The sequence below is a fragment of the Populus alba genome, chromosome 13, assembly GCF_005239225.2.
Source record: "Populus alba chromosome 13, ASM523922v2, whole genome shotgun sequence".
Taxonomy (NCBI): domain Eukaryota; kingdom Viridiplantae; phylum Streptophyta; class Magnoliopsida; order Malpighiales; family Salicaceae; genus Populus; species Populus alba.
In genome coordinates this window covers 14,785,732-14,929,156 of record NC_133296.1, presented here as the reverse complement: position 1 = coordinate 14,929,156, position 143,425 = coordinate 14,785,732, and the positions used below count along the sequence as shown (strand labels likewise).

Genomic DNA, 143,425 nt, shown 5'->3' with positions numbered 1-143,425 from the left:
CCAAAAGAGAACTACACTGTCATGCATCTTGACCTTGCGTCTCTTGAAAGTGTCCGTCAATTTGTGGATACGTTTCGTCGTTCAGGTATGCCGCTTGATGTGCTGGTGTGCAATGCTGCAGTCTACTTACCCACTGCCAAGGAGCCCACTTATACTGCTGAAGGATTTGAGCTCAGTGTTGGGACAAACCATCTTGGTCACTTCTTGCTTGCACAGCTGCTGCTTGATGACTTGAAGAAATCAGATTATCCAACTAAACGTCTCATCATCGTTGGCTCCATAACAGGTACTGATTAACTTTAGGAAGGAAAAAAAGGTGTTCATGCTAGTGCCACTTGGCTTTTCCAGCAGTTTTGCAAGTATCAGAATTCATAAACAATATCATGAACCAATGAACAACATCTTAGAAGCTCAGAAAATTGATTTTGATGGTATAGCCTTCCAGGAATCTGTAACTTACAAAGGAATTGGTGTAAACAAACTAGTCATGATGAAGATCGGGTAATCTGACAGAATATTTTCATATTTATGATTCTAGGAAACACAAACACATTGGCTGGGAATGTGCCTCCAAAGGCTAACCTTGGAGATTTGCGAGGTCTTGTGGGTGGGTTGAATGACCTAAACAGCTCACCCATGATAGATGGAGGAGAATTTGATGGTGCCAAGGCCTATAAAGACAGCAAAGTCTGCAACATGCTCACAATGCAAGAACTCCACAGGCGGTACCATGAAGAGACAGGCATCACCTTTGCTTCCCTCTACCCTGGCTGCATAGCTGAAACAGGCTTATTCAGGAACCATATTCCTTTGTTCAGGACCCTGTTCCCACCCTTCCAAAAGTACATTACTAAAGGCTATGTGTCAGAAGAGGAAGCAGGAAAAAGACTTGCACAGGTCTGTTACTACAGGATTGTTCTTGTCTATGCAGTGCATCCATGCACAAGTTTGCATCACATACAATAGCCTAAAATTCTACTTTCTGTGATTCAGGTTGTGAGTGATCCGAGCCTGACGAAATCTGGTGTTTACTGGAGCTGGAATAAGAACTCATCTTCATTCGAAAACCAGCTCTCTAAAGAAGCCAGCAACGCAGAGAAGGCATTGAAGTTGTGGGAGATAAGTGAAAAGCTAGTTGGCCTGGCTTAATTGAGCCCTAGAACTGGCCGAGTAGAACGCAAGCTTCTTAAACAAGGCAGTACTGTGAACAATGAGTCCAGAAGATAATGAACTCGTTGGATGTTCTAGTTACCTCTTTTTGGTAAATGCAGATGCTATATACTTTGAATGAGATGAGGCAATTGTAATGTATCCATTGGAATAGCCTGACGAAAGAAGATCCTAAAAGCAAATGAAGAGCACACAAACATCCAAAAGAACCCAAACCAACAAGTATGTATGATTGATAAGATCAGAACTACGCTCTCAGAATGCAGTGCAGTTATAGGTGCTTTCTCCTGGTCTTTCAGACTAAAGGTTTTGGCCTTTCAATGGCCTCTCTCAAACGAGTCATGGCAGTTTCGATAGTGCTAGATAGATGGTACATCATATGCCACAGCCGCACACAAAAAATTTAATGTCAAAATTTTTTTTTTTTAGACATTGGTCTTTGTATTTTAAAAAAGTTTAAAAGGGAAACAAAAGCAGCTAATGTCGATCGGAGAATACATGTCAAACCTACATACAGGTTTGTTAGGACAACTCCATAAAAACAAATAAAAAAAAATAAAATCCCTAATTTTAATAATTTAAATATAAATAGATGAAATAAAAATAAAATCAATTAAAAAAAAATACACTAGCAGACTCAGGCAAGTTTGCTAAACTTCATGAGCTTGATCATGCAAAAAGAAAAACCTAAAAGAAGAAAAAATAAAAAATAAATTATGAATTTCCAAACTAATCAAATGTTGAAGAACAAAACTGAAAAAAAAATAAAACTTTAAAAAAATGAAAAAATAGACCTGAGTCAACCAAGATCAACCCACTAAACCTGTAACTTAAATTATAAGACTAGATAACCTCATAAAAAAAAATTATAAAGTTTAATTTCTAAAAAAACATAACGTCGAATGATGAGATTAAAACAAAAAAACTAGTGTAGAAAAAAGATTAAGAAAAAAATCAATGTTAACACAGGTTAACATTTCAAATATGTGATTCGAGTTATGATTCGAGATCATCTCACGATAAAAAATCACAAAACTCAATTCTAAATAAGTTTAATATTTAAAGGATAAAATTAAAAAATAATTAATTTAAAAAAAAAAACCTAAAGAAAATAAAAAAAAATAAAAAAAATAAAAACTAAAATTAATAAAAATACAAAATAATAGAATACCTTTAAATTTTGATTGGGCCAACACAATTCTCAAGTAATGGAGAGAGAAAATAGGGGAAAAGAAAAAAAAAATATTACCTTCACCTAGTTGCTCATCATCTATCGACACATGTTGGTTCATTGGATAGAGCTCAATGTGGCACTTCAAATAAGTGCTTGATATTAGAAAAAAAGGATTGTATATTTGTCGAAGTCTCAAATTTAGTCTTCCTAAACTTTAATTCTTTTAAATTAATGAATTTAAATTTTAGTTTGTAGACTCGAGTATTAACTGATATTTTTCTTGATATCTCAAGATTTTAATATTTAGATAAAAAAAAAATCATGAAGACTAATAACAAATCAAAACAATGTTAAATAACCATTAATGAATAATGTTTCTTCTCACATACTAATGTGAAAAACTATGTATATTTAAGTTTTTGTCAATTTTGAACAATCTATATCGGAGGTTAAACGTATTGAATAATAAGGATAACCTTTTTTTTTTCACCGCAGCATCTTGTTGCTATCATAAGGTCGTGGCATTGGCTTCAAGTTTTAACTGATAGATTTTATAAGCTAAGTGAATTACTGGAGGTATTATATTAATTATTTTTACCGGTTTATTTAAAATAAATAGATAGATATAAAAAAATTATAAATGAATAACTTGACCAAACAATATTAAGAATGAAATTTGTTAATTATTCTCTCTCTCTTCCTTTGTTATTATATATATATATATATATATATATTTTTTTTTTTTTTTTTTTTTTTTTTGCTCTTACAATTAGCCTTGTTCAAGGTATCTCAAGTTCCCGTTTAATGAAATTCTCTGTTCTTTTCCTTTCTCCTTTAGTGGACACTGCCCTTTTGCTGTTAGACAGGCATCAATCTTGTGGTCTAAGCATTACTCGGCTCTCTTAATGCGAGGTCAATGGATTGGTTTCATGAGGAGGCGGCCTTATTCACCATACATTGTTGATTAATTTCTGCATATGCAAGAAAGAAAATACCTCTTGAGCATACTTCATCCCTTCCACATGAATGTGAGGAGAGACCTACTTTTTCTAGAAATCGGCTAGGGCTTAAGATGGGAAAAGTGAGCAGAAAGAACCATCCCCTTGCTAGTCCATGGTTGAGCCCTGGCTAGCTCAGGCCTGGACCTCAAAACTTCGTCTATCAAACTGCCTGTACATCGTTCTTGGATCCTGCAAAATATAGGTTGGGGTGCTTTGTTTCTGGGAAGGAATGGTTAAAATCAACATTGTTGCATGTAGATTCATAATTTGGAGTTCTGAACCAGTAACAAGAGGCTATAAATACTGCAGATGGAAAGAAGAAAAGCCAGAAGAATAGCTTAAATCACAATAAATATTGGATCCTTGAGGCATAGTGTCTTGTTAATGCCCATTCAGCTATCCCATATACAAGCTGACCAAATAAAAGCATTTCAGTATCGAGATAACTGCAAATTTGTCACCACAGAGCACCACAGGAAAGAAATGAAATCAAAGAATTGTGTCAGGTTTCGACTCTCAAAAGCTCTTTTATTGTATTAATTATTGAGCCATGAAGGGAAAAGGAACAGTGCAGAAGCTGCAGCCAACAGCCCGGAAACATCACGTATCAGCAGCCGGGAACAAAATTCATCTCAAAAAGAGGCCAGCAGCAGCCAAAAAGAAAAATTAAGCCACCATGGCTAAAATACAGAAAAGACAATCACCATTACATCCACGCAGCAAGAGCAGATCCAGTCACATTGAGCAATTCGCCACAGCAGCAGCGTACACATCCCTTGAGGCCTGATGGTCAAAAGGGCAACCAAACAACACATAACAAGAGGATAATAGTTTATGAAACAAACAGCATGCGGAAGTCTTGAAGGTGCCAGTATAAGAAAATAGTTCCAGCAGATGATCAAGAACCAATGAGAGATATCTGGACTGAATACATGCCATCTGCAGCAGAAGCCAAAATTTCGACAAATTAGCACAGAACTATTAATGAGTTATTAAAAAAAAAAAAAAAAAAAGATGACGGGAAGATCCATCTGAGCACTAGCAACTCGTAATTACAAAATAGCAGCAGTACAGGCAGACCACGGATAATATAGAGATTTTTTGGGCAATGGCATTCAGCACTCAAAAGCTGAAACATTAATTCCATCAAATGGAGAAAAGGTTTGGGTATAAAGATTCAAGATAATCACATAATGGACAGACTGCAATATCCACTGACAACATACCATTCCAAAGTTTTTCCATCTTCAACCTTCGACACTCAACTGAACTCGTTCACTTTAGAAAAATCAGCATCCTACTACTTCCTATCCCTCTAATGCCAGATCCAGGACTCGTGTGATTCCTGAACTTGTTGCAACTTCAGGCATAATTTTGTATACATGCTAGTCTAACCATTTAAAATAATAATATTACTAAACATGAAATGCCTTCAAATGATTATCGGAGGACAAAAAACATAAACAAAAAAATACAAATATTGCATCTGAAACAGAGGAAAGAATTCAAATTTGTTAGCACAAGAGAATTACAGAGCCACTTTATCCAATCATGAGCGTCCAGCAACATATGCTCAAATTAGATTTCATTAACATCCAATCATCATACAGTAAGCAGAAACTTCAAATGATGGAATTTTAACATCTAAAATTTAGGGCTAAAAGTTGAGGAAAATGCTGAGATTAGCAGCTTGGATGTTCTTTAAAGTGAATGTTTTCAGTATTTTGGTAGGAAATTCACAGGTCCTGTAAATTAAGAGCAGAGGGCTAGCAATTTGAGTAACAAACAGATTTAAAAGAAACTCCATTCCTTTCCTATATTCCTTGAAAGTGAAATCAAAACATCAATTAATTAACTGAGAATTGCGAAAGTGAGATAGGCCAAAGAAGCATCGAGGACAGGAACGTGACATAATAAAACATTAAAATAATACTTGGTAAAAGTTCTGTCACGATGCTTCAGCAAGTCAAATGGGCACTTAAACATCTGCTTGTTCTTCACACGCGTTTAATAAAAGACATGTAAAGGAAGAGGTGACTAAAACACTACAACGACACCTGAAAAGGCTAAATGCTCATCGTCTACCAAACAACAAAAAACACAAATAATTTCAAGGTACGGGCTTACAAGGAACTAATGGTCATTATTTTCGGAAGCACTCTCTTCCTTCCAAGAACAACCACCACTTTCTTCAAGATGGCTTCAGTAGGCTGGTGAGAGTTCTCCACAGCCTTTGAAATCGTTTGCCATTTTTCACCATGCTTTGGTTCTGCAGCAATGCACCTCTTCAAGACATCCTTCTGGTCTTCGTCAGTCCCATGTTGAAGTTCAAATTTGTAGTAATACGCCCAGAAATCTCCAATATCTGGGGCAAGGGTAACTGCCCTGTTCAGCCAACTCCTAGCTTTGTCAACCTTCCTTTCCCGCCAGAACAACTTGGCCACAGCAGTTGTAAACATGTGGATCATGAGGACTACATTTCTTAATTGCATCCGCGCTCTTGCTTTTATGTTGAGCACGAGGAGCCATCTCAATAGATGCTGCCCAAAGGATGCCACTGGTGGGACATTCCTGCAATGCTTTTGCCATCAAGTTGTCAGCTTCCTTATTATTCCCATGCCTTGATTCAGCACGGATTGCAGCAAGCCAAAGTTCAGGGTTCTTAGGATTCTTCTTCCTTGCCATGGTAAGCACTGCTCGAGCTTTACTGAGCCCATTTGTTTTCTCCTCGAGGTTAGCAAGAGAAAGCCAAAGAGGCACATGACTTGGGCAGGACTTCAAACCCGCCTCATAAATTTCCTTGGCTTTATCCAAATTACCAAGACGTTCCTCGAGCTGCCCAAGCATCAACCACAGTTTGAAGAATGAAGGGAAACGCTGCAACCCTTCATCCAGCAGTTTCCTCTCCTCCTCGATATTGCCTAATTCTCTTTCTACAATTGCAGACTTCATCCAGACTCTTTCTGTACCACCTCTTTCTCTTGCCTTAGCTAGCAACATTCTAGCTCTTTCTGGCTCATGATTCTCAAATTCAAGCTTAAATGCTGCAAGCCAAATCTCCTCAGAGTTCGGTATTGCAGCATAAGCTTCTTGAAGAATGGCTCGGGCAGAAGGTACATCTCCGGCAAGCCACTTCTCTTTAGCGCCCATAAGCCATAGAACTTCAGCCTGTGGCCTGTAAGTAACTGCCTTCCGTAGCAATGCATCGAGGGATTCTCTTGTGCCATGACTCTTCTCAAGCTGTGCTGCCTTAAGCCAAATACTCTTCTTGGTCAAAAACACCGTCAATGCATGCGCATAAATTGCTCTAGCAGTCTCAATAGACCCTCTCTTCTTACACTCCTCTGCATCCGCCACCCATGTTCGCTTTCTATCCTCTTCTTCGACTCCAATTCCAATTGTGTTCTTAATAATCGCTTGACAAGTTGCCACAGAACCAGCCCTCTCCGCTGCCTCAGCCTCCTTCATCCATTCCTCCCTATCAATCACCACCCCTTCTCTCTGCAAAGCCCTAATACCTCTCTCAATAAGCTTCCCAACCATTGGTGTATTCCCATTTGCCTCCTCCAACTTGGCAGCAGTAATCCATATAGCTGGCTCCTTGGGCAACTTTTCTCTCGCCCTATTCAACACCTTCCTCGCATTTTCATACGTCTCCAACCTTGCAAATGCTAACCACAACTCAACATGCAAAGGACAGCATTCCACTGCCCTACCAAGTAAAGTCCTAGCATCCTCCTCATTACACAACTCCACCGCTGCTTTCCACAGCCTCACAGAATCCGGGATATGCTCTAAACCCTTCAACAAAAACCTTCCGCTTAGTAAAATCATCATTCTCCAATTTCGCAGCCTGCATCCACAACTTGACGGAATGGGAATCCTCTTAACTCCCTTAGCAATAACCCCCTTCGCTTCATCAGGATTCGACAACCTGCAAGCCTCCAACCAGACATCCTCATTCGTAGGACATTCCTCGCACCCTTTTTGTATCAACAGCCTAGCCGCCTGAATCTTCCCTGCCACCTCTTCTAACCTTGCCGCAGCAATCCAACCAGGGGGATGTTTTGGATTCGTCTGTGTAACACTCTTCAACAACAACCTAGCCTTCTTAATATCCGAAATCTCTGCATCACTAGTAATCTTCATACTCTTCAAATCAGTCAAATACCCTTTAGGATCAACAACAGTCAACCCAGAAACCGAATCTGACAACCTATCCAACTTCAATGACAAAACAGTCCCTCTTCCTTCTCCGACAGCAGTCAAATCTGTGACTGGCGTCTGCCCCCATGGCGTCTCAGCTCCGCCAGCCGCCCTACTTTTAGGATCCAATGCAGTAACATGTTCCTGCTCCTGTCTAGCTTTCTCCAACAAAGTATCCGGAACCGGCACAAAACTCTCAAACCTCTTCTTCTTATTCCTCAATGAATAATCCCCAATATCTGGAATAGTCTCCCACTCTTCAGCAGACAATGTTACTAACTTCCTCTTCAAATCAGCAAACTGCTCAGTAATCTTCGGATTCGAAGCCCTATACTTTTCAATTTCCTCCTTTAACCTAGCTTCCCTTCTATCCTTCCTCCTCGAATCCATCCTCTTATCAATCTCCTCCCACACTGCATCTGCCTCCCTATCGTCCTCATCATACTCCGCCGAAGCAAACAACCCCACATCATTCCCTTCAAACTCATCAAACTTCTGATTCTCATCATACCCTTTTTCCTCATTCTCGTCCTCATCCTCGTCCTCCCCTCCTTTCCCCCCTTTCCCCCGGCCCGCACCACCCCCCGGCCCCGCAGCTGCCGCCCCGGCATTCCTATCAGGCAAATCCGGTGCAGCCCGTGCCGGACCAATATCAGAACGAGTAGTAAAACCAGTAGCACCACGCCCTAACCCCGCAACATAATTAGCTGGAGGCTTTGAATTTAAAAAATCCAGTCGGGATTTCGGTGCGACCGGAGCTTGCATCCCCCCAAGTAAAGGGATGTGAAGGGTTAGGGTTGTGTTATTGGTAATGTCAAGTTGAGACAGCAAAAGGGTGTTTGGATTTTGGAAAATCTTCGGAAGAAGAAGGTTTTGTTGAGAGATTGGGATTAGGGTTTGGAGTTGAATTTGGTGTTTGAGGGCATGAAGGGTTGTGCTGGTAGGGTTTGTGTGAATGTATAGGGTTTTGTTGGTGCTTGTTGGGTTCTTATGAAAACCATTTTGATGAGGTATTTTTTCCCCTTTACTAGGATTTCTAGGGTTTGATTTTGTGAAGGTAACAGAAATAGCTTTAATGGATGACGGTCTGGTTTCGGAGACGATGGAGAGATTTTTCTCGCATTTCCTTTTCTTTATTTTTACACAAAGTCGGTTTATTTTCTTAGAAAAACTCAATTTAGTCCCACATGTATATATTTTTTTTCAATTACATCTCACACTTATAGTTCATTTCAATTAGGTTCCAAATAGTTCCTACATTTTTTTTGTTTTGAGAATAATAGTTCCTACATTTTCAATTGCTTTCTTTTGTGAATATTTTTAATTTTAATTTTAATTTTAATTTTAATATATTTGATGAAAAAATTGACATTTTTTTTTAAATTGATGAAAATTAGAAAATGAAAAAACTGAATTGAGAATCTTTTGAAACCTTTGTAATCAATTTGACAAAATTTATGGATTTGGGACTCAATTAAAAATGAGTATATAGATTTGGAACTAAAGTTGGGTTTTTTAAAGTTTTTTTAATTAATAGTCCTGATAAATTAAATTGGCTGAAACCGACTAACCTCTAGCCCAATAAAATCTTTTCCTATGATGTATTATAGAATTGGGCTTAGCCATTTTATTTTTTGCGTTAATGTTTTGTAGGACAGGTCACGGGTGTAATGTAACAATGAACTATTATTGGGCCGTTAGCCCTCAATTATAGAATGAAATTTTTCAAGTTTTGGATATAGTAATAAAATCCAACCGAGATTATGGGGTGAGATCCTTAAAAGAAATTAAAATGTTTTTTTCTTAAAAAATAATAAATTTTTTTTTTATTTTGATAAAAATATATTTTTTTTTTAAATAAAACCAATGAATTAAGAGCTGAGTTTTACCTTGAATTTATAAATTATTTCTCTTCCATTGGCTTTTAAAATAAAGAATTCTAAATCTCAAACTTGTTTCACCAATAATTATTGTATCCATATAACCCTTGAACACATGACAACATTAATCTTGTAATTAAAATGATTAGCATAGTTTAAAGTCAACAATTTTCTTTTCTTGAGCTCCTTCCGTGTTTTCTTTATACTCAACCCCTATTTTATGAATAAGAACATCATCAATGATATCATCATGAAAATAAACATTATAAGTTAGTGGAGAAAACCAATTCAACGTTTATCTCATTATAAATGAGATCACTAAAATCTTCACAATACTTATATGAATCAAAAAGTTGCCTCCTTTGCTTTTGTTTTTTTAAACAGGTTTTCAAAAACTAGCCATGAGTTTGTAATCACTCTTTTCATAATTCCCCATGCTTCTCACCTTTACCACTTGATGGGTTAATTTTACAATTTTAATGCATATCTTTTATCACCAATTCTTGAACACCCCCTTTTCAATTCTACCATGTCTTTGCATGTCTTTTATTATAAGCTCTTGAACATTTCTATCCTGAAAGAGAACCTCCTCATCCTTTTTACCTGAACACACTATGTTATGTGATCTTTTAACTATAGTTATTTAGTAGCATACAATAACCTGAGATTGTTGGATTCTAATATTAATTGATACAAAACTTTAATACCAACTAAGATGATGGAAGCAACAAAAAAAAGACGGCTAACATAAGAACACACAATTATGCTGAAAAAAAAATCACATGAAAATCTTAATTATTGAATATTTTTTGTTTAGTAGTATGCATATTTAGAAAGTTTACAACTCTTTAAATAAATATAAAAACTTACTTAAACCAAAAACTAAATCCAAAAGTAAAGGAAAAGTAATAAAAGTCAAGGAAAAACATCCTAAATAAAAGCTAGAAAAATGATAAAAGATTTTTAATTCAAATAAAAAAATAATTTTAAATCCAATAAAAAAATATAACAAATCTCGAATAGTAACTTTTAAGTATTGTCAAAAGGTTTTTTTGATCTTCAATTGTTGTGATATTTTAACCCTATAGAAAACAAGGTTTTAAAAATCTCTTAGAAAATATGCAACTCGATCAAGCGATTTGACTAAAAAATTATACTCAATAATATAAAAGTAAGTATAAGAAAAAAATCTCATATATTAGTCAGAGAAATAACACGTTTTTGTTGATTGCATCACTAAGAAATAGCACAACCAACAAAAATCTTGAAAAACATTTTAAAGGCTGCATTACTAAGAGTAAAACAACTATTAAAAATAAAAAAGGGTATGCTAACATGAAATTTTCTTAGTGTAAAAGTTTGGCCTAAATGAGTACTAAATTAAGCTAAAAATAAAAAAATAACAAAAAATAACAACTTCTAAGTATAATTTTAAAGGCTTTTCTAACATTGATTAGTTATAGTTATCTAATTCTTTTATAAAATAGAGCTTGTAAAATCTTTTGAGAAATTTTAGTTTTATCCAATGATTAATCTAAAAGACTTCATTATTTTCATCAAATAACTCATTTAATGTGACCAAGCTTCTTATTAGACGACATGTCTATCTGATCCAAAAATATACATGTTAGGCTTTTTACATGCTCGGGATATAATAGTTTCATATCTAATTAGATGTAACCTTGAAAATCTCAAAGGTTGTGCTATTCTTGATAGCATAACCTTTTAATTTTTTTCAAATCAAATCAATCAATTAATAGAGTTTGTGCACACATTGAGAAATCAAATCAAATCAAATAAAAAAAGCAATCAAATTAAAGACTTAATTTAAATTGGACTAATATGATTTTGATAAATGTAAAACCAAATTGAACCCAATTAAAACCATTTAAATTTTTGGAAAATAAATTTAATTTGATTGATTTTTTTTAATACAAACCAAATCATTTAAATCAATATTCATCTCTGTGAAGTGATGCTCAAGGGTCCAATAACCTATCACAACTCTTGTCGGTGGGGGGTTAAGAGAGTGGGTTTAACACTTTAGCTTTCACACTCGAAACTAACTCTATCTTCCATCCGATTGGTGTGCTGTGGAAATTCCATCATCGCAAATCTTGCATTGATTGGTTGGTAGTTTATTCCAACGCAGTGTTCATGCGCCATTATGGCTGCCCAAGTTCAGACAAAATCTTGTACTATTGCCGATAAATTTAGTAAAAGCTTTTGCCATGTCATTTAGTAAAAACGTTTGTGTAAGAAATTTAATTATCCTTTGCATTATCCATTCTTTAATCAATCTCAGGGATTCAAAAAAGGAAAACAAAAAGTATGGGACTGAGAAAAACATTTTCTTTACTTGAACAAAAATAGTGGGAATAAAAAAGCTTGTACCTGTAGTGTTCCCTTGAAATTGCCAATAAGCCTTGTTTAAGGTAGGAAGTCAATGCCTTGTGATGCTTACCGCCATTTAATGCAAAGAATAATTTACAACACCTTCAAGTGGCGTCCTGCTTACCTTGCTTGGCAAAAAGTAAGGCCCACTTGCTTAGGACATGTCTTCCTCTCTTTAAATTTTCAGATCTAAAACCTAAGTTCAGCTCGAGTCTGACATCTTTTCCTGTTAGAGAACTTCTGGGTCTGTGTAGTTTTTGTGTTACTTTGACTCAGAACAGGTAAAGAAAAAAGAGATGGGATTGGTTGGTGTCCAAGAAAATGGGAATGGAGAGGTTGGTTTGTCTATTGGAACCAAGAATAAGTACAGGAGAATGGATTCTGAAGTTACAGAGGATTTTGATGATGGTTCACATCATCATCATCAAGAAAAGAGGAGTAGCAGTACTAGAAAATATGTTCTTGCTTGTGCCATTTTTGCATCCCTCAATTCTGTTCTTCTTGGCTATGGTAATCAAGCTCTCATTTTTTTCCCCATTTGAGATGGTAGTGCTGTTGTTGCTGTTTTTGTTTCTGTTGTCTTAGTTCATTTTGTTTGGCTGATATTTGTTCTTGATTGTTTGGTTTGACAAGTCCTCCATGCTTAATTAGTAGGGGGAAAATACTGTTTTGTTTCATTTTTTGGAAAGTTCATAAAATCTTCTGTGGACATTGTGCTTGTGAATTAGCAGAAAACTAAAGTTCAAGTCTTGTGGAAGTCAATCTATTAAATTTCCTTCCTTCTTTTTTTTTTTTCAATTTAAGATGCATTAATGGTAATCAAAATATATGAATCAGATGGAACTGACAAAGCTAATTTTGCTTTTTGAGTGTCTTTGTTCATGATTGAAGAATGGTTAATACTTTTAATTATTGAATCAAGGGTGATCTAGAATTTCAATAGGTTGGGTGGTAGGTTGTTATGTTTGGATTAAGAATCTTATAACACTTTATCTTTGATCATTATAATGGAAAACTACTTTATTATTTATGATTATGTTTTTCAATCTGCAGATGTCGGTGTCATGAGTGGAGCAATCATATTCATTCAAGAAGATCTAAAGATAACTGAGGTACAAGAAGAAGTACTTATTGGGTGTTTAAGCATTCTTTCACTTTTTGGTAGTTTAGCTGGTGGAAGAACATCGGATATTATTGGTAGGAAATGGACAATGGCTTTAGCAGCCATTATCTTTCAAACAGGTGCAGCTACAATGACACTTGCTCCTTCTTCGAAGTGTTAATAATAGGAAGATTTTGGCTGGTATTGGAATAGGGTTTGGTGTCATGATTGCCCCAATCTATATTGCTGAGATATCACCAAGTGTTACCAGAGGTTCTCTTACTTCCTTCCCAGAGATTTTCATAAACCTCGGGATATTACTCGGTTATGTCTCGAACTTTGCATTTTCAGGTCTTCCAGAACATATAAGCTGGAGGGTAATGCTTGGCGTCGGAATTCTCCCCTCATTCTTCATTGGAGCTGCACTCTTCATAATCCCAGAGTCACCAAGGTGGTTGGTCATGAAAAAACCGAGTTGAAGAAGCAAGAACAGTCATGTTAAAGACAATTGACAATGAGGCAGAAGTGGAGGAGAGACTTGCAGAAATCTTACTAGCTGCTGGAACTGGTTCAGCTGAGAAGTATGAAGAGAAAGCTGTGTGGCGTGAAATGTTAAGCCCTTCACCTTCTCTTCGCCGAATGCTGATCACTGGTTTTGGAATCCAGTGCTTCCAACAGATCACCGGAATAGATGCAACTGTTTACTATAGCCCTGAAATCTTCCAAGGAGCTGGTATTCAGGATAAGTCAAAGCTTCTCGCTGCAACCGTTGCTGTAGGTGTTTCGAAAACCGCTTTCATATTGGTTGCCATATTTCTTATTGACAAACTTGGGAGAAAACCTTTGCTCTATGTAAGTACAATTGGGATGACTATTTGTTTGTTCAGCATTGGTGTTACTCTCACTTTTATTGGGCAAGGGCAGGTTGGGATTGCAATGGCAATTCTTTTTGTCTGTTCAAATGTTGCATTCTTTTCGGTGGGAATTGGCCCTGTTTGCTGGGTCTTGACATCAGAAATTTTCCCTCTAAGGCTACGTGCTCAAGCGGCTGCACTTGGTGCAGTAGGGAATAGGGTGTGCAGTGGCTTGGTTGCCATGTCTTTCCTCTCCGTTACCCGTGCAATTTCTGTTGGTGGAACATTCTTTGTCTTTTCTGTAATTTCAGCCATTTCAGTCCTTTTTGTCTACGCACTTGTTCCAGAGACGAAAGGGAAGTCATTGGAGCAGATTGAACTGCTATTTAAGGATGAGCATGAATGGCAAGGAAGCGAAGTAGAGCTTGGAGATGTCGTGCATCTTGTGCAGAAACAATGACTTACTGAAAGGTTGTTTTAATGAGCCTAATCACCCAACTTTCGCAGCTCAACAACTATGATTGCAGGTGGATTTGTGCTCAAGACTCAGCAACTAGGTTATGATTGCTGGTGGATTTGTGCTTGATCCAATTCAAACGATTTGGACAGTCAACCTATGGTTATTTGCAACCAGAACTACCTGTAAATTTGTGGCTAAGGTAGCAAAACTGACATTTCTACCAGTCACATTCTTGGTGTTCAAGTCAAATTCACTCCTGGGATTTTATGATGTGCTCATCTATTATTCTAGGCGTGGTTTAGCTTGAAATCTACGAGAAAGTTGTATTTCCTAGAGAATTGTAGAAAAAAAGGTTTCTTTGCTGACTTACTATCTGAAATGTACTCGTACCAATTTTAATGAACTCTTGTGGATTCAAAACTTCAAATCTCTCCCTGGTTCTGCATTCAACAATTACATAAGTTTACAAATGTATTCTTGATGTGGGCTTAAATTACCTAAGAAAATAAAAAAGCATTTTGTGGGTTGCATGGCATGACTCGTGGAAATGAGGTCTAAGGTATTTTGGATCTGCTCTGAGATGTGACTTTTGTCATCATTTCTGGGTTCTGGAAATAAACCTAAGCTAACCAAATTGATATACTTGCATACTGTAATGCATTTCTCTAATCTTTTCACCATTCCAACCACAAAAAACCAAATGAACAGTAATATTTGCCAGCTGGCTTGCATCTTCCAACCTTTTCTGGCTCTATAACGTGCTATTGTTCCTGATGGATAAAACTACAAAACATCTGTGATAAGTTTTCGAGGCCATTGATGAGGGAAAAAACCATGCGTTATTTTTATATAATGAACCTTTTTGAGATCCAAAAGATTCTTTAGGGATGCCTTTTGTATCCAGGACAAGAAACATGAACAATAATTTAGAAACAAGTTTTTGGCATTGGAGAGATAAGATTCTACAGGTATATATCCTATTCAGGTTAAAGTGAGTAAATCTTGTCCGTCCATCACCGTATTTTAGTCCTCGGATAATTGGTAATTGATCACTCATCAACTGGCGATATAAGTCAAATCATCTTGTTTGATTTCCTTATCTTACTAATACTTCAGTGCTATTAATCATTTAAGTCATTGCTGTACTCTCTGGTACATCCTCTATATCAAAATCTGAAAAAGAAAAAGTTCATATGTAAATGTATAAAAATATGAAGAGGACCTTAATCGAAAAATGGGATCGTGACAATGTGGTTGCTTTGTCTGTTTTTTTAATCTTTCAGATTTCTTTAGCTTTTACTTTGTTTTCTATTGTCTAAGGTCATTTAGATTTGAGTTACTTTGTATTTCTTGAAGTATGATCCTAGTATTTTGTATAATTTTTCTTTAATATAATTACACTTATTAAAAAAAGAAAAAGTTTTGAGATCCTAAAGATTCCGTTGAGATAGGCAAGCAACCAGCATAATAAAGTTAGGATTTAGGAATAAATAACCATTAAATAGCTGGTCAGAGTTGGAGATTAAAAAATTTATTTTTTTTATGATATCAGGTTCCAACTTTATGGTTGTTAATATTGATGGTCATTGGAAATTTATCTGATCATTAATTTCAGGATTTTTAGAGATTAGTTGAGGTATATGTAAACTGACCCGAACATCCTACATAAATATATATATATATAAAAAAAACAGGTTAGAAACTAATTTTTAACATTGAAAAGATCGGATTTAATTTTATTAGCAGGCTTAGAAATTATTTATATTATGTGATAATATAACTGCTTGAATTGATTGAACGGTTTAATTAAGTAAATAAAATTAGAATACATTTCTTCATACCCATAAAAACACTTATATAATTTATGTTAATATATATTTTCTAAGCGCTACACGTGGTGTTTTTCAAGGTAGGAGTCACAATGGTAATAGTAGAAGCTTAGTGTGATATTTAAGTAAACCCATCTTGTTTGTTTGCTTAATGTTCTTAATAATTCAAGGCCATTAATCATTTGAACGAATTGCTGTACTCTCTCACATATCTTCTGTGAAACATGGAACATATCAGCCACACACATGTGGAAGTAAATGGGCTAAAACTACATGTGGCAGAGATTGGCACTGGTATTGCAAACCATCACCAGAACTTCTCCTCTGATTTCTTTTCTTCATTTATTGATCACAGTTAGTAATTTTAGTGGTGGAGTCTTGTTTGCAGGTCCTAAGGTTGTGTTGTTCCTGCATGGATTCCCACAAATATGGTACACATGGAGGTATCGAATGATTGCTGTTGCGAAAGCTGGATATAGAGCAATAGCCTATGATTTTAGGGGCTATGGACTCTCAGAGCTGCCAGCTGAACCTGAGAAAGGGGGCTTCATTGACCTTGTTGAGGATACCATTGCCCTTCTTGACACTCTTGGCATCAGTAAGGTAATCTCATTTCTTAATCTTTATTGCTTTTTAAGCACCTCAGGCCATGAATCTTGATCCAAATTAATCACATAAATATTCATTTTCCCCTCAAATTTGAAATAAAATATGGTCAATTCTGCAGACTGTGGGACGTTACCTGCAAACTCTTAATTGGACGAATCTTGGTAAACTTGGCATGTTCTGTTCGGCCAAATTGAAATCATAGAGGTCAATGGTTCCACCAGATGCTCTAATGATTTTTGGTACCCTCTTATATCATAGCCCGACAAATCTCTGGTGAGATGTCGGGGTGAGTAAATGAATTGTCTTGTTGGGTGTATTTCCTCAGGAACCTTTGAGGGATGCTTGGTTTAGATGCCATCAAGCAAAAATATTTGGCCAATCTACCAAAAACAAAAGGTTCAGAAACATGCATAACACTAGGTGAATTGAGTGTGAAACGTCTCTAGATGTTGAGATAAATGTTGCAGATAATTAGTCAAGGCCAAGTAGGGGAGCGGCAAAGATGATCTCTATTAGCTGCAGTTCACCATAAAGAAACTTTTAAGTTTGTTCTTGCGCATACATGAACTGAAATCTAATATATACCTGCATCGATGCCAGGCCTTTCTAGTCGGTACAGACCTGGGATCGTTTCCAGCGTACATGATAGCTGTTCTTTACCCGGAGAGGGTTACCAGTTTAGTATCACTAGGTGTTCCATTCAGGCTACCAGGGCCCAGTGATGACATTGATCTGATGCCCGAAGGTTTCTACTGCAAAAGGTGGCAGGTACATTGTCATTGTCATCGATGTCTTACATTTGATAATTTCCTTGAAACTATTTGAGTTTTAAGTTGGTAGAAATTGAACTTCAATTCTATATCAATCATGCCTGCAATGTCTAAATATTCTCAGGAGCCAGGCAGAGCTGAAGCAGATTTCGGGCGCTTTGATGTTAAGACAGTGATAAAAAACATCTACATTCTCTTCTCTGGAACTAAGCCACCAACAGCTAGAGAGGACCAAGAGATCATGGACATGGTTGACCCGTCTACTCCTCTACCACCATGGTTCTCTGAAGAAGATCTTGCAGTCTATGCATCCTTGTACGAGAAGTCTGGATTTCGCTATCCATTGCAGGTTCCATACAGGTAACCATACAACTCCCTGTTAAAGAAAATTAACCTCCAATGGCTAGAACGATGGAAAAACATAAAAAATTTCGCTATTTAATTACGTTGTCATCACGTGACTTGAACTATTCTAGGCAATGATAAGAAAAATTCCATTTTTCTTGCTAATTGCACACTCCTGGGACTGAAAACCAAAGCATTTAGCTCTAGAGAGTAATAACAGTAAGCGTTAATGGTTAGAGTTTCTGTGCAGGACTTTAGGCATAGATTGCTGTGGAATAACTAATCCAAAAGTTGTAGCACCAACGTTGCTGGTTATGGGGGAGAAGGACTATGCTCTTAGTTTCCCTGGCGTTACAGACTACATAAAGAGTGACATACTGAAGCAAAGAGTTCCAGATTTGGAAACCGTCTTTGTAGAAGAAGGGAACCATTTTGTTCATGAGAAACTTCCAGAGCAGGTGAACGAGTTAATGATCAACTTCCTCAACAAACACAGTAACTAAAGAGGCCTATCTATGAGCATCCGAAGAGATGCAATGATATCCATTCACAATAATAAATTGGCTTTGCAGTAGTGTGCTAATTTCCGAGACTCGATGTTGTGTTCATAAATAAGATTGTTTTTTGGTACCCATTTTGTCATTTGAGTGAGTGATGAATCTAACTGGAAAAAAACTGAGCCAAGAATCCAAAGAAAGCTGAAGATAAGGATACTGACTGAAGCTTAAAGAACAAAGCTGAAATATCTATTTCCTTTTTTCCCTTTCAGCATGTTTTCTGATCATCTGGCAAGGGAACTAAATTTTTTCAAACAATTGAATCCAACAACTCCATTGCAAAACAGAGAAAGGTGGCATCATCCTGTTCCATGCGAGGTACAATACAGAATGAGTTGCATTTGGCTTTATACGACTTCCACTCAAATAGAAGCATAAATGGCTTTTATATCATGGTGTCCAAACCATAGTTTTAAAACCCGGACCAGCCCGGCGGGTTGACCCGGGACCCGGACGACCCAGGCATGGAACCGGTCCGGGTGAAGGCCAAAACCCGTTTGGGAATTGGCCCGGCCAGACCCGGCTGACCCGGTCAAGATCCGGCCATAAACCCGTTGACTTTTATTTTTTGTTTTTACTTTTTTTTGCTAAAACGACGTCGTTTTGAGTTTTTTAAAAAAAATTAAAAAAAAAATTTTGACCCGGCGACCCGGTCGAGACCCGGTGACCCGGTCAAAACCCGGAACCCGGGGCTGGGACCGGGCCGGGTCTTAAAACTATGGTCCAAACCATTTTGTCACGAAGATTTATGACCTGCACATAGAAAAAATTCCTTTTTATATTTCCATATATATACGAATCTTAACACACATACAAACTTTTTTTTCCTATAACTTAATTAGAGTTCTATGTAACATTAATAACAAAATTAAATTCTAAATATAAACTAATTATCTTAATAGATTTTTAGTAATTTTTGGAGCACTAACTAGGTTTAAAGAAATAACATTAATTACAAAAAAAAAAGGTTTTGTAAGTCCAATAAAAATGACTTGTTAACTAAGCTACAAGTCTGGAAAAAATAAATAATAAGAGGGTGAGTTCAATAACTCAGAGAGTAGATAATGTTTAATATACATATATAGGATAATAAAATGAGAAACATATATAAATTTGACTGTAGGCTCTTACAAGAAAGTTTTACAAACAAAACATAACAAAGGATATCATAAGATAATGCTCATCAGAAAATCAAAATGCTATGAACACGTGGCTTTAGACTGTGGGATGATCAGTCAACACATATTGATGATTCTTAGCTACAACAAGATGAAGTTTGTTGGGATTTTTCATAAATCTAGAGATAATGCTGATAGAATAAAGCATATTAGATCTTGAATTTGTGAGGTAGATCAAAGATTCAATTTGAATCAATTTTTGTTGTACTATCATTCTGCAATAATTTCTCATTTACTGCTACTGGAGATATTACAGGTGTTGGAGATATTACATGTTTATACTCTGACATGTTGAATTTCTTTAAAATATTTGTAATATATTTTTCTTGTGAAATAAAGATTTTTTTTAAAGATTGCTACACTTAAATGCCAAGAAAATATCTTATTAAGCTCAAGTCTAACATTTCAAAATTTTTCATCATAGCAATCTTGAATTTTGTAATTTTGCTTGTTCTTACATAAATCACATCATCAAGATAGAGACAAACTATTATAAAATCTTCTCTCTCTTTCAGGAATATCTTTTGTATTGAAGGCAAGCAATAAGCATAATAAAGTTAGGAACTAGTTTTTGACATTGGAAAGATCGGATTCGCTTATAAATTATATATATTCTGTGCTGAAATGTATTGATTAAATTGAATAATAATACTGCTTGAATGGTTTAATTAAGTAAATAAAATTAGAATACATTGCTTCATACCCATAAAACACTTATAAATTAATTTATGCTAATATATATTTTCCAAGTGCTACATGTGGTGTTTTTCAAGGTAGGAGTCACAATGGTAATAGTAGCTGCTTAGTGTGATATTTAAGTCAACCCATCTTGTATGTTTGCCTAATGTTCTTAATAATTCAAGGCCATTAATCATTTGAACGAATTGCTGTACTCTCTCACATATCTTCTGTGAAACATGGAACATATCAGCCACACACATGTGGAAGTAAATGGGCTAAAACTATATATAAAAGCACCGCCGCCTATTGCGATACACTGCTAGTCTTTCCTTAAACGTAAGGTTGGATTTACAAGCCCAAGAAGGAGATTGATATAAGACTCTTTGGAAGGTCCATGATTGGGAGATTGATATCAGTTTTCTTTTGTTTTGGTTTTTCTTATTGCCAAACTGAACCAGACCAGCCCACAAGTAGAAAAGTTTTTCGGTAATTTATCCCATTTTTGGCTCTTGTCTTGACTCCTTGTCGGTTTGACCGACACCATCAACAGTTTACTAGTCACTCAAATATTAGTCACTCAAATATTTAATGATCATCTCTTTTATTCCAAGTCATTGAAACACCCACCTCTCTCACACATACAGACACTCTCTCCCAATCATGGAGCTGATCAAGCACACCCTTGTAGAAGTAAGAGGGCTAAAACTGCATGTGGCAGAGATCGGCACCGGTATTAGTCAAATACCAAATGTTTCCTCTCATATTGTAACTTATTTCTTCATGGCTGATCATGTTCATTTATTAACAGGTCCTAAGGTGGTGTTGTTCTTACATGGATTCCCTGAAATATGGTACACATGGAGGTACCAGATGAAAGCTGTTGCAGCTGCTGGTTATAGAGCAATAGCTATTGATTTTAGGGGCTATGGGCTATCTGAACAGCCAGCTGAACCTGAGAAAGGGAACTTCATGGACCTTGTTGATGATGTTGTTGCCCTTCTTGACACATGTGGCATCAACAAGGTTATCAGAGTTTTTCTCTGGTTTTTAATGATGCGAACTTGGCATTTTTCTATTAACTGTATATTATAGGTCTCTTTTTGGCCTATTACCCAGGGAATCTTTTGTGGGGGTAATTGAGCAGATATATATATATATATATATATATATATATATATATATATATATATATAAAACTTTCCTTGAGGATGATGCGCAAATTAAACATTATCTCAAACTCAGAAACCCCCCCCCCCCTCCCCCCCAACATTAGAAAGGGCAAGTCCTGCAGACACACACAGATATATATATATATATATATATATACACACACACAGAAAGTGGAAAAAAAAACCCTCAGAATCTCTATCAGCAACAAAGAGTCGAAAACCATAAAAAAAAACTTCCAATTTTGATCTTACGTGCATATATACATAAATGTAATGCTTTGATGTTGGCACCAGGTTTTTCTTATTGGGAAGGATTTTGGATCTATAACAGCATATCTAGTCGCTGTTGTGCACCCTGAGAGGGTTTCAGGTATTGTGTCCCTCGGTATTCCTTTCTTGCTACCAGGTCCTAATTGTATCCGAAATGATCTCATGCCATCAGGTTTCTACATAACAAGGTGGCAGGTACGATTCATTTATCTCCTGTATTTGATACTTGCCTTTCAGATCCTAGAGTGAGTTTTTGGTGATAATGATAATTACAATTCATTGTTGATCTTGCCTGTTTTCTCTAAATAAACACAGGAACCAGGTAGAGCTGAGGCAGATTTCGGACGCTTAGATGTCAAGACAGTGGTAAGAAACGTATACATTCTCTTTTCTGGAACTGAACCACCAACAGCTAGAGATGACCAGGAAATCATGGACTTGGTTGACCCATCTACTCCTCTGCCACCGTGGTTCTCCGAAGAAGATCTTGCAGCTTATGCATCATTATACGAGAAGTCTGGATTTCGTTTTGCATTACAGGTTCCTTACAGGTAACCAGTAAAGTCGTCTAGGATGCTGTATTCTTATGCAAACAAAACTACGCTAAGAGGGATGACATGGAATTCGATGCAGGTCTTTAGGCATAGCTTGTGGAATTACTAATCCAAAAGTTACAGCACCAACATTACTGATCAATGGCCAGAAGGACTATCTCCTAAAGTTTGCAGGTATGGAGGACTACACAAAAAGTGAGCAACTGAAGCATTTTGTACCGGATTTGGACACTGTGTTCCTTGATGAAGGGAACCATTTTGTTCATGAGAATCTCCCAAAGCAGGTGAATGAGCTGATCATTACCTTCCTCACCAAACATTGTAACTGAAGATTATATTCTATGACCATTTCAAGTGTTACGATGGTATCCAGCTGGGGTACAGAGTGCCTCGCAACTTGTGTTAAGCTGATATGATGTATCGAACTATGTTTGAAATAAGATATTTTCATCTTTTAAGACCTGATTTTGGTTAATTTCCCATTTATCCTATTTTCATTTACAATGGGCAATTGTTCAATTAAACGAGAATAAACAGAAATTAAAGATTACAAAGGATCTCAACCAGACCTGACAAAACAATCTTAACTTTGTTAATCTCTTTTAATATGTTAAAAAATAACAAAGTCCAAAATATTGGTGTATTTTATAAATAAATAAAGAAGGAAAAGATGTTTATCCCACATTAAAAAAAAGCACTCTCTTCTAAGTGTTTATAATTGTAGGTTTCTAATGTATAGTAAATTAAATAAAAGTCATGATGGAAAGACTTTTATAGTGGGCTTCCTAATGCTATTATATGTATATTTATAATATCAAAATATAGCATTTGACACTTAATATATCAATGAGTTAAATTTATTTTTGAGTTAATTTCTTTAATTTTTATAATTAATTTTGATATTTATGACTATTAAGATATAATTGAATAACAACTATTCAATTTAATTTAAAATATAAATATTTCATTAACAATAATATAGTTTTATTTACAGTTATAATATTAAAAGATATAATATTTCATTATAATATTTTCAAGTCTATTATAAATGGTTACTATACAAAAAACTATAGATAAAAAAAAAAACATTTTTTCTTTCTTTTATTTTATTGTCTTATTCTTATAAAAGTTTAGATGGCTTAATTATATTCCGAAGGTGTTGTCTTTGTGTAAGACAAATAAATCTCTTAAAAACAATGTTTTCATGTTTCCAAACCAACTTTTTATTTATTTCCATCTTATTATTTATCAAACACAAAATTGTTTAAAAATGAGCTAAAACTGGTTGCTAGAAATAATTTCTGAAATACATTTTGCTCCATTCTATTTGGTTGATATCTAGTGATTTCCATGATTTCAGAATACGAAAGTTCTACAGTAAAATGATCATATACTTGGTATATGTAATTCGAGAATCTGTTATTAATATCATTTGATCACCCGTCCATTTTGTAAAGCAAAAGTGGCTCTTTGCCTGATGGGAGATCAAACCCCACACTAGTAATACCATAGTCTACTGTAAAATAATGCATGATTGTCGAGGCTGAAGGCGGACTCCAATACAACTCAAAATGACAGCACTGAGCTACCCTAGTATTCAACTCAACTACTGTGACCTAATATTCATAAGAAGATTTTAGAGTTCATAAGCAGGGAATCTAGCCTTGGATGGGTCGATCATATCTAGAAAAAGATAAGCCATACCTCCCATTCCTTCAAACATTTAGTGGGGGCTATCACCTCCATGCATCTCTCCGGCCGATATATGTTTGTGAGCTCTATCCAGCAGGAAGCAAGTAAACGCTTTGGCCTTGTATAAGAACTCCATGTTGCCTGTTAGCTGGTACAGTGAGAGAAACACATAAGCATTCCCACTGATGCCATGGCAAATTCCAACTCGCATGAGCAGCCCACGGTTCCACACTACCTCTGCAGCATTTATAGCTGCTTCCAGAAACTCTTTATCTCCAAAAACCTGAGCATTGCGCATTTCAATTTTGTAAAAAGCTGATGCAAAGTAGTTTCCAGAAGGACAAAGGGCTCCTACCTATAATTTTATATGATCTGGGAAAAAATATTGCTATCTAGTTAGATTCAGTCTTCAAGTATCCAGCCTGATATGTGTGATCAGAGCTATCAAAAGAAGGAATAAACTTAGCTACTACAGAAGTTACAGTTTCAAGTAAACCTATGAATACTGTTCCTACACAAAACATTCTTACAAAAATGAAGGCTACACTCGGTTGGAAAACCTACTCGGATAAAGATCTAATTCAAAGATTTAACATTTATTTCATGTATTCAGCCATATTGGATACCTCGGAGATCAAGACAAACACATGCAATAAATGCCATTGCCATTTGCCAGTGAATTTGAAAATTTAATACTCTCATTAACATGACTAAAGGAGAAAGGTCAAAATCTGAATCATTCATAAATATCAAGTTCTTGCTCCAGTGGGGCTTAAATTAGCTTACAATGAACTAGATAACTGGAGAAATTTACCTTAACTGCCTTGACAAGTGTAAGAGCAATTCCAGGTGCTCCATGACACCAATGCACAAGAACATCCCTCTTGCGATCTTCTTCACTTGTAGAGTAGTTGCCGCTGGGAAAGCAGTTATTGATCATGTATTTAAGGGTGCCCTTGACATCCTCAAACTCATCAGGTTTCAGCTCTACATCCAATAAAACATTCATAATACCTGCCAATCCATGGGCAGCACCCCAATACCTCTCACCATACCATTCATACATTAATGGGGAACCTCCTTTCTTTGCCAATGCTCTTCCATTTTTTATAATTTCATTCGCAACAGCACGCTACAATAATTTTACCGTAAGACTGTTACATCCTGCTTAACTAATTCAAAACCAAAGTAGCAAAATAGGTAATAGCAGAAATCTCACAATGGTCGTATCAGGGACAGTCCCCTGCCCCATGTGTTTATTTAGGAACAAACAAGCCCATAAGAATCCACTTCTTCCATATAACAACTCATCAGGGTGATTTCTCAACAGCTTAATCTGTTTCATAAACAATCAATAAATACTCACTGACAACCAATTTGTTTTTTACAAAAATATGAAAAATAACACAAAATAGAGTAAAAAGGCCACCTCTCCTAATTGACTCAGATAGTAACTCTGTAATGCTTCATCATTAGCATGCTTGGCTGCTACAGCCCCAAGTGCACAAACACCAACTCGCCCACATATAAATGTCACATCCCTAGATTATAAAATACATTCAACAACATTACCAGATGTCCAAACCGAATCCACCCCTCTTTAGTAGCTTCAAATTTGCGTTTTAAACAAGTTATAATCAAAACCCAAAATCATATCCAATTGGCTCATACCATAAATTTAATCACAAAAACAAATTATACAGTGAAACAACATGACATCTTCACCAAGAAAGGGAGACTCTACCTTGAAGTCCGAGAAGCAGAATCACAAGCCTTAACAATCTCCAAACAGAGAAAGAGATCATTTTCATTACTAGTAACTTGATAGCTCTTATAAAGCAACAAAGCAGTGCCAAGATTTCCACTGTAAAGAGTAAAATCATGCACAACTTGCCCACCTAACCCCCATGTCTCCATCACTATCTGTAGAGCACAAAAATCCCACTAAACACACATGTCACACAGTGCCAACATTACCAAACAAAGCAAAAACAACCCAAGAAATGAAAACAAAAGAAAGAGAAGTTCTTGTTACTTTTTCTTTAAGATCCAAACCAGAACGTTGAAACTGCTTGGAAAGTGAAGTGTAGGGCATTGAGAGAAGCTTCATGAGAGAATCCCCATCGGTTACTTTATCTTCTTCTTGTATATCTTCTGTTACAAAGCTTGGCATTACGTTGGGAAAGAATCGATCAGCCATTGCTGCCTCTGGTTCTGAAGCGAGAATATATATATATTTTTTTCTCTGTTTTAGGTTGTCGTCAAAGGTTTAGAGCTTAGTAGCTGCTACCTGGTACTGAGCGTTGGAAATTGGCTAATGTAAACGTGGCAGATGGTTGTGGTTGTGGTTTGAAAAAAAGCTGTTTTATAAAAAGTACTTTTTAATTAAGGTTGGTTTGAAAAAATAAGTGTTTGGTTAAAACTGTGGTTGAAATTGAGGTTAAAGAAAAAAGTAGTTTAATGTGTTTGGTTAATAATGCTTTTGAAATTGAGGTTATAAAATAATTTAAAATAATATATATTAATATTGATGGTTTTAAATTTAAATATTGTAGAATTAATTACTCCTATTACATCATGAAATAAAAAATAATTTATATAAAATATTTTTTATTATTCCATTAAACTATTTATAATTCCATTACATATAAAATTCATCCGATAAGAACTACAATTTTCATAATTTTTTGAGCGTAGATAAAATATTATCATGTATAAAATTAATATTACAGTGTGAGTGAATTTAATTCACTCTATCTTAGTTTTTCAAGAAAAAAAATATTGTTCACATCACATTACGAGTGAATTTAATTCACTCTAAACTAGTGTTTTTCTTAATAAAAAAAAATTGTTAAAAAAATTAACACCCTTAATAAAAAATTAAAAAAAAAAAGCACATGAATAGTGCAATTCACTCCAAGTGAACAGTGCCTAATTCACATAGATAATGTTCACCTGGAGTGAACAGTTCCCAGGTGAATTATATTCACCTGGGTTGCAGACGTGAGAAGCAGCTTCTCATGAAACACAGTTTCAAGTAATAATATAGATGGGTCTCACGTGAAAAGCAGTTAAAGTTTTTTTGTTACCAAACATTATGTTTACGCGGTCAGCTTTAAAAGCAGAAGCTACCGCGTAAACAAACACCCACTTAAACTACTTTGTTAAACAGTGTAAATTGCATCATTGGCCCTAAAGTCTTAGAGAATTGAAAGAATTGCTAATTTAGACTCGCAACTTTCAAAAACTCCAAAAACAAGCTTTATCTTTTTTTTTAGTACCGTATAACCTTGATAAATTAATAATTTTCATTAAATAATATTGTTATAGTATTCGACTTGAAACCAAGATGGTAAATTAATAATTTGGTGAATTTATAAAATATATTTAAAAAGAAAATATATAGATCCCATTTGACATATAAATTAATAATCTTATTATATATATATATATATATATATATATATAAAATCAAAATTATATATACATGATTTTATAACATCTTATACTTGCTTTTTATTGAAATTAATATTTCTTTAGATCTTATCACTAACTTTTCGTATTAAAAAAAAAATTATACAAAGTGATTATTGCTTTAAACATTTTTTTTATTATTAACGTGGGTGTCTGAACTAGTTTGTACGTATCTTGACTAATCCCACAGCTTCTAAAATTAACAACCATATAAGTCTCTAATAGTCATTATATTAATAATCAAATTACTCAAATCTAAAATTATAAAAGTTGTTTTTAGTTCAATTTTTTTTGGACCATTTATTAAATGGGCTTTAAACATTTTTGCACCAGTCAAGCTGAAGCACATATAACCAATGTATTTAACTTCATCTTCTTTTTCATTTTCATAACGTTCAATAATTTTCTCATTACTTAATAATTCTAAAGTTGTCTTTCTTTCTTTTCTATAGGAAGTTCAAAAGTTACTTAATATCTATATCATGATAGTTCAACACCTTAATTAAAATATAAAATTATTGAATGCTTTTATCATCTAGGTGTTACTTTAAATTTTTTAGAGCCATATTATTCAAAAACTTAGTTTTACAATGTTAAAAATAGTTTGTAATTGTACTTCCTCGAACATCTGTTGTCGAAGCCAAGACTGCTATATTCATTACATCTATAACATTAATCTTCTCTGGATCAAGGATTCCAATTTCGTATGATCCTGATATGAATCTTTAATATGGTGTTCAGGTAGTAAGAAAAACAATTTATTTTTTTATTGATGGGCATGGCAGCTTCTCCGTAACATTTTTTCTCCTGGGGTTTTGGAAACCTGCAGCTTATCAAATCAGCTTCTTCATCTTCTTTTTTTTACTTTTCTGAAACAACTAGGCAAGAAAAGAGAAAAGGGGGGAGGACACGTCGAAGAAGATGAAGATTTCTTATGTTCTTCTCGGGGGGTTCGGTCTATGGTTTTCTCCTAATCAAGATTGATGTCCATTTGTTGTTAAGGTATTGTACGTAATTCCTTTTGTTATGATTGATTTTAAGGTTGATTAAAAAGGCACCTGATACTAGCATCTTCAGTTTGGAACTAAACACTTTCAAGCACAATCCACAAAGAAAAATGACACCAGATGTCTCAAGATTTGCCTTCCATATGTAAGTTTAACTATGGCACTTTTGGGATCCCTGTTTGGATATGGTTCGAGCTTTTTTGAGGTTAATTCTTGTTACCTTTCAATTTTAGTGTTTGCTTCTGAGGATTAGAGTTAGGTTTTTTATTTTTTATTTTTATGTGTTGTTCATCTCCTTTGCTTTATTGGTGTTGCATCCCTCCCCTGCCTCTTCTGTAATGGGATTTTCTCTTGGAAAATCTCAACCTCTTCAGCTGCTTTCTTGAACCATGTCAAAGAGATTTTTATTTGGCCCAACTTGATCAAATCCAAAATGTCAGTTTGTGTTGGACTGTATATATTGAGAAAGCTTGGCCAATACAATAGTGACTGTTATTTCCTGACAGAAGTATAGATGAATTGTATGGAGTTGATGTAATTAATATAATTCGTTGTTATATGATTCATGGGCATAATGTGAAGGTGCATAATGATTTGAAGCAAGGAGGAGATAGAAAATGATGTCACATTGATGTGATTTGATTGTCTCTTAGTATTTTGGTTGATAAGCGGGCTTATATATTTCAATGTATTTAAGGGTATTATAGTAGTTGTTTTTTTAAAATATTTTTTATTTTAAATAAAATTTTTAAAAAATTATTTTTGATATTAATATATTAAGATGATATAAAAACACATATTATTTTTATTCCTGGCATAGATTTTGTTAGAAACTTGATGAAACACCAAATTCTTTGCCTAAACACCACTGTCATCCCTTTAGATTCAATGTTTTTTTTTTTTTTTTTAATGGAAGATCTAGTAAATCTCTTTGAAGACTAGAATGAAATGCTCACTCTTTTATATATATATATATATATATAAATTCAAAAAAATCTAAAATTCAAATTTATTTTTGGAACACGAGAAGATAAACCTTCAAGCTGCAAAAGATCAAAATATTAGAAGAATAATTAGATTGCAAGATTTGACAAGATGAGATGAAGGAAGAAGGAAGAAAGAAAAATGAGGTTATTGGTGCTTCGATTTAATTACTTTCAATATTGTCATCCTCTAATTAGTATTAATAGTACTCATCTGTATAGTAATTACAAAGCTAAGATGTTGGTTGCAGTTGCTTATGATACGAATAATGGAGTTTATCCATCATGTTTTTTTTGTTATGGAAGAAGAGACAAACAAACCTGGTCGCATTTCTTGAGATGTTCATGTAACCCGATGCAATATGTCCTTGATATCTGAGAAAGAATCGATTTGTATGCAATATAGTTTTATATTTATTAAATACCATAATAGTTTTATTGTGAATGATGACTACTAATTATTTTTTAATGTATATATATAGATTAATTACTTGGTGCAGGAAGCTCGAAAGGCAGCAACAACTATCTTTAAAGGTGTCAATAAGATGGGACATAGTGTGGTCAACATCACCTTCAATTTATGTTGTGACCGACTTTAAGAGGTTAGGGAGGTCCAACGCCTTGAAGCAACATTAGCGGAAGATGAGATTGCTTATCATGAAAGTGTTAAAGATGTTGGTCCGTCCATGATCATTCTAGGTCCATCCACGTACTAGGATGATATTGGTCCTCCTCAAACCTACATGGATATTTCAAACCCGACCTTAAATTGAATGAGCTGGGAGATTATTAGATATAATTATATATTATTATATGTTGTAATAATTATGAATAGATAAATAGATAATTTAATTTTTAATAGAATGTTATATTATCTTAATCATTAGTGTATATTTATTATTTATAATTTAATATATTATATGGTGCTTATACTACATTGTAGGTGGATACAAGATACAACGGGGCATGATTGTGATGGTCAGTGTATAGGCTTTACATAAGGATCCAAAGTTGTGGGAAGAGGATGAGAGCTTCAAGCTAGAGAGATCTAAAAATATACCAACTAGTGAATTTCGAATCTTTGCTATTGATATCGAGCATTGATATTAATATTGATGCATAGTGCGACTCGTTGAGCTAATTAAGATTACTAGGGATAAATTTTTTTTTATATAAAAAAGTTTGTCATCTGATAATTAGTGACCATAACTAATTTTTGAAGGTTCTAAATTATATATATATATATATATAACAGTTTTTATTATTATATAAATAAATAAATAAAAATACCTGCAAGATCAAATATCTTCATCCCTATCTCTCCTCTAATTTGAATCAATAAGGTTCACAGGGTTCAAGATCAAATATATGCATATTATCTTCATCCCATCCCTCTTTTAATTTAAATCAATAAGGTTCACAGATTGAAGGCATTTGCTTTAGATTTGTGTTAATGTTAAAAAAAGTTTTAAAAAATTATTCTAATATATTTATGATAATATTAAAAAAGTATTAAAAAATAATTTAAATATATTTTCAAATAAAAAAAAATACTTAAAAAACAATCTATATCTTACTTTTAAATTACCCTATTAATAATATCTTTGACCATTAATCTTGGTATAAAGCCAAAAGAGAATTTTGACAAATGTAACTTAACTTGTCAGGTTTTGAGTTTATTTTCTAGAAATTACTGATTCAAGAATTACTAAAAACTTATATAATTATTAATTTTAATATTTTAAAGGATTAATTGAGATATGCTTTAACAATTGAAAAAAAAATGCCAAGGAGAAGAGAACATCTGCTTTTCTTCCTGCCCTATGATTACAGTGTTCAGGTAAGTTGGTATATTTTTTTAAAAAATATCGCATATGCTCTGCACAATCAATCAAAATAAGGTCTACACTTTAAAAATTGGCAAAAGCAAGAGGGGATTAGCTCTTGGAAAGCGAGACTTGACAACTATTCTCTCGTCCCGACTTTGGAAATGAAAGATCCGAGTCTGGACGAAGTACCTTCCTAGCGGATAAGAACATCTGCTTTTCTTCCTGCCCCATGATTACGAGTGTTCGGGTAAGTCAGTATATATATATTTTTAAAAAGGCAAAGGATAAGAGAACATCTGCTTTTCCTGCCCCATGATTACAAGTGTTCGGCTAAGTCGGGTTTTTTTTTTGGAAAATAAATTCTGAAAAAAATAAATTTTAAGAAAGTATTTTTTAATGTTTGGTAGTGTAATGAAAAAATAAGTTGAAAAATACTTTTCAGTGTTTGGTTATGTCATGAAAAATAAACTAGAAAATAACTTATTAATATTTTATTTTTCTCAAATTTATTAAAATAATAAGGAATAAATCTTACAAATTAAAAAGATTGAATGTGAATGAAATTGAAAAAAAAAATATAATTTCATAAATTATCTCAAATAAAATAAATAATAATCAAAATAATAGAGATCAAATCTAAAAAATTAAAAAAAAAAATGAAAGATGAAGAAATTAAAATAATAATAATAAACATTTCATAAACTATTTCAAATAAAATAAGTAACAATTAAAAGAATGATGACCAAATTTGATAGATAAAAAATTTGATAGATAAAAAATTTCAAATAAAAATATGACAAGGAAAAAACAAATAACAATTATAAAAATAAGGACCAAAGTTAATATAAAAATAAAATTTTAAGAGATGAAATTGAAAAATAAATATTCAAAACAAAATATATATACCAATCAAAAGTTTGAGGATCAAATTTGATATAATCAGCAAATAATGATATTTCTAAATTTTTCACAATTTTCGAAAAGTGTTTTCCCTTTAAATTTTTCAGGAAAACACTTTCCTGAAAACCAAGCCAAATTTTCCTTTTACTGGAAAGTGTTTTCTATTGACCAACTTTCCTATTGACAAACAAACACAATAAAGTTTGAAAAGTGATTTTCCGGAAACCACTTTCTGGAAAACAAACACAGCTAAAGGGAAAACACTTTCTTGAAAACCAAGTCAAATTTTTTTTTTGACCGAAATTGACTGGAAAGTGTTTTCCGTTGACCGGAAAGTGTTTTTTGTTGACTAGAAAATATTTTTCATTAACCAACTTTTCTAATGACAAACAAATACTGAAAAATTTGAAAAATAATTTTTTATAAATTACTTTTCAAGAAACAAATATGAACTTGATGTATTTTTTAAAAAATATCGCTTATGCTCTGCATAATCAATCAAAACAAGTTCTACACTTTAAAAATTGGCAAAAGCAAGAGGGGATTTGCTCTTGGAAAGCGAAACTTGACAAATATTCTCTTGTCCCCACTTTGGAAATGAAAGATCTGCATAAATATCGACCACACCTTCATTTGACATCACGTGAAATGGACAACGAAATTATGGAAGAAAATCAAACACAGACCGAGTCCACAAAAGACATAGACTAAGACTTTTTTTTTCTGTTTTTTTTTTCCCCAAACGAAAGCGATTTCATCCAATAATACTTCGCTGGCATTGTCTGAAAATTCAGCATCAGTGACTTCTTCGACGACCTGGTCATACAATAGCTAAAATATTAAAGGCAGACTCGTAGGTAATTTAATTTACCCAAAACAGCTTTGGTAAAAGAAACACTGAACACTTCCAGTAGATATTTAATTGAGAAAATTAGAGGTTACGGTTTATTATACATTATTATTATTATAATTATTATAACATATACTAAAATAGTTCAATGTTTTACTGTGCAGTCTACAATGAAATGGTGAGTTTTTTATTTTGTTTTTTAATTTTTCAATCTTCTTATTAGTCCAAAGACACGACCATTAAGCTGATAGAGAACTCCGCAGGCTGAGACCAAGTCTGTGGTCCTTTTCTCGCCCATTGATTTTAAGCTGAAGTTGGCGAAAGCTGTAGAACTCAGCAGAAATGACTGTAATTGATTCAGCGTTATGTTCTTCAAAACGAACACGCAAGCTTGATCATGCATCTAGGGTTTTGCATCGTTTTTTTGGCTTGCAAAACGGGTCTTCTTTTGGGACTTCCCCCCCCACCGAGACATCAAAGGTTATCCTGTCTATAATCCTACCTTGGTTCGATATTATCAAAAAAGTTGAAAGGAAAAAAAATTAGCACTCTGAAATTAACAATATCTAAATGGTGTGGGGGAATCACTGTTCCCCCACACCTAAATCACTGTGGATTACAACAGTAATCCACAGTGCTTTCCTTTTTTTTTTTTTTTTTTTTTTTTTTTTTTTTGCATTTTGTCATTTTTTTTCAACTTTCCCTCTTTTTTTTTTTTTCGTTTTTTTTTCTCTTTTTTTTTTTTTGAAATTGCTTTCCTTTTTTTTCCAACTTTGCTTTTTTCTTTTTTTTCTTTTTTTCCATTTAATTTTCTTTTAAAATGTTTTCTTTATTGATTTTACTTTTTAAATATTGAACTGGTTAAAAATTCTGCTTTGTAATTTTTTTCCTTTAAAATATTGTGGATTGTTACGGTGTTTTTTCAATTAGTTTTTTCTATTTTATTTTTTTATTTTTTTAAAATTATAATTGTTAATTTTTTTTATATTGAGCTGATTAATAATTTAGTTTTGTAATTTTTTTTTTAAAACATTGTTGATTGCTACAGTGTTTCTCTTCATGGTTTTCTTTGTTTTTTGTTTTTATTTTCTCCAAAATTATCTTTTTTTATTTTATTTTTTTAATATTGAGCTGATTAAAAATTACAGTTACAATATGTGAGGAAAGCACTATAACTTTCCTTGCAAATTACTGTGGATTGCTACAGTGTTTTTTCTTATGTGGTTTTTTTCTGTTTTGTTATGTTTTTTTTTTCTTCTAAAATTGTCTTTGTCAATTTTATTCTTTAAATATTAAGCTATTTAATAATTGCAATTACAAATAAATACAAGTTTTTCCTCACAAAACACTATGGATTGATACAATTTTTCCTTACATGGTTTTTTTTTCCAGTTTCTTTTGTGTTTTTCTTTTTTGTAATATTTTTTTTAAATTATCTTCTTCGATTTTATTTTTTTTAATATCGAGTTGGTTAGAATTTAACTTTGTAATAAAGCTTAATCATGTGGGGAAAACACTGTAGATTTCCTCACAAAACATTGTTGAAAATTACTATTAAAAGTCATTATAAATAATGTTAAATCATGTGGGGAAGCACTGTAGCTTTCATTACAAAATATCGTGAATTGCTACAGTGTTTCCAACATGATTTTTTTTGTGTTTTCTTTTAATATTTTTTTTTCTAAAATTATCTTTGTTGATTTAATATTTTTTTAATATTGAGCCGATTAAGAATTTAGCTTTTATAATTTTTTTTCTTTAAAACACTGTGAATTATTGCAGTGTTTTTCCATATGATTTTTTTATTATTTTTTCCAAAATTATCTTTGTTTATTTTTAAAAAATATTAAGTTGGTTAAGAATTATAATTACAATCAAGTTAAATCATATAGGAAAAGCGTTATAGTTTTTCTTACAAAACAATAAGGATTGCTACAGTATTTATCTAAATGGTTTTTTTATTTTATTTTATTGGGGAAAGCACTGTAGTTTTCCTCATAAAACATTATCAATTGCTACAATGTTTTTTCTTATAGGTTTTTTTTCCTTCCAAAATTATCTTTGTTGGTTTTTTTTAATATTAAGTTAGTAGAAAATTTAGCTTTGTAATTTTATTTTCTTTTTATTAACAGAAAAGCTAAATCATGTGGCGAAAGCAATGTATCTTTCCTCCCAAAACATTATGGATTGCTACAAATCATTTTGTTCAGTCTCTAAGTTTTGATCACCAACACAACTTTTTTTCCCGTCATGAAATATTAGCTCCATCATATCTTTAGTTTCTATTACTTATCTAGCGTTGGTTCACAATTATAACACTATTAAATATATTTATTTTATAAGCCCGCGGCAGCGCGTGGGCATGCATCTCGTGTTATATAAAAAAGGTACGTCTCCCTTTCATTATACACTGGGTATGGCCCATGCTACGTCATTGGCATTCAAGTTATGAGAGTTATTTTAGTGGTCGATGAGTCAGCAATGAAATCTCATGAACAGTCTTCTTGTTTATATTAATCAAATTAAATAAAATATTATCCATCTCGTATTTATATTTAATTAATTTAATTTAAAAATATCTTAGAAAAACTAAATTTAACAAAAAAAATAACATATAAAAAAACCTTGGATAACTTGATTTATTTTCAAAGTCAATGAAAAATCCTATATAAAGTAAATAAAAAATAATTAATGGAGTCCTATTTGAAGAAGAAAATTGGAAAAACATATGTTAAAAAAATATTACAAAGTAAGTATCCCATTAATTTATAAAAGAAAAAAAAATCTATGCTCTGAATTTTTAAAGGAAAATAAATAATAATTAATGAAAAAGATAAAATTTAAAACCCCCAAATTACCTAATAAAATTTGTTAAGCCATAAATTATTTAGAGTTATTATTTCATTTTCATAAAAAAAATATTTATTTTTCATAGATAATGATTCTTTCCTGTTGTAGATTACTTTAATCGGACTTGTTGGGTAATTTGGGGGGTTTTATAATTTTTATTATTTGAAATTTATCAATTCTCTTTTTGATTACTTTTAATCAAAAAAATCAAAGCAAGAACATTGCCCAATCCCTTACTATTTGATTTGACATCACATGAAATTATGGAAGAAAATCAAAGACAGACCGCGTCCACAAAAGACATAGACCAAGACTTTTTTTATCTCTTTTCTTTCTTTTCTCTCTCTCTCCTTTTTTTTTTTTCCAAACGACCAAGACATTGACAACTATTCTCTTGTCCCACAAAAGACTTAACACCAGCAAGTTGCATAGACTTTACCCCAGCAATTATGGTAGGGGTTATTTTTGAAATAATTTTTTATATTAAAATATATGGTAATAATATTTTTTTTATTTTTTAAAAAATTATTTTTGACATCAGCATATCAAAACGATTTAAAAAATATAAACTATATTAAATTTTAATAAAAAAAAAAATTAAAATTTAACAAGAACACAGTTTATATCGCTTTTCCAAACATTTTCTAAAGGCTTTTTTTTTTTCTGTTTTCTTTTCCAAACGAAAGCGATTTCATCCAATAATACTTCGCTGTCATTGTCTGAAAATTCAGCATCAGTGGCTTCTTCGACAACCTGGTCAGACAATAGCTAAAAATATAAAAGGCAGACTCGTAGGTAATTTAATTTACCCAAAACAGCTTTGGTAAAAGAAACACTAAACACTACCAGTAGATATTTAATTGAGAAAATTAGAGGTTACGGTTTATATTATCAATAACCCATTGAAATGCTTAAGAATAAATACTAATATTTAACAATTTAATTACAGCTTATCATCATCATGATGACATCCCAGTGCAGATCCCTCTACTTTCTCAAAATCCTTTTGTATGTTGTCACCTTTAAAAATTTAATTTAATAAACACCTAGGTTATTTTCCTCTTTTCATTTTTCTCTTCATTCACCGAGGTTACTATAAAAAATAAAAAAATATTTATTATTTTAATATAATTTCAAATAAAAAATATTTAAAAAAACAATTTTTACATACTCTATTAACTCTACAGAGAAAAAAAAACAAAAAGAAAATGCCCTTATATTTGTCACAAAATCAGTTTCTGACATATTGTTAGGAGTGCTCGACAAATTTGTTTAGATAATTTACAAAGTCATAATTTGTTATTAGGACACTATCATTTGACTTGATTTTAAAGTGTTATATATTTGTTTTTTAAGTTATTTTTTATTTAAAAATATATTAAAATAATTTATTTTATTTATTTAAATGATTTTTAAACATAACACACTAAAACAATTTAAAAATATTAAAGAAAATATTAATTTTTTAAAATATAAAAACAAATATTTTTTTTTATAATCATGAGTTTCCAAGCTTGCTTACACGAATCTCGACTAATCTCTCAAGACCATGAAGTTAACAACCAGTCAAACCTTCATCAGCTCTGTGATTTATGACACTTGAACTGATAATATTTAGAGAATAAATTCATGGTCCGGCCGGTTGAGCCCCCTAGTATTTAAAAAATATAGAAGTTGTTATTTAAAAAAAAACAATGATTTTTATAAAAACATTTGTAAAAAAAAAAAAGAAAATGGTTTTTTTAAAAAATATTTAGATACCTTTTGTTATTTTTATTTCAAATCAATTTAAATAATTGTTTTAATCCTATATAATTTGTTTTTTTTTTTTATGAAAATCAGTTTTTATAGTTATATAATTAAATAAAAAAAAATAAAACTGTCTCGGCAACGAGATCAAATATTTTCTTGTTTATGTATCTTTCAACTTTCTACTTTAGCATTTATTTAGCACCAACAACTCTTTTTATGTTTTATTAAATCATATAATTTTTAATTTATTCTATTAAATACACTCATTAACTTTCAAATTTCCATTTAAATTTTTTATGACACATTCATGGTACATGCAGATTAATTTTTTTTATATATTAAAATCTAATTTAAAATCCTATCCACAATATAGCGTGAGTGACTTCGAAAAAAAAAAAAAAAAAAACAGCACTACATATTTGTTCGGCAATTGTCATGATGTTCGGGGCATTCTTTTGTTCTGTGAGAATAGCATTGCTAGGATCCCATGATGGGTTGTTAACAATCATCGTTGAAGTGGTGGCCGTTATGTTTTTCCTTGCTCAGGCACTCCTTGTTTTTCCTTGGATTATCCCGCTATATTTCAACAAAGTTCTTCTACGGGTTCTCTTGCACCATTTCTACTACGGCCTTTTTTTAGTGTTTATCTACAGCAACTGGTGGCCGCGTAATAAACTCTCTGATCTCAAGAGAACGCACCATCTTTAGTAAGATCAGAGGTCGGGATTTTGGGATCGATAACATCTTGGATTGTGTCTGTCTACCGATTGTGCATGGTAATAATTTGAACTTGTAATAACTCTTGAGTTTCCGATTGAATGTATGCGCACTTCTACTTTTGTTCTTTCTTAAGCATGCATTTACTATACTCTTATTGGTGTTGTTGGATTGAGTAAAAACAAATTAAATCAAATGTTCAAATTAAGATATTGTTATTAGCGGACGTTGAGAATAATTTAACTTATTAGTTAGTTAATATATATATATATATATATATATATATATATATATGTTTGTAGGGAAATATATAATAATAATGATGGAGGTTATAGTAGAAAAGTAGTAATATAATATTTTCGATATAGTATGATTACAATATTTCTTATATCAATACATTAATATCCCTTCTCAATTTGAAGATGGAGGATCAATATGAAATTTGAACTGAAAAACAATAAACGGAGCAGTAGAAAATAGCTTAGTAAAACATCTGAAAATTAATCGTGAGAAGGGATAAAACAAATCTAAATTAAAACACCTCACTCTGTTAAAATCTGAATTAATAGTGGAGATAAACTTGGTCTAAATCAACAAACATCATGCAATATGATAAGCAGCAGCTGGAGCCAGATGAGCTGGAGCCAAGAAGATCGCACAGAGTTCCTAAAAAGAATCGCAGGTTCATAGAGCTGTGAAGAGCCAGTCAAGGGAAGAACGAGTCAAGGGGGATCTAGTCACTGCAGTGTCCTCAGTGCACGAGAGGAAGAAGTCAAGTCTTATTTATCAAATTAAATAAATGCCAACTATGTAGCAGGAGTCAGTTGCTAAGAATCCTGATTGTATGTAGTCGTGCCAATATTTTAGGAAAGTTTGTTATTTCATTCCTATATTTAAACTCTGGTATGAGACAGAGAAAGGAATCATTCAAAATTCAATAATATCAACTTGTGGCTTATTCTCGTCCAAAGCAGAATACAATTGGGATTTATCTTTGTCTTTTATTACTAGTTGTGACAGGGACCTATCAATTGGTATCAGAGCTGGTCAACAATGACAACAAACAAGGAGCGGATAGAAAATTTGGAAGTGGGTCTGGGAGGACTTCAAGATGGAATGAGTTGAATGGAGATTACCTTTGTTGACAGAATGCATCAGATGGAAGCCAACATCAACAAATTGATAGAGGCGTTACTGTCCAACAAAGAAGGATCCAGCAGCCAATCCATTGAGCGCAACGGATGACCTTGCCATCAGCGTGAAGAATTCACAGAACGAACAGATGGGAACAGACATATGTTCTCTTCCAAACTGGCGAAGCTTGAGTTTCCAATATACTCAGGAAACGACCCCACTGAATGGTTCAACAGAGTTGATCAATTCTTTGAGTATCAAGGCACTGCCGAAACACAAAAGGTGTCGTTAGCATCTTTTCATCTTCAAGGGGAGGCGAACCAGTGGTGGCAATGGTTGAGACGTGCTTACAAAGACGAAGACAAATAGGTGACATGGCCAATTTTTGAGGAGGAATTGTGGGCAAGGTTTGGACCACCAGAATGTGAGGATTTTGATGAAGCATTGTCAAGGGTGAGACAAGGGGGCTCATTACGGGAGTACCAAAGAGAATTCGAGAGGCTGGGTAATCATGTGCAAGGCTGGACTCAAAAGGCACTAGTGGAGACTTTTATGGGAGGCTTGAAACCAGACATAGCAGAAGGGATTAGGATGTTTAAACCCAAATCATTGAAAGAAGCAATAAGCCTAGCCAGAATGCGAGATGAACAATTAACTTGCCAACGACATAACAATAAGCCATTTTCCATCAATCGTAATCCAATTGCGTCCTTTTCTCCAACAAAGTCACCAGCGGCCATGCCCATGAAACGTCTTGCTTGGAACGAGATGCAGAAGAGACGATCTCAAGGTCTCTGCTTTAATTGTGACAAAAAATTCACTCCTGGCCATAAGTGTCAAAAGCCCCGTCTGTTGCTATTGGAAGGGGATGATGAGACGAGCTTGCAAGATGACGAGGAATTTGAAGGTGATGAACCTTAAATATCATTACATGCTCTTACTGGTTGGTCAACTGCCAGAACAATGCGAATTATGGCAAGAATTGAGAATCAAGATTTGACTGTCCTCATTGACAGTGGCTCCACGCACAATTTCATTAGCGAACGGATTGCTAATTGGCTACACCTGCCAGTGATACCAACACAGCCCTTCAACGTGAAGGTGGCAAATGGGAATCCATTGAAATGTCAGGGCAGATTTGAAAACATACACGTCCGACTTCAAGGTATTCCATTTATTCTGACTTTATATGCCCTACCATTATGTGGATTGGATTTGGTTTTGGGAGTGTAGTGGCTAGAGCAATTGGGAACAGTGGCCTGTGATTGGAAGAAAATGACCATGGAATTTATGTGGAAGAATCAAATGCAGAAACTACAGGGAATTGATGCCCAACACATTCAACCCGCATCTCTAAAAGATGTTTCGAAGGAGCTGTGCCAAAACAAAACAATGTTTGCTATCTGTTTGCAAACCGAAGCTGAGATACCTGTCAGCAAAGTGGAGTTTGAAATACAGCAGATGTTGGAGGAATTTGGAGATATTTTTCAAACTCCAGCTCAATTGCCACCGGTCCGGGAGATTGACCACACCATCACTATCAAAGAAGGAACCAAGCCTGTTAATGTCAGACCACACAGGTATGCCTATTTTCAAAAAGCTGAAATTGAAAAACAAGTTCAAGACATGTTAAAATTGGGATTTATAAGATCAAGCACTAGCCCTTTTTCATCTCCTTTTTTGTTAGTTAAAAAGAAAGATGGCACATGGCGTTTTTGCACTGATTATAGAGCCCTTAATGCAGTAACGGTTAAAGATCGATTTCCTATTCCTACGGTAGATGACATGTTAGACGAACTACATGGGGCTATTTATTTTACCAAACTAGATTTGACAGCTGGTTACCACCAGGTTAGGGTATCCCCAAATGATATTCATAAAACTGCTTTCCGCACCCATAATGGTCATTACGAATACTTAGTCATGCCATTTGGTCTTTGTAATGCCCCCTCTACTTTTCAAGCCCTTATGAATGCCATATTTCGACCCTACCTTCGTAAATTTGTGTTAGTCTTTTTTGACGATATCTTGATCTATAGTCCCAATTGGACCATGCATCTTGCACATGTTCGCAAGGCTTTTGAAATTCTAAGGCAATACAAATTTTTTGCAAAATTGAAGAAATGTGGATTTGGCCAACAGGAGTTGGAGTACTTGGGGCATATTATTACTCCAATGGGGGTTAAGGTTGATCAAGCAAAAATCCAGGCAATGCTATCCTGGACAAGACCTACTAATATATCTGAGCTTTGTGGATTTTTAGGTCTTACAGGTTATTACAAGAAATTTGTTCGTAATTATGGGATTCTTGCTCGTCCATTGACATCCTTATTACGCAAAGGTCAATTTTGTTGGAATGATGACGCCGAGGCAGCTTTTGAGGCATTAAAGACAACAATGACTTCCACTCCAACCCTTGCAATGCCTAATTTTGCTGAAGTTTTTGTGATTGGTCTGATGCTTCCGGAGATGGCATCGGTGCTGTTCTAACTCAACAAGGGCGGCCAATAGCTTTCATGAGTCGCGCTTTGGGGCTATCCAAGCGTGAATGGTCAACTTATGCGAGAGAAATGTTGGCTATTGTGGTGGCTGTCCAGCTGTGGAGACCATACTTGTTAGGCCGTAAATTTGTGATCCAAACAGATCAACGCAACTTAAAGTACCTATTGGAGCAGCATATTACTACCCCAGAACAACAGAAATGGGTATCAAAATTACTTGGCTATGATTATGAAATTGTGTATAAGTCAGGCAAGGAGAATTCAGCTGCAGATGCATTGTCACGTATGACGGGCAGCCCTTGCCTTTCACACTTATCTGTTCCACAAATTCACGTGTGGGATCAACTTAAGGCCGAAGCTGTTTCCCATCCTTACATGAAGAAAATTGGCAAGCTGGCTACTGAGAATCCGGACAGCCCCTATATATGGCGAAATGGGTTGCTTCACTACAAAAACAGAGCAGTAATTGGGGGGCATTCGGGTGTATTGCGCACCTACAAACGGCTGGCGCAACAGTTTTATTGGCCATCAATGGCTCACATAGTGAAGGAATATGTAGCTTCTTGTGATGTATGTCAACGGGTGAAGTCAGACACACTGTCACCAGCGGGTTTATTGCAGCCATTACCCGTCCCCTGTCAAGTTTGGGATGACATCACGATGGATTTTATTGAGGGTCTCCCACAATCTGGCGGAAAGAACATAATTTTTGTTGTTGTTGATCGACTTAGTAAGTCAGCACATTTCTTGGCATTGGCTCATCCTTATACGGCCAAAATGGTGGCTGAGAAATTCATTGAAGGTGTGGTGAAGCTACATGGTATGCCACGATCCATTATTAGTGATAGAGATCCTATCTTTATCAGTCACTTTTGGCGTGAGTTCTTTAAATTGTCAGGTACCAAACTGAAGATGAGTTCTGCATATCATCCACAAACGGATGGGCAATCTGAGGTTGTCAATCGCTGTGTCAAACAATATCTTCGGTGCTTTGTTCACCAGCAGCCCACCAAATGGAATTCACTTCTACCTTGAGCTGAGTTCTGGTATAATACCACTTATCATGCTTCCACAGGTATGACACCATTCCAGGCTCTTTATGGACGTTTACCACCGACAATTCCCCATTACCACATTGGCATGTCTCCGGTGAATGAAGTGGATCAGCAACTCGCCTCTAGAGATGAATTATTGAGTCTGCTCAAGGCCAACTTGCATGCTGCTAGTAATCGCATGCAACAACTCGCTAATTCTAAGCGACGTGATGTTGAATTTCAAGTGGGAGATTGGGTTTTTCTTAAGCTTCATCCTTACCGTCAGCAATCGGTGGTCAAACGTGTATGCAAAAATTAGCTAGTCGCTATTATGGCCCCTATCAGATTGAAGAACGAATTGGCATAGTGGCGTATAAGCTGAAGTTGCCTACCCAGGCTCGTATTAATCCTGTTTTTCATGTGTCCTTGATCAAAAAGAAAATTTGTGACGAGGCCGTCGATACGATCGATTTGCCTCCTATGACTGCTGCGGGTGAAATGTTGATCGAACCTGAGGCCATCTTAGACACTCGTTGGATCAAGAAGGGGTCTCGGTTTGTCGAAGAAATTCTGGTGAAATGGAAACACCTGCAGACTGATGATGCAACTTGGGAAGATGCTGTGGCGTTACAAGAACGATTTACCAACTTGAACCTTGAGGACAAGGCTCCCTTAAATGGGGGAGGTATTGATAAGTAGCAGCTGGAGCCAAGTGATGAGCTGGAGCCAAGTGATCTAGAGCCAAGAAGATCGCACAGAGTTCCTAAAAAGAATCGCAGGTTCATAGAGCTGTGAAGAGCCAGTCAAGGGAAGAACGAGTCAAGGGGGATCCAGTCACTGCATTGTCCTCAGTGCACGGGAGGAAGAAGTCAAGTCTTATTTATCAAATTAAATAAATGCCAACTATGTAGCAGGAGTCAGTTGCTAAGAATCCTGATTGTATGTAGTCGTGCCAGTATTTTAGGAAAGTTTGTTATTTTATTCCTGTATTTAAACTCTAGTATGAGACAGAGAAAGGAATCATTCAAAAATTCAATAATATCAACTTGTGGTTTATTCTCGCCCAAAGCAGAATACAATTGTGATTTATCTTTGTCTTTTATTACTAGCTGTGACAGGACCTATCACAATCCCTGCTTTAATTTGAATCAATAAGGTTATTAATAGGTTAAAGGCATTTGCTATAGATTTGACATCACCCTTGAGTACATTAAAAGAGAACTGCAGTATTTTTTCAAGGTAAAAGAACGTGCAATTTCAAAAAAGGTTTTGTTCTAGGAAATACAGCCAACACTACTACCCCACTATCAATAGCGAAGAGAACACAATAATGCAGATTGTGTCCCACGTTGTCATTTGATGATAAGTTTTTGTTCTTGTCTATACACCACCCCACCATCAACAGGAGAACACAATAATGCAGATTGTGTCCCACGTTGTCATTTGATGATTAGTTTTTGTTGTCTATAGTTATTCCCATTGCGTTATAAACAGTATCTTATAAAAATTAATTGAACACTAATCCATGTGGTTTCTAAAAATTAATTTATGGGTAAACTCAGATCTTGATTTCACTATTTTTTTTTCATTATACTCTACAATAGGAAGGGTGAGAGGCATTTTGAAAGAAATATTATAGTAAATGGTGATAGCAAAAACAACCTAGGGATGAGACAACGACGGCAGGAATAATTATAAATGAATACAAAACTAAGTAACAAAGAGTGACATTTAAAAAAAAAAAACAAAAGAGACTGAATATTGTTATGCCGAAATCATATGGTTCAAATTATAATTTTTCTTGATTGAAATAATTATATGGCTATATATGTGGGTACAATACCTATAATTAATATAATGTCTGTTAAAAGGTATAATATCAATGAAAAAAAAATATAATACTGCTTTTAAAAAATTAATAAAAGATTCTACTCGTTCACCATTAATTAATAATTGCTTTTAGAATAAGTCTCCTGTCACTTTACACCATCAACTTTGCAATTAAATGCATACTTTACTGAGTCATATTCATTGAAACTAATAATACTCTAATCACCTGTTAGAGAACAAGAGGTAATAATTAATTGGTTTTAGGATTGAGATGCAACGTTACTTAATTTTTAATCAAATTGGTTGTATGTGATTTGTTGAAAATATAAAAACAAATATTTTTATTTTGCAGCCGTGGGTTTCCAAGCTAGTTTACACGGATCTTGATTAATTTTTCAAGGTCCTGAAGTTAACGATCAGACAAACCTTTATTAGTTTTATGATTTGGAACACTCGAATTGTTAATCTTTAGAGGATAAACTCAGAGTCTGACCAATTGAACCCCTTAATATCAAATAATATAAGATAGAAACATGCTAATATAATTCATATTTTCCTCCTTTCCTTTTCCTTTTCTAGATGCTGCTTTAACCATGGCCAAGGCTGCTCTCTGCTTCTGGTCTATTTAAATTAGAAGTCCAGCTGTCTGATATGTATAGCTGATTCAACAAACACTATATTTAATTTCTTTTGCCATGTCTAGCGTAGCAATAAACATTGATGAAAACTCGATTCCGAGAGATCACATGGCAAATGCAATGATAGATAGTCAGTTGCATGAGTGTGTGAGGCAGGACAATACTGCGGCCTTTAAAAGCCGTGTCGAGCAACGTTTACCAGAGAAGCTAGTGACACCCTGCGGTAATACACTACTTCACGTAGCTGTAAGCTATGGAAGTGACAATATTACATCTTATCTGGCTGAAACGTTTCCTTCTCTAATCACCATCCAAAACAGCCAGAAGGACACAATCCTTCATCTTGCTGCCAGAGAAGGACAGGCCACTCATGCAATTAGATCTCTTGTGGAATTGAATCCGATAACAAAGAAGTTGATCATGAAGAAAAATACAAAGGGAAACACTCCTTTGCATGATGCAGTGATCGCCGATAACAGAGAAGTTGCCGGACTCCTAGTTTCCAGAGATCCAGAAGTGGCCTATTACAACAACAATAATGGCAAGTCTCCTTTATATCTGGCTGTTGAGAACGGCAATAAGAACGGGATACTTGATGATCTCTTGAATTTGAGAGCTTCGTTCCCTATAAAAAGTGAAGATGGTGATGCCCTACCAAAAGGAAAGTCACCTGTTCATGGTGCCATCAAGCAACGTAACAGAGGTGATCACAATTTCATTGCTCACTAGAAAATGAATTACATACAAACAATTGTTGCAAAGCTATCATCTTTATATTCATTTGGAACATTTTCTTTTGATTTTCAGATATTTTGGAGAAAATTGGAAAGAAAAAGCCAGAGCTATTACGTCTCACCGAGGAAGAGTTGGGAAATTCACTGCATTATGCATCATCCATAGGTTTTCTGGAAGGAGTTCGATTCCTATTAAAGAAGTTTCCAGATGGTGCTTATGAAACAAACCTTGAAGGCGACTATCCTATCCATCTAGCATGCAAAAGTCACTATGCTGATGCAGTGAAGGAATTTCTTGCTAAATTCCCATATCCAAAAGAATTCCTCAATAAGAAAGGGCAGAACATTCTTCATGTAGCGGCCAAATATGGAAATAGCAGTGTGGTTAGGTACATACTCAAGCAGGACCAGAAGCTCGTCGCACCGCTGCTAAATGCGATAGATGAGGATGGAAATACACCTTTGCATTTGGCAGCACGTTATGGCCGATGCACGGCTACATTTCTTCTTGTGCGTGACAATCGCGTTGAACATTTCATTGTTAACAATAGAAATTGGACACCATATGAGTGTGCTGAAGATTTTTCCAAAATATTTGAAGAGGAATACATAGAAACAGTATGCAACTAATTTTATCATCATTTATCGAGCTACAAAATTCTATATATTTTAGGAGTATTACTGATTTAATATTTTTGGTATCTGGGCTTCCTCTTTGTTGCCAGCGTGCCGAGGAACGAAAGCAGTTTGATTCAAAGAACAGTACCCGTGCGCCCGAGATCAAGGTATTTACGTTTAGGATTAATAATTTTTTTTTATTAAATAGATATCTTTTATATATTTATTTCAATAAAATCATGAAACGTTTTGTCCATATTTATTATTTTAATTGCTTTTAGTTTTTATGGAATAAAAACATAGCTAAAAAAATATTTATTTTTTTTCAAGAAAATCATCAATTCATTATTCTTTTATTTTTGAATTAAAACTTATTTATAAGATTATGATAGGTTGTTATTAAAAAAAACAAAACAATTCTATAAAAACATTAGTAAAACAAATGGAACGTATTCATAAGGAAAATGGTTTTGATTAAAAAAAAAATATAGATACCTTTTTTTATTTTTGTTTTAAATCAATTTAAATTATTTTTTTATCCTATAGAGTTTAAATTATTTATGAAAATTAATTTTTATTGTCATGTAATTAAATAAAAAGAATTAAAAGTATCTCGCAACACGAAATAAAAAATCTTCAATATATATATATTAGCTTCTGTTTTCGTGTTAGTTAACACTAACAACTCTTTCTCAGTTTCTCTATTTTATAGGATTATATAATTTTCAATTTATTCTATATATTAAATTTCCCATATAAATTTTTTCATGATGTTCATGATTCATGCACATTCTTTTTTATATTAGCAATATTTAACTTAGAATCCTACTGTTGGTACTTGGCTTGTATTCGCAAAATTCGTGAGCCCTAAAACTGTACTTCAGCTTAATTATCTCATTTATCTCAAATGACTTTTTTTCAAACATGAACCAGTTTCATTTGCTTAGATTGTTGTCTAGCCATAGCACACAGAGAGAGCACTGCATTTTAACATATAATATTATTATTATTTTTTGACAGGGCAAAGAAGTTGATTCAAATAAGATGGATACAGAACAGGCACCACCAAAGGACGAAATATGGATTGGGTATTTTGACTTGGTATTAATATTGCTTCTCTTCTTTCCTTTTTTCCCCCCCTTGCCATCCCTAATCTTTTAAACTTCTAGTTCAAGCCCAATTGATTTAACTTGCCATTATTTTAAAAAATTCTAAACATGCCAGAAAATTACTTGTTCTGGGAAAGGCATTTGAAGGTCAACGCTTTTGGATGCAATTGAGGAAGCGCCAAGAACTCATTAAACAATTAAGTTTTTTCCCCCGTGCTATATATGCAGGTGATAACATTTTCGATCTTATTCGTCAATGCCCGCCCTAAGGAATCCCTCAAGGAGGTTTTCCCTGTTACTCGACTACCCATGTCACGAGCAAGAGAGGAAACAAAGAGCATGATAGGGAATGTTCTAGTGGTAGCAGTGCTTGTTGCTGGTGTAACCTTTGCGGGTGTTATACAATTGCCACAATTAAGGGATAACAATAGCTCAAGTGATCATCGTCATGAATTTAACAACTCTACCCATTACAGAAGTTATGAGAATCTTCTGCATCATTATTTGTTTTTCGATGTGGGGGCTTTATCTCTCTCTCTGATGGCAGCTCTATTCCTTCTTTTGCCAAGCGTTAAATATCCCAAATTTCAAATCTCTGCAGTTGGGTTTTCAAATATCATGGTTTGTTTGGCTATTTTCATGATGTTCGGGGCATTCCTTTTTTCTGTGAAAATAGCATTAATAGGAGGATGCCATGGTTGGTTGTTCACATTCTTCATTACAGGGGTGGCCGTTGTTTTTCCTTCGATTATTCTGCTATTTGTCAGCCAAGTTCTTCTAAAAGTGCACTTGCACCATTTCTACTACGGCCTTTTTTTCTTGTTTATCTACAGTAGCTGCTGGTGGCTGCCTAATAAACTCTCTGATCTCAAGAGAAAGCTCTCTGATCTTGATCTCAAGAGAAAGCCCTCTGATCTCAAGTGAAAGTTCAGGATTTTGAGATCGATCATATCTTGGATTGTGTCTGGCGAGCGATTGGAGTAATAATTTGAACTTTGTAATAACTCTTGAATTTCCAATTGAATGTATGCGCACTTCTACTTAATTATATATATATATTAAGCATGCATTTACTGGACTCCTGTTGTTGTTGTTGTTGTTGGATTGAGTAAAAAATAAAACTATCGATGTTAATTACAGATATCAACTTGGGTTGGTCTGAACAGTATTAAAATGGCCGTCCCAAAATCATTTACGATAAAATCAACAAACATCATGCCATCCCTGCTCTAATTTGAATCAATAAGGTTATTAATAGGTTAAAGGCATTTGCTATAGATTTGACATCACCCTTGAGTAGATTAAAAGAGAACTGCAGTATTTTTTCAAGGTAAAAGAACGTGCAATTTCAAAAAAAGGTTTTGTTCTAAGAAATACAGCCAACACTACTAACCCCACCATCAATAGCGTAGAGAACAATGTAATGCCGATAAGTTTTGTTTTATTTTTTTTTCTCTTCAAGGTTTGGAATTGCATGTTTTATAAAAATTAATTTGATATGTTTATGCTGTTAAATAAATATATTTTATCTTGATTTATTAATTAAAGGTAGAATATTATATATTTTTTCCTGTTTGTATGTAGTTTGTGTTCATTAAATTACTTTAACATATATAATATAAAAAATAATTTTAAAAAAAATAAAAACTAATAATTAACCATTTAATTACAGCTTATCATCATCCTGATGGCATCCCAGTACAGATCCCTCTACTTCTCAAAATCCTTTTGTATGTTGTCAGCTTTACAAAGTTAATTTTATAAACACCAAGGTTTTTTATCCTCTTTTCATTTTTTCTCTTCATTCACCGAGGTTACTATAAACTTTTGCATGAAATTCTTAAATCATGTCATATAATAATGCAGCCACTAAAAATACTGTCATGTTATTATATAATATTAGAAGTGTGATAATAATTGTTTTTTAATTTGAAATGTATTAAAATATTTTTTTTTTATTTTTTAAAAAATTATTTTTAATATTAGCACATCAAAATAATCTGAACACTCAAAATATTAACTTAAAAATAAATTTTTTTTTTTTTATTTTAAAAAACAACTTCATAGTTGAGTGCAACCTCTAGTCATACCGAAATTGCCTCCATATATATAAATTAGTTTATTTACCAAAAATAAATTCTTAAAAAAGGTTATTTGCACGCACCCTTTCCGTTTACTGACATATTTTTTATTTTATTTTTTAATTTCTTGTGTGTGTTAAATATCCAAGTTGTCCTTACACCTAAAAAGTTAATCAATCGCTACTTTTATTTTATTTATTTATGTTTATTATTACTACTCCAAACACTGAAACCTAAGACCACCATACTGAATATATAGAGGTTTTTTTTCTTCGATTGAGATCATTAGAATACGTCAAGTTAACATCGAAAAAAAAACAAAATAATATCTCAATTACTTTTTTATGAAAAAATAAATCAGAAAATGAAATTCAAATTTTGTAATTTTAACAGCGTCTACAAAAATATATATATATATATATAAATAAAATGGGATCATTGTTTAAGAAACTTACCTAAAAGCATTTTAATGAGAAAAAACAAAATTGTTAAGAGTATTCCAAGCCATATATAACAAACGGATTCAAGGATAAATGAATGTTACGATTAAGTGTGTATTTAATAATGTAGTATGTGATATTTTTATAAATATATATTTTAATTAAAAATACATTAAAATTATATTTTTTAATTTATTAACACCAGCATAACCATTTAAAAAATACTATAAAAAATATTTATTAAATATAGTTTTCATAAAAAAAACAATTTGAAAAAGTTTTTAAAAAATGAGTGCACCAACATTACTAAATGAAAGCTAAATGGGCTTCGAATTTGGTCATTCGATTCGTGCATGACGCTGATTGATTTCCAAAATTTTTAATTTTTTGTTATTTTTTTAAAATCAACAGAGAAAATTTGGACAAAATCTGTCAAAAATTAGTGATTAATTTGAGTTAATTGAGAAATTAGAAGAGTTTTTTCTTTCATTTTTATAGTATATGAACTGTTGTTATAATTGGTAATTGATTAGTATCATAAAATCATGCAGACCAATTGGATTTGGGGTGTTTATCTGCTTCAAACGTTGATCTTAGAATGTACCTGTAATCCTATAACGATATTTTGTGATTTTTTTTAGCATTGATTAAATTTATTTTTTATATTTTAAATTAGTTATTTAGTGTTTTTAAATTATTTTAATATGTTGATATCAAAAATAATTTTTTAAAAAACAATATATATTATTTTAATATATTTTTAAATAAAAAACATTTAAAAAAACAAATTTTACATAATCTACTAACTCTACATATGTCATAAAAGTAGTTTCTGACATATAGTTACGAGTGCTCGGCAAGTTTGTTTAGATAGTTTACAAAGTCATACTTTGTTATTATAACACTACTGTTTGACTTGATTTTAATTTTTTATTTGAAAGTATTTTATTTTATTTTATTATTTTTTATTTATAAATATATTAAAATAATTTATTTTTTATTTATTTTAAATATAGTACACCAAAACAATTTAAAAATATTAAAAAAAAAAATTAAAAATTTTAAAATATAAACATGAGTATTGTAGCTAAATTTACACATATCTCGACTAATTATTTAAGATATCAGAGATAATAACCAAAACAAATTTTTAATAATTTTATTATTTATAATATTTAAATTGATAATTTTTAAAAGACGTGGACTAGCGGAACCCAATTAAATAATATAAGATAAAAACATGCTATTATAAGATACAACATAGTACATGGGTATTAAATTACTGGATTTACTTGGTGCCTACGACATGTATCAATCACAAATGGCCGTCAGATTTGACTTAGAAGCCTGATACAATAAAGTAGGATAGTACTGAATTATTGAATTTACTTTGTGTCTAGGGCATGTGCCAATCACAAAATGGTATTTGGACAAGTTGGGATATATATATAATTTTTTTATTAAATAATAAATAATAGTAAGATAATAAACGACTGAAATCTAATAAATAATCTATAGATAATTAAATTCCATACTTAATGATAAATGAGTAGATATTGAAATCAATAATATAACATTTTCATCTCTACGCGAGTTGCAAGTCATGGTGTGCTATCACGACGCTCCATTTTTCTTCTATAAAATGCCTTTTTTTTAGTACATCATCACTCCAAATCTATCATAAGCAACAAACTAAGCAAGCAACAATGGCCTTGTTAGACCAGAGTTTCTTTCATTACAGCCTCCTAGCTTACTACCTCCTAGGACCCCCTACCTTCATTGCCCTAAGGTTCTTTCAATTCCCATATGGCAAGCACAAATGGTATTTGCTGAAGTCTAGGATGGGGCCCTACAATTCCTCCACCTTTGGCTTGGTTTATCATGGAAAGCCCCTCCATTTTGCTCCCCCTCATCATCCTCTTTCCCTTTGGCCAACACTTCACAAATCCGAAAGCTCTAGTTCTCATGTCTCCTTATCTCCTCCACTACTTCCACCGCACTTTCATCTACCCGCTTCGCATTTACCAAAGTACCTCTCACCAGAATACCAAAACCACTATTGGTTTCCCTTTGATTTTGACCTTCAACGGATTTTTGACTCAAGCATTGAATACTTACATACAGGCTAGGTGGGTTTCTCATTATAAAAGTGATTATGATAGTGATGGAGGTTTGTTTTGGTGGAAATTCTTTGGTGGATTGGTGGTTTTTCTGTGGGGCATGAGGATTAATATGTGGGCTGATACGGCTTTGTTGGTTTTGAAGAGGGAAGGTTGTGGATATAAGGTGCCGAGAGGAGGGTGGTTTGAGCTGGTAACTTGTCCTAACTACTTTGGAGAGATTGTGTAGTGGCTTGGATGGGCAGTGATGACTTGGTCATGGGCTGGGTTTGTTTTTTTCCTCTATACATGTTCTAACTTGGTGCCTAGGGCATGTGCCAATCACAAATGGTATTTGCAGAAGTTTGCAGAGGATTATCCCAAGAATAGAAAAGCTGTGATCCCTTTCTTCGTTTAGTTATTGATAGAATTGCGTAGAAGGAAGAATTTGAAGAAGAAGAAGAAGAAGAAGAAGATATTATTAGCTGTTATGTTAATTTATATATATATATATATATGTGTGTGTGTGTGTGAACAATAAATTCCAATACCTGAGGAGCTTTTAGTTAATTTAATTCTTTCAAAATATCAACGGGGATCCGTTGCCCACCTTAACAGATCCGAACACAACGTTAACTGCCATAACGACCACCTAGAAAAACAGAGCGAAAGTCTCCAAATAATCTCCATTAATACACAAATATTAGAGAAACACAAAATTTTGCATCAAATCATCAACAATGGCATCCTCCTTTGATTCATTCAACCCTGAAGGATATCAAAATGACCCCACAAAGCAGCATGTCCAACGTGATTATGATGGTGGCTACATAGGTGATGACACATCATTCCCCGGGGCAACACCATTAGCTCAAGAAAATTTCTTCAATGACAACAACATGCATTCTTCTGAGGTGTATGGGTTTGGTATGCCTTCTCCAAGTCCTGAATTTGCCTCAACTTTTGAGTCGGGGGTGGTGGTGGTGGTGGTTTTATGGTGATGATGGTTTTTTATGTTTCTGCCTGCAGGAGTTAGGAACCAAATTCCGTGAGTGGCGCAAGTGAGTTTTGTTTTTGTTTGTGGAATTGGGTTATATTCGCTTTCTTGATTGGATCTGGATTTGACTAATTTACATTTGGAATTTGCAATGGGGCTATGGTTTAATGACTGGGGAGGTGGAGTTTGGAAGAGAAAATTTGATATATATAATTTTGATTGGCGTTTGATGTTTGAGAATTAAGGTGATCTAATTATGTAGGATGATTTAATTGAAGATAAGCATCGAATTTGTAAATTTGGGATCATCTCATTCTGTTTTTTAATATTATTACTATTATTATTATTGGAATAGATTAATTATCATTAGAAGTGGCCTTGGAGAGGGAGACCATGAAAGGGAAAGTTGATGATGATGGGAGCCTAAACCTTCTGTTGTTGGAAGCAGCAAGGCATTGATTTTAAAATCTTGTTCTTGAGACATTGCCAGTTTACTGAATACCAAGTTTTTAGTTAGAATTGAAATGGGTTTGAACTATCAAATTAAACTTTTTTTTTTTCACTGAAGAATTGATTGGTATAGAAATCTGTCACTCAAAAGGCTTTTTGAAAGTCGTCTCATAAAACAGTTAAGAGTTCATCTTTCCATCAATTCTTTTATTGTTCCCTGATTTTGGTTGATATGAAGCAACGAGAGTACTAAAACCTCTTTGATTTTTACATGCTGCTAATTTTGCATTACACCATACTTGTATTGCACCATGGCCAATTCAAAATCGTAATGTGAAAGAGGGCTTCTAATTGTTATAGGTTCATCGGAATATTGGCGAAATCTTCCAGACTAATCTTTGTTTTTTCTTGATCATCTATACTGTATTTCTCTAATTGTCCTTTTGACATCTTAGAGATGTTTTCAGCCTTCTTTTATGAGAGAAGGCAGCAGAATTGTGAAACCAACAAAGCTCGGAACAGAGAAAGAGAGAAGGTAAAATTTATGTAAAGACACTTTTCCATTGTTTCCTCCCTATTTCTTTCGACGTGCAGATCCGTGCTCAAGTTTTCTACATTCTTTCCAGCTTTACTATGAGGTTAAACATATGGATGTGCTTTTCTGCAGCTGTACTTGGCAAACCAAGAGAAGTTTCACAACGAGGCAGATAAACATTACGACTTTGTTGGTTTTGAAGAGGGAAGGTGGTTTTTCTGTGGGGCATGAGGATTAATATGTGGGCTGATACGACTTTGTTGGTTTTGAAGAGGGAAGGTGGTGGATATAAGGTGCCGAGAGGAGGGTGGTTTGAGCTGGTAACTGTTAGCATTTACTGTCATTGGAGAGATTCTAGGAATTGATTTATTCTACAGTTGTAAATTTCCTAATTATAATAGGAACCTAGAACGTTACAAATTCTTTTTTTTTGTATATATACTACAACAGTGTAAACGTAAGATTTTAATAAAGATTTTACAATTACCAAATTTCCTTCTTTACTTACATGGTATCAGAGCAAATACCCTAAATTTTTTAACCTTTTTTTCCTTTGAGTTGTGAAACAAAGAGGCAGCCGCCACCCAGAACAAACTATCTCTCCCTGTTAGCGTAGAAACTTGATGGAAATTCCTACTGATTTAGTAGATACGATGGCAGCCCCTACCGATTTAGTAGAACAAAATCAACAAGGAACAGAGGCTATCCTGGAAGATTTGACTACGAGAATGACCCAGGCTTTGAGACAAAGCCTGAACCAGACCCCTGCAGTAACATATGATACTGCTGCACCGATTGCTATCAAACTCAATGGAACTAATTATGCTCTATGGTCTCAGATTGTCGAGATGTATATCTCAGGAAAAGACAAACTAGAATATATCAATGGTGATCTTCCGCAACCAGAATTGAATGATCCAACATTCAGAAGATGGAGGACAGAAAACTCTATTGTAAAGGGTTGGCTGATTAATTCAATGGACCCTTCTCTAGTCGGCAACTTTATCCGATTTCCAACAGCAAAACAGGTATGGGAATCAATTGCCACAAACTTATTTTGATGGGAATGATAAATCGCAGGTATACGATTTGAAGAGAAGGGTCACTCGAATGAAACAAAATGGGGAATCTATTGAGGGATATTACAATTGTCTTCAGGGCTTATGGAGGGAAATTGATTACCGGCGACCAAACCCAATGGAGTGTGCAATTGATGTACAGAGACACAACACCCTGCTTCAAGAGGATCGGGTGTATGTGTTCCTTGATGGACTGGACGATCGGCTAGATAAAATCAGAAGTGATGTTCTACAATTACAACCGTTTCCATCTGTTGAGCAGGCCTACGCATATGTTCGAAGAGAGGACATTAGGCAGTCTGTAATGCTTGAAACAAATGGTGGCCCTACTGCTTCAGTTATGGCAACGAAGAGTGGGAAACAAAATCAAATGCTGCGCATGACCAAAAGAGCACCCGGATATGCAGCAACGGGGGAAGCAAAAATCTGTCTGGAGGACTTGGCTGCTCCCATTGTGGTAATGCCAAACACACACGGGAAACGTGCTTCAAGCTACATGGTTATCCGGAATGGTGGAATGAATTTAAAGCAAAGAAATCACAGGAAGCTAATGGAGGAGTTGGACGGGCAGCAATAGCACATGGAGGAGTTGAACGGACAGCAATAGCACATGCAGAACCTACTCTTTCTCTCATTCCCTGTGTAGAGACAAAGGCAGAGACGGCTAGTAATGGCAGTGATCAAGGTAAAGGCTGCTGTTATACCAGCAGTGCTTTGGTAGTTTCTACGAAACAAAAGGATGATGACTGGATTGTAGACTCTGGTGCAACAGACCATATGACCTACAATCCAGACGACCTTGATGAATACATAACGCCAAGAAGGAACAATATTTCAAATGCTAATGGGGTCTTGTATCCAGTAACAGGGGCTGGAACAGTACAATTATCACCATCAATATCCTTAACTAATACTCTTTTAGTTCCTTCTCTTACAACAAAATTAATATCTGTGGGACAAGCTACTGAAGACCTAAATTGCATTGTTTTAATGTATCCACATTTTTGCCTTTTTCAGGATATTCTCACGAAGAAGATCATTGGGCGTGGTACTAAAGAGAGAGGGGTTATACTACATAGATGAGTTCAGTATCGGAAAAATCAATATGGTGAAAGAACTCAACCACTGCACAAGAAAAACAGATTCGGCTATGGCATGCTCGTTTGGGGCACCCGTCATTCGGCTATATGAAGGCAATTTATTTCCAGATTTATTTTCTAGTCAAAAACATTTAGACCTCAAATGTGATACATGCATTTTTGCAAAAAGCCACCGTGTATCATTTCCGGTTAGCTATAATAAAAGTGATATTCCTTTTGCATTAATCCATTCGGATGTTTGGGACCATCCCCGATCACCACGGTTCATGGTGTTCGATGGTTTGTGACTTTTATAGATGATTGCACCCGGATGACGTGGATATATTTGCTCAAAAATAAGAATGAAGTCTTTGGTGTATTTTGTGCGTTTCATGCTATGATACAGAACCAATTCTCAGCAAAAATCAGAATTTTGAGGTCGGATAATGGAGGGGAATATATCAATCAAGACTTTGTGAAATACTTCCACAATGCTGGTCTCCTACATGAATTTTCTTGCAGTCAAACACCACAGCAAAATGGTATAGCTGAACGGAAAAACAGACACATTTTAGAAACTGCTCGTGCACTACTAATTAGAGCAAACGTTCCCCATAGATACTGGGATAAAGCTGTGGTCACGGCTGTGCACCTAATGAACCGGATGCCTTTTAAAGTCTTAGAATTTAAGACTCCGCTGCAAGTCTTGGCCACTCATACTACACTACCATCTATACTAATGTTGCCCCCACGTGTATTTGGATGTGTAGCGTTTGTTCATCTTCACAAGAACCAACGAAACAAGTTGGATGCATGTGCTGATCGGTGCATCTTTCTGGGATATGGCGCATCAAAGAAGGGCTATTGTTGCTACAATCCAGTAACTAAACGCACATACATCACAATGGATGTAACCTTCTCAGAAGCTGAAAATTATTATTCTCCAGTGTCCACTTCTCAGCTTCAGGGGGAGACATGGACGGAAGAAGAGAAGTGGTGGAGCTTCCCAAATATAGAACCAATACCTGCACTGCCCGCGGATGATGGAACGGGCAATGCAGGAAACGAAGAGATGGGCATACTGCCTATACATGCAGACGAAGAGAGGGACATACGGGCAGTCATCAACGTGGAAAGGGAAGATGACGATGATGCCACGGGTACTCCATCAGAAGACATGGAAACAAAAAGGGCAGCCACGATTGAGGAAGAGATGGGTGTATCTGTGGACATGGGAGAGGAGGACTTAATTGCAGACTTGGCAGTCGACACCGGGGATAAAGAAGCTGAAATGGAAAGTGAAACTGAACACACATCTAGTAGTCAGACCCCTCTACTCTCTGTACTCGACGATGATCATTCCTCGCCAGAGAATATCCATGAGGTAAACTCTCTTGCTCCATCCTCCAATCCTGTTTTGAATACTCCTATTGGTTACAAATTACCTGCCAGGAAAAATAGGGGAAAGCCTCCAGCTAGATACTCCCCTAGCACAGAGGGAAAACAATCGAAGTATCCCATCTCCAACCATGTAACAACTCAAATGCTGACCAAACCACTTAGAGACTTTACCAATAAGCTGTCAGCTCATCATATCCCGTATGAAATTCAGGAAGCCTTGACCGATCCTAAGTGGGCACGAGCAGTAGAAGAGGAGATGGAAGCACTGATGAAAAATAAAACATGGGCACTTATTCCACTGCCGAAGGGGAAGAAAACAGTTGGGTGTAGATGGGTCTTCTCTATCAAACACAAAGCGGATGGAACCATTGAGCGGTTTAAAGCAAGACTGGTAGCAAAAGGATATACTCAGACATATGGAGTGGACTATCAGGAGACTTTTTCTCCGGTAGCAAAGTTAAAACACTGTTCGAGTGCTGTTATCACTAGCAGAAAATCTAGATTGGCCGCTACACCAATTTGATGTAAAAAAATGCTTTCTTGCATGGAGACCTGGAAGAAGAGGTGTATATGGACATCCCACCTGGATATACCTCATCCCCAAATACTGGAATTGTTTGCAAACTACAGAAGGCATTATATGGGCTAAAGCAATCACCTCGCGCGTGGTTTGGGAGATTCAGTATGGCAATGAAGAAATATGGCTTTCAACAAAGCAACTCGGATCATACTCTATTTCTAAAACAACGACAGGGAAAGGTGACTGCATTGATAATCTATGTGGATGACATGATCATTACTGGAGACGATACAGAAGAAATCTTGAAACTACAGGAACAATTGGCTACCGAATTCGAGATGAAGAACTTAGGAGGACTAAAGTATTTCCTTGGGATTGAAGTGGCTAGATCAAACCGAGGCATATTTCTTTCACAAAGGAAATATGTGCTAGACCTACTAACCGAAGTAGGAATGCTTGACTGCAAACCGGCTGACACCCCCATGATTCAAAATCAGAAATTTGGGGACTCTACGGAAAGGGCTTCAACTAATAAGGAAAGGTATCAACGGCTGGTGGGAAAATTAATTTATTTGTCACATACTCGCCCTGATATTTGTTATGCAGTAAGCATAGTCAGCAAATTTATGCATTGTCCGAATGAAGAACACATGGATGCTGTAATTAGAATACTACGTTACTTAAAATCAGCTCCTGGAAGAGGCCTTTTATTTTCTAAAAATGGTCATCTAGCGGTTGAAGGATACACAGATGCTGACTGGGCAGGAAGCATATCGGATAGAAAATCTACGTCGGGATACTTCACATTTGTTGGCGGCAACTTAGTCACATGGAGGAGCAAGAAACAAAAGGTAGTTGCCTTGTCAAGTGCAGAAGCCGAGTTTCGAGGAATGGCAAAGGGACTATGCGAATTATTATGGCTCAAGAGGTTATTGTCCGAAATTGGGTTCAGTCCAGAATCAAAGATGAACCTATACTGCGATAATAAAGCTGCCATCGAAATATCTCACAACCCAGTTCAACATGACCGCACAAAACATATCGAGATAGACAGGCATTTCATCAAACAAAATCTCGAAGAAGGGGTGATTAATTTTCCATTCGTGAGGTCAGAAAAACCAGCTCGCAGATATCCTTACAAAGGCCGTCTCCAGCAAAATTTTTCAGAATTCACTTGACAAGTTGGGCATCGAAGATATCTTTGCACCAACTTGAGGGGGAGTGTTAGCATTTACTGTCATTGGAGAGATTCTAGGAATTGATTTATTCTACAGTTGTAAATTTCCTAATTATAATAGGAACCTAGAACGTTACAAATTCTTTTTTTTTGTATATATACTACAACAGTGTAAACGTAAGATTTTAATAAAGATTTTACAATTACCAAATTTCCTTCTTTACTTACAGTAACTTGTCCTAACTACTTTGGAGAGATTGTGGAGTGGCTTGGATGGGGCAGTGATGACTTGGTCATGGGCTGGGTTTGTTTTTTTCCTCTATACATGTTCTAACTTGGTGCCTAGGGCATGTGCCAATCACAGATGGTATTTGCAGAAGTTTGAGGATTATCCCAAGAATAGAAAAGCAGTGATCCCTTTCTTCGTTTAGTTATTGATAGAATTGCGTACATGGAAGAATTTGAAGAAGAAGAAGAAGAAGATATTATTAGCTGTTATGTTAATATATATGTATTATGAACAATAAAATTTCAATACCTGAGGAGCTTTTAGTTAATTTAATTCTTGTAAAATATCAACGGGGTCCGTTGCCCACCTTAACAGATCCGAACACAACGTTAACTGCCATAACGACCACCTAGAAAAACAGAGCGAAAGTCTCCAAATAATCTCCATTAATACACAAATATTAGAGAAACACAAAATTTTGCATCAAATCATCAACAATGGCATCTTCCTTTGATTCATTCAACCCTGAAGGATATCAAAATGACCCAACAAAGCAGCATGTCCAACGTGATTATGACGGTGGCTACATAGGTGATGACACATCATTCCCTGGGGCAACACCATTGGCTCAAGAAAATTTCTTCAATGACAACAACATGCATTCTTCTGAGGTGTATGGGTTTGGTATGCCTTCTCCAAGTCCTGAATTTTCCTCAACTTTTGGTTGGATATCTGTTGCCGTTCATCATGAAGGCCTAGTAATTGCTTGCGAAGTACTTGGAAGAAAAACAGAAAGTGGAAAAAAAACCCTCCTAAGAATCTCTATTAGCAACAAAGAGTCGAAAACCATAAAAAAAGCTTCCAATTTTGATCTTCTATGCATATATACATAAACGTAATGCTTTGATGTTGGCACCAGGTTTTTCTAATTGGGAAGGATTTTGGATCTATAAAAGCATATCTAGTCGCTGTTGTGCACCCTGAGAGGGTTTCAGGTCTTGTGTCCCTCGGTATTCCTTTCTTGCTACCAGGTCCTAATTGTATTCGAAATGATCTCATGCCATCAGGTTCTACATAACAAGGTGGCAGGTACGATTCATTTATCTCCTGTGTATTTGATACTTGCCTTTCAGATCCTAGAGTGAGTTTTTGGTGACAATGATAATTACAATTCATTGTTGATCTTGCCTGTTTTCTCTAAACAAACACAGGAACCAGGTAGAGCTGAAACGTATACATTCTCTTTTCTGGAACTGAACCACCAACAGCTAGAGATGACCAGGAAATCATGGACTTGGTTGACCCATCTACTCCTCTGCCACCGTGGTTCTCCGAAGAAGATCTTGCAGCTTATGCATCATTATACGAGAAGTCTGGATTTCGTTTTGCATTACAGGTTCCTTACAGGTAACCAGTAAAGTCGTCTAGGATGCTGTATTCTTATGCAAACAAAACTACGCTAAGAGGGATGACATGGAATTCGACGCAGGTCTTTAGGCATAGATTGTGGAATTACAAATCCAAAAGTTACAGCACCAACATTACTGATCAATGGCCAGAAGGACTATCTCCTAAAGTTTGCGGGTATGGAGGACTACACAAAAAGTGAGCAACTGAAGCATTTTGTACCGGATTTGGACAATGTGTTCCTTGATGAAGGGAACCATTTTGTTCATGAGAATCTCCCAAAGCAGGTGAATGAGCTGATCATTACCTTCCTCACCAAACATTGTAACTGAAGATTATATTCTATGACCATTTCAAGTGTTACGATGGTTTCCAGCTGGGGTACAGAGTGCCTCGCAACTTGTGTTAAGCTGATATGATGTAGGGAACTATGTTTGAAATAAGATATTTTCATCTTTTAAGATCTGATTTTGGTTAATTTCCCATTTATCCTATTTTCATTTGCAATGGGCAATTGTTGAATTAAACGAGAAGAAACAGAAATTAAAGATTACAAAGGAAATCAACCAATTTTAAAATCTCATGTGACCTGATAAAACAATCATAACTTTGTTAATCTCTTAATCTGATAAAAAAAAAAAAACTAAAGTCCAAAATATTGATGTATTTTATAAATGAATAAAGAAGAAAAAGATTTTTTATCTCATACTAAAAAAAAAACACTATCTTCCAAGTGTTTATATGTGTGAATTTCTAATATATAGTAAATTAAATAAAAGCTATGATGGAAAGACTTTTATAGTGGGCTTCCTAATGTTATTATATGTATATTTATAATATCAAAATATGGCATTTGACACTTAATATTTTAATGAGATAAATTTATTTTTGAATTAATTTCTTTAATTTTCATAATTAATTTTAATATTTGTAATTATTAAGATATAACTGAATAACAACTATTCAATTTAATTTAAAATATAAATATTTCATTAGCAGTGATATAGTTTTATTTACAATTATAATATTAAAAGATATAATATTTCATTATAATGTTTTCAATTTTTCAAGTCTATTTAAAACGGTTACTATAACAAAAAACTATAGATAAAAAAAACATTTTTTCTTATCTTTATCTTATCGTCTTATTTTTTTAGAGGTTTAGATGTTTTAATTGTATTGTAAAGATATTGTTTTTATGTGAGACAAATAAATATCTTAAAAACAATGTTTTCACGTTTCCAAACCAACTTCTTATTTGTTTTCATTTTATTATTTATCAAACACAAAAATATTTAAAAATGAGCTAAAACTAACCTAGTAAATAAAACTTGATTAAAAAAATTCAAAAACAATTAAAAAAATAAATTGAAATAGCTTTTTCTAGGTCTAATTTAAGCAAGATCCCGACCTTTGATGGAGCTAGTATTAACATGGATATTTTTTTAATTAACATGGATATTCGGACTAGCTTGCGCACACCTCAATTAATCCACAGGCCCTGAAGTTAATGATCATATAAGACTCCAGTTGCCCTAAGAGAACTTGTACTCGTGACCATTAAAGAACAAACCCAAAACCTAACTAGTTGAGCTACCCATCAGGATTCATTTTGCTCCATTCTATTTGGTTGATATCTACTGATTTCCATTATTTCAGAACACGAAAGTTCTACAGTAAAACGATCATATACTTGGTATATGTAATTCGAGAATCTGTTATTAATATCATTTGATCACCCGTCCATTATGTAAAGCAAAAGTGGCTCTTTGCCTGATGGGAGATCAAACCCCACACTAGTAATACCATAGTCTACTGTAAAATAATGCATGATTGTCGAGGCTGAAGGCGGACTCCTATCATTGCATTTTCATATACAACTCAAAATGACAGCACTGAGCTACCCTAGTATTCAACTCAACTACTGTGACCTAATATTCATAAAAAGATTTTAGAGTTCATAAGCAGGGAATCTAGCCTTGGATGGGTCGATCATATCTAGAAAAAGATAAGTCATGCCTCCCATTCCTTCAAACATTGAGTAGGGGCTATCACCTCCATGCATCTCTCCGGCCGATATAAGTTTGTGAGCTCTATCCAGCAGAAAGCAAGTAAACGCTTTGGCCTTGTATAAGAACTCCATGTTGCCTGTTAGCTGGTACAGTGAGAGAAACAAATACGCATTCCCACTGATGCCATGGCAAATTCCAACTCGCTTGAGCAGCCCACGGTTCCACACTACCTCTGCAGCATTTATAGCTGCTTCCAGAAACTCTTTATCTCCAAAAACCTGAGCATTGCACATTTCAATTTTGTAAAAAGCTGATGCAAAGTAGTTTCCACAAGGACAAAGGGCTCCTACCTATAATTTTAAATGATCTGGGAAAAAAATATTGCTATCTAGTTAGATTCAGTCTTCAAGTATCCAGCCTGATATGTGTGATCAGAGCTATCAAAAGAAGGAATAAACTTTGCTACTACAGAAGTTACAGTTTCAAGTAAACCTATGAATACTGTTCCTACACAAAACATTCTTACAAAAATGAAGGCTACAATCGGTTGGAAAACCTACTCGGATTCAGACCAAAAATAAAGATCTCATTCAAAGATTTAACATTTATTTCATGTATTCAGCCATATTGGATACCGAAGAGATCAAGACAGACACATGCAATAAATGCCATTGCCATTTGCCAATGAATTTGAAAATTTAATGCTCTCATTAACATGACTAAAGGAGAAAGGTCAAAATCTGAATCATTCATAAATATCAAGTTCTTGCTCCAGTGGGGCTTAAATTAGCTTACAATGAACTAGATAACTGGAGAAATTTACCTTAACTGCCTTGACAAGTGTAAGAGCAATTCCAGGTGCTCCATGACACCAATGCACAAGAACATCCCTCTTGCGATCTTCTTCACTTGTAGAGTAGTTGCCGCTGGGAAAGCAGTTATTGATCATGTATTTAAGGGTGCCCTTGACATGCTCAAACTCATCAGGTTTCAGCTCTACATCCAATAAAACATTCATAATACCTGCCAATCCATGGGCAGCACCCCAATACCTCTCACCATACCATTCATACATTAATGGGGAACCTCCTTTCTTCACCAATGCTCTTCCATTTTTTATAATTTCATTCGCAACAGCACGCTACAATAATTTTACCGTTAGACTGTTACATCCTGCTTAACTAATTCAAAACCAAAGTGGCAAAATAGGTAATAGCAGAAATCTCACAATGGTCGTATCAGGGACAGTCCCCTGCCCCATGTGTTTATTTAGGAACAAACAAGCCCATAAGAATCCACTTCTTCCATATAACAACTCATCAGGGTGATTTCTCAACAGCTTAATCTGTTTCATAAACAATCAATAAATACTCACCGACAACCAATTTGTTTTTTTACAAAAATATGAAAAATAACACAAAATAGAGCAAAAAGGCCACCTCTCCTAATTGACTCAGATAGTAACTCTGTAATGCTTCATCATTAGCATGCTTTGCTGCTACAGCCCCAAGTGCACAAACACCAGCTCGCCCACATATAAATGTCACATCCCTAGATTATAAAATACATTCAACAACATTACCAGATGTCCAAACCGAATCCACCCCTCTTTAGTAGCTTCAAATTTGCGTTTTACACAAGAATTGAAAGAATTGCTAATTTAGACTCGCTACTTTCAAAACTCCAAAAACAAGCTTTATCTTTTTTTTAGTACCGTATAACCTTGATAAAATTAATAATTTTCATTAAATAATATTTTTATAGTATCGACTTGAAACCAAGATGGTAAATTAATAATTTGGTGAATTTATAAAATATATTTAAAAAGAAAATGTATAGATCCCATTTGATATATAAATTAATAATCTTATTATATATATATATATATCAAAATTATATATACATGATTTTATAACATCTTATACTTGCTTTTTATTGAAATTAATATTTCTTTTGATCTTATCACTAACGTTTCGTATTAAAAAAAATTATACAAAGTGATTATTGCTTTAAATATTTTTATTATTATTATTAATGTGGGTGTCTGAATTAATTTGTACATATTTTAACTAATCTCACGGCTCCTAAAATTAACAATCATATAAATCTACAGTAGCTATTATATTAGTAATTACAGGACCGAAATCTAACATTATAAGAGGAGTAAACTCCTTAGTTCAAAATTCTTTTTATTGTACCATCTATTAAATGGGCTTTAAACATTTTTGCACGAGTCAAGCTGAAGCTCATATAACCAATGTATTTAACTTCATCTTCCTTTTCATTTTCGATAAAGTTCAATAATTTTTCTCATTACTTAATAATTCTAAAGTTGTCTTTCTTTCTTTTTTATAGGTAGTTCAAAAGTTACTTAATATCTATATCATGATAGTTCAACACCTTAATTAAAATATAAAATTATTGAATGCTTTTATCATCTAGGTGTTACTTTAAATTTTTTAGAGGCATATTATTCAAAAACTTAGTTTTACAATGTTAAAATTTGTTTGTAATTGTACTTCCTCAAACATATGTTGTCGAAGCCAAGACTGCTATATTCATTACATCTATAATATTAATCTTCTCTGGATCAAGGATTCCAATTTCATATGATCCTAATATGAATCTTTAATATAGTGTTGGGGTAGTAAGAAAAACAATTTAATTTTTTATTGATGGGCGTGGCAGCTTCTCTGTAACATTTTTTCTCCTGGGTTTTTGGAAACTTGCAGCTTATCAAATCAGCTTCTTCATCTTCTTCTTTTTTACTTTTCTGAAACAACTAGGCAAGAAAAGAGAAAAAGGGGGAGGACACGTCGAAGAAGATAAAGATTTCTTATGTTCTTCTCGGGGGGTTTGGTCTATGGTTTTCTCCTAATCAAGATTGATGTCCATTTGTTGTTAAGGTATTGTACATAATTCCTTTTGTTGTGATTGATTTTAAGGTTGATTAAAAAGGCACCTGATACTAGCATCTGTTGGGATTATTCCAGAACTCAAACACACACAATTTACGTGGTTCGGCAACTTGCCTACTCCATGGAGCTACTGGTTTGTATTAATGAAGCTTACAAACAATACAAACAACAAAACAAGGAGGAGGAGAAAACTATTCTCAACTCAACTCTACACTCAAGCTCTCTCTTCTCTTTTGTATGCTCTCTCTGTGTTTTGCACACACAACACACAGCTCTTCACAGAGCACATAGATATATAACAAAGGGAGTGAGGGGGCATAAATCATGCAATGATTTATGCCCGCCGATTGTGTCCTCTACCATGTGCAAAGTGGGAGATTAGGTATTCCCACTTGCACATGGTGGGACATGGTTTGTCTCCAATAATTAACAATCTCCCACTTGGAGACAAACAATGAAATTATCTTTTATCCTTGAAGGCCAACTGAAGTTTTACACAACTTCAGTTTATCAAGTGTAACTCCTTTGGTTAACATGTTAGCTGGATTCTTGCTTCCACAGACCTTTTCTAGCATTAGTTGCTCATCGTCTAGTAGTTTTCGGATGAAGTGATATTTGATCTGAATATACTTAGTCCTGAAGTGAAATGCTGGATTCTTGGCAAGGAAGATTGCACTCTGACTGTCGCTATACAAAGTACCTTTTCCATTCAACTTGCCCAATTCTTTCAAAAAACTCTGCAACCATACTATCTCTTTTGCAGATTCTGAGACTGCAACATATTCAGCTTCTGTTGTTGAAAGAGCAACGATCTTTTGCAAGGTAGAACTTCATGAAACGGCAGTACCTCCTAGAGTATAAACATATCCTGTAGTGATCTTTCTGCTATCAACATCTCCTGCTAGATCAGCATCTACAAAACCTTCAAGTTTCAAACCACCAGCTGTGAAACTGATACAAGTTTCCGATGAACCTTTTAAGTACCTCATGATCCATTTCATCGCCTCCCAATGCTGCTTTCCAGGATTGCTCATATATCGGCTTACAACTCTCACTGCATGGGCAATGTCTGGTATGGTACAGACCATAGCATACATCAAAGAGCCGATAATTGAGGCGTATGGAATCTTATCCATGTATCCACATTCTAGCTCAGTTTTTGGTTACTGATCTTTGCTGAGCTTGAAATGATTCCCCAGTGGTGTACTTACTGGTTTAGCATTATCCATACTAAACTTGCTGAGAACCTTATTGACATACTCTGTTTGTGAGAGCTTTAGTATGTCTTTGTCTTTATCTTTGATGATTCTCATTCCAAGTATTTGTTTAGCAACTCCTAGATCCTTCATTTCAAACTGTTTTGACAACTATTGTTTCAGCTTATCAATCTCCTCAATGCTGGATCCTGCAATCAACATATCATCTACATATAATAGTAGAATGATGTAGGAGTTGTCAAAATGTTTGACATAGCAACAATGATCAGCTTGGCATCTTGTATACCCGGAACTGCACATAAAGTTGTCAAACTTCTTGTACCACTGTCTTGGAGCTTGCTTCAAACCGTATAGGCTTTTCTGTAGCTTGCAGACTTGATTCTCCTTTCCTTGCATTGCAAACCCCTCTGGTTGTTGCATGTAAATGTCTTCCTCCAAGTCACCATGAAGGAATGCTATTTTTACATCTAATTGTTCAAGATGTAAATTCTTTATAGCTACTATCCCCAGAACAACTCTGATTGTTGTGAGCTTCACAACTGGAGAAAATATCTCAGAGTAGTCAATGCCTTTCTTTTATTGAAACCCTTTGACAACAAGTCTTGCCTTGAACCATTTGCTTCCGCCATGCTCAGTCTTTACTCTGTAAACCCACTTGTTTTGTAAAGCTTTTTTTCCTTCAGGTAGTGTGGTTAGCTCCCAGGTCTTGTTCTTCAACAACGAACTCATCTCATCCTTCATGGCTAACTCCCACTTGCTTGAGTTTCCATCTTGTAAAGATTCTTCATAAGTTAGCGGTTCACCACCATCTGTCAGCAAAATATAATTCAGTAGAAGTGTGAACCGTTGTGGGGGCTTGACAGTCCTCGAAGACCTGCGAACATCTGGTTCAATTAGCTCCACATCTTCTTGTGTAGTAGTGGGTACAGATATGCTTGAGTCTTCTTGTAAAGACTCTTGATTGTTGTTCTGCTCAATAACATCGGGAAGGCCTTCTAATCTTATGAATTCAGATACTTATGGACTTGTATCTGAATAAGCCATATCTGTTTTTGCACTTGATCTGTCTTTGTACAGAACTTTCTCATTGAAGATCACGTTCCTGCTTCTGATAATCTTTCTATTCTGATCATCCCAGAACCGAAATCCAAATTCTTCATCTCCATAGCCAATGAAGAAACATTTCTTGGATTTGGCATCTAACTTGTTGCGAGCATCAGAATCTATATGAACATATGAAACACACCCAAAGACCTTTAGATGAGAGAGTTGTACCTCTTTTCCTCTCCATACTTCCTCGGGCAATCTGAATTCCAAAGGAACTGATGGTCCACGGTTCATCAAGTAAACTGCGGTATGAACTACGTTAGCCTAGAATGTTTGAGGTAACCCTGAATGCAACCTCATGCTTCTAGCTCGTTCATTGATGGTCATGTTCATCCGTTCAGCAACGCCATTCTGTTGCGGTGTGACTGGAACGGTCTTTTTCATTCTGATACCATTGACAGCACAATACTCTTTGAAACCTCCATCAATGTATTCTCCTTCATTATCAGATCTCAAGCATTTCAACTTTAGACCTGATTCAGTCTCAACCATAGCCTTCCATTTCTTGAATGTTTCAAACACATCAGATTTATTTTTCAGAAAGTAGACCCATACCTTCCTGCTGAAATCATCAATGAAAGTCACATAATACCGAGAACCTCCAAGAGATGCTACTAGAGACGGTCCCCATAAATCTATGTGTACCAGCTCTAGCTTTCTTGGTTTTAAGGTTCTGTCAACCTTTAAGAAACTGAGCTTTTTCTGTTTTCCAAGAACACAGCTTTCACAAATGTCTAGATCGACATTTTTTAATTCTGCCAGCTTTCCCTTCGACTGAAGTATCTTCATCCCCTTTTGACTCATATGGCCAAGTCTACAGTGTCATAGTTGTGCCTGATTTTCTGCTTCTGTAGAGGCAATGGTGTCTGCAACTCTTGTGGTCATATATAGGGTGCCGGTTTTCTTTCCACGAGCTAAAAGCATTGCACCCTTTGATCACAGTTATTAAACTCGGCCCGGCCCGGCGGGTCGACCCGGGTCCTAAACCGGGTCGGGCAACACAAAAGACCGGTGTAAGGAAAAAACCGGCCAGACCCGGCCTGACCCGGGTGACCCGGCCTGACTCGGGTGAGACCCGGAATATATATACTAAGTCACCTGCTCAATTTTTACCCTAATTTCTTTCTTTGTAGTTCGAAGTTCTTTCTTTCTAGCAATGGTTACCATAGATTTGCAAAACAGAAGAGGACAAAACAATCAAATTTAATTTGAAAGAGAAGCTTGATTCCATTGCTATATCTTGTCATCTTGTAGGAGTTTGGTCGAGCAAGCATCGGTCGAATGGTCCCAAAGAAACAAACAAATTGCTTGAAAGAGAAGCTTGATTCCATGTGCGTCCTCTTTCTGCTTCAATCTGCATATATTTTGTTGCTATTGATTTTTTGTAATATCCTGCAAATATTTGTGTTTTGACTGAAAGTCTACTAATTTACACCATTGTTGATTGCGAGCACTAACTTTTATTCTAGCTTAAATGAGTTACTATTTTGCTACAAGTTATTTTATCATCCCTAAATTATGTATGCTACAATATTTGCTGCCTGTCCTTAGCTTGGTATAGAATTGCAGATTCAGCTGGTTTTAGTGTATTTCAGAACAGCCTTTCGGTTTGGAAACTGCATCAGTTACTTCAGAACTCAGTTTTTCTTAATGTACTTTAGAACTAAATCAGTTGTTGTATTATCCAGGTGCTTGTTGGTCGTTTTCAGCTGCTAGAGCCGTCGAAGCCATTGATATATTGTCACTGGATCTTTTGTTAGCCTTTCGGAACAAGATTTAGTTGACTGTGATAGAAGTTTCAATAGTGGCTGTGAGGGTGGACTCATGGACTATGCATTCCAATTTGTAGTAAACAACCACGGGATTGATGCTGAGGAAGATTATCCCTATTGAGCACTGGATGGGACCTGCAATAAGGAAAAGGTGAGCTTTATTTTTCCCCGTTTGCGCTTGTTTTGTTCAGATTCTTCTCTTGCATATGCATGTGTATGTTCTTGGCTGCTTGGCATGTTGTGACTATTGATAAATATGTTGATGTGCCGCAAAACAACGAGAAACAACTCTTACAAGCTGTGCCAGCTAACCCGTGAGTGTGGGTATATGCGGCAGTGAGAGAGCATTTTAGATGTATTTAATTGTGTCTGCATTTTAATTTCTTAGTGCCAGAAGTTGCATCTCCTTTGGGGTGTGTTGTTAGTAGACTCTGATATGTTGTTGAATTGCTTGCCAAAGTTTAAAGAAATCTTGGATATAGAAATCAGTTAAAGTTATGGATGTTTGCAGGGCATAATGTTCTCTCATTGTGTGAAACACTGGACTGGAACGAGCAAAAAGACTTGATTTAGTTGAGGTAAGCTTTTGCAATTTATCACCATTCAATTTTTATCATCATAGTTCAATTTTTCATGCTTGCCTTATTATGTGCTTGAGCTTTCGTTGGGTTATACATACCGAAATAGAGCACCTGATTTAGCTTTGCAGCAATAGCAACATCGTAGTTCAATTTTAATGTTGACTTTTGTGAAGAGATATAGATGGTGATATCTATTCTCAATTAGAAAAGTAAGAAGCATCCAACACATGCAACCTTTTTATTCATCATGTTAGTTTGATTTGATTTACTATAGGTTTATAAAATGGCTTCTCAACATGGTAGCACTTCAAATAGCACTCCTCCAACTACTCAATCATCTGAACCTTCAATTTCCATATCAACATCAATTGGTATAAGAGGAAAAACAGATTTGGCATGGGGTCATTGTAGAGAAGCTCATGAACTTAGTGTGGGATGTAAGAAAACCAAATTAGTATGCTTATATTGTGCCAAAGTTTTTGCGGGTGGAGGCATTAATCGATTCAAGCAACATTTAGCTGGAACTAAAGGAGAAGTGGAACAATGCCGCAAATGTCCTACGGATGTTCGTCATCAAATGGTTCTGAATCTTCAGGGGAATGTTGAAAAGAAAAGGAGAGCTAGAGAAATGGAAGCAGATTTCAATCCATATAACGCTAAACAAAGAGAGCATGAGGAGAGGATGATTAGACAATTAGAGGATGATTGTAAAGGTGATGTTGATGATAATGACGATGATGATGTTGAAGTTGATGGTAAGAAGCTAATGTTACCACCGAAGGTTGTCAATAAAGGAAAGAGTAAAATCACTGGTGCTGTTAAACAATCGTCTGTAAGATGTGGAAAACATAAAGAAAATATAACATTAGGGGCATATTTTATTCCAAGAACAACTCATGGTGCTCAAAAGTCTCTCCAAAGTTGTTGGAAAAACAAAGAAGCTGTCGAACGATGTGATCTTGCTATAGCAAAATGGATGATTGATGCATGTGTACCATTCAATCCTGCAAACTCTGTTTACTATCAGCATGCTATAGATGGTATAACAGCCATGGGTCCTGGTTATAAAGGACCAAATTTTCATGCTCTTCGTGGTTATTACCTAGCAAAGGCGGTTGATGAAGTGAAGATTTTTGTTGAGGGTTATCGAGAAACTTGGAAGAAGACCGGTTGTACATTAATGGCTGATGGATGGACAAATCAAAAGAGGAGAACTTTAATTAATTTCTTAGTATATTGCCCTAAAGGAACTATTTTTTTAAAAACAGTAGATGCATCAGAGGCCTCAAAGACTGTTGTATTGTTGCATAAATTATTTAGAGAGGTTGTTTTATTTGTTGGGCCTGAAAATATTGTGCATATGGTGACTGATAATGCTTCTAATTATGTTGTTGCTTGCAAGTTGTTGGTGGAAGAATTTCCTTCAATATTTTGGTCTCCATGTGCTGCTCATTGCATCAACCTCATACTCCAAGATGTTGGTAAGCTACAATCAGTTTGTTCTGTTGTTGATCATGCTTCTAGTATTACAAAGTATATTTATAATTATTGTTATCCACTATATTTGATGAGGAAGTTCACTGGAGGGAAAGAAATACTTCGACCTGCTCCTACTCGCTTTGCTACTAATTTCATAACTTTGCAAAGCATTTTAGTACACAAAGATAATTTGAGAGCTATGGTGACATCTAGAGAATGGGTCTCCTCTCCTTATGCTAAAGATAGCAAAGGAAAAAGGTTTGTTGATAGTGTATTGAACTCTATGTTTTGGGAAGAATGTGCATCAATTGTACTAATGACCGAACCATTGGTTCGAGTTCTACGAATTGTTGATAGTGATGATAGACCTGCTATGGGATATTTATATGAGGCTATCCATTCTACAAAGGAAGAAATGTTGAGGAGATTTCAAAAGAAAAGAACTAAGGTGCAACCTTTCATAGACATCATTAACAATAGATGGGATGGACAATTGTATAGGAAGCTTTACGCAGCGGGATTTTGGTTGAATCCTCGATTTCAGTATGATGTCAATCTAATGGATAGATATATAAACACCATTTCCGGACTTCTAGATGTTGTTGAGAAGTGTGCAAATGGAAATGCAATTCTGCTAAGCAAGCTTACAAGTGAAATGAAGTTGTTTAGAAATGCAGAACTTGACTTTGGTAGAGTGTCTGCGAAAAATGATCGCACCCTTTTACCTCCAGGTATGTAATTATTTTCATATTCAAAGTAATTTAAAAATATTATCTTGATATAATCTAACTTATTAATTTTGTATATAGATGAATGGTGGGTGTTGTATGGAACTTGTGCTCCAAATCTCCAAAAGCTAGCTATACAAGTTTTGAGTCAAACTTGTAGTTCTTTAGGATGCGAGAGGAATTGGAGTATTTTTTAGCACATCCACTCTAAGAAGAGAAATCGATTGGAGCATCACAGACTTAATGACCTAGTTTATGTCCACTATAATCTGAGATTAAACCAAAAGTATTTTCTTTTCTCTAATTCTTCAAAAGTTATTTATATTATTACATAGCATCATTGATACTTATATTGTGTACCTTAACTTTGATTTTGTAGAAATTATTGGAAAGGACGGAATTATGATCCAATTAATTTTGAGGCATTTTCTGACACTGAAAATTGGATAGTAGAAGATGATCCATCATCTTTAACAACTGAAGAAATAGAGATCTTTCGTCGTGATTTATCCACCATGACTATTCAAGATACTTTTAATGAAGGTAATGGAATATTTGATCTTTCACTTTGTGTCATGATTATCATTTTTATTGATTAAGTATGTTTCAATTGTAGATTTGATAAATATAAATGAGATTGAAGATGACTGTGATGATGAAGATACACAAAAGCATGATGATGTTTCAATAGGCATTAATGAGGTTGGCTCAATTCCATTGGTATTTGATTCAAATTTTGCTCCTATGGACACTAAAGAAGCCAATGCCTATATTCAACCAAAGTAAAGATGTTGTGTAGAAAAAATATGGTTATTCCAATGAGGTCTTGTACTTTACCATTCTTTTCTTCTTCTTCTTTTTTTTTAATTATATTAGTGTTAAGTGTTCAACATATTCTAAAATCTTTTGTTTTCTTTATGCAGCTAAAGATGTTGATTTATGGATTCTAATGCAAAATGGAGTTAAAATGTTGATTTATGGATTATAATGCAAACTAGAGTTGAATGTTGTCACCTTATATTTATTATGTTGAATTATATATCTCTAGAACTTGTTATTTTATTATCCTTATCTTTAAATTATGTTAAATGTTTGTTTATTTGAAGATAAATGCACTTTCTAATCTATTAATGTTAATTAATTATGCTAGTACATATGTTAATGTGATATTTTCTTGTTAATTATGCTAGTATATATATTAATGTGATATTTTATGTTAAAAAAATCATATTAATGTGTGTTTTTGTTCTTGACCCGGGTCAACCCACAAGACCCGTGACCCCGTCATTTCACCGGGTCAACTACCGGGTCGGGTCTGATAACTATGCCTTTGATACTTTCCACATACCTCCAGCAAAATGTATTTCATGACCACTATCGTCAAGCTGTCCAACAGAGATCAACTTCTTTATTAATCCAGGAACATGCCTTACATTCTGCAAGTTCCATGTAGATCCATTCATTGTCTTGATTTGCACATCTCCTATACCCACAACAACCATTGGTTGTCCATCGGCCAGATAGACCACACCATAATCTCCAGCAACATAGTTTAGCATCATGTCATGGTAAGTTGTACAGTGAAATCAAGCACCAGAATCAAGAATCCAATCATCAATTGGACTTTATACAGCAAGAATCAAAGCATCATGTACCTCATATGTGGTAGCGTTTGCAGAGTCAGCTTCAGGTTTTTTCGGTTTTGTGCAACTCCTCATGAAATGACCAGGTTTGCCACAATTCCAACATTCAACCTGCTTTCTGGGTCTAAACTTGCTTTTACTTCTATATCTTGATTTTGATCTGCCTCTGGATAAGCCTCTATCTTGTCTCCTCCCTCGAGTGTTGATGTTGAGAGCTGATCCTGAGCTTGAACTTTCACCTGAGTCTTTCCTTCGCACTTCTTCAGCCAAAATCAAGTCTCGAATGTCATCATACTTCAGTTTGGATTTTCCAGCTGAATTGCTCATGGTTGTCCTCATGCCTTCCCAACTGCTTGGAAGTGAAGCTAGCAAGATGAGTGCACAAATCTCATCATCAAACTCAATCTCAACAGATGATAATTGATTTGTGATGGTATTAAAGTTGTTAAGGTGTTGTGTAACAAAAGTGTTTTCGACCATTTTCAAGTTGAACAACTTTTTCATCAGGTGCACTTTATTATTTGCTTATGGCTTCTCATACATCCCAGACAAGGCTTCCATCAATCTTGCAGTGGATCTTTCTTTTGTAACATTGTGAGCAACTCTTCTTGATAAGGATAGCCGGACAATGCCTAGAACTTGTCTATCAAGAAGTAGCCAATCTTCTTCTTGCATATTTTATAGTTTTCTCCCCAACAAGGGAAGATGAAGTTTCTTCCCATATAGATAATCCTCAATTTGCATTTTCCAGTATCCAAAATCTGTCTCGTCAAATTTTTCAATTCCAGCAGCCTTTATTTCATCTGCCATTTTTACTACTTCTCCGATTCGAATTTCCCAAATCTGACCTTACAAATGTGTCCGGAACGGCCAAAAACGTTGGAAATGACATTGAGATCACCTCAATCAGACTTCGGATGGCTCAGATTTTAGCAATCAAAGTTTTGGATTAACGGACGGTGCAGATGCAGCCGCGTGTCAGCCAGAGTACCGCCTGCGTCGCACCGGATCAAAACTCATAAACAGTGTAGATGTGGACACGTGTCCGAAGTTCAGTGTCTGCGTCGCACAGGATCAAAACTCAGTAACGGTGAAGATGAAGCCACGTGTTAGCAGAGTAGAGCATGCGTCACACCGGTTCAAAACTCCTCAACGGTGCAGATGGAGCCACGTGTCAGAAGATCAGCGCCTACGGGGGCGTATGGATATGCTGACGTGGACTGAGTGACGTGGATGCTTGACCGTACAGACTGCTGACTGGACGGATGACGTGGATGCTTGACCGTATGGATTGCTGACTAGACGGATGACGTGGCGGGTCAACCCGACCCGTTTTGCAGAAACCGGGCGGGGAAGGAGTGTGGCGCGCGTGGGCAGTCTGGACGTCGGCGCGTGGGGGCGCGTGCGGGCATGCAGGATGTCAGGTCTTCGGCGGGTTTTCACCAGTGGATTCGTCTGGTCATCCTCTACACGATGGTATGCTCAAAAACACGTTTTGAGAACTTTGATTGTTGAGTTTGGATCAAACACCCTCTTTTTCAAGAACAAGCTCTGATACCAGTTGTTAGGATTATTCCAGAACTCAAACACACATAATTTACATGGTTCGGCAACTTGCCTACTCCACGGAGCCACTGGTTTGTATTAATGAAGCTTACAAACAATACAAACAACAAAACAAGGAGGAGGAGAAAACTCTTCTCAACTCAACTCTACACTTAAGCTCTCTCTACTGCTTTCTCTTCTCTTCTGTATGTTCTCTCTGTGTTTTGCACACACAACACACAGCTCTTCACAGAGCACATAGATATATAACAAAGGGAGTGAGGGGGCATAAATCATGCAATGATTTATGCCCGTCGATTGTGTCCTCCACCATGTGCAAAGTGGGAGATTAGGTATTCCCACTTGCACATGGTGGGACATGGTTTGTCTCCAATAATTAACAGCATCTTCAGTTTGGAACTAAACACTTTCAAGCACAATCCACAAAGAAAAAAGACACCAGATGTCTCAAGATTTGCCTTTTATATGTAAGTTTAACTATAGCACTTTTGGGATCCCTATTTGGATATGGTTCGTGCTTTTTTTTAGGTTAATTTTTGTTACCTTTCAATTTTAGTGTTTGCTTCTGAGGATTAGAGTTAGGTTTTTTTATGTGTTGTTCATCTCCTTTGCTTTATTGGTGTTGCATCCTCCCCTGCCTCTTCTGTAATGGGATTTTCTCTTGGAAAATCTCAACCTTTTCAGCTGCGTGCTTGAACGATGTTAAAAAGATTTCTTTTTTGGCACAACCTAATCAAATCCAAAATGTCAGTTTGTGTTGGACTGTATATATTGAGAAAGCTTTGCCAATACAATAGTGACTGTTATTTCCTGACACAAGTATAGATGAATTGTATGGAGTTGTAATTAATATAATTCGTTGTTATATGATTCATGGGCATAATGTGAAGGTGCATAATGATTTGAAGTAAGGAGGAGATAGAAAATGATGTCACATTAATGGTGATTTGATTGTCTCTCGGTATTTTGGTTGATAAGCGGGCTTATATATTTCAATGTATTTAAGAGTATTGTAGTAGTTATTTTTTAAAATATTTTTTATTTTAAATAAATGTTTTAAAAAATTATTTTTAATATTAATATATTAAGATGATTTAAAAATACATATTATTTTTTTATTCTTGGCATGGATTTTGTTAGAAACTTGATGAAACACCAAATTCTTTGCCTAAACACCCATGTCATCCCTTTAGATTCAATGTTTTTTTTTTTTTTTTTAATGGAAGATCTAGTAAAATCTCTTTGAAAACTAGAATGAAATGCTCACTCTTTTTTTATATATAAAAATACATATTTAAAAAATTTTTAAAAATCTAAAATTCAAATTTATTTTTGGAACACAAGAAGATAAACCTTCAAGTTGCAAAAGATCAAAATATTAGAAAAATAACTAGATTGAAAGCTTTGACAAGATGAGATGAAGAAAGAAAGAAAAATGAGGTTATTGGTGCTTCAATTTAATTACTTTCAATATTGTTATCCTCTAATTAGTATTAATAGTACTCATCTGTAAAGTAATTACAAAGCTTAGATGTTGGTTGCAGTTGCTTATGATACGAATAACGAAGTTTATTCATTGTGTTTTTTATTTGTTATGGAAGAAGAGACAAACAAACCTAGTCGCATTTCTTGAGATGTTCATGTAACTCGATGCAATATGCCCTTGATATCTGAGAAAGAATCAATTGGTATGCAATATGGTTTTATATTTATTAAATACCATAATAGTTTTTATTGTGAATGATGACTACTACTTATTTTTTAATGTATGTATATAGATTAATTACTTGGTACGGAAAACTCGAAAAGCAGCAACAACTATCTTTAAAGGTGTCGATAAGATGGGACATAGTGTGGCCAACATCACCTTCAATTTATGTTGTGATAGACTTCAAGAGGTTGGGGAGGTTGAAGCAACATTAACGGAAGATGAGATTGCTTATCGTGAAAGTGTTAAAGATGGTGGCCTGTCCATGATCATCCCATGTCCATCCATGTACTAGGATGATATTGGTCCTCCTCAAATCTACATAGATATTTCAAACCTAACCTCAAATTGAACAAGCTGAGAGATTATTAGATATAATTATATATTATTATATGTTGTAATAATTATGAATAGATAAATAGTTAGTTTAATTTTTAATAGAATGTTATAATATCTTAATCATTATTGTATATTTATTATTTATAATTTAATATGTTATATGGTGCTTATATAATTGCGTTTTAATAATAAAAAACTGGTTATTTATAATTGTATAAATTACTGTTTTTTTTTTTTTTTTGGTGAAAATTAAGGGCAAAATAGAGTACTCCCAAATGTCTCTATTAAATGAGTCATAGATGACATGTGGAAAAATGATCTTCCCAAGCTAAGATATCTCGAGTTACAGCACCACTTTTGCTGCCTCGTGCTCCTTCTGAGGACTACATCGTAGGTGGATACAAGATACCACGGGGCATGATTGTGATGGTCAGTGTATGGGCTTTACATAGGGATTCAAAGTTGTGGGAAGAGGATGAGAGCTTCGAGCTACAGAGATCTAAAAATATACCAACCAGTGAATTTCGAATCTTTGCTATTGATATCGAGCATTGATATTAATATTGATGTATAGTGCGACTCGTTGAGCTAATTAAGATTACTAGGGATAAAATTAAAAAAAAAAAACAAAAGTTGCCATCTGATAATTAGTGACCATAGCTAATTTTTGAAGGTTCTAAATTATATATATATATATATATATATATATATATAATTAATTAAATAAATAAAAGTACCTGCGAGATCAAATATCTTCATCCCATCTCTCCTCTAGTTTGAATCAATAAGGTTCACAGGTTCAAGATCAAATATATGCATAATATCTTCATCCCATCCCTCCTTTAATTTGAATCAATAAGGTTCGCAGGTTAAAAGGCATTTGCTTTAGATTTGTGTTAATGTTAAAAATTAAAAAAAAAATTATTCTAATATATTTATGATATATTAAAAAAATATTAAAAATAATTTAAATATATTTTCAAATAAAAAATACTTAAAAAAAATCAATATTTCACTTTAAATTACCCCATTAATATTATCTTCAACCATCAATCTTGGTAAAAAAAACAAAAGATAATTTTTGAGAAATGTAATTTAATTCGTCAGATTTTAAGTTTATTTTCTAGAAATTATTGATTCGAGGATTACTAAAAAACTTATATAATTATTAACTTTAACATCTTACAAAATTAATTGAGATATACTTAAACTATTCCGGATAACTACTATTAAAAAAAATGCTAAGGAGAAGAGAACATCTGCTTTTCTTCCTGACCCCATGATTACAGTGTTCGGGTAAGTTAGTATATTTTTAAAAAATATCGCTTATGTTCTGCACAATCAATCAAAATAAGTTGTACACTTTGAAAATTGGCAAAAGCAAGAGGGGATTAGCTCTTGGAAAGCGAAACTTGACAAATATTCTCTTGTCCCCACTTTGGAAATGAAATATCGGAGTCTGGACGAAGTACCTTCCTAGCATCTAAGAGAGCATCCATCTGCATCAATATCGACCACACCTTCATTTGACATCACATGAAATGGACAACGAAATTATGGGAGAAAATCAAACACAGACCGAGTCCACAAAAGACATAGACTAAGACTTTTTTTTCTGTTTTTTTTTTCCCAAACGACCAAGACATAGACAACTATTCTCTTGTCCCACAAAAGACTTAAGACTAGCAAGTTGCATAGACCAAGACTTTTTTTTCTGTTTTCTTTTTCCAAACGAAAGCGATTTCATCCAATGATACTTCGCTGGCATTGTCTGAAATTTTTTCCAAATAATTTATTTTAAATTATTTTAAACATAACACATTAAAATAATTTAAAAATATTAAAGAAAATTAAAGAAAAAAATTAATTTTTTAAAATATAAAAACAAATATATATATATATATATATAATCGTGGGTTTCCAAGCTAGTTTATACAGACTTCGACTAATTTATCAAGGTCTGAAATTAACGATCAGATAAACTTTCATTAACTATTTATAACACTCGAACCGGTAATATATAAAGAATATATATGATACAAACATGCTAATATAATTCATATTTTCCTCTTTTCCTTCCTTTTGTAGATGCTGCTTTAACCATGGCCAAGGCTGCTCTCTCCTTCTGGTCTATTTGAATTAGAAGTCCAGCTGTCTGATATGTATAGCTGATTCAGGTAAAATAACATTTTCTTTCGCTATGTCTAGCGTAGCAATAAACATAGTTCAAAACTCGATTCCGATAGATCACATGGCAAATACAAGGATAGATAGTAAGTTATATGAGTGTGTGAAGCAGGACAATATTGAGGAGTTTAAAAGCCTCGTCCAGCAACATTTAACAGAGAAGCTTGTGACTCCCTGCGGGAATACACTACTTCACGTAGCTGTAAGCTATGGAAGTGACAATATTACATCTTATCTGGCTGGAACGTTTCCTTCTCTAATCACCATTCAAAACAGCCAGAAGGACACGATCCTTCATCTTGCTGCCAGAGAAGGACAGGCCAGTCATACAATTATATCTCTTGCGGAATCGAATCCGAGCTTGACGGGGAAGACAAATACCAAGGGAAACACTCCTTTGCATGATGCAGTGATCGCCGATAACAAAGAAGTTGCCAAACTCCTAGTTTCCAGAGATCCAGAAGTGGCCTATTACAACAACAATAATGGCAAGTCTCCTTTATATCTGGCTGTTGAGAACGGCAATAAGAAAGAGATACTTGATGATCTCTTGAAAACGGAAGCTTCGTTCCCTATAAGAAGTGAAGATGGCGATGCCCTACCAAAAGGAAGGTCACCTGTTCATGCTGCCATCGAGCAACGTAACAGAGGTGATCACAATGTCATTACTCACTAGAAAATGAATTACATACAAACAATTGTTGCAAAGCTATCATCTTTATATTCGTTTGAAACATTTTCTTTTGATTTTCAGATATTTTGGAGAAAATTGAAAAGGAAAAGCCAGAGCTATTACGTCTCACCGAGGAAGAGTTGGGAAATTCACTGCATTATGCATCATCCATAGGTTTTCTGGAAGGAGTTCGATTCCTATTAACGAAGTTTCACGATGGTGCTTATGAAACAAACCTTGAAGGCAACTATCCTATCCATGTAGCATGCAAAAGTGACTCTGTTGATGTAGTGAAGGAATTTCTTGATATATTCCCATATCCAAAGGAATTCCTCAATAAGAAAGGGCAGAACATTCTTCATGTAGCGGCCAAATATGGAAATCGCAGTGTCGTTAGGTACATACTCAAGCAGGATCAGAAGCTCGTCGCACCGCTGCTAAATGCGATAGATGAGGATGGAAATACACCTTTGCACTTGGCAGCAGTTTGTGGCCGATGCACGGCTACATTTCTTCTTGTGCGTGACAATCGCGTTGAACATTTCATTGTTAACAATAGAAATTGGACACCATATGAGTACTTGGCTGAAGAATTTTCCAAAAGATCTGGAAAGGAATACATAAAAACAGATGAAATGGTAAGCTACTAATTTGATCATCATTTATCGAGCTACAAAAGTCTATATATTTTAGGAGTATTACTGATTTAATATTTTGGTATCTGAGCTTCCACTTTGTTGCCAGCCTGCCGAGGAACGAAAGCCGATTGATTCCAATAACAGTACCCCTGCGCACGAGATCAAGGTATTTACGTTAAGATTATGATAAGTTTTTTTATTTAAGAAGCAATATTTTTTATAAAATACTACCCCCAAAAAAAGAGAGGATTGATTAATAAAAAAAAGTTTTTTTTTTATCAAATAGATATCTTTTTTTTTTTTTATCTTTATTGCAATAAAATCATGAAATTTTTTGTCCATATTTATTTTAATTGCTTTTAGTTTTTATGCAATAAAAACATTGCTAAAAATTTTTTTTTCAATAAAATCATCAATCCATTATTATTTTTATTTTTTAATTAAAACTTATTTATAGATTATGATAGGTTGTTGTTAAAAAAAAAAATAAAACAATTTTATAAAAACATTAGTAAAAAAAAATGGAACGTATTAATAAGGAAAATGGTTTTGTTTTAAAAAAAAATATAGATACCTTTTTTATTTTTATTTCAAATCAATTTAAATTATTTTTTTATCCTATGGAATTTAAATTATTTATAAAAATAAAAAGATTAAAAGTATTTCGCAGCAGGAAATCAAAAATCTTCAATATATATCCATAGCACACAGAAAGAGCACTGCATATTAACATATAATATGTTTTTTTTTTTTTTACAGGGAAAAGAAGTTGATACAAATAAGATCGATAAAAAAGAGCCATCACCAAAGGACAAAATAGTGGTTGGGTATTTTCCCATGGTATTAATATTGCTTTTTCTTCCTTACTTTTTTTCCCCCTTGCCATCCCTAATCTTTTTAAACTTCTAGTTCAAGCCCAATTGATTGAACTTGTATACCATTATATTAAAAAATTCTAAACCATTCCAGAAAATTTCTTGTTCTGGGAAAGGCATTTGGAGAATATTGCTTTTGGATGCAATTGAGCAAGTGCCAAGAACTCATTAAACAATTAAGCTTTTTCCCCCGTGCTATATATATGCAGGTGATGACATTATCGATCTTATTCGTCAATGCCCGCCCTAAGAAATCCCTAAAGGAAATTTTCCCTGCTACTCTACTACCCATGTCACGAGCAAGAGAGGAAACAAAGACCATGACAGGGAATGTTCTAGTGGTAGCAGTGCTTGTTGCTGGAGTAACCTTTGCGGGTGTTATACAATTGCCACAATTAAGGGATAACAATAACTCAAGTGATCATCGTCATGAATTTAACACTATTTATGAGAATCTTCTGAATAGTTATTTAGCTCTCGATGTGCTGGCTTTATCTTTCTCTCTGGCGGCAGCTCTAGTCCTTCTTTTGCCAAGCGTTACGAATGGTTTTCAAATCTCTGCAGTTTCGTTTTCAAGCTACATGGTTGGTTTGGCTATTTACATGATGTTCTTGGCATTCCTTATGTCTGTGAGTATAGCATTAATAGGATCCCATTGTTCTTTGGTAGCAACCACCATTACAGGGGTGATCGTTGTTTCTCTTTTGATTATTCTGCTAAATGTCAGCCAATTTCTTCCAAAAATGCGCTTGCCCCATTTATACTACGGCCCTTTTTTAGTGTATTTCTACAGTAGGTGGTGGCTGCCTAATAAACTCTCTGATCTCAAGAAAAAGCACAATCTTTAGTAGGATCAGAGGTCGGGATATTTCAACAAAGTTCTTCTACGGGTTCTCTTGCACCATTTCTACTACGGCCTTTTTTTCTTGTTTATCTACAGTAGCTGGTGGCTGCCTAATAAACTCTCTGATCTCAAGAGAAAGCTCTCTGATCTCAAGAGAAAGTTCAGGATTTTGAGATCGATCATACCTTGGATTGTGTCAGGCGAGCGATTGGAGTAATAATTTGAACTTTGTAATTACTCTTGAGTTTCCAATTGAATGTATGCGCACTTCTACTTTTATATATATATATATATATATATTAAGCATGCATTTACTAGACTCCTGTTGTTGTTGTTGTTGGATTGAGTAAAAAAAATAAATCAAATAGTCAAATTAAGATATCAATGTTAATTAAAGATATCAACTTGGTTGGTCTTAACAGTATTAAATTAATGGCCGTCCCAAAATCATTGACACGGTGCATTACGATAAAATCAACAAACATCCATCCCGTCCCTGCTGCAGGATTTTTTTCAAGGTAAAAGGACGAGCAATTTAAAAAAATGTTTTGTTCTAACAAATACAGCCAACACCACCCCTCCATCAACGGCAGAGAACACAATATATAATGCAGATTGTGTCCCACGTTGTCATTTGATGATAAGTTTTTTTTGTTGTCTATAGGTATTCCATTTTAGAATTGCGTTATAAACAGTATGTTTATAAAAATTAAAAAAATTTTATTAAAATTAATTTTTTATATTTTTAAATTATTTTAATATATTAATGTTAAAAATAAATTTTTAAAAATAAAAAAATATATATTATTTTAATATATTTTAACAACAAAAATTACCATACACTTAAACAACTCTCTATTAAAAAAAAGAAACTCCAATTTTTCCTTGACTTCGTGTTTGTCAATTTTTAGAAAGTATTTTTAATCTAAAATAATAAAAAAAGTATTTTTCTGGAAATTAAATTAAATTTTTTTTTGACAAGAAAGTGTTATTTATTGATTAAAAAATATTTTTTATTAATTAATTTTTTTAATAACAAATAAATACAGGAAAAATTTTAAAAATAAATTCTTGAAAATTACTTTTAATAAAGAAACGCACCCTTAAACATTGTTGCATCAAATTAGAGCAAGGGTGGGACGATGTTTGTTGACTTTATCGTCTTGGCAACGTGTCAATGTTGGCCATGTCCTTTTTTCTTGTTTTAAGGACGGCCATTCTAATACTGTTAAGACGAACCAAGTTGATATCTTTAATGATCCAAATTAAAGACATTGTTGTCCTAAATTGTTTCATTTATGGACGAAGGACAACAATATTAAAGCTAGGATATCATTTGTGGCTCGCTCTAAGCATTCTCAAACACAACTCTGGATTTGTCTTCGGTGCTTATCAAACCAGGCTCCTTGTGATATTTCATCCATTTTGTCCACCTTTCTGATCTTGTTTGTCCCAAAACCGTTGTTCATTATCAAGATTTCTAATTATTAATTTTGCAGATTTTCTTGTTATATTCTAATCACAACTCAGTGTAATTCTTTTAATCTAACCATTTCCTCCCTTATTTATATTAAATAATCCATAATTTAATAAAAAAAAATAATAAAAAAAGAGAGAGATAAAAAGATATAAATAATGATCATATCATTTGAGCTGCTTTAAATTTTATAATAATAAAATATTAAAAATAAGTGGATATGTCTTCAAAAATACATAATGTTCCACTTATTTATCATCTCAAATTATTTCAATTTTTTTAGGTAAAAATTAAAAAAAAAACATATAAATTTTTTTGATTCGTATAATATTTTTTGTTGATATAAATGTCTCCTCGATGTAAGTTCACTTAGCCTTAAAATAAGTGGGCATGTTGGTTAAGAGGATTTTTTGAACTTTGATATTTTTTTCCCAACTTCATATTAAATTTTCAAAGTAAATTAATATAGATATTTTTATTGTAAAAATAAAATATAATTATTAAAATTAGAAATTTAGGGATCAATTTCAATTGAGATTTATCAAATCAAATGATAGAATCAATGTTTGATGCCTAATTTAAAGCAATTATTGATTTTGGGGACCAAAGTGTAAATTATAAAATTTACTCTATGCATGTTTGCTAAACCTCTTCTGTTTCTTTTAATTAATGGTGTGGATAGGGTTTCTGTTATAGGCAAGGATGTGGCGGCTAGCTGAACATGGCTTGGCAAAGCATAAGCTTTTGTCATAGGGTTCATGTTTTGCAACTGATTATATATATATATATATATATATATATATGTTTTAACCATTATTCCTTCTTGATAAACATTGATGAAAACTCGATTCTTTTTTTTTTTCTTTTTTTTTTTTTTTTTTTTTTGATTCTTGATATGTTTTGTCATAGTCTGATATGTATAGCTGATTCAACCAACACCATATTTTCTTTTGCCATGTCTAGCGTAGCAATAAACATTGATGAAAACCCGATTCCGAGAGATCACATGGCAAATGCAATGATAGATAGTCAGTTGCATGAGTGTGTAAGGCAGGACAATACTGAGGCCTTTAAAAGCCGTGTCAAGCAACATTTAACAGAGAAGCTAGTCACACCCTGCGGTAATACACTACTTCACGTAGCTGTAAGCTATGGAAGTGACAATTTTACATCTTATCTGGCTGGAACGTTTCCTTCTCTAATCACCATTCAAAACAGCCAGAAGGACACAATCCTTCATCTTGCTGCCAGAGAAGGAAAGGCCACTCATACAATTAAATCTCTTGTGGAATCGAATCCGAGCTTGATCAGGAAGACAAATACAAAGGGAAACACTCCTTTGCATGATGCAGTGATCACCAATAACAAAGAGGTTGCCATTTTCCTAGTTTCCAGAGATCCAGAAGTCTCCTTTATTCCTGGCAGTTGAGAACGGCAATAAGAAAGAGATACTTGATGATCTCTGAAAACGGAAGCTTCGTTCCCTATAAGAAGTGAAGATGGCGATGCCCTACCAAAAGGAAGGTCACCTGTTCATGCTGCCATCGAGCAACGTAACAGAGGTGATCACAATGTCATTACTCACTAGAAAATGAATTACATACAAACAATTGTTGCAAAGCTATCATCTTTATATTCGTTTGAAACATTTTCTTTTGATTTTCAGATATTTTGGAGAAAATTGAAAAGGAAAAGCCAGAGCTATTACGTCTCACCGAGGAAGAGTTGGGAAATTCACTGCATTATGCATCATCCATAGGTTTTCTGGAAGGAGTTCGATTCCTATTAACGAAGTTTCACGATGGTGCTTATGAAACAAACCTTGAAGGCAACTATCCTATCCATGTAGCATGCAGAAATCACTCTGTTGATGTAGTGAAGTATATATGAATTGCATGGAGTTGATGTAATTAATATAATTCGTTGTTATATGATTCTTGGGCATAATGTGAAGGTGCATAATGATTTGAAGTAAGGAGCAGATAGAAAATGATGTCACATTGATGGTGATTTGATATATTTTTAAAGTGTTTGAGAATGCAATAGTATTTATTTTTTAAAATGTATTTTGTTTTAAATAAAATATTTTTTCATATTAATATATTAAAATCATCTAAAAACAAATATTATTTTTTTATTCTTGTCATGGATTTGTTAGAAAGCTAATGATACACCAAATTCTTTGTCTAAACAGCACTGTCATCCCTTTTGATTCAATGTTTTTTTTTAATGGAACATCTAGCAAATCTCTTTGAAAACTATATATATATATTCAAAAATCCATAAACCTTCAAGTAGTAAAAAATTAAAATTTAGAAGAATAGCTAGATTGAAAGATTTGGCAAGATGAGATAAAGGAATTAAGAAAAATGAGGTTATTAGTGCTTTAATTAATGACTTCAATATTATTATCTTCTAATTAGTATTAATAGTACTCATCTGTATGGTAATTACAAAGTTAAGATGTTGGTTGTAGTTGCTTATGATACGAATAATGAAGTTTATCCATTGTGTTTTTTTGTTATGGAAGAAGAGACAAATAAACCTGGTCGCATTTCTTGAGATATTCATGTAATTCGATGCAATATGCCCCTGATATTTGAGAAAGAATCGATTGGTATACAATATTGTTTTATATTTATTAAATACTAAAATAGTTTTATTGTGAATGATGACTACTAATTAGTTTTTAATGTATGTATAAAAATTAATTACTTGGTATGGGAAAACTCGAAAAGTAGCAACAACTATCTTTAAAGGTGTCAATAAGATAGGATATAGTGTGGCCAACATCATCTTCAATTTATGTTATGATAGATTTTAAGAGGTTGGGGAGGTTCAACGTCTTGAAGCAATATTAATGAAAGATGAGATTGTTTAATGTGAAAGTGTTAAAAATATTGGTCCGTCCATGATCATTCTAGGTCCATCCATGTACTATAATGATATTTGGTCCTCCTCAAATCTATATGAATATTTTCAAACTCGACCTCGAATTGAACGGGCTGAGAAATTATTAGATATAATTTATATATTATTATATGTTGTAATAATTATGAATATATAAATAGTTAGTTTAATTTTAATAGCATGTTATATTATCTTAATCATTAGTTTATATTTATTATTTGTGATTTAATATATTACATGCTGCTTATATAAATTACGTTTTAATAAAAAAGAATTTGGTTATTTTTTTTTATTGTACACATTACTATTTTTTTTTTTGAAAATTAAGGGCAAAATAAAGTACTCCCAGATGTCTCTATTAAATGAGTCATAGATGACATATGGAAAAATGATCTTCCCAAGCTAAGATATCTCGAGTTGCAGCACTGCTTTTGCTGCCTCGTGCTCCTTCTGAGGACTACATCGTAGGTGGATAGAAGATACCACGGGGCATGATTGTGATGGTCAGTGTATGGGCTTTACATAGGGATCCAAAGTTGTGGGAAGAGGATGAGAGCTTCGAGCTTCGAGCTAGAGAGATCTAAAAATACACCAACCAGTGAATTTCAAATCTTTGCTATTGATATTAATATTTATGCATAGTGCGACTCGTTGAGCTAATTAAGATTACTAGGGATTAAAAAAAAAAAAAAAAAAGTTGTCATCTAATAATTAGTGACCATAACTAATTTTTGAAGGTTCTATATTATATATATATATATATATATAACAATTTTTATTATTATATATAATTAAATAAATAAATAAAAGTACCTGCGAGATCAAATATCTTCTTCCCATCTCTCCTCTAATTTGAATCAAAATGGTTCACAGGTTCGAGATCAAATATATGCATAATATCTTCATCCCATCCCTCCTTTAATATGAATCAATAAGGTTCATAGGTTCAAGGCATTTGCTTTAGATTTGGGTTAATGTTAAAAAAAAATTTTAAAAAAAATTATTCTAATATATTTATGATAATATTAAAAAAAATATTAAAAATAATTTAAATATATTTTCAAATAAAAAATACTTAAAAAACAATCAATATCTTACTTTAAATTACCCCATTAATATTATCTTCGACCATCAATTTTGGTAAAAAAACAAAAAATAATTTTGAAAGATATAACTTAATTCGTCAAGTTTTAAGCTTATTTTCTAGAAATTACCGGTTCGAGAGTTACTAAAAACTATATATCATCATTAACTTTAATATTTTAAAGAATTAATTAAGATACACTTAAATTAATTGGATAACTACTGTTAAAAAAAAAATGCTAAGGAGAAGAGAACATCTGCTTTTCTTCTTGCCCCATGATTACAGTATTCGGGTAAGTTAGTATATTTTTAAAAAATATCGCTTATGTTCTGCACAATCAATCAAAACAAGTTGTAAACTTTAAAAATTGGCAAAAGCAAGAGGGGATTAGCTCTTGGAAAGCGAAACTTGACAAATATTATCTTGTCCCCACTTTGGAAATGAAAGGTCGGAGTCTGGACGAAGTACCTTCCTAGCATCTAAGAGAGCATCCATCTGCATCAATATCGACCACACCTTCATTTGACATCACATGAAATGGACAACGAAATTATGGAAGAAAATCAAACACAGACCGAGTCCACAAAAGACATAGACTAAGACTTTTTTTTCTGTTTTTTTTTTTGTTTCCAAACGACTAAGACATTGACAAGTATTCTCTTGTCCCACAAAAGACTTAAGACTAGCAAGTTGCGTAGACTAAGACTTTTTTTTCTGTTTTCTTTTTCCAAACGGAAGCGATTTCATCCAATAAGAGCATCTCTAATGGGAAAGTTAATATTTTAATTTTTTTTTATTTATTTTGCATATTTTCAGGAAAAGCCAAATAAAATACTAAAATATCCTGGTGGGACCTTTTTTTCCCACCGAGACATCAAAGGTTATCCTGTCTATAATCCTACCTTGGTTCGATATTATCCAAAAAGTTTGAAAGGAAAAAAAATTAGCACTCTGAAATGTTATATAAAAAAGTTACGTCTCCCTTTTATTATACACTAGCTATGGCCCATGCTACGTCATTGGCATTCAAGTTATGAGAGTTATTTTAGTGGTCGATGAGTCAGCAATGAAATCTCATGAACAGTCTTCTTGTTTATATTAATCAAATTAAATAAAATATTATCCATCTCGTATTTATATTTAATTAATTTAATTTAAAAATATCTTAGAAAAACTAAACTTAACAAAAAAAAATAACATATAAAAAAACCTTGGATAACTTGATTTATTTTCGAATTCAATGAAAAATCCTATATGAAGTAAAATAAAAAATAATTAATGGAGTCCTATTTGAAGAAGAAAATTGGAAAAACATAAGTTAAAAAATATTACAAAGTAAGTATCCCATTAATTTATAAAAGAAAAAAAAATAATCTATGCTCTGAATTGTTAAAGGAAAATAAATAATAATGAATGAAAAAGATAAAATTTTAAAACCCCCAAATTACCTAATAAAATTTGTTAAGCCATAAATTATTTAGAGTTATTATTTCATTTTCATAAAAAAAATATTTATTTTTCATAGATAATGATTCTTTCCTGTTTTAGATTACTTTAATCGGACTTGTTGGGGTAATTTTGGGGGATTTTATAATTTTTATTATTTTAAATTTATCAATTCTCTTTTTGATTTACTTTTAATAAAAAAATCAAAGCAAGAACATTGCCCAATCCCTTACTATTTGATTTGACATCACATGAAATTATGGAAGAAAATCGAAGACAGACCGCGTCCACAAAAGACATAGACTAAAACATTTTTTTCTCTTTTCTCTTTTTTTTTTTTTTTCCCAAACGACCAAGACATTGACAAACTATTCTCTTGTCCCACAAAAGACTTAAGACTAGCAAGTTGCATAGACTAAGACTTTTTTTTCTGTTTTCTTTTTCCAAACGAAAGCGATTTCATCGAATAATACTTCGCTGGCATTGTCTGAAAATTCAGCATCTGTGGCTTCTTTAATTCCTTTTTTTTTTTTCAGCATCAGTGGCTTCTTGGACGACCTGGTCAGACAATAGCTAAAAATATAAAAGGCAGGATGTTCAGTGGTCAACAGTAAAGCTTGTCTTTGTGAAGGTCCTGAGTTCGATCCTTAAGAGTACCAGCCTGTCACCCCCACGGTGCCTTACCTGCCTATTGGGCTTGCAGGATGTTCAGTGGGCCCGGGAAATAGTCGTGGTGCGCGTAAGCTAACCCGGACACCTCGGGTTACCAAAAAAAAAAAAAAAAAAAAAAAATATATATATATATATATATATATATATATAAAAGGCAGACTCGTAGGTAATTTTAATTTACCCAAAACAGCTTTTGGTAAAAAGAAACACTCAACACTACCAGTAGATATTTAATTGAGAAAAATTAGAGGTTACGGTTTATATTATCAATAACCCATTGAAATGCTTAAGAATAAATACTAATATTTAACAATTTAATTACAGCTTATCATCATCATGATAGCATCCCAGTACAGATCCCTCTACTTCTCAAAATCCTTTTGTATGTTGTCACCTTTAAAAAGTTAATTTAATAAACACCTAGGTTATTTTCCTCTTTTCATTTTTCTCTTCATTCACCGAGATTACTATAAAAAATAAAAAAATATTTAAAAAACAATTTTTACATACTTTTTTTTTGGTGAAAACAATTTTTACATACTCTATTAACTCTACAGAGAAAAAACAAAAAGAAGACGCCCTTACATTTGTCATAAAATCAGTTTCTGACATATTGTTAGGAGTGCTCGACAAGTTTGTTTAGATAATTCACAAAGTTATAGTTTGTTATTAGGAAACTATCGTTTGATTTGATTTTAAAGTGTTACATATTTGTTTTTTTAAGTTATGTTTTATTTAAAAATATAATTAAAATAATTTATTGTATTTATTTTAAATTATTTTAAACATAACACACTAAAACAATTTAAAAATATTAAAGAAAATTAAAGAAAAAAAATTAATTTTTAAAAACAATATTTTTAAAATATAAAAAAAAAATATTTTTTTTATATAATTATGAGTTTCCAAGCTAGCTTACATGAATCTCGACTAATTTCTCAAGACCCTGAAGTTAACAACCAGTCAAACCTTTATTAGCTTTGCGATTTGTGATACTCAAATTGATAATATCTAGAGAATAAATTAATGGTCCAACCAGTTGAGCCCCTTAGTATTTAAAAAATATAGAAGTTGTTATTTAAAATAAAAACAATGATTTTTATAAAAACATTTGTAAAAAAAAAAAAGGTTTTTTAAAAAATATGTAGATACCTTTTTTTATTTTTATTTCAAATCAATTTAAATAATTTTTTTTAATCCTATAGAATTTGTTTTTTTTTTTCTTCTGAAAATCAGTTTTTATAGTTATATAATTAAAAAAAAAAAACTGTCTCGGCAACGAGATCAAATATTTTCTTGTTTATGTATCTTTCAACTTTCTACTTTAGCATTTATTTAACACTAACAACTCTTTTTATGTTTTATTAAATGATATAATTTTTTAATTTATTCTATTAAATACACTCATTAACTTTCAAATTTCCATTTAAATATTTTATGACACATTCATGGTAGTTGCAGATTAATTTATATATATATATATATATATATATTAAAAACTAATTTAAAATCCTATCCACAATATAGCGTGAGTGACTTCGCAAAAAAAAAAAAAAAAAGCACTGCATATTAACATATAACATATATTTCAGGACAAAGTAGTTGGTTCAAATAAGCTAGATACAAAAGAGGCATCACCAAAGGACGAAATAAGGGTTGTGTATTTCCGATTGGTATTATTGCTTCTTCTTCCCCAATCTTTTGAACTTCTAGTTCAAGCCCAATTGATTCAACTTGTTCTGGGAAAGGAATTTGAAGGCAATTGAGGAAGTGCCAAGAACTCATTAAAACAATGAAGTTTTTTAATTTTTGCCCTTTGTATGCAGGTGATAACATCATCGATCTTATACTTCAATGCCCGCCCTAAGAAATCCCTATTTGAGCTTTTCCCCGTTACTCTACAGCCCATGTCACGAACAAAAGAGGTAATAAAGAGCATGGTATGGAGTCTTCTGGTGGTAACAGTTCTTGTTGCTGGTGTAACCTTTGCAGGTGCTACACAATTAAGGCACAACAAGAACTCGAGTGAATTCAACAGCACTTATGAGAATCTTCATTGATCGTGAAAGGGATAAAACAAATCTGAATTAAAACACCTCACTCAGATATCAACTTGGTCAAAATCAACAAAACATCATCCCATCCCTGCTCTAATTTGAATCAATAAGGTTATTAATAGGTTCAAGGCATTTGCTATAGATTTGACATCACCCTTGAGTAGATTAAAAGAGAACTGCAGTATTTTTTGAAGGTAAAAGAACGTGCAATTTCATATATTGGAAGAGTGATAATGATTGTTTTTCAAATTATTTTTTAATTTAAAATACATCAAAATAATATTTTTTAAAATTATTTTTAACATTAACACATCAAAATAATCTGAAAAACACTTAAAAAATTAATTTAAAATTAAAAAAATTTAAATTTTTTTTTTATATATTTTTAAAATATAAAAAAAAACCTTCTTAATAAAGTGCCCGAGAACCTCTAGTCATACCTAAATTGCCTCCATATAAATTAGTTTATTTACCAAAAATAAATTCTTAAAAGGTTATTTGCACGCACCCTTTTTGTCTACTGACATATTTTTTTATTTTATTTTTTAATTTCTTGTGTGTGTTAAATATCCAAGTTGTCCTTACACCTAAAAAGTTAATCAATCGCTACTTTTATTTTATTTATTTATGTTTATTATTACTACTCCAAACACTGAAACCTAATAAGACCACCATACTGAAATATATAGAGGTTTTTTTTCTTCGATTAGAGATCATTAGAATACGTCAATTTAACATCGACAAAAAAAACAAAATAATATCTCAATTACTTTTTTATTAAAAAAAATAAATCAGAAAATGAAATTCAAATTTTGTAATTTTTAGCGAAGAGAACACAATAATGCAGATTGTGTCCCACGTTGTCATTGGATGATAAGTTTTTTTTGTTGTCTATACACCACCCCACCATCAACAGGAGAACACAATAATGCAGATTGTGTCCCACGTTGTCATTTGATGATTAGTTTTTGTTGTTGTCTATACACCACCCCACCATCAACAGAAGAGAACACAATAATGCAAATTGTGTCCCACGTTGTCATTTGATGATTAGCTTTAACACAATAATGCAAATTGTGTCCCACGTTGTCATTTGATGATTAGCTTTTTTGTTGTCTATAGTTTTTCCCATTGCGTTATAAACAGTATCTTATAAAAATTAATTGAACACTAATCCATGTGGTTTCTAAAAATTAATTCATGGGTAAACTCAGATCTTGATTTCACTATTTTTTTCATTACACTCTACAATAGGAAGGGTGAGAGGCATTTTGAAAGAAATATTATAGTAAAATGGTGATAGCAAAAACAACCTAGGGATGATACAACGACGGCAGGAATAATTATATATGAATACAAAACTAAGTAAAAAAGAGTGACATTTAAAAAAAAAAAAAACAAAAGAGACTGAATATTATTATGCCGAAATCACATGGTTCAAATTATAATTTTTCTTGATTGAAATCATTATATGGCTATATATGTGCGTACAATACCTATAATTAATATAATGTCTGTTAAAAGGTATAATATCAATGAAAAAAAATATAATACTGCTTTTTAAAAAATTAATAAAAGATTCTACTCGTTCACCATTAATAATTAATAATTGCTTTTAGAATAAGTCTCCTGTCACTTTACACCATCAACTTTGCAATTAAATGCATACTTTACTGGCTCATATTCATTGAAACTAATAACACTCTAATCACCTGTTAGAAAACAAGAGGTAATAATTAATTGGTTTTTGGATTGAGATGCAACGTTACTTAATTTTTAATTAATTGGTTGCATGTGATTTGTTGAAAATATATAAAAAAAATACATTTTTTTTTTAGCCATGGGTTTCCAAGCTAGCTTATTAGGATCTCGACTAATTTCTTAAGATCTCGACTAATTTCTTAAGATCTTGAAGTTAAGGACCAGGCAAACCTTCATTAGTTCTGTGATTTGGGACACTCGAATTACTAATTTTTAGAGGATAAACTTAGGGTATGACCAGTTAAACCCCGTCAATATCAAATAATATAAGATACAAACATGCTAATATAGTTCACATTTTCCTCCTTTCCTTTTCCTTTTCTAGATGCTGCTTTAACCATGGCCAAGGCTGCTCTCTCCTTCTGGTCTATTTAAATTAGAAGTCCAGCTGTCTGATACGTATAGCTGATTCAACCAACACCATATTTTCTTTTGCCATGTCTAGCGTAGGCTACGAAGCAATAAACATTGATGAAAACTCGATTCCGAGAGATCACATGGCAAATGCAATGATAGATAGTCAGTTGCATGAGTGTGTGAGGCAGGACAATACTGCGGCCTTTAAAAGCCGTGTCGAGCAACATTTAACAGAGAAGCTAGTCACACCCTGCGGTAATACACTGCTTCACGTAGCTGTAAGCTATGGAAGTGACAATATTACATCTTATCTGGCTGGAACGTTTCCTTCTCTAATCACCATTCAAAACAGCCAGAAGGACACAATCCTTCATCTTGCTGCCAGAGAAGGAAAGGCCAGTCATCCAATTAAATCTCTTGTGGAATCGAATCCGAGCTTGATGGGGAAGACAAATACAAAGGGAAACACTCCTTTGCATGATGCAGTGGTCAAGGGCAACAAAGACCTTGCCATTTTCCTAGTTTCCAGAGATCCAAAAGCGGCCTATTACAACAACAATAATGGCAAGTCTCCTTTACATCTGGCTGTTGAGAACGGCAATAAGAAAGAGATACTTGATGATCTCTTGAAAACGAAAGCTTCGTTCCCTATAAAAAGTGAAAGATGGTGATGCCCCTACCAAAAGGAAAGTCACCTGTTCATGCTGCCATCAAGCAACGTAACAGAGGTGATCACAATTTCATTACTCACTAGAAAATGAATTACATACAAACAATTGTTGCAAAGCTATCATCTTTATATTCGTTTGAAACATTTTCTTTTGATTTTCAGATATTTTGGAGAAAATTGAAAAGGAAAAGCCAGAGCTATTACGTCTCACCGAGGAAGGGTTGGGAAATTCACTGCATTATGCATCTTCCATAGGTTTTCTGGAAGGAGTTCGATTCCTATTAAAGAAGTTTCACGATGGTGCTTATGAAACAAACCGTCAAGGCGACTATCCTATCCATGTAGCATGCAAAAGTGACTCTGTTGATGTAGTGAAGGAATTTCTTGATATATTCCCATATCCTAAAGAATTCCTCAATGAAAAGGGGCAGAATATTCTTCATGTAGCGGCTGAAAATGGACAGGGCAATGTGGTAAGGTACATACTCGAAAACGATCAGAAGATCGTAGAACCACTGCTAAATGAGATGGATGAGGATGGGAATACACCTTTGCATTTGGCAGCACGACATGGTCAATCCACGGCTGCATTTGTTCTTGTGCGTGACAAACGCGTTGAAAATTTAATTGTTAACAACGAAAATTTTACACCATATGATGTTGCGAAACAACAATCTAAAATGGCTGTAGACCAATATAACAAAACAGATGAAATGGTATGCTATTTGATCATCATTTATCGAGGCTACAAAAATACATATTTTAAGAGTATTATTTATTTAATATTTTGGTTTCTGGGCTTCCTCTTTGTTGCCAGCTTGCTAAGGAACGAGAGCAGTTTGATTCAAAGAACAGTATTCCTGCGGACGAGATCCAGGTATGAGAGTTCTGTTGAAAAAACAATGTTCTTACATTTTAAGTAGACAAGGATTCCATTCCACTAAAGGATATCATATTTTACATAATAAAGGATGATATCATGAAAAAATGGAAACAGAGTATATAACTTAACACTCTTAAGAGCTGACTGAAATTCAGGACTCAAGATATAATATAAAATCGTATCCTTAAACCTCAATTAGCTGTTTAAAGCTTTTTGAGTTGAGTGGTTCTTTGATAGACTCAATCATCCTTTGTCAGAAGAGCTCATGTCATGTAATTTGTACAATTATCTGCTCTGCGTTGCTTCATGATTTCTGTCTTCATTCCTCAGATCGAAGTTAATTCAGAAGATGTGAAGGATGGAAAGAAGAATTCTACAACAGAAAAGGCGACCGCTTCGACTGGTTCTCAAGGAAAGGTACAAGCTTACATTGACTACACAAAATCGAGGTTAATTATCTCTTCTAAGCTCAAAGAACTACTTTCCAAACATGGGCTGATCATCAGTTTCAGTGGCTTATATTGTTGGCTAGCCATAGCACAAAAGGAAAGAAGGGAAGAAAGAAAAAAGAGGTAGCTCTATTCATTAACTTAAAAATATGTTTTTTTACAGGACAAAGCAGTTGATTCAAAGCACTACAAGCTGCTTGATTATTATGGAACGGTAATATAACACATCTTCTTTCCTATATTTTTTCTAGTCATCCCTATTCTTTTGAACATCTACTTGAAGGCCGATTAATTTAGATTATATACAATTATTTTCAAAATTCAGAAATTATTCCAGAATCGTCCTTGTTCTTAAAAAAAAAAAAAGGATTTCAAGGCCAACGCTTTTGCATGCGATTGAGAAAGTGCCAGAAACTCATTATTATGAAGTTTGTTTCCCCTTGCTATGCAGATGACAACATTATCTATCTTATACTTCCATGCCCGCCCTGAGAAATCCCTATATGAGCGTTTCACTAGTACTCAAGGCAAGCCGCCAAGGAAACAGGAAATAACTATCAGGATACAGAATCTTCTTGTTGTAGCGGTGCTTGTTGCTGGTGTAACCTTTGCGGGTGCTATACAGATGCCACAACAAAGGGATAAAAATAACGGCACTGAGTTGAACAGCATTACTGTTTCATCTCTTTTGGATGTTTATTTATGTCTTGATGTGTGGGCTTTAAATACCTCTGTGGTGGCAGCTATAATCCTTCTTTTGACAAACTTGAATGATGTCAATTTTGCACCATTTGCACTTTGGTTTTCATCGTTAATGGTGGGTGGGTCTATTTACATGATGTGCTTGTCATTCTTTTTTGCTGTGACCATAGCATTATGGGGTGGATCCACTTATGGGTTGTTCGCTGCCATCCTTATAGTGGTGGGGATCGTGTTTTTCCTTGCTCAAACATTGCTTTATATTATATGGATTCTTCAACCATCCGTCAACCAAATTATTGAAGGAAAGCTCTCGCATTATGTCTACTACATCTCGTTTTTCATGCGTGTCTACAATTGGAGGTGCCTGGCTTATAGTCTTCCTCGTCTTCATAAACTTCGTGATCTCTGGACAAAGCCCAAGTAACTATCCAGGTTGATCTTCATCAACAGATGTCATGATTTTGTGGGATCGCCTTTTTCTAAAAAAGGTTTGGGATGAAAAAGCATCTTGGAATATTGTGTGTGTCTAGATGTTGTAATAATAATTTGAACTTGTAATATCTTGAGTTTCCAGTTGAAATAATGAATTGAATGTGTTCTATCAATATGTTATCATAAATGAATAAATTTTAAGAGAAAATTGTCAATAAGTTGTGTTGCTATCCAATTTTTAATAAATTTTTAAAAAATTCAAAAATAGCAAAAAATCAAAGAAAAACTCAAAAAATATATTTTTAATGTATTTACATCATTTTTAGCATTTTCAACGTTATTTCAAAATATTTTAAATTTTTAAAGGTTTTGAACGTGTTCTACTTTTAACGTGTTAATTTTATAATCATTGATTTTTCTTATTGATATTGATATTGTTCGCTTTTAAAAATATAAAAAAAATAAAAAAAATCAAAATTTATAAAAATAAAAGAAAAGAAAAGTTAGGGGACTAGTTTGAAAACCTAATAACAATTCTCCTATAAATACTAAGCTACAGTAATAAATCAAAGGGGGGATGGGAGAGACCGAACAAAGATTGACAACCTAAACCGAAGCTTTCATTTTCTCTGCAGCCGCCACCCTCTAAAAAAACTCATCCCATGCCGCAGCCCCTTTCCTTGGAAAGAAAAAAGAGAACCAGAGAACAAAGACCCCGATGTTCTTTCGATTCTCTCTGCAAATCTCCATCCAGGGCCGCCCCTCCCTTTGAAAAAACAAAAGCTTCCCTTCCCCTGCGGTCATCTCCCAAAGCCAACTCCCCTTTGCAGCACGAGACTCTCACCTCTCGCCAGCCAAGTTTTCGCTTCCCCTTAGCCCCAAAACAAACCATAACCGGCCATTTCCAGTTTCTGGTCCCATAACCGGCCATCAACACAAACTCTCAGCCTCTCCCAGAACCGGAGAGGGACTCTCTTCCCCATCGCCATTTTCCAGCGGCCACAAGACAGCTCCCTCTCTTCCCCAGATCGGTCCTTCCCTCTCAACACAGAACAGCCTCGCCCTCAACAAACAGCCTCATCTCCCTCGACCAGAGAACGGGCAGGGCCGTTCCCCGTCTCCTCAGACCCACGGTCTTCCTCACCGGCACCCACAGAAGCGGCCTCATCTCCGACCGAGAAGCAACGGCCGGACCTGCAACCAGAGAGAAGCAGATCCGAAACGGAGAAAAAGAGAGAGAGGCGCAGATCTGAAAACAAAGGAAACAAAATAAAACCGACTGCTTGTGGTTTTTGTTTTTCTGTTGCAGGTCACAGTGAAAGCCACCACGGGCAGGGAAGAGAAAAGAGGGAAAACCGTTCTACAGCCCCCCTGTTCTCTGCATTTCGCGGCGGCGCGTCTCCACTTCTCCACAGTTCCTGAGGGCCTCCTCTGCAGTTCTTGGACTCTTTAGGGACTTTTTTTTTGTAATTTTTTACATGTATGAATATGTATTTAAATTTCTATTAAATGTTTTTAGTTTATGTTATGTTGTAAAAATTGAAACAGAAAAAAAAAAACATAGTAAAAGTGACGTGGAAGTGTGTGTTTGTATTTTTATTTATTTATGTTATTGAATTATGAAAATAAAAAAGATAAAAAAGAATTAATATTTAATTTAAATATGATTAAATATCTAAGGACAAATAAAATTATGATATATTTTTCAAGATAATGTGAGAACATGTTTTTATATATATTATGGGATTTAATAATTAATTTATTAAAATCTTATAATTTGATTAATATTTTCAAATTTCAAATCACATTAAACAACAAAGGAGTTTATTACATGTAGGGTGTGTTAGAGGTATTAATATCTTTTCTAGTCATAACTAGTTCTTTATCCTTGAATTTCTGACCATGATTAGTAAATTTGGGTTTCCTAGTAATTCTCAATAAATATTAGATGGCGACTCTTAAGACCCAAATCAAGTTAACAAACAAAAAAATGGCCAATAAATTGCTGCGCGGGTGATGTGCGACAAGTTGAGTTAAAGCAAATTTTAATTATTTATTTTTTTAATGATATGCTATATAAGTTCTTATATTAAAAGAAAAAAAAATGAAAAATAAATAGTCAAACAAGTTGAGTTAAAGCAAATTTTAATTATTTATTTTTTTAATGATATGCTATATAAGTTCTTATATTAAAAGAAAAAAAAAAATGAAAAATAAATAGTCAAAGTGTAATGCGAAGATTGCGTTCATATTTTGAATGGAATTATGTATTAACTTATTAATTAGCCAATTTTATATAATAGTGATTAAGCCTATTAATATTTTTTTGATATATACATCCTATAATATGCCCTTCAAGATGAGGGTGAAGAATCGACTCAAAGATTGAACCGAAAAAGCAGTAAAAGAAGCAATAGGAAGTGACTTAGTAAAAACATTTACAAGTTGATCCTGAGAAAAGATAAAATGAATTGAATTTCCTTCTTAGCAACCCTATCACATACAAAATAATAATCAACCTCAAACATGTTTAGTATGAACATGAAAGATAGGATTCGTTGGCAAATAAGTAGCATCGAGATTATTACATCAAAGTGTAGAAGCAGAACTAGGAGTAATCTTCAGATCTGACAATAAATACAAAAGCCATATAACCTCAACAATACCATTTGCTAAGGCTTTATACTTGGCCTCAATAGAAGAACAAGCAATCGTGCATTGCTTACTTGATTTCTATGAAATCAGTATATAACCAAAAAAGACAAGGTAACCATCCATAGACCTGCGATCATCAATACTATCAACCTAGTTTGCATTTGTAAAATCATGTAAAGCAACAGAGTAACTATGAGTGTTATGTAAGCCATGAGAAACCATACCCCGAAGATAATGCCGAATGTGTTTAACGACAACCCAATTGGAATCTATAGGAGCATCCATAAACTAACAGACGTTGTTATTAGTAAAACAAATGTTTAGTCTCGTAAAAGTGAGATATTGAAGAGCACTAATGATGTGACAAAATCATATAGGATCAGAAAATAAGCAATCAAGCACCACTGTAACTTTGAAGGTAGAAATAGGAGTATCAACAGGTTTGAATCATGTTATACTAGCTCGAGTAAGTATGTCAAGAATGTACTTATCCTATCATAGAATAGACCTATACTAGTGGATTGAACCTTAATTCCCAAACAATAATGAATAGCTCCCAAGTCTCGAAACTTAAACTCTAAACTCAATAACTGTATTAATTTTTGAAGTAGAACGAAGTTGCTGCCTATAAGCAAAATATCATCGACTTAAGCTAAAAGGTAAAAGAGATCAATATCATCAGACAAGATAAATAATGACGTGTCAAACTTTGAAGCATGGAAGTTAAAAGAGAACAGATAATCACTCAGATAAGTGTACCATACTGTTGATATCGTGATCACTCAGATGAGTGTTTGTTTTCGATCTTAACCATTCATAATTTAAACAACATTTGGATGAACAACATATCCAAAATCCAAACCAATCCAATGGTGAAAAGATGATATAGCGGCCGATAAATGAGGTTGTCTTGAAGGGTAATTTTCCAAAAATATTCCTTCAGCAACAGTGCTCAAACGAAGTCTGTTATTGACAATCTCTCTTGTCAGAATGTAGGTGACATTGAGCATAATAATATAACCAAAACGCAACCTAATCTAATGGTGGAAAGCCAAGATATGGTTGCCGAAGTTCTTGCCTTGTTGCCATCCCAAAACCCATAGTTTCAAATCAACTTATTCCTTCTATTATTTTCTGTAAATCAAGCCATTATCATGCAATTAATCTTGAAATTCACAAGAACAATTATTCCCCCAAAATATTTACATGAAACCTAGAATTTTAAACTTGGAGTTTTCTTCTTCTCATGCAAGAACAAGAGAGAAAAAGGAAATTACTAAAGGTATGTTGCTTACTTTTGCTACATTAACTTATTTCAATGAATTCTTGCAAAAATATACAAAACTCATGTCCTCCTCTTTAAAGTTCCAGCTCCTACGCTTTGTTTTTCCCAAGCTTTATAACTTTTTAAGTATGGTCACTTGATTTGTTTTCTTGGATATAATCCTCCCAAGAACACTTTGTTTTTATTTAATTTGAAGAAATGGAGAGGAGATGAAGAAAATTGGAGAAAAATGGTCTCCCTCCTATTTTCTCCTTTTTGAAGAGAACATGAGATGTGTTTAAAGGAGGAGAGGGGGTATTGTTTTATATAAAATTACTAAAATACCCTTATTAATGCCCCTTGTGTCATCTTCTTCCATTTACCCGATTTTGAGTACTCTCGTAGAGCCTTACCAAACTCCTATTGACATGAAATTGTAACCTAAGGTAAACCAATAACTCTGGAAATTCCTTTTACAATTTCAACCCGATCCAACATTTGGATTGAGATATATTATCAATACCGTAAAACTAGACAATCAACGTCTTTTACGCTAAAATTTGAATTTCATGCATTACTTTATTTACTTAGATTCTTATGACATTTCCCTTTAAATTTATGCTCAATAAATTCAATATTACCACATTTATCACTAATTTGTCGAAATAAGTTTTTTTTTTATAAGGGTTTACATATCTTCTTGTTTTTTCTTATTCTTTTATGAAATGAAACTCGTCACTGGTTTCGCCAACGTTACGAGTTTTAAACTAAAAATCATGACTCTCATTTCAAATTCAACGATACCTTTAAATTTATTTATGGAGATTATTCTCTCTCTCACATGACACATTTATTATCATTTCTCCTATTTATTCATTTATTCTATACCCAATCTCCATTACTCATCAAGACCTCATTAATTCGATCCTATGTTTTTTTTTTATTTACGAGGGTTTAATTAATTTCCATCTAATACTTCCGAATTTATTGTTCCGGGAATCACTAAAATTTCCCTCCTCTCTTTTTTTCATTCCACAAATTTTAACCAACATCCACATTTTTAAGGCCAGAGAACTAATTCTTTCAAAATGTCGATCCCCATTTCATTAACACCCTCAATCATTCTTCATTGACAATACCATTATAACATTTCTTCCCAAAACTTGGAAGGTAATGCCGACACTAATGAATCTCATTAGTGTCATTAGTCGCCCTTGCTGGGACCGACTAATAAAGTTCATTGTAAATGCCGACATCAACGTGACCAATTATTGTCATTAACTATTTTCAACGCAAAATAGTTAATCAATTTTCCATAACATCTTGGAGTATTTATGGGAATGTTGATGTCAAAGATTCTTGGCATCATTAGCTTCCATATCAGCTAATCAAGTTTCATGTGATTGTCGATATCAATGTCACCTATCAATATTATTAACTATTATTAAGTCGAATAGTTAATCAAGTTTAGTATCTCTTATTTTTTGAATGATCATGCCAATGTTAGTAAACTTTACTAACATCATTAGCCTTCCGTGCTGGAGACCAGCTAATCAAATTCAAGAAGCGATCATCAATGAAGTCCATTAATATAGCTCATGTTTTTTATCAAATAAATTAATTAAGTCTAATTTCATTTCTCATTGATTTCACCTTATCTTTTCTATTTATAGCTTCACCCATAGATATAAAATCCAAGAATTGAACAGATTATCAAAATTATTGTTATTTAAGAAAGTATAGGTATAGAATACCTACCTGCTGCAGAACCTCAGCTCGCCCTCCCTTGTTGTTGTTATACCCCTCTTAAGGTCCCTCCTGATTCCACAATTATACCACATAATTTCTTACTTAAGTTACATTTCTCATAATAATGATAATAATGATAATAATAATAATAATAATAATGACAATGTTGACTTCTTTTTAACAATTGCTTCCTTTACATTTATGTTTCCAATTACACCCCTTAAGATTATTGTTATTTATTAAATCATAACTATCATCACAAATTTGGTTTCGAATATGGCTTCCACTTTGTTGCCAGCCTGTCGAGGAACGAAAGCCGATTGATTCAAAGAAACAGTACCTCTGCGCATGAGATCAAGGTATTTACGTTAAGATTATGATAAGTTTTTTATTTAAGAAACAATATTTTTTATAAAAATACTACCCCCAAAAAAAGAGAGGATGGATTAATAAAAAAAAAAGCTCTTTTTTATCAAATATATATATATATATATATATATATATATATATATCTTTATTGCAATAAAATCATGAAATTTTTTGTCCATATTTATTTTAATTGCTTTTAGTTTTTATGCAATAAAAACATTGCTCAATTTTTTTTTTCAAGAAAATAATCAATCCATTATTATTTTATTTTTTAATTAAAACTTATTTATAGATTATGATAGGTTGTTAAAAAAAACAAAACAATTTTTATAAAAACATTAGTAAAAAAAAATGGAACGTAGTAATAAGGAAAATGGTTTTGTTTTAAAAAAATATAGATACCTTTTTTTATTTTTATTTCAAATCAATTTAAATTATTTTTTTATCCTATGGAATTTAAATTATTTATAAAAATTAATTTTATTATTATATAATAAAATAAAAAGATTAAAAGTATTTCGCAGCAGGAAATCAAATATCTTCAATATATATCCATAGCCCACAGAGAGAGCACTGCATATTAACATATAATATGTTTTTTTTTTGACAGGGAAAAGAAGTTGATACAAATAAGATCGATAAAAAAGAGCCATCACCAAAGGACAAAATAGTGGTTGGGTATTTTCCCATGGTATTAATATTGCTTTTCTTCCTTACTTTTTTTTCCCCCTTGCCATCCCTAATCTTTTAAACTTCAAGAAAATTATATTAAAACATTCTAAACCATTCCAGAAAATTACTTGTTCTGGGAAAGGCATTTGAATTAGGTCAATGCTTTTGGATGCAATTGAGCAAGTGCCAAGAACTCATTAAACAATTAGCCATGTGATGACATTATCAATCTTATTCTTCAATGCCCGCCCTAAGAAATACCTATTTGAGATTTTCCCTGTTACTGGACTACCCGTGTCACTACCAAAAGAGGAAACAAGAAGCATGATAGGGAATCTTCTAGTGGTAGCAGTGCTTGTTGCTGGTGTAACCTTTGCGGGTGTTATACAATTGCCACAATTAAGGGATAACAATAACTCGAGTGATCGTCGTCATGAATTTAACACTACTTATGAGAAACTTCTGTATAGTTATTTAGTTTTCGATGTGGGGGCTTTATCTTTCTCTCTGGTGGCAGCTCTATTCCTTCTTGTGCCAAGCTTTAGTAATCCCAGATTTCAATTATCTGCAGTTTGGTTTGTTTGGCTATTTTCATGATGTTCTGGGCATTCCTTTTGTCTGTGAGAATAGCATTAATAGGATCCCATCTTTCGTTGTTAACAAGCTTCATTTCAGGGGTGGCCGTTGTTGTTTCTTCGATTATTCTGCTATTTGTCATCCAAGTTCTTCTAAAAGTGCACTTGCACCCTTTCTGCTACGGCCTTTTTTGCTTGTTTTTCTACAGTAGCTGGTGGCTGCCTAATAAACTCTCTGATCTCAAGAGAAGTTCAGGATTTTGAGATCGATCATATCTTGGATTGTGTCTGGCGAGCGATTGGAGTAATAATTTGAACTTTGTAATAACTCTTGAGTTTCCAATTGAATGTATGTGCACTTCTACTTTTATATATATATATATATTAAGCACGCATTTACTAGACTCCTGTTGTTGTTGTTGGATTGAGTAAAAAAAAATAAATCAAATATTCAAATTAAGATATCAATGTTAATTAAAGATATCAACTTGGTTGGTCTTAACAGTATTAAAATGGCCATCCCAAAATCATTGACACGGTGCATAACGATAAAATCAACAAACATCCATCCCGTCCCTGCTGCAGGATTTCAGAAATAAACGCACCCTTAAACATTATTGCATCAAATTAGAGCAAGGGTGGGACGATGTTGGTTGATTTATCGTATTTGCAACGTGTCAATGCTTGGCCATGTCCTTTTTTCTTGCTCTAATATAATTTATTTTAAATTACTTTAAACATAACACATTAAAATAATTTAAAAATATTAAATAAAAAATTAATTTAATGAGAAGAGGATGAGAGCTTCGAGCTAGAGAGAGCTAGAAATATACCAATTAGTTAATTTCAAATCTTTGATATTGATATCATATATCCAATTTGCATTGATATTAATATTAATGTCTAGTGCGACTCAGTGAGCTAATTAAGATTACTTGGGATAAAATTAAAAAAAATAAAATTATCATTGACAATAACTAATTTTTGAAGGTTTTAAATAATATATATATATATATATATATATAACAATTTTTATTATTATATAAATAAATAATAAATAAATAAAAGTATATGCGAGATTAAATATTTTCATCATATCCCTTCTCTAATTTGAATAAACAAGGTTCACATTTAAGATCAAATATCTTTATCTTATCCCTTCTCTCATTTGAATCAATAAGGCTTACTGGTTCAAGATCAAATTTCTTCACAAGGAATTTCTTGATATATTCCAGAATTCCTCAATAAGAAAGAGCAGAACATTCTTTGAGCCCGTTTGGCTCTGCGGTAAAACACAGCTGCAGCCATGTGGTTAAAGAAAAATAAGGTGTACTGTTCACTGGGACCCACCTTTTTCTTGGGTTGGAAACACAGCATTTGAAAAGCATGAACAGTGCAATTAACATGAACAGTGAATTGTGGTGCACTGTTCCTGTGAACAGTGCAATTCTCTTGCACTGCGTGGGCATTTTTTTTTTACATTTAAAAAAAAAAAAACTAGTTTAGAATGAATTTTATACATATGAGTGGGCATTCTTCTTGTGCGTGACAATCGTGTTGAACAGTTCATTGTTAACAATGAAAATTGGACACCATATGAGTGGGCTGAAGATATTTCCAAAAGATTTGAAGAGAAATACATAAAAACAGATGAAATGATCATATATTTCCAAAGCATTCACAATATATTAACTGCATATTATAGGTCTCTTTTTGGCCTTTTTCCTAGGGAATCTTTTGTGGGGGTAATTGTTTCAGAATACGAAAGTTCTACAGTAAAATGATCATATACTTGGTATATGTAATTCGAGAATCTGTTATTAATATCATTTGATCACCCGTCCATTACGTAAAGGAAAAGTGGCTCTTTGCCTGATGGGAGATCAAACCCCACACTAGTAATACCATAGTCTACTGTAAAATAATGCATGATTGTCGAGGCTGAAGGCGGACTCCTATCATTGCATTTTCATATACAACTCAAAATGACAGCACTGAGCTACCCTAGTATTCAACTCAACTACTGTGACCTAATATTCATAAAAAGATTTTAGAGTTCATAAGCAGGGAATCTAGCCTTGGATGGGTCGATCATATCTAGAAAAAGATAAGCGATACCTCCCATTCCTTCAAACATTGAGTGGGGGCTATCACCTCCATGCATCTCTCCGGCCGATATATGTTTGTGAGCTCTATCCAGCAGAAAGCAAGTAAACGCTTTGGCCTTGTATAAGAACTCTATGTTGCCTGTTAGCTGGTACAGTGAGAGAAACACATACGCATTCCCACTGATGCCATGGCAAATTCCAACTCGCTTGAGCAGCCCACGGTTCCACACTACCTCTGCAGCATTTATAGCTGCTTCCAGAAACTCTTTATCTCCAAAAACCTGAGCATTGCACATTTCAATTTTGTAAAAAGCTGATGCAAAGTAGTTTCCAGAAGGACAAAGGGCTCCTACCTATAATTTTATATGATCTGGGAAAAAATATTGCTATCTAGTTAGATTCAGTCTTCAAGTATCCAGCCTGATATGTGTGATCAGAGCTATCAAAAGAAGGAATAAACTTTGCTACTACAGAAGTTACAGTTTCAAGTAAACCTATGAATACTGTTCCTACACAAAACATTCTTACAAAAATGAAGGCTACACTCGGTTGGAAAACCTACTCGGATTCAGACCAAAAATAAAGATCTAATTCAAAGATTTAACGTTTATTTCATGTATTCAGCCATATTGGATACCTCAGAGATCAAGACAAACACATGCAATAAATGCCATTGCCATTTGCCAGTGAATTTGAAAATTTAATGCTCTCATTAACATGACTAAAGGAGAAAGGTCAAAATCTGAATCATTCATAAATATCAAGTTCTTGCTCCAGTGGGGCTTAAATTAGCTTACAATGAACTAGATATCTGGAGAAATTTACCTTAACTGCCTTGACAAGTGTAAGAGCAATTCCAGGTGCTCCATGACACCAATGCACAAGAACATCCCTCTTGCGATCTTCTTCACTTGTAGAGTAGTTGCCGCTGGGAAAGCAGTTATTGATCATGTATTTAAGGGTGCCCTTGACATCCTCAAACTCATCAGGTTTCAGCTCTACATCCAATAAAACATTCATAATACCTGCCAATCCATGGGCAGCACCCCAATACCTCTCACCATACCATTCATACATTAATGGGGAACCTCCTTTCTTCGCCAATGCTCTTCCATTTTTTATAATTTCATTCGCAACAGCACGCTACAATAATTTTACCGTAAGACTGTTACATCCTGCTTAACTAATTCAAAACCAAAGTAGCAAAATAGGTAATAGCAGAAATCTCACAATGGTCGTATCAGGGACAGTCCCCTGCCCCACGTGTTTATTTAGGAACAAACAAGCCCATAAGAATTGTCATAACCAAATTTTTGAACAAATAATAAAAATTAAATATAGTTGACAATTGGGTTAAGACAACAAATCTTGAAGTTTAGGGATAAAATTATCAGATTTAAGAATAAATTGGTCAGAAATTGAAGAATTAATAAGTTTGGAAATTTACTTAAAATTTGAATTATTTTAATTAATGAAATTATAAGAATTAATAAGTTTGTGGACTTAATTAAACTTTGATTTAATTAATTAAATAAATTCAGGGACTTAATTGAAATTTATCCAAAAGGAGCAAAATTAAAAGAATTAATTAAGGATCAAATTGAATAATCCATGAATTAAGGAATGTTTTGTAAACATTGCACCAATTGAGGGATTTAATTGAAATGTATCCAGAAAAGGGCAAAATTAAAAGGAATTTTTATTTAATTGAGAGGTCCAATTGCAAAATTTCCAAAGTTCAGGGGTCAAATTGAAAACTCAAGTTTCCAGCCAAAACGGCACCGTTGCTAAGGAACAGCCGTGTGTTCTTCTCCATCACGATTCAACAGGAGAATCTCCGATTCATCAGGGGAGCGGATAATCTGCAACAAATTTGATCTTGGACCAAGTCGTTTGCCGATAACCATGCATAATACAGTCCTGCAAAAACAGAACTGGAGGAGGTTGAGTTTGCCGAAAACAAACAGAGACGAAGCGGGAGCCAGGGCGATCAACCTAGAAAAATAGAGCAATCAAAACACAACCCAGAAAAATAGAGAAGAACAGAAACATCAACACAAAAAGCAAAAATCCAGAGCTAAAACAAACAGGGCAGAAGCACACCCGGGGGGAGGACGAACAAGCCTGCAACAGTGAAGGGGAGACCCAGCATAAACAGTGTTGCTACCCAATTTTTGACCCATGTTTTTTATATATTTTCAAAAAATCCAAAAATAGAGAAAAACAATGAAAATCCAAAAAATATGTTTTTTTAATATATTTTCATCATTTTAGCATTTTTAACGTTGTCTAAAAAAAAAAAGAATTTAAATTGTTAAAAGATTTTCAAACGTGTTCGACTTTTCACGCATCATTTTTAAATCATTGATTTTCCGCATTTGAGTCGACGTTGATATTGCTCGTTTCAAAAAATATAAAAAAATAAGAAAAATCAAAATTTACAAAAAGAAAGAAGTTGAGGGACCAAGTTGGAAAACCTAGCAACATTTTTGCCTATAAATACTGGTCTTTAACTCAAACAAAAGGGGGGGTAATTTTGAAATATCAGAAAATACAAAAAAAAAATAACCTAAACCTATCTCTACCAAGCCTGCCGCCCCCCTTCCCCCCTGGTTTGAATTTTTTTTCCTACAGCCGCCGGCCACAAACCAAAAGCCAAACAGCCACTTCCCTCAGCCATACACTGTCCCTTTCCCAATTGACAGCCGGCCTATCTTCTTCCCCCCCTACGGTCTCCAGCTCTTCCACCACACCGCAGCCCCCATCTCTCCGTCATCTTCCCTTTCGGCCTGCACACAGAGCCGCCGCTCACTTTTCCTCCAACACCGGACGAGCTTGCCTCCGTCAGCCGCAGCGACGCCCACAGCGTCGTTCCTTCCCTCTCAGCCATCGTCTCAACTCCATCACCAGGAGTCACCGACAGACCACCATCCAGCGTCTCTTCCTCCGATCTGCCTCTCAACGTCGTGCTCACCGCCGGCCGCAGCACACCAGTAACGACCCAGCAGCGGTCACAAGGTCACCGAATAGACCCGACGGTCACAGATCCACAACCACCAGCAGCTTCCCAGTCACCGGCGGCCACCTGAAGCAGAGGAGAAGAAGAACACAACAGACCCATTTGCCGATCCGAAGCGGAGAAGAAGACCTGAGAACAGATCCGGGAAGGAGCAAGAAAAATTAAAATCTACTGTTGTTGCGTGTTCTTGACTTTGCAGGTGGCTTTACTTCACACCGCCGGCGACGAAAGGATGATGGGAAGAAGTCGATCCAGCCCCCCCTGTTGCAGTGTTTTTCTTGCGGCGGCGCGTGAACCCACGCGCCGCCAGTGATGGGGGCGCCTGGGGAGACGCGCCGCCACTGTTCCAGCTGATGGCAGAAGTCCTTCCCTGCAATTTCTGGAGTTTCTAGGGATTATTTTGCAATTTTTAAATTAATTAATGTAATTTTTATTTATTTATTTTTAGTTTTGAATTTGAATTTGAATTTGAATTTGTATAGTGGATGTAAATGAAAAGAAAAGAAAAGAAAAAGAAAAGAAAAGAAAAGAAAAGAAATAAAAGTAGTGAAAGTGAATGTGTGTGTTTGTATTTTTGTTTTATTTATTTGTATATATTTTTGATGATAAAATTGCAGATACATTAAAGAAGAATTTAATTTTTTGATCTGATCACGGTTAAGAATTATTAACTTATACGTAAGTGATATTTCTAATTTCCGGTGAAAAGACAATTATTAAAACTTCTTTAACACGTCAAAGATACGAAGCAGCTTACCTCAGGTAGGGTGCGTTAGGGGTGCTAATACCTTCCCTAACCACAACCAGTCCCTTACCCGCGAATCTCTGACAAGACCAGTACATCCGGTTTCCTAGTAGCCCGAAATCAATTACTAGGTGGCGACTCCAACGAACCAAATTCAAGCAAATGCAACAACGAGAATTAAATCGCCAACCGATGCCGCGCGCTGATTGATTTTTTTTTTGGGGTGCGACAAACAGGAGGGATAAAACAGAAAAAAAACCGAAGCTAAACCCAGGAAGAAACCGAGAAAAACCCCAGAGAAAACAGAGCATAAATCATAGTAAAAAAGGAGCAAAAGGAAGAAACCAGGACGAAAAACAACCGAGGCAGGAGGTCAGCAACAGGGGAGGCAGAACAAGCAAAACCCAGACTTGTCTTTGTCCAAGGATTCAAGCGTGAATAGGCAGAACTGAAAAGAACAAGCAAAACCCAGACTTGTCTTTGTCCACGGATTCAAGCAGAATAGGCAAACTGAAAAGAACAAGAAAACAGAGGGGAGTGGGTTTGAAAATAAAAAGGAGGAGAAGGACGTTCTTCGGCAGGAGCTAGAATCATCACGCCGTCTGCTTCCCCATCGCTGTCTTCACCCAGGTAAACTCTCTTCCTCAAGCTCTGCGAATTCAAGATTTCAAAATGATGTTCGAAACAGTGCGAAGGTAAATTAATTACCTTCGCACTGTGCAGGGGCACGCGTGAACCAGTTCACGCGTGCCTATTGCATGGCCCAGTTATTGGCCTGAGCCAATAACCGGGCCAGGCCAGCCGGGCCCAGCCCAAAAATTAAAAATAAAAATAAAAAAATATATAATAAAAATTGTGTAGGTAAAAAAATATATAAAATAAATTTATTGTTTTTTTTATTTATTCATTGACGTAGAATCAGAATAAACATACCAATTTAAATTTATTTCATGGTATTTTACTTGGTTATATAAAAATGTGCGTGCAAAAAAAAAATAATAATAACTTAAGATAAAATAAAATAAATTTATTTGGTATATTCACTGACGCCAGATTCGGGAATAAAAAAATACTAATGTAAATTTATGTTATTTTATTTTGTTTTGTTTTTATTTAGCTACATTAAAAATAAAAATAATGTGTAAGCGTAAAAAATAAATTGATTTTTATTTGTTTATTCACTGACGCCAGAGTCAGGAATAAAAAAAAATGATGATTTAAATTTATTTTTATAGCTACGTGATATTTATCAACGCCAGAGTTGGAAATATTCGTAGTTAAATATTCACTGACGCCAGAGTCAGGAATATTATAAGCAAATTTTCATAACATAAATTAATAAACATTTAGCAATTTAAGACGAAACCAGCAATGCAGTCTGCCTCAGGCAGGACGTTTAAGGGGTGATAATATCTTCCCTTTTACGTAACCAGTCCCGAACCATAGAATCTCTGTTGACCAGTTATTTATAAAATATATTTAAAAAGAAAATATATAGATCCCATTTGATATATAAATGGAGATAAGACGAGGGCTCGAAGGCGCGCTCCAATGGAGGTAGGATAGAAAATGCACTACCTTTGATGGTCGAGGGCTCGAAGGCGCGCTCGAACATAAATAAGACGAGGGCTTGAAGGCGCGCTCGAATGTAAGATGAGGGCTCGAAGGCGCGCTCGAATGTAAGACGAGGGCTCGAAGGCGCGCTCGAATGTAAGACGAGGGCTCGAAGGCGCACTCGAATGAAGGTAGGATAGAAAATGCACTACCTGAGGTGGTCGAGGGCTCGAAGGCGCGCTCGAATGGAGATAAGACGAGGGCTCGAAGGCGCGCTCGAATGGAGATAAGACGAGGGCTCGAAGGCGCGCTCCAATGGAGGTAGGATAGAAAATGCACTACCTTATTTGGTCGAGGGCTCGAAGGCGCGCTCGAATGTAAGACGAGGGCTCGAAGGCGCACTCGAATGGAGGTAGGATAGAAAATGCACTACCTGAGGTGGTCGAGGGCTCGAAGGCGCGCTCGAATGGAGATAAGACGAGGGCTCGAAGGCGCGCTCGAATGTAAGACGAGGGCTCGAAGGCGCACTCGAATGGAGGTAGGATAAAAAATGCACTACCTTTGATGGTCGAGGGCTTGAAGGCACGCTCGAAAAGAACTCAGACGAGGGCTCGAAGGCGCGCTCGAATGGAGATAAGACGAGGGCTCGAAGGCGCGCTCGAATGGAGGTAGGATAGGAAATGCACTACCTATGATGGTCGAGGGCTCGAAGGCGCGCTCGAAAAGAAATAAGACGAGGGCTCGAAGGCGCGCTCGAATGGAGATAAGACGAGGGCTCGAAGGCGCGCTCGAATGGAGGTAGGATAGGAAATGCACTACCTGAGGTGGTCGAGGGCTCGAAGGCGCGCTCGAATGGAGATAAGACGAGGGCTCGAAGGCGCGCTCCAATGGAGGTAGGATAGAAAATGCACTACCTTTGATGGTCGAGGGCTCAAAGGCACGCTCGAACATAAATAAGACGAGGGCTTGAAGGCGCGCTCGAATGTAAGACGAAGGCTCGAAGGCGCGCTCGAATGTAAGACGAGGGCTCGAAGGCGCGCTCGAATGGAGGTAGGATAGAAAATGCACTACCTTTGATGGTCGAGGGCTCGAAGGCGCGCTCGAAAAGAACTCAGACGAGGGCTCGAAGGCGCGCTCGAATGGAGATAAGACGAGGGCTCAAAGGCGCGCTCGAATGGAGGTAGGATAGGAAATGCACTACCCATGATGGTTGAGGCTGAAAAGTGGTGAAAAAATACAGAGATTTTTCTGGTGGCCTAATTCTCATGGGCGGCCTGCCCAGGTTGAAAAATTCTCAAAAATGAAAAATTTTTCAACAGCAATTTTGATCTTTGGCCATTTCAAGTTGGCCTTCCACTTGATGGATTTCGTTGGAATTTTCTCATATGAAATTTGCAAAACTCATTGTCCAATGTCTCAAAGTTAAATGATATGCATGCATCTTTACCTGATTTGAAATATAGGCCCCCATTTCTTCATAGTCTTCTTGTTGATTGATTGGTGAGATCTTGCTAACTGATTTGAGTCATCTTTGTCGTTTAGCTTTCTAGCCCACTCGAGTTGGCCCATGTAAGTCTATTTCCAAATTTGTTTGCACAACTCAGCATTTGTGGTGCCCATCGTGACCCACTTGCTTGCTAGAGATTTTCTGATTCGTCAAATAATTTGAGAGGATTATTCATTACCTCTCGTCTCATTGTTAAAAAACATTCGGTATCACTTGCTGAAAGGATCGAGCTGTCTTTTGTAAAGCAAAATGCCCCCTTGTCTTGTTGTAAGGGATGATAGATTTTCCTTAAACACAATGTTGTCCCCTTGTACTGGTCATTGCCCCCAAGTGTGCTATGTCACTGACTTAGATGAATAATGATTTTAAGAGGTCATTCTCTCATTTGGTAAAGGAATACGAGTCTAGAATGAATCTTGAAATCTTGATCTTGCATTTTGAAAACAAAATTTATTTCGATGTGAGTCTAAAATAATTTGCTTTTGAAATCTTGCAACTCCTTGGTTATTTTCTTTCTTGGAAAAGAGATTATTTGCTCTTGAAAATATGACCTTTTGTTTCGAAGTGAAGGGCTCGAGAAAAAGCTCGAGGTTTTGTAAGAGAAAAACTTGTCTCTTTTTTAACATTTATTTTTATCGGCATGAATAATAATGAGTAGTTTATTCTTGATGTCATGAATCTTATGAAAGAGTATCTTTGCATTTTCAGAGCATTGTTTATTGTTCTAGATTGCTTGCTTGCTTGATTAGAAAGGACTTCTACAGGCACGTAACGTAGGCTGTGGTTTTTGGCTATGAAAGAAAAGGATTCATAAGGCTCAAAGAGTGTTTCAGGGTTCCAAAGACTGAAGATCACTATCAATAGTTTGACTCTTGACGTCATTCATAGTTCTTTTGCCGCTCTTCTTTGATTTGCCCCTTTTTTCCTTTTTCATTGCTTTGCTAGAGCATACTCACTTTATCTTGGTTATCATTTTTTCTTGTGATTTAGGCATGCCCCCTAGCATTTGAGTTTCTTGGGCTCGTTTTCCTTTTGGCTTTCTCACGGCTTTATCCTCTTTCTTGATCATTGAAATTTCACTTGCCCGTTTTTTTTATGTAGGCCTGATCCTTAGCATTTGAGTTTCTTGGGCTCTTTTGCCTTTTGGCTTTCTCACGGCTTTATCATCCTTCTTGATCATTGAAATTTCACTTGCCCTCAGTGTAGGGTGTGATCTTAGTCGGGATTTTTTTATGAAAGAAAAATTATTCAGGCTCAAAAAGGGTTTGCAAGGGATGTACTTATTTTAGAACGTGAAAGGAATAACAAAGATGGCCTTTCCTCATTTCAAGCGCAAGCAGCTATGATCGATAAACTTTGACCTCGTATAGTGTGATGATTTATTCTTTGCAAAGATGCATTTCATGAGTAATGTGCAACAAGTTCACTACATACCATTATTCATACATTTAAAAACACATGATTCAAGGGTAATGGGGTAAGGGTGTTTATTCTTTTTTTTTTCACAATTGTTTTTATAATTTAGTCACCTTAATGATGGAGTTGCTTGATTCACTTGTCATTCTACAAGTAGAATGTCAAAAATATTGTTTTTGAATAAACATCAAATTATTTTTTGAAATCAAAATGCCAGATCAATTTTTTTCAAAACTCTAATAGGGAAACTGATTTTTTTGGTAAAAGAGATGAATTGCGTTTATGAGATCGCATAAGGCTTCAAAGATGTGTTTGTGAATCTTTATAAGAAAACTCTCTTAGAAAAAAAATGAATAATGCTAATCGTAAACACGATTGAATGACAAACTCATTATTTTCATTGAAACTTTAGAAAATAAGTTCAACAAGAAAGAACTTATGACAACATCTTGGGCTGTGAATACTGACAAGATAACATATAAAGGGGCTAAACATTTAGCGATCATTGATTGGAATTTCTGGAATATTTCAATCATTCATTCTCCTCGACAAAGGCATCTTTTCAACAGTCAATTGAAATCAAATGTAGATCATTCTCGACCTAATATCACCATAGCCTTATCTTCAAGATAGTTGATTTCTAGGAGTCGATGTGAAGCAATTAGCTATAGAAATGATAAGTGCCTTGGCAACCATCTTCAGTGAAACCGTTCTTCTCAGTCGGGTTAGCGATCTTACCTAACCCAATGGCTTGTTCAATCCTCTCAGCTACAACAACCAGGTCAGTAAAATATTGTGCAGAGCTTCTAACCAAGTATTCAAAGTATGGAGCTTTAAAGGTGTTGGAAAATAAACTGATCATTTCTTTTTCCAACATGGGAGGGTTAACTTGTGCAGCTACCTCACTCCATCTTCGGGCGTATTCTCTTATGGATTCTTTGTTATCCTTCTTCATAGCTTGCAAGCTTGACCGATCAGGACCCACATCTATATTGAACTTATATTGCCTCATGAAGGCATCAACTAAATCCTTCCATTTTTTAACCTTGGTATTGTCCAGCCGCATATACCAAGTGAGGGAACCATTACTCAGACTGTCTTGAAAGAAATGAATCAGTAGTTTCTCATCATGAACCACCTCAGCCATTTTGTTGCAGTATGCTTTGAGATGAGTTATGGGGCATTGAATTCCCGTATATTTAACAAATTCTTGCACTCTAAAATTTTTTGGAATGACTACGTTGGGCACCAAACACATCTCAGCAGCCTTTATAGGATCATATAGGTGGATTCCCTCAAATGCCCTCATCCTTTGTTCTAGGGCAATGAATTTGTTCAGCTCATCTTCTTTTACCATTTTGCCCTTTTGAGATTCATTCTCTGTAGAATCAATGGTAAATGATATTCTCGTGGGGTATGCTGGATGAAAATGCATGGCTTGTTGAAAATCAGACGACAATCCATTTGCCCCCAGATTCTGTAGATTGAAGGGATTTACCAACATAGGTTCAGGCTGAGCTGTAAGTGTTGCTTTTCCGGATTTATCTCTCAAGGCCTGCTCGAGTAAACTAGTAAGCCTTGCGACTTCTTCTTTAAGATTGTCCACCTCTTTTTGATGTTGGGCTTCCAACTGGGCTCTTTCTTCGTTTTCCATTTGTCTTTTCTCGAAAGGGTTTATTATATGTAGGTTTCAAATGGGAACCTATATTTCAACCTGTAAATGTAAATCATGCAATTTATGCAAAAATGTTGATTCAATTAAAAATGCGTATGGAATGCAAACACGTCCTTCACGGGATGACAACCTAATAGGAAGATCCTAATTGTTGAGTGCATCAAAGGGTTGGTCATTATCTAGTTTCAAAGGGTCTCTCGCATGCTCAGTGATCGTCCATGAAAGGTCGATATGAGGCTTACAAGTAGTGTGAAAATAGAGGCCCTGAGTAATATCAGTTTGGCATATCAACCACTTCCAAGTAAACAATCAAGCGAGAGTTGGATGGTTTCACGAGTCTTACCCAGGCTAAAGCCATTGGGGTACCGTTACTTTCCCACTTATCCTAGATTTTCAGGTGTGTGCTCTCAACGTGATGCATGACAATATAAACATGGATGCATGCTAAAGCAGTAAATTCAAGAAAAATAAACAAATAAACATAACATAAAAAAAACATTATAACAATTGATAAACAAAAGGCAAAGCTTAGTCCATTAGTCCCCAGTGGAGTCGCCATTCTGTCACACCTGGACATCACGGCGGCCTTAAAAATTATAATTCTTCGGAAAGAATGGATTTCTGGCATCCTGTTCTTTAATGTGGATATTCTTTATTTAAGGAGTCGCCACCTAGTATTATGGTCACTAGGAACCCTAACTAGTCAACAGAGATTCTATGGTTCGGGACTGGTTACGTAAAAGGGAAGATATTATCACCCCTTAAACGTCCTGCCTGAGGCAGACTGCATTGCTGGTTTCGTCTTAAATTGCTAAATGTTTATTAATTTATGTTATGAAAATTTGCTTATAATATTCCTGACTCTAGCGTCAGTGAATATTTAACTACGAATATTTCCAACTCTGGCGTTGATAAATATCACGTAGCTATAAAAATAAATTTAAATCATCATTTTTTTTTTTATTCCTGACTCTGGCGTCAGTGAATAAACAAATAAAAATCAATTTATTTTTTACGCTTACACATTATTTTTATTTTTAATGTAGCTAAATAAAAACAAAACAAAATAAAATAACATAAATTTACATTAGTATTTTTTTTATTCCCGAATCTGGCGTCAGTGAATATACCAAATAAATTTATTTTATTTTATCTTAAGTTATTATTATTTTTTTTTTGCACGCACATTTTTATATAACCAAGTAAAATACCATGAAATAAATTTAAATTGGTATGTTTATTCTGATTCTACGTCAATGAATAAATAAAAAAACAATAAATTTATTTTATATATTTTTTACCTACACAATTTTTATTATATATTTTTTTATTTTTATTTTTAATTTTTGGGCTGGGCCCGGCTGGCCTGGCCCGGTTATTGGCTCAGGCCAATAACTGGGCCATGCAATAGGCACGCGTGAACTGGTTCACGCGTGCCCCTGCACAGTGCGAAGGTAATTAATTTACCTTCGCACTGTTTCGAACATCATTTTGAAATCTTGAATTCGCAGAGCTTGAGGAAGAGAGTTTACCTGGGTGAAGACAGCGATGGGGAAGCAGACGGCGTGATGATTCTAGCTCCTGCCGAAGAACGTCCTTCTCCTCCTTTTTATTTTCAAACCCACTCCCCTCTGTTTTCTTGTTCTTTTCAGTTTGCCTATTCTGCTTGAATCCGTGGACAAAGACAAGTCTGGGTTTTGCTTGTTCTTTTCAGTTCTGCCTATTCACGTTTGAATCCTTGGACAAAGACAAGTCTGGGTTTTGCTTGTTCTGCCTCCCCTGTTGCTGACCTCCTGCCTCGGTTGTTTTTCGTCCTGGTTTCTTCCTTTTGCTCCTTTTTTACTATGATTTATGCTCTGTTTTCTCTGGGGTTTTTCTCGGTTTCTTCCTGGGTTTAGCTTCGGTTTTTTTTCTGTTTTGTCCCTCCTGTTTATGCTGGGTCTCCCCTTCACTGTTGCAGGCTTGTTCGTCCTCCCCCCGGGTGTGCTTCTGCCCTGTTTGTTTTAGCTCTGGATTTTTGCTTTTTGTGTTGATGTTTCTGTTCTTCTCTATTTTTCTGGGTTGTGTTTTGATTGCTCTATTTTTCTAGGTTGATCGCCCTGGCTCTCTCTTCGTCTCTGTTTGTTTTCTCCTTTTATAGCCAAACTCAACCTCCTCCAGTTCTGTTTTTGCAGGACTGTATTATGCATGGTTATCGGCAAACGACTTGGTCCAAGATCAAATTTGTTGCAGATTATCCGCTCCCCTGATGAATCGGAGATTCTCCTGTTGAATCGTGATGGAGAAGAACACACGGCTGTTCCTTAGCAACGGTGCCGTTTTGGCTGGAAACTTGAGTTTTCAATTTGACCCCTGAACTTTGGAAATTTTGCAATTGGACCTCTCAATTAAATAAAAATTCCTTTTAATTTTCCCTTTTCTGGATACATTTCAATTAAATCCCTCAATTGGTGCAATGTTTACAAAACATTCCTTAATTCATGGATTATTCAATTTGATCCTTAATTAATTCTTTTAATTTTGCCCCTTTTGGATAAATTTCAATTAAGTCCCTGAATTTATTTAATTAATTAAATCAAAGTTTAATTAAGTCCACAAACTTATTAATTCTTATAATTTCATTAATTAAAATAATTCAAATTTTAAGTAAATTTCCAAACTTATTAATTCTTCAATTTCTGACCAATTTATTCTTAAATCTGATAATATTATCCCTAAACTTCAAGATTTGTTGTCTTAACCCAATTGTCAACTATATTTAATTTTTATTATTTGTTCAAAAATTTGGTTATGACAACAACCAATTTGTTTTTTACAAAAATATTAAAAATAACACAAAATAGAGTAAAAAGGCCACCTCTCCTAATTGACTCAGATAGTAACTCTGTAATGCTTCATCATTAGCATGCTTTGCTGCTACAGCCCCAAGTGCACAAACACCAGCTCGCCCACATATAAATGTCACATCCCTAGATTATAAAATACATTCAACAACATTACCAGATGTCCAAACCGAATCCACCCCTCTTTAGTAGCTTCAAATTTGCGTTTTACACAAGTTATAATCAAAACCCAAAATCATATCCAATTGGCTCATACCATAAATTTAATCACAAAAACAAACTATACAGTGAAACAATATGACATCTTCACCAAAAAGGGAGACTCTACCTTGAAGCCCGAGAAGCAGAATCACAAGCCTTAACAATCTCCAAACAGAGAAAGAGATCATTTTCATTACTAGTAACTTGATAGCTCTTATAAAGCAACAAAGCAGTGCCAAGATTTCCACTGTAAAGAGTAAAATCATGCACAACTTGCCCACCTAAACCCCATGTCTCCATCACTATCTGTAGAACACAAAAATCCCACTAAACACACACAGTGCCAACATTACCAAACAAAGAAAAAGCAACCCAAGAAATGAAAACAAAAGAAAGAGAAGTTCTTGTTACTGTTTCTTTAAGATCCAAACCAGAACGTTGAAACTGCTTGGAAAGTGAAGTGTAGGGCATTGAGAGAAGCTTCATGAGAGAATCGTCATCGGTTACTTTATCTTCTTCTTGTATATCTTCTGTTACAAAGCTTGGCATTACGTTGGGAAAGAATCGATCAGCCATTGCTGCCTCTGGTTCTGAAGCGAGAAATTTTTTTTCTCTGTTTTAGGTTGTCGTCAAAGGTTTTGAGCTCAGTAGCTGCTACCTAGTACTGAGCGTTGGAAATTGGCTAATGTAAACGTGGCAGATGCACCGTCTGCTTAAACTACTTTGTTAAACAGTGTAAATTGCATTATTGGCCCCTAAAGTCTTAGAGAATTGAAAGAATTGCTAATTTAGACTCGCTACTTTCAAAACTCCAAAAACAAGCTTTTTTTTTTCTTAGTACCGTATAACCTTGATAAATTAATAATTTTCATTAAATAATATTTTTATAGTATCGAGCTTAATTTTACAATGTTAAAAATAGTTTGTAATTGTACTTCCTCAAACATATGTCATCGAAGCCGAGATTGTTATATTCATTACATCTATAACATTAATCTTCTCTGGATCAAGAATTCCAATTTCGTATGATCCTGATATGAATCTTGAATATGGTGTTGGGGTAGTAAGGAAAACAATTTAATTTTTTATTGATGGGCGTGGCAGCTTCTCCGTAACATTTTTTCTCCTGGGTTTTTGGAAACTTGCAGCTTATCAAATCAGCTTTTTCATCTTCTTGTTTTTTTTTTTCTTTTCTGAAACAACCAGGCAAGAAAAGAGAAAAGGGGGGAGGACACGTCGAAGAAGATGAAGATTTCTTATGTTTTTCTTGGGGGGTTCGGTCTGTGGTTTTCTCCTAATCAAGATTGATTTCCATTTGTTGTTAAGGTATTGTATGTAATTCCTTTTGTTGTGATTGATTTCAAGGTTGATTAAAAAGGCACCTGATACTAGCATCTTCAGTTTGGAACTAAACACTTTCAAGCACAATCCACAGAGAAAAAAGACATCAGATGTCTCAAGATTTGCCTTCTACATGTAAGTTTAATTATAGCACTTTTGGGATCCCTGTTTGGATATGGTTCGTGCTTTTTTCAGGTTAATTTTTGTTATCTTTCAATTTTAATGTTTGCTTCTAAGGATTAGAATTAGGTTTTTTTTTATGTGTTGTTCATCTCCTTTGCTTTATTGGTGTTGCATGCCTCCCTTGCCTCTTCTGTAATGGGATTTTCTCCATCCACTTATGGATGAGGTTGGATGCTTGGAATATGATTTGCTTTCTTCCGTGTTTTTTTTTTCCTGGCAGAAGTGTAGATGAATTGTATGGAGTTGTAATTAATATAATTCATTGTTATATGACTCATGGGCATAATGTGAAGGTGCATAATGATTTGAAGTAAGGAGGAAATAGAAAATGATGTCACATTGATGGTTATTTGATTGTCTCTAGGTGTTTTGGTTTAAAAATAGATTTATATATTTTAAAGTGGTTGAAAATATAGTAATAGTTATTTTTTAAAATATATTTTTTATTTTAAATAAATTTTTTTAAAATATTTATTTTTAATATTAATATATTAAAATCATATAAAAACACATATTATTTTTTATTCTTGGCATGGATTTTGTTAGAAACTTTATGAAACAACAAATTCTTTGCCTAAACACCACGGTCATCCCTTTTGATTCAATGTTTTTTTTTATGGAAGATCTAGCAAATCTCTTTGAAAACTAGAATGAAATGCAAAAAGTATCTAAAATTCAAAATTATTATTTTTGGAACATGAGAAGATAAACCTTTAAGCTGTAAAAGATCAAAATATTAGAAGAATAGCTAGATTGAAAGATTTTGACAAGATGAGATGAAGGAAGAAAAAAAGAGAGGTTATTAGTGCTTCAATTAATGACTTTCAATATTGTTATCCTCTAATTAGTATTAATAATACTTATTTTTATGGTAAGTGCAAAGTTAAGATGTTGGTTGCAGTTGCTTATGATACGAATAATGGAATTTATCCATTATATTTTTTGTTATGGAATAAGAGACAAACAAACCTAGTTGCATTTTTCGAGATGTTCATATAACCCAATGCAATATGCCTCTGATATCTGAGAAAGAATTGATTAGTATGCAATATGGTTTTATATTTATTAAATACCAGAATAGTTTTTATTGTGGATGATGACTACTAATTAATTTTTAATATATGTATATAGATTAATTACTTGGTACGGGAAGCTTAGAAAGCAACAACAATTATTTGTAAAGGTGTTTATAAGATGGGACATAATATGGCCAACATCACCCTCAATTTATGTTATGACGGACTTCAAGAGGTTGGAGAGGTTCAATGTCTTAAAGCAACATTAGTGGAAGATGAAATTACTTATCGTGAAAGTATTAAGAATATTGGCCGGTCCATGATCATCCCAAGTCCATCCACGTACTAGGATGATATTGGTTCTCCTCAAACCTACATGGATATTTGAAACCTGACCTCGAATTGAACGAGTTGAGAGATTATTAGATATAATTATATATTATTAAATGTTGTAATAATTATGAATAGATGTATGGTTAGTTTAATTTTTAATAGAATGTTATATTACCTTAATCATTAGTGTATATTTATTATTTATGATTTAATATATTATATGTTTTTTATATAAATTGCGTTTTAATAAAAAAAAACTGGTTATTTATAATTGTACAAATTACAGTGTTTTTTTTTTTTGAAAATTAAAGGCAAAATAGAGTACTCCCAGATGTCTCTATTAAGTACGTGTTTGGGAGTGTGGTTGCTGTTACTTTTCAAAATGTTTTTCACTCAAAAAAAAATGTCAATAATGTTTTTTTTTTTTAAAAAAAATTATTTTTGAGATCAGCACATTAAAATGATTTGAAAAGATTACAAACATATTAATTCAAACTAAAATTTTTTTTAATTTTTTTTAAAATACTTTTAAAAAATATTCGCAGACAGTCATAGATGACATATGGAAAAATGATATTTCCAAGCCAAGATATCTCGAGTTGCAGCACCGCTTTTGCTGCCTCGTGCTCCTTCTGAGGACTACATCGTAGGTGGATACAAGATACTACGGGGCATGATTGTGATGGTTAGTGTATGGGCTTTACATACGGATCCAAAGTTATGGGAAGAGGATGATAGCTTCGAGCTAGAGATATCTAAAAATATATCAAGTACAAACTAGTGATTTTCGAATCTTTGCTATTGATATCGAATATCCAATTTGCATTGATATTAATATTGATGCACAGTGCGACTCAGTGAGCTAATTAAGATTATTAGAGATAAAATTAAAAAAAAAAAGTTATCATCTGATAATTAGTGACCATAACTAATTTTTGAAGGTTCTAGATAATAATAATTATTATATATATATAACAATTTTTATTATTATATAATTAAATAAATAAATAAATAATTAAAAGTATCTGCGAGATCAAATATTTTCATCCCATCCCTCCTCTAATTTGAATAAATAAGGTTCACATTTAAGATCAAATTTCTTCACAATATCCCTCCTCTAATTTGAATAAATAAGGTTCATAGGTTCAAGATCAATTATCTTTATCCCATCCCTTCTTTAATTTGAATAAATAAAATTCACAGGTTCAAGATCAAATATTTTCATTCCATCCCTCCTCTAATTTGAATCAATAAGATTCACAAGTTCAATATCAAATATCTTCATCCTATCCCTCCGCTAATTTGAATCAATAAGATTCACAGGTTCAATATCAAATATATTCACAATATTGTTCTTCTAATTTGAATCAATAAGGTTCACAGGTTCAAGACATTTGTATTAGATTTGTGATAATGTCAAAAAAAAAAAAAAAAAAGGAAAAAAAAAGTAAGATTCACGCTACTTAAGATTCCATTGACATGCAGTCTGGTCTATTTAAATTAGAAGTCCAGCTGTCTGATATGTATAGCTGATTCAACAAACACAATATTTTCTTTTGCCATGTCTAGCGTAGGCTACGAAGCAATAAACATTGATGAAAACTCGATCCCGAGAGACGACATGGCAAATACAAAGATAGATAGTAAGTTATATGAGTATGTGAAGCAGGACAATATTGAGGAATTTAATAGCCGCGTCCAGCAACGTTTAGCGGAGAAGCTACAGACTCCCGCTGGGAATTCACTGCTTCACGTAGCTGTAAGTTATGGAAGTGACAATATTACATCTTATCTGGCTGAAACGTTTCCTTCTCTAATCACCATCCAAAACAGCCAGAAGGACACAATCCTTCATCTTGCTGCCAGAGAAGGAAAGGCCAGTCATACAATTAAATCTCTTGCGGAATCGAATCCGAGCTTGATGAGGAAGACAAATACAAAGGGAAACACTCCTTTGCATGATGCCGTGATCGCCGATAACAAAGAAGTTGCCGAACTCCTAGTTTCCAGAGATCCAGAAGTGGCCTATTACAACAACAAGAATGGCAAGTCTCCTTTATATCTGGCTGTTGAGAAAGGCAAAAACAACGGGATACTTGATGTTCTCTTGAATTTGGGAGCTTCGTTCCCTATAAAAAGAGAAGATGGTGATGCCCTACCAGAAGGAAAGTCACCTGTTCATGCTGCCATCAAGCAACGTAACAGAGGTGATCACAATGTAATTACTCACTAGAAAATGAATTACATACAAACAATTGTTCCAAAGCTATCATCTTTATATTCATTTGGAACATTTGCTTTTGATTTTCAGATATTTTGGAGAAAATTGAAAGGGAAAAGCCAGAGCTATTACGTCTCACCGAGGAAGAGTTGGGAAATTCACTGCATTATGCATCATCCATAGGTTTTCTGGAAGGAGTTCGATTCCTAGTAACGAAGTTTCACGATGGTGCTTATGAAACAAACCTTGAAGGCAACTATCCTATCCATCTAGCATGCAAACGTCACTCTGTAGATGTAGTGAAGGAATTTCTTGATATATTCCCATATCCAAAAGAATTCCTCAATAAGAAATGGCAGAACATTCTTCATGTAGCCGCCAAATATGGAAACGCCAGTGTGGTTAGGTACATACTCAAACAGGACCAGAAGCTCGTCGCACCGCTGCTAAATGCGATAGATGAGGATGGAAATACACCTTTGCACTTGGCAGCAGTTTATGGCCGATGCACGGCTACATTTCTTCTTGTGCGTGACAATCGCGTTGAACATTTCATTGTGAACAATAGAAATTGGACACCATATGAGTGGGCTGAAGATTTTTCCAATAGATTTGAAGAGGAATACATAGAAACAGTATGCTACTAATTTGATTTCATTTATCGAACAATAGAAATTGGACACCATATGAGTGGGCTTCCTCTTTGTTGCCAGCGTGCCAAGGAACGAAAGCAGTTTGATTCAAAGAACAGTACCCCTGCGCACGAGATCAAGGTATTTACGTTTAGGATTATGATACGTTTTTTTATTTAAGAAACAATATTTTTTATAAAACACTATCCCAAAAAAAAAAAAAAAGAGGATGGATTAATAATTTTATTTTTATTAAATATATATCTTTTTTTTGTCGATATTTATTATTTTAATATTTTCTTTTAGTTTTTATGTAATAAAAACATAGCTAAAACGATATTTATTTTTTAAAGAAAATCATCAATTCATTATTATTTTATTTTTTTAATTAAAACTTATTTATAAGATTATTATAGGTTGTTATTAAAAAAAAAACAATTTTATAAAAACATTAGTAAAAAAATGGAACGTATTAATAAGGAAAATGGTTTTGATTAAAAAAAAAATATAGATACCATTTTTATTTTTTTTTCAAATCAATTTAAATTATTTTTTTATCCTATAGAATTTAAATTATTTAAGAAAATTAATTTTCATTGTCATGTAATTAAATAAAAAAATTAAAAGTATCTCGCAACACGAAATAAAAAATCTTCAATATATATATTATTTTAATCAAAACCATTTAATGTCAAATGACTTTTTTTCAAACATGAACCAGTTTCATTTGCTTAGATTGTTGTCTAGCCATAGCACACAGAGAGAGCACTGCATTTTAACATATAATATTATTATTATTTTTTGACAGGGCAAAGAAGTTGATTCAAATAAGATATTGGATACAAAAGAGGCATCACCAAATGACGAAATACCGGTTTTCTATCTCCCAGTGGTATTATTGCTTCTTCTTTTTTCCTTGCCATCCCTAATCTTTTAACAAAACAATTGATTTAACTCGTAAACCATTATATTAAAAAATTCTAAACCATTCCAGAAAATTACTTGTTCTGGGAAAGGCATTTGAATTAGGTCAATGCTTTTGGATGCAATTGAGCAAGTGCCAAGACCTCATTAAACAATTAAGCTTTTTCCCCCCGTGCTATATATATGCAGGTGATGACATTATCGATCTTATTCGTCAATGCCCGCCCTAAGAAATCCCGAAAGGAGCTTTTCCTCTGGACTGGACTACCCGTGTCACATGCAAAAGAGGAAACAAAGAGCATGATAGGGAATCTTCTTGTGGTGGCAGTGCTTGTTGCTGGAGTAACCTTTGCGGGTGTTATACAATTGCCACAATTAAGGGATAACAATAACTCAAGTGATCGTCGTCATGAATTTAACAGCACTTATACTGCCTCCCATTACAGCACTTACGAGAATCTTCTGTATGGTTATTTGTTTCTCGATGTGGGGGCTTTATCTTCCTCTCTGGTGGCAGCTCTACTCCTTCTTTTGCCAAGCTTTCATTCTCCCAGATTTCAAATCTCTGCAGCTGCGTTTTCAGGCATCATGGTTTGTATGGCTATTTACATGATGTTCGGGGCATTCCTTTTTTCTGTGAGAATAGCATTAATAGGATCCCATGGTTGGTTGTTGACAATCATCATTACAGGGGTGGCCGTTGTTTTTCCTTCGATTATTCCGCTAGTTGGCAACGAAGTTCTTCTACAAGTGCTCTTGCATTATATCTACTACATCTTTTTTTTCTTGTTTATATACAGTAGGTGGTGGCTGCCTAATAAACTCTCTGATCTAAAAAAAAAGCGCAATTTTTAGTAGGATCAGAGGTCGGGATTTTGGGATCGATAACATCCTGGATTGTGTCTGGCTTGCGATTGTGGTAATAATTTGAACTGTGTAGTAACTATTGAGTTTCCAATTGAATGTATGCGCACTTCTACTTATATATATATATTGAGCATGCATTTACTAGACTCCTGTTGTTGCTGTTGGATTGAGTAAAAAAAAAAAAATCAAATAATCAAATTAAGATATGAATGTTAATTAAAGATATCAACAGCTTGGTTGGTCTGAACAGTATTAAAATGGCTGTCCCAAAATCATTGACACGGTGCTTTACGATAAAATCAACAAACATCATGCCATCCCTGCATAATTAAATTATATTGTTTTATTAATATATTTATCTTGTTTTATTAATTAAAGATATAATAGTATTTTTTTTTCCTGTTTGTATGTGGTTTGTGTTAATTAAATTACTTTAACATATATAATATAAAACTAATTTTAAAAAAATAAATACTAATAATTAACAATTTAATTACAGCTTATCATCATCCTGATGGCATCCCAGTACAGATACCTCTACTTCTCAAAATCCTTGTGTATGTTGTCAGCTTTACAAAGATAATTTTATAAACACCAAGGTTATTATCCTCTTTTCATTTTTCTCTTCATTCACCAAGGTTACTATAAACTTTTGCATGAAATTCTTAAATCATGTCATATAATAATGCAGCCACTAAAAATACTATATGTTATCACAAAATATTAGGAGTGTGGTAATAATTGCTTTTCAAATTATTTTTCACTTTGAAATATATTAAAATAATATATTTTTTTTATTTTTTAAAAATTATATTTAATATTAGCATATTAAAATAATTTGAAAAACACTCAAAATATTAACTTAAAGCAAAAACTAAATTAAATTAAAAAAAAAACCTTTTAAAAAAGAAACAACGAATTCGTAGTAGATCGCTCAACCTCTAGTCGCACCTAAATTGCCTCCATCTAAATTAGTTTATTTACCAAAAATAAATTCTTAAAAAGGTTATTTGTGTTAAATAATATTTATGTAGTCTTATTTATTAAGGGTAGAATAATACTTTCAGTTTAAACTATATATATTGCATTTGTATTTAGGTTAAAACTATGCATTCATAATATATAGATTATTCAGAAATCTAGCCTCCTTTTTGTGTTTGATCTCAATTACTTTAACATGGTATCAGAGCTGGTTTTATGGAACGAGGCTTAATCCCAAATACAGCTTCGCGGATCCAACTTGGTATTTTGTCTTCCACTTCTGCAAAATTTGGTATTTCGACAGTTTCTGCAATTATTTTGGTATTTCATCTTCCCTCCAGCTTCTACAATTTAGTATTTGCTTTCAATTTTTGCAAATTTGTTTTGTGTTTTGGAGTAATCGTATAATTTCAAGAAGAAATTTGTTTAGCTTATGTAATCTCTGTTTTGTTTCTGCAATTTAGTATTTTGTTTTCCGCTGCTTTTGCATTCTGGTTATCTGTGATTGTTGATTATGGTTGTCGCACGTGTGCGACATCGCGGCGAAATCGGTTCCACTTTATCAGGAAGTGTATATTATCTAATCTCTGGCAAATGTTAGGGAGACAAGAAAATATTATCTTTTGTTGGTGGAAAATGGAATGAGAGTTGCCACCTAGTATTTTGGTCACTAGAAACCCTAACTGGTCTCAGAGATCGGGCACGGGGACTGGTTGCATAAAATAAAGGTATTAGCACCCCAAATACGCCCTACCTAAGGTAAGCTCCATTGTTTTATTGTCTAATAAAATCTAAGATCTTTTTGTGTTTTCCTAGTTGTTGGTATGGTTCAAGAAAAGTCCTCTTCGGTAAGGAGATCCTTATCTTATTGGATAATTCTGACATTAACAAAAGAATTTAAAATCCGAAATACATCTTACGTATAGGATCGTAACCCCAGATATTAAAAGAAAACAAAATAATTTTTTTGGAATTTTTGAAATATTGGCCTAGTGATTAGTACTTAAAAGTGCATATTTATCAAGGTTTTATATCATCATTTTGCACTTAAAGAATCAATAACTCCTTAACTAAAGCATGTTTTATAATAACAAGTCTAATACTATAAAATGCTCTAATATATGGTAAATGTTCATCTTAAATGCAGGCATATCACATAAATAAAAGGATTGATTGATGAATTCAACTACTGAAATTTTGAAGATAAAGAAGGGTGAAGCTTAGAAAAGAGATGTTGGTGCAGTCTAAACTGGAACACTGTTCAGTAATTGGGTCATATCTCGAGTTCTAGATGTCCAAATGATCTCAAAGTTTTACACAGATTTGTTAAGACATAGGCCTACAACTTTTATTTGGACATCAAGATCTAAGAAGGCCGTTGTTAAGTCCAAATTATAGCAACAATGGAGAAGTCTGAATCTGTCCTGCAGCCCGAACACTGTTCAGTGTTTGGCCCATATCTGGAGTTCTAGAAGCCTAAATGACCTCCATTTTTTTTTTCCTGGAAAGCTGAGTCAATTTCATACAACTTTTATGTTTTCTAAAGGACCCAGTTCGGATGGTAGCATTTTGTTTTTATTCAGACAAGAAGATAAGGATTTTCACCAAGTTAAAAGTTGGCCACCCACTCAAAAATTAGTCATCAAATCAATAATTCCGAATTTTGGCCTACAAAAGGAGGCATTTGCCATGCATTTGGTTGGCTTGGTTGTTCAGATCAAGCTCATGCTCTTTATTTCTCTCTTTATATTTTTTTGTAATTTTTAAGTTTTGCTTTCATTAATATCTTGTTTATGCTTTTCATTTCCTTAGTTAACTTGTATTTTCTTTATGTTCTTGTTTTGTTTATTTATGTTTCTCTTCTTCATTATGTTTAGCTAAGTTTATTATGTCAAGGTGAAAAGGTTACACTAATGGTGTAAGAATAAATATAGTGTAAACTCAATATGGATCTTAATGTTTAATATTAACATGTCTTATCTTTTTATCTTACTAATTCTTAATTCCTTGGTTGTTAAATGGTTAATCTAGATTTGTGTTGTATAATACTTGGTACAACAAATGCTTGGCACTTTCATAGCCCAACAATATGGTATTACCTACACCTGGGCTATAAAAGGAACTTGATTTGTTGTTAACATCAGTTAACATCATGAATTCCTGACAATATTTAAAAGTTTGGTGTTATGTAACTAAGATAATTAATATGATCATGTTAATAATTTATAATGAGCTTTTAATGACAAATCATCTAATTGGAACCTCCCTCGTGTGTGGTTTCCAAATTGAGTAATAAGAGTTTATACTATACTTGTTTGAAATATCATTGGTGGATCCTCTAACCTTGACATTTATTTTTTTATCATTGTTTAATCCTTACATTAATCTTTCATCTCAAAGTTCTCATTAATTTCTTCATCTTCTTCTTTTATTATTATTATTACTACTACTACTACTACTACTACTACTACTACTACTACTAATATTATTATTATTATTACTACTATTAGTAGTATTTACATTATGTTTATATTATATAATATATCTCTTTGATCTTTTCATAAACTCAGTATATAGGCTGGAAACCTGTGACCCGATCTTTTAGATCATTCTCAGGTGTAACAACGCCACGTACTAAGTATTACTATTACTATTACTATTATTGCTATTATTGTTATTATTTTGTTATTATTGTTATTATTATTGTTATTGTTGTTGTTGTTATTGTTGTTGTTGTTGTTGTTGTTGTTGTTGTTGTTGTCTTGTTATTTATAATTTATACAATTAACCTCTATGTGGTTCGACCCAAGTCTTACCGGGTTATTTATTACTTCGACACTCTTGCACTTGGGAGAAGACTTCAATCTTTTGGTCGTGTCACCTAGTTCTCATGACTTGAATAAACTGGTTATTAAAGCCAAAATGCATGTTAATACATATATTGTTTTGAAATTTCCTTTGTTGAAAATATGATGCAATATATATATATAATATATATATATATATATATATATATATATATATATATATATATATATATATATATATATTGGAGAGACTAGACCGTATGCATGAAAACAAAACATTTTTTATTTTTTTATTTTTTGATGACCTGACGAAAACTGGGTATTTTAATACCGGATTTGTATCTTTACAGTATAAAAATACAAACCGATATTGACAAAAATGTAGCAACAAACTTGTGGAAAATCACAGATTTTTTTGAAATAATTCTTTGAAGAAATTTTTTTCGAACAGGTCAGACTCGGCCCAAAAGGAAATTTGGCCAAAATCAGCACAAAATAAATTGGGGCCTAGTTTCTACAGGGCTGGACTGGGGTCCTAGCCCGAAACAAGCATGGATTGGTTACTGTGTGCACAGTAACCAGTTAATTAATTAGCCGGTTACTGTGCACATGCACAGTAACCGGGTAATTATTTTCTTGCATGTAGAACGTGATGAACAGTAAAACGAGATAAGGGGTAGAGGTCTGACCTGTGGTGCGGTTGCTGACCAAAGGATGGCTGGGAGGGTGGTCGGCCTTTCTTCCTTTTTCTCTGTGTTTGTTTTTTACTATGTTCTCCTCTGATCCTCTTTTCTTCTTATGTTTCTCACAGTGATCTTGCCTCTCACGGTGATTTTGTTGTTGTTTGGTAGCACTGATGGTGCTGGTGAAGGTGGAGATGGGCGCTGACGATGCCTCACGGTGGTTGTGACAGTGGCAGGTAGTGTTTACTGTAGTTTTTCTTCTTTTTCCTGTGCAGAGGCATTAACCTCTGTTTTCCTTTCTAGTTTGCTTTGCTTCACTGTTTCTGTCACCTTGCTTCTCTGCTTCTTCACTTTGTATTGCTTTGTATCATGGTGTGGCTGCTGGGATGAAGAAGATGATGAGCTGGTGATGGCGTTGGCAGTGCTGGTGCGGTTGTGATGGAGAATAACAACGATTCTTCCCTTGATTTAAAACAAACCCCTCCCTGTTTATTTTTCCTTTAAATTCCCTCCACTATTTCAAACTTCCCCGTGTTCTTCCCTTCCTTTCTCTCTTCTTTCCTTCCTAAGTCCCCCTGTCTCTCACAGTCGTTTCCTCTCTTTTCTATTCTCTTCGTGCTCCTCCTCTCATTCAAAGCTTCCTTCTCCTTTAAAATTCCCATCCTTCAAGCCCCCCCACTTCGCGCCTGGTGTTGTGCGCAGTATTTATAGGGCCAATCCCTCCTGTTGCGCGTGGGGAGGAGGGGAGCGGCCTGCTGTCGGATGAGTTCTCCAACAGGCGTGGCTTTGTAGGGCACACCTACACTGTTTTCTAGTCCTGGGGTTTTGGGTTTTTTTGCAGCAGCAAGTGGGGGGAGAGAGAGAGGGGGGGGAACAGTGTCTCTCAAAACGACACTGTTTCATTTTTTTATTATTATTATTTTATTTTTATTTTATTTTTGGGGTACCCAAAAATGGGTTACAACAATGGCTACTGAAAGAGATGATTCGCTTCAGTCTGTGAGTGTGAGGTTGGATGGGAAGAACTATTCGTATTGGAGTTATGTAATGAGAAATTTTCTTAAGGGTAAGAAGATGTGGGGGTATGTTAGTGGAACTTATATGATACCTAAGAATATTGAGGAGAGAGATGTTGGTTTGATAGATACATGGGAAGCAAATAATGCAAAGATCATTACTTGGATCAACAATTCTGTTGAGCATTCAATAGGTACGCAATTAGCAAAGTATGAGACAACAAAAGAGGTTTGGGATCATCAGCAAAGGTTATTCACACAATCAAATTTTGCAAAACAGTATCAATTAGAGAATGACATAAGAGCTCTTCATTAGAAGAATATGAGTATTCAAGAGTTTTATTCTGCTATGACAGATCTTTAGGATTAATTGGCTCTTACAGAATCGGCAGAATTAAAGGCATGTGGTGCCTATATTGAGCGTAAAGAGCAGCAACGATTGATACAATTTTTAACAGTACTTCATAGTGATTTCGAAGGACTTAGAGCTTCAATTCTGCATCGTTCTCCACTACCTTCTATTGACTCTGTTGTCAGTGAGTTATTGACTAAAGAAATACGTCTTCAGTCTTATTATGAAAAAGGAATTCTTTTTGCTTTAAATCCTTCTGTACTAGCAGTACCTTCTAGGCCATTCTCTAATCATCAGAACAAGTCTCACACAAGAGTTGGCTTTGATGAGTGCAGTTTTTGTAAGCAAAAAGGTCATTGGAAGGCTTAGTGTCCTAAGTTGAGACATCAGAATCAAGCTTTGAAGCCTGACAATCAGTCATAATCTAATGCTCATAGACCACCTCAAGGTTATAAACCACCACACTATAATACAGCAGTAGCAGCTTCCCCAAGCTCTATTACCGATCCTAATGTTTTAGCTGAGCAATTTAAGAAATTTCTCTCCTTGCAGCCACAAGCAATGTCCGCTTCTTCTTTCATAGGTCAGTTGCCTCATAGTTCCTTAGGTATATCACACTCTCAATAGGTCTTGGATTCTGGTGCTTCCCATCATATGTCTCTAGATTCCTCATTTTTTACCTCTATGTCCCCTTTGTCCTCTATTCCTGTTATGACTGTTGATGGCACTCATATGCCCTTAGAAGATGTTGGTTTTATTATCACACCTCACTTGTCTCTTCCTAATGTTTATCTTATTCCAAAACTCAAATTGAATCTTGCGTCTATTGGTCAAATATGTGATTCTGGTGATTATTTAGCCATGTTTTCTGGTTCTTTTTGTTGTGTACAGGATCTGCAGTCTTGGAAGCTAATTGGGACAGGCTGTAAGGAGAATGGACTATATATTTTGGATGAGTTAAAAGTGCCAGTTGCTGCTGCTACCACTGTTTTTACTACTGTTGATTTGTCTTCTTTTTGTTTGAGTCTTTCATTTTCTAGTTTTTATTTATGGCACTCCCGTCTAGGTCATGTTTCCTCTTCTCATTTGAGATTTTTGGCATCCATAGGAGGTTTAGGAAATTTGAAAACTTGTGACATTTCTGATTGTAGTGGATGTAAACTGGTAAAATTTTCCGCCTTACCTTTTAATCGAAATATTTTTGTTTGTTCTTCACCATTTAATTTGATTCATTCTGATGTATTGGGACCTTCTCTTGTTGCCACAAAAGGAGGGTCTCAATATTATGTCTCTTTTATTGAAGATCATAATCGTTATTGTTGGGTTTATTTAATGAAACATCGTTCTGAATTCTTTAAGATATATGCAGCTTTTCGAGCTCTTATCAAAACTCAACATTTTGTTGTGATCAAATGCTTTAGGTGTGATTTGGGTGGGGAATACACCTCTACTAAATTTTGCCAATTGCTTGCCATAGATGGAACCATCCATCAAACTTCATGTACAGATATTCCTTAGCAAAATGGTGTTGCTGAAAGAAAACATAGGCATATTGTCGAAATTGCTCGTTCTCTCTTGTTGTCTACTTTAGTTCCTAGTGAGTTTTAGGGAGAAGCTATTCTTACTGCTGTAAGTTTGATTAATATGGGTATATCTCTTTTTGAAAAGTTATATGGGTAAGTGCTTGATTATTCATCATTTAGAGTCTTTAGTTGTACTTGTTTCGTTCTTCGTCCGTATGTAGAACATAGTAAATTATCCCCTCGATCCGCTATTTGTGTCTATGGTGAAGGTAAAAAGAGATATTGTTGTTTTGATCCAATAACTTAGAAACTTTATGTGTCTTGTCATGTTGTCTTCCTTGAGCATATACCTTTCCTTTCGCTCCATCCACTACTCATAGCTTGACTAAAACTGATCTTATTCATATAGATCCCTTTTTTGAGGATTCTGGCAATGATACCTCTCCCCATGTTCGATCAATTTGTACTCATAACTCTGCATGTACTGGTACTTTACTCTTTAGCACACCTGAAGCTCAATTCTCATCTACAACCCCTCAAGCTTCATCTGAGGTTGTGGATCCACCTCCACGTCAGTCCATTCGCATTCGTAAGTCCACAAAACTACCAGATTTTGCTTATTCTTGTTATTCTTCATCATTTACTTCCTTTTTAGCTTCTATTCATTGTCTCTTTGAGCCCTCTTCCTAGAAAGAGGAAATTTTTTATCCGCTTTGGCAGCAAGCTATGAATGAGGAGCTTTCTGCTTTGCATAAGACAGATACTTGGGATCTGGTTCATTTACCTCCTGGTAAGAGTGTTGTTGGTTGTCGTTGGGTGTATAAGATCAAGACTAATTCTGATGGGTTTATTGAGCGATACAAAGCTAGGCTGGTTGCAAAAGGATACTCTCAACAGTATGGTATGGACTATGAGGAGACATTTGCTCCTGTTGCAAAAATGACTACTATTCGTACTCTTATTGTTGTAGCTTCGATTCATCAATGGCATATTTCTCAGCTTGAAGTTAAAAATTCCTTCTTGAATGGAGATCTTCAAGAAGAAGTTTTTATGGCACCCACTCCTGGTATTTCAGATGACTCTGGATATGTTTGTAAACTTAAGAAAGCATTATATGGTCTCAAACAAACACCCCGTGCTTAGTTTGAGAAATTCTCTATTATGATCTCGTTTCTTGGCTTTGTTTCTAGCAGTCATGATTCTACTCTTTTTATTAAGTGCACTAATACAGGTCGTATCATTCTGTCTTTATATATTGATGACATGATTATTACTAGTGATGACATTGATGGTATTTCATTTTTGAAGACAGAGTTGGCTAGACGATTTGAGATGAAGGATTTGGGTTATCTTTGATATTTCCTAGGTATTGAGGTAGCATACTCACATAGAGGTTACCTTCTTTCTCAATTGAAATATGTTGCAGATATTCTTGAGTGGGCTAGACTTACTGATAACAAGACTGTAGATACTCCTATTGTGGTTAACACGAGGTACTCTTCTTCTGATGGTTTACCTTTGATAGATCCTATTTTATATCACACTATTATTGGGAGTTTGGTATATCTCACCATTACTTGTCAAAATATTGCATATGTTGTTCATGTTGTTAGTCAGTTTGTTGCCTCTCCTACTATGTTCACTGGGCAGCTGTTCTTTGTATTTTGCGATATCTTCGAGGTACAGTTTTTCAGAGTCTTTTACTTTCTTCCACCTCTTCCTTGGAGTTGCATGCATACTCTGATGCTGATCATGATAGTGATCCCACATATTGCAAGTCTGTTACCGGGTTTTGTATCTTTTTAGGTGATTCTCTTATTTCTTGGAAGAGCAAGAAACAATCTATTGTTTCTCAATCATCCACTGAAGCAAAATATCGTGCCATGGCAACTACTACCAAAGAGATTGTTTGGTTACGTTGGTTACTTGTTGATATGGGAGTTTTCTTTTCTCATCATACTCCTATGTATTGTGACAACCAGAGTTCTATTCAGATTGCTCACAACTCAGTTTTTCATGAGCGGACTAAGCATACTGAGATCGATTGTCATCTTACTCGTCATCATCTCAAGCATGGAACCATTACTTTGCCTTTTGTTCCTTCTTCCTTGCAGACTGCAAATTTCTTTACCAAGGCTCATTCCATCTCTCATTTTCGTTTTCTGGTTGGCAAACTCTCGATGCTTGTAGCTGCCGCATCGTGAGTTTGAGGAGAGATGTTAAATAATATTTATGTAGTCTTATTTATTAAGAGTAGAATAGTACTTTCAGTTTAACCTATATATACTTCATTTGTATTTAGGTTAAAATTATACATTTATAATATACAGATTATTCAGAAATCTAGCCTTCTTTATGTGTTTGATCTCAATTACTTTAACAATTTGCACGCACCCTTTATGTCTATTGACATAGTTTTTTTTTTTTTTTTGATTTCTTGTGTGTGTTAAATATCTAAGTTGTCTTTACACCTAAAAAGTTAATCAATGGCTACTTTTATTTATTTATTTATGGTTATTATTACTAGGGGTGTTCACGGTCCAGTTCGGTCCGGTTTTAATCCAAAAATTCAACCGAATCGGAAAATAATATTTCTTATTAATATAACCTGAACCGAACTGAGAACCGGTTCAAACCGAACCGGTTTAGTTTGGTTCAGGTCAGTTTTTTAGCATAAAAACCAGAAAAACCGGACTCATCTTCATCACTGAGCTAAATCAAAGGAAAAATCTGACATCAAAGCCTTTTCTTTTAGGATATGTAGAGAATCTCAAAGCTTGCCTCCGCCCAACATAAGGATGGAACTAGTATAAGTTATATTGTATGGATTTCTTGAATAATGGTTCCCTCGTATTTGGATTGTGAAACTGGAAGGGGAAGGGGGAAATGGAAGGGAAGGCTTGAGGGGGGGTGGCGGCTGGAAATGAGAAAAGTGATTTAGGGTTCTGTGAAAGGGAAAGGAAAGCGAAAAGGGAAGGGGAAGGGGAAAAGGGGAAGGCTGGAGGGGGAGGGGGGTTGACGGCTAGAAAGGGAGAAAATGATTTAGGGTTTTGGGAAGGAGAAGGGAAAGGGAAAAGGGGGAAGGCTAGAGGGGGAGGGAGGGTTGACGGCTTTTAAGAGGGAAAGTGATTTAGGGTTAAGAATTATTTTTTTTATACTTTTTTTTAACCGGTTCGGTTTGGTCCGGTTCAATCGGTTTAAGCTTTTTTAAACCGGAACCGAACTGGACCGGGTGGTTTTTTTATTTTTTTAATCGGTTTATTTGATTTTTTCTATCGATTCTGTTTTTTCGGTTAATGTTTTCTCGGTTTTTTCGGTTTAATCGGTTGATCAGTTTTTTTGAACACCCCTAATTATTACTACTCCATACACTGAAACCTAATGCCACCATGCATACTGAAGAGAGGTTTTTTTCTTCTATTAGAGATCATTAGAATACCTCAATTTAACATCGAAAAAAAAAAACAAAATAATATCTCAATTATTTTTTTATGAAAAAATAAATCAGAAAATGAAATTCAAATTTTGTAATTTTAACAGCGTCTACAAAAAAAAATATAAACAAAATGGGATCATTGTTTAAGAACTTACCTAAAAGCATTTAAAAGAGAGAGAGAAAATTTGTTAAAAGTATTCCAAGCCATAACAAACGGATTCAAGGATAAATGAATGTTACGATTAAGAGTGTATTTAATAATGGAGTATGTGATATTTTTGTAAATATATATTTTAATTGAAAATAAATTAAAATTATATATTTTTTAATTTTTTTAACACCAATATAGCCATTTAAAAAATACTATTAAAAAACATTAATTTAATATATTTTTACATAGAAAAAACAATTTAAAAAGTATTTTTAAAAAAATGAGTGCAACAACAATTTGTAATTTTTTGTTATTTTCTTTAAATCAACAGAGAAAATTTGGACAAAATCTGTCAAAAGATAGTGATTAATTTGAATTAATTGAGAAATTAGAAGGGTTTTTTCTTTTATTTTTGTAGTATATGAACTGTCGTTATAATTGGTAATTGAATAGTATCATAAAATCATGCGGACCAATTGGATTTGGGGTATGTATCTGCTTCAAACGTTGATCTTGGATGGTCCCTGTATTTTTTTTTTTTTTGGATTCGAGAAAACTTTATTTCTCGAAAAATACACTTTGTGGGGCCAGGTAAGTGAGTAAAACCCCGGTTGTCCTAGGCTCTTACAATAGATACACGTCCTGACTCAAACTCGAGACCTGCTATGTAAATTTCAAGCCCTTTACCACCATGCTACGCCTCCTCCTATACCGATAATTTGTGAATTTGTTTTTTAGCATTGATTAAATTTATTTTTATTAAATTTATTTCTTTTAATTTTAAATTGGTTATTTTAGTGTTTTTTAAATTATTTTAATATATTGGTATTAAAAATAATTTTTTAAAAAATATATATTATTTAATATATTTTTAAATAAAAAATATTTAAAAAACAATTATCGCGTACTCTGTTAACTCTATAGATATAAAACAAAAAGAAGACGCCCTTACACATGTCACAAAATCACTTTTTGACATATTGTTATGAGTGCTCAACAAGTTTGTTTAAATAGTTTACAAAATCATAGTTTGTTATTATGACATTATTGTTGGACTTGATTTTAAAATCTTATATGAAAGTGTTATATATATATATATATTTTAAACATATCACATTAAAACAATTTAAAAATATTAAAAAAATAAAATTTCTAAATATAAAAATATTTTTTTAATCATGTATATTCAGACTAATTTATACGCACCTTAACTAATCTTCTAAGATTTTAAAAATAATAATTAAATAATTTTTTAGTAATTTTAAAAATTTTAATTCTTAAATCAATAATTTTTTAAAAAATAAGTACAAACTTGATCAGGTGAACATAATTAAATAATATAAGATAGAAACATGCTAATATAACATGTGTATTGAATTAATGGATTTAGAGAGCATCTAGGAACGAGATGCAAATCACGTTCCCACAAAATTTAAATTTTATTTTTGCTAAAATTTAATATGGTTTTTATATTTTGCATCGTTTTGATATGCTGATTTTAAAAATAATTTTTAAAAAATAAAAAAATATTACTAATATATATATTTCAATAAAAAAAATTATTTAAAAAACAACTACTATTAAACTGCCAAAAACATTCTTGCTTGGTACCTATGACATGTACCAATCACAAATGACCGTCAGATTTGACTTAGAAGCATGATACAATAAAGTAAGATAGTACTGAATTACTGGATTTACTTTGTGCCTAGGGCATGTGCCAATCACAAATGATATTTGGACATGTTGGGATATATATATATATATATATATATATATATGAATGATTTTTTATTAAATAATAAATAATAGTAAGATAATAAAATGAGTAGATATTGAAATCAATAATATAACATTTTCATCTCTCCGCAAGTTGCAAGTCATGGTGTGCTATCATGATGCTCCATTTTTCTTCTATAAAATGCCTTTTTTTAGTATCATCATCACTCCAAATCTATCATCAGCAACAAACTAAGCAAGCAACAATGGCCTTGTTAGACCAGAGTTTCTTTCATTACAGCCTCCTAGCTTACTACCTCCTAGGACCCCCTACCTTCATTGCCCTAAGGTTCTTTCAATTCCCATATGGCAAGCACAACCGTCTAGGATGGGGCCCTACAATTCCTCCACCTTTGGCTTGGTTTATCATGGAAAGCCCCTCCATTTTGCTCCCCCTCATCCTCTTTCCCTTTGGCCAACACTTCACAAATCCCAAAGCTCTAGTTCTCATGTCTCCTTATCTCCTCCACTACTTCCACCGCACTTTCATCTACCCGCTTCGCATTTACCAAAGTACCTCTCACCAGAATACCAAAACCACAATTGGTTTCCCGCTGATTTTGACCTTCAACGGATTTTTGACTCAAGCATTGAATACTTACATACAGGCTAGGTGGGTTTCACATTATAAAAGTGATTATGATAGTGATGGAGGTTTGTTTTGGTGGAAATTCTTTGGTGGATTGGTGGTTTTTCTGTGGGGCATGAGGATTAATATGTGGGCTGATACGGCTTTGTTGGTTTTGAAGAGGGAAGGTGGTGGATATAAGGTGCCGAGAGGAGGGTGGTTTGAGCTGGTAACTTGTCCTAACTACTTTGGAGAGATTGTGGAGTGGCTTGGATGGGCAGTGATGACTTGGTCATGGGCTGGGTTTGGTTTTTTCCTCTATACATGTTCTAACTTGGTACCTAGGGCATGTGCCAATCACAAATGGTATTTGCTGAAGTTTGCAGAGGATTATCCCAAGAATAGAAAAGCAGTGATCCCTTTCTTCGTTTAGTTATTGATAGAATTGCGTAGAAGGAAGAATTTGAAGAAGAAGATATTATTAGCTGTTATGTTAATATACATATGTGTGTGTGTGTGAACAATAAAATTCCAATACCTGAGGAGCTTTTAGTTAATTTAACTCATGCAAAATATCAACGGGGATCCGTTGCCCACCTTAACAGATCCGAACACAACGTTAACTGCCATAAAGACCACCTAGAAAAACAGAGCGAAAGTCTCCAAATAATCTCCATTAATACACAAATATTAGAGAAACACAAAATTTTGCATCAAATCATCAACAATGGCATCCTCCTTTGATTCATTCAACCCTGAAGGATATCAAAATGACCCCACAAAGCAGCATGTCCAACGTGATTATGATGGTGGCTACATAGGTGATGACACATCTTTCCCCGGGGCAACACCATTGGCTCAAGAAAATTTCTTCAATGACAACAAAATGCATTCTTCTGAGGTGTATGGGTTTGGTATGCCTTCTCCAAGTCCTGAATTTGCCTCAACTTTTGAGTCTGAGGTGCTTGAGACTCATGGTGGTGGTGGTGGTTGTTTTGTTTCTGATGGGCCGCTTCTGCCTGCAGGAGTAAGGAGGCAAATTCCGTGAGTGGCGCAAGTGAGTTTTGTTTTTGTTTGTGGAATTGGGTTATATTCGCTTTCTTGATTGGATCTGGATTTGAGTATTTTACATTTGGAATTTGCAATGGGGCTATGGTTTAATGACTGGGGAGGTGGAGTTTGGAAGAGAAAATTTGATATATATAATTTTGATTGGCGTTTGATGTTTGAGAATTAAGGTGATCTAATTATGTAGGATGATTTAATTGAAGATAAGCATCGAATTAGTAAATTTGGGATCATCTCATTCTGGTTTTTTTTTTTATTATTATTGGAATAGATTAATTATCATTAGAATTGGCCTTGGGAGACCATGAAAGGGAAAGTTGATGATGATGGGAGCCTAAACCTTCTGTTGGTGGAAGCAGCAAGGCATTCATTTTAAAATCTTGTTCTTGAGACATTGCCAGTTTACTGAATACCAAGTTTTTAGTTAGAATTGAAAGGGGTTTGAACTATCAAATTAAACTTTTTTTTTTCACTGAAGAATTGATTGGTATAGAAATCTGTCACTCAAATGCTTTTTGAATGTCGTCTCGTAAAACAGTTAAGAGTTCATCTTTCCATCAATTCTTTTATTGTTCCCTGATTTTGGTTGATATGAAGCAACGACAGTACTAAAACCTCTTCGATTTTTACATGCTGCTAATTTTTCATTACACCAT

At 34.2% G+C, this 143,425-nt stretch overlaps 14 protein-coding genes and 2 pseudogenes across 20 annotated transcripts in view; 11 read left to right on the top strand and 5 right to left on the bottom strand.

Annotated features, from left to right (window-relative positions):
* Positions 1–1,598, top strand: part of LOC118040168 (protochlorophyllide reductase) — a 2,933-nt gene extending 1,335 nt beyond the window's left edge. Inside the window, exons 3-5 of the mRNA XM_035047038.2 lie at positions 1–286; positions 539–897; positions 994–1,598. The exon at positions 1–286 is cut by the window's left edge and continues 249 nt beyond it. Of these exons, the coding sequence (XP_034902929.1) occupies positions 1–286; positions 539–897; positions 994–1,149 (801 nt within the window). The 3' untranslated portion in view covers positions 1,150–1,598. The remainder of the gene's footprint in view (positions 287–538; positions 898–993) is intronic.
* A 2,231-nt stretch (positions 1,599–3,829) lies between these two features.
* LOC118040146 (protein STABILIZED1-like) lies at positions 3,830–8,414 on the bottom strand. The gene is given in 5 exon segments (XM_035047013.2): positions 3,830–4,284; positions 5,473–5,798; positions 5,800–7,155; positions 7,157–7,221; positions 7,224–8,414. Coding segments are annotated over 5 exon segments (3,099 nt in total). The 5' UTR covers positions 8,317–8,414; the 3' UTR covers positions 3,830–4,025.
* Positions 8,415–11,995: 3,581 nt separating this feature from the next.
* On the top strand, positions 11,996–14,668 carry LOC118040167 (probable polyol transporter 4). The gene is given in 5 exon segments (XM_035047037.1): positions 11,996–12,335; positions 12,879–13,091; positions 13,094–13,117; positions 13,120–13,391; positions 13,393–14,668. Coding segments are annotated over 5 exon segments (1,572 nt in total). The 5' UTR covers positions 11,996–12,121; the 3' UTR covers positions 14,242–14,668.
* Positions 14,669–16,210: 1,542 nt separating this feature from the next.
* Positions 16,211–18,428, top strand: LOC118040166 (epoxide hydrolase 2-like). The gene is made up of 5 exons (XM_035047035.2): positions 16,211–16,364; positions 16,459–16,673; positions 17,280–17,447; positions 17,574–17,809; positions 18,045–18,428. Exons 1-5 carry the CDS (start codon positions 16,295–16,297, stop codon positions 18,295–18,297), a joined length of 942 nt encoding a protein of 313 aa, XP_034902926.1. The 5' UTR covers positions 16,211–16,294; the 3' UTR covers positions 18,298–18,428.
* A 2,260-nt stretch (positions 18,429–20,688) lies between these two features.
* Positions 20,689–22,666, top strand: LOC118040165 (epoxide hydrolase 2-like). Its single transcript, XM_035047034.2, has 5 exons — positions 20,689–20,940; positions 21,019–21,233; positions 21,674–21,844; positions 21,965–22,200; positions 22,283–22,666. The coding sequence occupies exons 1-5, from the start codon at positions 20,871–20,873 to the stop codon at positions 22,530–22,532; spliced, it is 942 nt and encodes a 313-aa protein (XP_034902925.1). The 5' UTR covers positions 20,689–20,870; the 3' UTR covers positions 22,533–22,666.
* An 849-nt stretch (positions 22,667–23,515) lies between these two features.
* On the bottom strand, positions 23,516–26,208 carry LOC118040164 (lanC-like protein GCL2). 3 transcript variants are annotated; one of them, XM_073404137.1, is made up of 6 exons: positions 25,931–26,208; positions 25,640–25,839; positions 25,325–25,436; positions 25,115–25,231; positions 24,710–25,027; positions 23,516–24,178 (listed from the first exon to the last, which is right to left on the bottom strand). In XM_073404137.1, the coding sequence occupies exons 1-6, from the start codon at positions 26,093–26,095 to the stop codon at positions 23,927–23,929; spliced, it is 1,164 nt and encodes a 387-aa protein (XP_073260238.1). In that variant the 5' UTR covers positions 26,096–26,208; the 3' UTR covers positions 23,516–23,926. The 3 variants fall into 3 exon arrangements, with proteins under 3 accessions (XP_073260238.1, XP_034902924.1, XP_073260239.1); XM_035047033.2 differs by having other exon boundaries at positions 23,519–24,178; positions 25,640–25,818; XM_073404138.1 differs by lacking the exon at positions 23,516–24,178 and adding an exon at positions 24,249–24,317.
* Positions 26,209–45,325: 19,117 nt separating this feature from the next.
* Positions 45,326–48,933, top strand: LOC118040162 (protein ACCELERATED CELL DEATH 6-like). Of its 2 annotated transcripts, none has more exons than XM_035047032.2 (5): positions 45,326–46,097; positions 46,202–46,638; positions 46,854–46,913; positions 47,767–47,847; positions 48,084–48,933. In XM_035047032.2, the coding sequence occupies exons 1-5, from the start codon at positions 45,452–45,454 to the stop codon at positions 48,777–48,779; spliced, it is 1,920 nt and encodes a 639-aa protein (XP_034902923.1). In that variant the 5' UTR covers positions 45,326–45,451; the 3' UTR covers positions 48,780–48,933. The 2 variants fall into 2 exon arrangements, with proteins under 2 accessions (XP_034902923.1, XP_034902922.1); XM_035047031.2 differs by having other exon boundaries at positions 46,202–46,746.
* Positions 48,934–51,978: 3,045 nt separating this feature from the next.
* Positions 51,979–52,998, top strand: LOC118040161 (steroid 5-alpha-reductase DET2-like; annotated as a pseudogene).
* A 7,441-nt stretch (positions 52,999–60,439) lies between these two features.
* LOC118040145 (epoxide hydrolase 2-like) lies at positions 60,440–61,815 on the top strand (annotated as a pseudogene).
* Positions 61,816–62,986: 1,171 nt separating this feature from the next.
* On the bottom strand, positions 62,987–67,415 carry LOC140954420 (lanC-like protein GCL2). Its single transcript, XM_073403845.1, has 6 exons — positions 67,127–67,415; positions 66,843–67,051; positions 64,801–64,917; positions 64,590–64,706; positions 64,185–64,502; positions 62,987–63,639 (listed from the first exon to the last, which is right to left on the bottom strand). Exons 1-6 carry the CDS (start codon positions 67,413–67,415, stop codon positions 63,301–63,303), a joined length of 1,389 nt encoding a protein of 462 aa, XP_073259946.1. The 3' UTR covers positions 62,987–63,300.
* A 3,824-nt stretch (positions 67,416–71,239) lies between these two features.
* LOC140954419 (uncharacterized) lies at positions 71,240–73,762 on the top strand. The gene is made up of 2 exons (XM_073403844.1): positions 71,240–73,166; positions 73,557–73,762. Exons 1-2 carry the CDS (start codon positions 71,240–71,242, stop codon positions 73,760–73,762), a joined length of 2,133 nt encoding a protein of 710 aa, XP_073259945.1.
* Positions 73,763–80,476: 6,714 nt separating this feature from the next.
* Positions 80,477–98,663, top strand: LOC118040158 (protein ACCELERATED CELL DEATH 6). 4 transcript variants are annotated; one of them, XM_073404165.1, is made up of 7 exons: positions 80,508–81,256; positions 81,361–81,835; positions 96,708–96,786; positions 96,888–96,947; positions 97,284–97,370; positions 97,566–97,616; positions 98,275–98,384. In XM_073404165.1, exons 1-7 carry the CDS (start codon positions 80,620–80,622, stop codon positions 98,320–98,322), a joined length of 1,437 nt encoding a protein of 478 aa, XP_073260266.1. In that variant the 5' UTR covers positions 80,508–80,619; the 3' UTR covers positions 98,323–98,384. The 4 variants fall into 4 exon arrangements, with proteins under 4 accessions (XP_073260264.1, XP_073260265.1, XP_073260266.1 ...); XM_073404162.1 differs by having other exon boundaries at positions 80,531–81,256; positions 97,854–98,663; XM_073404163.1 differs by lacking the exons at positions 96,708–96,786; positions 96,888–96,947; positions 97,284–97,370; positions 97,566–97,616; positions 98,275–98,384 and adding exons at positions 82,006–82,083; positions 82,677–82,757; positions 83,002–83,946 and having other exon boundaries at positions 80,477–81,256; positions 81,361–81,917.
* Positions 98,664–107,759: 9,096 nt separating this feature from the next.
* On the bottom strand, positions 107,760–109,219 carry LOC140954387 (lanC-like protein GCL2). Its single transcript, XM_073403765.1, has 3 exons — positions 109,159–109,219; positions 108,754–109,071; positions 107,760–108,209 (listed from the first exon to the last, which is right to left on the bottom strand). Exons 2-3 carry the CDS (start codon positions 109,003–109,005, stop codon positions 107,871–107,873), a joined length of 591 nt encoding a protein of 196 aa, XP_073259866.1. The 5' UTR covers positions 109,006–109,071; positions 109,159–109,219; the 3' UTR covers positions 107,760–107,870.
* Positions 109,220–120,656: 11,437 nt separating this feature from the next.
* On the bottom strand, positions 120,657–121,592 carry LOC118040159 (lanC-like protein GCL2). The gene is made up of 3 exons (XM_035047029.2): positions 121,300–121,592; positions 121,016–121,194; positions 120,657–120,813 (listed from the first exon to the last, which is right to left on the bottom strand). The coding sequence occupies exons 1-3, from the start codon at positions 121,462–121,464 to the stop codon at positions 120,657–120,659; spliced, it is 501 nt and encodes a 166-aa protein (XP_034902920.2). The 5' UTR covers positions 121,465–121,592.
* A 3,636-nt stretch (positions 121,593–125,228) lies between these two features.
* LOC140954434 (protein ACCELERATED CELL DEATH 6-like) lies at positions 125,229–128,551 on the top strand. Its single transcript, XM_073403912.1, has 5 exons — positions 125,229–125,968; positions 126,073–126,617; positions 126,696–126,755; positions 127,423–127,506; positions 127,728–128,551. The coding sequence occupies exons 1-5, from the start codon at positions 125,323–125,325 to the stop codon at positions 128,391–128,393; spliced, it is 2,001 nt and encodes a 666-aa protein (XP_073260013.1). The 5' UTR covers positions 125,229–125,322; the 3' UTR covers positions 128,394–128,551.
* Positions 128,552–141,316: 12,765 nt separating this feature from the next.
* Positions 141,317–142,246, top strand: LOC118040157 (steroid 5-alpha-reductase DET2-like). The gene has a single exon (XM_035047025.2). The coding sequence runs from the start codon at positions 141,340–141,342 to the stop codon at positions 142,132–142,134; it is 795 nt and encodes a 264-aa protein (XP_034902916.1). The 5' UTR covers positions 141,317–141,339; the 3' UTR covers positions 142,135–142,246.
* Positions 142,247–143,425: the final 1,179 nt, after the last annotated feature.

Excerpts from the sequence above, each read along its gene's own strand:
- LOC118040166 (XM_035047035.2), top strand. The coding sequence starts at position 16,295 with ATGGAACATATCAGCCACACACATGTGGAAGTAAATGGGCTAAAACTA. Across the intron at positions 16,674-17,279 it reads ACACTCTTGGCATCAGTAAG|GCCTTTCTAGTCGGTACAGA; the intron begins GTAATCTCATTT and ends CATCGATGCCAG. Across the intron at positions 17,448-17,573 it reads TCTACTGCAAAAGGTGGCAG|GAGCCAGGCAGAGCTGAAGC; the intron begins GTACATTGTCAT and ends AAATATTCTCAG.
- LOC140954434 (XM_073403912.1), top strand. The coding sequence starts at position 125,323 with ATGTCTAGCGTAGGCTACGAAGCAATAAACATTGATGAAAACTCGATC. Across the intron at positions 126,756-127,422 it reads CCCCTGCGCACGAGATCAAG|GGCAAAGAAGTTGATTCAAA; the intron begins GTATTTACGTTT and ends ATTTTTTGACAG. Across the intron at positions 127,507-127,727 it reads CGGTTTTCTATCTCCCAGTG|GTGATGACATTATCGATCTT; the intron begins GTATTATTGCTT and ends ATATATATGCAG.
- LOC118040159 (XM_035047029.2), bottom strand. The coding sequence starts at position 121,464 with ATGGCTGATCGATTCTTTCCCAACGTAATGCCAAGCTTTGTAACAGAA. Across the intron at positions 121,195-121,299 it reads GTTTGGATCTTAAAGAAACA|ATAGTGATGGAGACATGGGG; the intron begins GTAACAAGAACT and ends TGTGTTCTACAG. Across the intron at positions 120,814-121,015 it reads TCTGCTTCTCGGGCTTCAAG|GGATGTGACATTTATATGTG; the intron begins GTAGAGTCTCCC and ends TTTATAATCTAG.
- LOC140954420 (XM_073403845.1), bottom strand. The coding sequence starts at position 67,415 with ATGGATAAGATTCCATACGCCTCAATTATCGGCTCTTTGATGTATGCT. Across the intron at positions 67,052-67,126 it reads ATATGTTTATACTCTAGGAG|TCTCAGAATCTGCAAAAGAG; the intron begins GTACTGCCGTTT and ends AATATGTTGCAG. Across the intron at positions 64,707-64,800 it reads ATCTGAGTCAATTAGGAGAG|ATTAAGCTGTTGAGAAATCA; the intron begins GTGGCCTTTTTG and ends TTTATGAAACAG.
- LOC118040165 (XM_035047034.2), top strand. The coding sequence starts at position 20,871 with ATGGAGCTGATCAAGCACACCCTTGTAGAAGTAAGAGGGCTAAAACTG. Across the intron at positions 20,941-21,018 it reads TGTGGCAGAGATCGGCACCG|GTCCTAAGGTGGTGTTGTTC; the intron begins GTATTAGTCAAA and ends ATTTATTAACAG. Across the intron at positions 22,201-22,282 it reads GCATTACAGGTTCCTTACAG|GTCTTTAGGCATAGCTTGTG; the intron begins GTAACCAGTAAA and ends AATTCGATGCAG.
- LOC140954419 (XM_073403844.1), top strand. The coding sequence starts at position 71,240 with ATGGCTTCTCAACATGGTAGCACTTCAAATAGCACTCCTCCAACTACT. Across the intron at positions 73,167-73,556 it reads TCGCACCCTTTTACCTCCAG|GACGGAATTATGATCCAATT; the intron begins GTATGTAATTAT and ends ATTATTGGAAAG.
- LOC118040164 (XM_073404137.1), bottom strand. The coding sequence starts at position 26,095 with ATGGCTGATCGATTCTTTCCCAACGTAATGCCAAGCTTTGTAACAGAA. Across the intron at positions 25,437-25,639 it reads TCTGCTTCTCGGACTTCAAG|GGATGTGACATTTATATGTG; the intron begins GTAGAGTCTCCC and ends TTTATAATCTAG. Across the intron at positions 25,028-25,114 it reads CTGTCCCTGATACGACCATT|CGTGCTGTTGCGAATGAAAT; the intron begins GTGAGATTTCTG and ends AAATTATTGTAG.
- LOC118040162 (XM_035047031.2), top strand. The coding sequence starts at position 45,452 with ATGTCTAGCGTAGCAATAAACATTGATGAAAACTCGATTCCGAGAGAT. Across the intron at positions 46,098-46,201 it reads CATCAAGCAACGTAACAGAG|ATATTTTGGAGAAAATTGGA; the intron begins GTGATCACAATT and ends TTTGATTTTCAG. Across the intron at positions 47,848-48,083 it reads GGATTGGGTATTTTGACTTG|GTGATAACATTTTCGATCTT; the intron begins GTATTAATATTG and ends CTATATATGCAG.
- LOC118040158 (XM_073404162.1), top strand. The coding sequence starts at position 80,620 with ATGTCTAGCGTAGCAATAAACATAGTTCAAAACTCGATTCCGATAGAT. Across the intron at positions 81,836-96,707 it reads GAACATTTCATTGTTAACAA|CGAAAATTTTACACCATATG; the intron begins TAGAAATTGGAC and ends AATTGTTAACAA. Across the intron at positions 97,371-97,565 it reads CGACTGGTTCTCAAGGAAAG|GACAAAGCAGTTGATTCAAA; the intron begins GTACAAGCTTAC and ends GTTTTTTTACAG.
- LOC118040157 (XM_035047025.2), top strand. The coding sequence starts at position 141,340 with ATGGCCTTGTTAGACCAGAGTTTCTTTCATTACAGCCTCCTAGCTTAC.
- LOC140954387 (XM_073403765.1), bottom strand. The coding sequence starts at position 109,005 with ATGTATGAATGGTATGGTGAGAGGTATTGGGGTGCTGCCCATGGATTG. Across the intron at positions 108,210-108,753 it reads CACTTGTCAAGGCAGTTAAG|GTTTTTGGAGATAAAGAGTT; the intron begins GTAAATTTCTCC and ends TGCAATGCTCAG.